General features: G+C 41.1%; 5 protein-coding genes and 1 pseudogene across 8 annotated transcripts; 2 read left to right on the top strand and 4 right to left on the bottom strand.

The window, feature by feature from the left end:
* Nucleotides 1-3,946: 3,946 nt before the first annotated feature.
* On the bottom strand, nt 3,947-29,738 carry LOC311590443 (vomeronasal type-2 receptor 1). Its single transcript, XM_084769417.1, has 6 exons — nt 28,922-29,738; nt 24,489-24,780; nt 21,315-22,187; nt 15,042-15,272; nt 7,728-7,851; nt 3,947-6,302 (listed from the first exon to the last, which is right to left on the bottom strand). Exons 1-6 carry the CDS (start codon nt 29,203-29,205, stop codon nt 5,320-5,322), a joined length of 2,787 nt encoding a protein of 928 aa, XP_084625543.1. The 5' UTR covers nt 29,206-29,738; the 3' UTR covers nt 3,947-5,319.
* Nucleotides 29,739-38,905: 9,167 nt separating this feature from the next.
* Nucleotides 38,906-76,373, bottom strand: GMPS (guanine monophosphate synthase). The gene is made up of 16 exons (XM_084768648.1): nt 76,165-76,373; nt 69,507-69,688; nt 65,747-65,861; nt 62,627-62,724; nt 60,986-61,089; nt 58,949-59,142; nt 58,359-58,524; nt 55,247-55,398; nt 54,703-54,876; nt 52,505-52,610; nt 50,053-50,168; nt 47,300-47,425; nt 42,761-42,876; nt 41,317-41,447; nt 40,111-40,283; nt 38,906-39,026 (listed from the first exon to the last, which is right to left on the bottom strand). Exons 1-16 carry the CDS (start codon nt 76,189-76,191, stop codon nt 38,925-38,927), a joined length of 2,082 nt encoding a protein of 693 aa, XP_084624774.1. The 5' UTR covers nt 76,192-76,373; the 3' UTR covers nt 38,906-38,924.
* Nucleotides 44,588-45,417, bottom strand: LOC311590197 (small ribosomal subunit protein eS6-like; annotated as a pseudogene). The gene is made up of 2 exons: nt 45,394-45,417; nt 44,588-45,340 (listed from the first exon to the last, which is right to left on the bottom strand). The product of its transcript is annotated as a small ribosomal subunit protein eS6-like (transcript).
* A 15,190-nt stretch (nt 76,374-91,563) lies between the features above and the next one.
* SLC33A1 (solute carrier family 33 member 1) lies at nt 91,564-113,094 on the top strand. Of its 3 annotated transcripts, XM_084769122.1 has the most exons (7): nt 91,564-92,885; nt 102,821-103,011; nt 106,842-107,026; nt 107,401-107,518; nt 110,835-111,050; nt 112,011-112,205; nt 112,906-113,094. In XM_084769122.1, the coding sequence occupies exons 1-6, from the start codon at nt 92,111-92,113 to the stop codon at nt 112,176-112,178; spliced, it is 1,653 nt and encodes a 550-aa protein (XP_084625248.1). In that variant the 5' UTR covers nt 91,564-92,110; the 3' UTR covers nt 112,179-112,205; nt 112,906-113,094. The 3 variants fall into 3 exon arrangements, with proteins under 3 accessions (XP_084625248.1, XP_084625247.1, XP_084625249.1); XM_084769121.1 differs by having other exon boundaries at nt 91,565-92,885; nt 112,011-113,094; XM_084769123.1 differs by lacking the exon at nt 102,821-103,011 and having other exon boundaries at nt 92,596-92,885; nt 112,011-113,094.
* A 5,994-nt stretch (nt 113,095-119,088) lies between these two features.
* LOC311589780 (translation machinery-associated protein 7-like) lies at nt 119,089-122,336 on the bottom strand (the record flags this gene model as incomplete). Its single annotated transcript, XM_084768441.1, has 2 exons — nt 119,089-120,663; nt 122,237-122,336. 2 exons carry the CDS (start codon nt 122,334-122,336, stop codon nt 120,488-120,490), a joined length of 276 nt encoding a protein of 91 aa, XP_084624567.1. The 3' UTR covers nt 119,089-120,487.
* On the top strand, nt 120,545-139,344 carry LOC311590250 (protein C3orf33 homolog). Its single transcript, XM_084769124.1, has 6 exons — nt 120,545-121,456; nt 122,210-122,448; nt 124,104-124,163; nt 126,650-126,797; nt 132,802-132,962; nt 137,425-139,344. Exons 2-6 carry the CDS (start codon nt 122,335-122,337, stop codon nt 137,824-137,826), a joined length of 885 nt encoding a protein of 294 aa, XP_084625250.1. The 5' UTR covers nt 120,545-121,456; nt 122,210-122,334; the 3' UTR covers nt 137,827-139,344.
* The last annotated feature ends 4,835 nt before the right edge of the window (nt 139,345-144,179 follow it).

Genomic DNA, 144,179 nt, shown 5'->3' with positions numbered 1-144,179 from the left:
GAGGTCATACTGATGCCACAGGCTACACTGATCTGAATGACCTGTGCTGCCACCTGAGGCCATGGTGACATCTAGGCCCATGCTGTTGTCTGTGTTAATGTCCATGGCCTAACTTCCCCCCCCCCAAAAAAAGGCTATGTGGGGATCCATGGTCTGGGCTGCCACCTGAGCCCATATGGATGCCTGAGGGCCATGCTGCCTCTAGAGAATACTGCTCTGAGTGGCCTGCTCTGCCTCCTAAAGCTATGGTGACATCCAGGGCCATTCTGCTGCCAAAGGTCACGTCTGGATCCATGGTCCTATTGCAACCATTGTGTGCATGTTTGTGAGACCCATATTACCACCAGAGTCCACCTGAATGTGGCTGGTTTGGGCTAGGGCCTGAGGCCATGTCGATGTCAGAGCATTGTACTGAGCTAGCCCCAACCCTTATCAGCTGAGGGATTTAGGAGAGCTGGCCCTACTCCTCACAAGCTGCAGTACTTGGGAGAGTGGGTCTCACATGGTGCCTGGGTAGTACAATCGAGCTGACCCTGGTGGCATGGATGTGGGATAGCTGGACCCCAACATCATGAGAGCAGGAGAGCTGGTCCTGTCCCTTTCCTGGACAAAGTGGGAAAGCTGATGTTACTGGAGCAAGAGAGGTGGTAGGCTGACTAATTCAATTTTCATCAAGGCCCACATCCAGGGCTGGGACTTGTCCCACCCCAATATCTACCTCATCTATGAACTGCTGTGGTGCATGAAAGGGCCAACCCTACAGATCCAAAGCTGCAGGATCTCCACGACAGAGGGCAACAACAAGATATATGAAAGGAGCTCTGGTGAGGATCCAGTATTGATAGTACAGCAAAAGCCAGAGGCCTCAAACCAGACTAATTGCAATGAACATTTGCAAATAAAGCTGGGTTTGCCAAATGGTTATACTGTGTAACACACTACAGCTTCCACAGAAAGATGTTTTTGGTTGTTTGATTGGTCACATGGTCAGTTGATGTGAAATTCACAAATAATTGTTAATTTTTTTTTTAATTTTTGCAAGCCAAATTCAATAATTCACCCAAAAGATCATCCACCCTGACTAAGAAGTCTTCATCCCAGAGATCTAAGTTTCAACATGCAAAAATGAATAAATGTAAACCGTCATATAAACAAACTGAAAAATGCATGATCATCTTATTAGATGCAGAAAAAACCTTTGAGAAATTCCAGCACCCAATCATGATAAAAGTCACAGGAGAAATTAAAGATATAAAGCACATACCTAAACATAATAGAAGCAGTTTACAGCAAGCCTATAGTCAACATCAAATAAAAATGGATAGAAACACCAAGCAACTGTTCAAACACAATAAGGAACATCACTATCAAATTCTAGTTATGATTTTCTTACAAAGTAACATGTAGAAGTGGACAAAGATATCAGTCTCTTACTAGAGATACTTTATAAAATAAAACATTTCATTAATTCTTGAAAATTTTATATATGCATACAATATATCTTGATCACATTTCCATTCCTTCTTCTAAATTCATCCCAAACCCACACTCCACTATTCTACCCCACCCCAGCTTCCTGTATATTTTTTTATAACCTAAGTCCAATTTTTCCTGCCCATATATTAATGGGACCATCATTTAGAGCATAATCAACCCCTCATAATCCTCCCCCTTAGAGAAAATTGTCTATCCTTCTCACAGAATCCACCCACTATTGATAGTTCTTCAACTAGAGTTGGGGACTGGTGAACCCCTCTGCCCTCCATGCTGGAATGTTGACTGGCTTGCTTTTACGATAGATATGGGCTTTAAATGATATAATAAACAAAAATTCTGACAATGTTATGAGACATAGTTTAAGTTTAAGTAATTACAAATTAAAATAGTACTAATTAAACTATAGTCTTTTGATGATCACTTACATTTTAACTGCCACCAGCCAGTTCTATAACAATATTTTGTGCCAGTAACAAACTGTTCTACCTTAAGAGTATGACGTGACATAAACAAACATTGCCATTAAATGTGTAAGTCAAATTAGTATTTTGTGTTTTATATCTTTGATTTACTGAACTTACTGCTTATGAGAGAAATAACTGCAATGGATACAAGATTAACAAGACAGTATTACTGAGAGATATGGTAGGAAGAAAATGTAGAATCAAATATTAACCAGATGAGATTCTTTCATTAACCTTTTAGAAAGCATGTGTTCAATATTCAATATCTCAGAAAATGAATGGATGACACTGAGATTAGAGTATTATGAGTATAAATGCAAGTTACACCATTACAAGTAAGCCATTTTCTAGCTTTGTTCAATAATTGAAACAGATAATTAAGAACATCCAAACTGCATGCACAACTGAAAAAGTAGTCAACTTGTGGTTTTCATTTTCTATGTTGCTCTATGGTTTAAAAAATCACTTTCTCCTTCCCAGAGTAGAGCCCTGTGAATGAAATGCCAAATGAATAGACAAACAGAATAAAGCAATGATAGCCAAAGAAAACAATCTTCCTCTTCTTCGTACCTGTGATATTAACTTATCTAATGATAATAAGGGCTATGATGAATAACACTGGGAAAGCATTGGGCAATGAATAGATAAATAGATGTCTGCGTAGAAAATACTGGTGTGTGGTGGCCCTCCAACAAATGTGATCACTTTTGAATTTTGCCAAGACTTTATATAAATTTCCCATTTAAATTAAGGCAGCCTATTCAATTTATCTGCTCTAGAATGATATTTGTCTTAAATCAGTAAATAAGCTCCCGATTTTCCTTACTTAGTCATCATGGTTTCACTTTCAGCTCTGACACACCTGGAGAAGAAATCTCTGCCAAGTTTAAAGAATTAAAATTCACAACTATTAAGCTCTCTTGAAAAGACAGCACATTCCACTCCAGTCATGTTTTACCTCTACAGCAAATGCGCATGTGCAGTTTAAACTATCCATATTTTCATAAGTTCTGTTGGCCACACTCTTAACTCATATGTACATAAATACATATAGGTCATTTCTAAGTTTTAAGACAAGGAGACTGAGAAAATGTCTCGAACATTTACATGTGGAAAGTCAATTCCAGTAAGTTTATAATCAGAGGGCAGACTATCATTGTATATCATTAAAAATGTTTTTTTTTAAGTCTTGCATTCTAATCCCTGCTCTATGTAAACATTTCCTTCCTTTGCCATGGATCTTTGCCATGTAATCTATTTAAGGCTGGAGTGGCATTTCAACTTTGTTTGTATGTATTTCTCAAGCAGAAGAATGCTTTGAAACTCAGACATTTTGCCACCATTCTCTCCCACAAAGCCTTGAGCAGGATCATACCTTTCCTCAGAGAAGCTTATGTGCTCTCATGAGCTGAAGAATAAACTGAATTTTATTGACACTTCATTTACCTCAATCTCATCTATATGCAGGGCCCTCCAAAGCACAATTTATCTCCCAGGAATTCTTTAAAGCTTTTGCTCCCAGGGAAGCTTCAGAGCTGTGACTTTTTATTTCTTTATTTTACATGTATTAGTGTTCTGCATGTATGTAACATTATGAACCACATGCATGCCTGGTACCAAAAGAAGGAATTAGCTCCCCTAGAACTATAGCTGCAAACAGTGTGGGCCACAATGCAGGTGCTAGACAATGAACCTGGATCCTCTGGAAGAGCTGCCATTGCTCTTAGGAACTGAGCCACCTCCTCAGACCTTGGAGCTGTGATATTTAAAGCTTTTTAATTTTTTTCATAGAGGAATCAACAGTATGAGAAAAGACCTCTTTGGTTGTATCTATGTGCTTTTAATGTAAACATCTAGAACAGATATTGAGAAGAAAATAAAAACTCATGACCCATTTTTACTACAATTTTTAAAAGTATGTTTGGTTATACACCATACTTTAAAATACCAGCAGAATAGTTTCCAATTTCAATGATAAGTGGTATTCTAATCTATGCTAAATGTCATGTCACAGAATGAGATTGCATTCATTGCTACAGACCAGCTCTGGGAATAGAGAAGAGAAAGTCTTGGTGGTTCCACAATAGCGAGAATTGAGCAGCAGTGAATAGCTGGTTAAGAGAAACCAACTGTTGGTTGGTTGGACAACTAGCTAAAGGAGCTAGTTATTGAGGAGATACTTAGGAATAGAGGAAAAAAGAATATTGGTGCAGTCATAATGTGGTGCAAACTGAAAGGTCTTGTAGTCCAGGAGAACTTTATTTTTCTTCTGCTGCTTTTCCTTGTCTGTTACTCTTTGGACCAACCCCAGTACTTTATTTAAAATGAAATTTGGTTTTTGTTTTTTTCGTTATAGATTACATCATGATTTTTCTCATCTTTTACAATCAATAGAACTTTAGAAATCAACAGAGCAAGAAAACAATCTAACAAATAAATACAAACAGTTCTGTATATCTACAATAAAACAATGAAGCATACAGCAAAAATCAATCAATTTCCAAGCAATGGTCAGAATTATCTGATTATTATTTCTTAAACAATATTTTGGACAACTTAATCATAAATTTCCCCAGGCTAAAGCCATTGAGTTTACATCATTTTAATAGCAACATAGCTTTAACTAAGTATTCTTAACACAGAAAAGACTTGACTTACTGCCAGTCCCAAACCAACAGATGTGCTATCCAAGCCTAGGTTAACTGCCAAGGGCTCCTCTATTATAAAATCTCTATAAAGAATGACATTCCAAGGCCACTTTCTATTGCTTTCAAAGCAGATTCTAAAGAAACTTTTCTACAGCTAACAAAATCTAGCCAGGTACTGTTATGACAAGGTCTAACTTTCTTTCCAAGGAGTGACTACCCGACTACACACAACAGTCAGAGTCAAGACTCTCTCATTGTCTCAAGCCTTGGCCTTCTTTTAACATCCTCTGTGGGAAAAAGTTTTACAATGTAAATTTCATTACTGCAGAGAAATAGAGAGAAAGGCATTTTTAGGAGAAAAAGTAAACTTCAAATTAGTTTTTAGGCAAAATCACACCTGGATCATAGACAGTATTTAAGGGCAGTGGTGCTCAGCCAGAGGTCTTTGAAACTTTGTCAAGTAAAGCCTCAAAATCTGTTCTCAATATCTAAGGATAATGTTGGGCAGTCAGAGGTCTTTGGAATTTTGTCAAGCAAAACTTCTATGACTTGTCCTCGTGTCTGTGAAAAGTCATCATGTTAACCTTACACTAACATAGCCACAAACCAACACTATACCAGGATATCAGCAGGTGCCTCAGAAACAATATAAAAGGGAAGGTTGAGCCAGGTCATCATCCAGCATTGCATATACCATGGAACTCATGGCTCTACTCATCCAGAATTGTGGACACTGTGGTAGCGTTGAGCTCACTGCTCACAGAAGCTGAGGTCAGCTGGATGCTCCTGTCTACAGTGGGGACTCTTCCACCTACAGTTTCATCAGTGTTCCTCTTTGGCCTCAGCAAAATAATGAAGCACTTGGGAAGAAATATACAGCCTAACAAACCATAGCTAGATGCCAATATAGCAAATATTTCCACAGCCACTTTGAATTTGCCTTTGGTGCTCAAGTAAGCAGGAACAAAAGAGATCCAGACAATGAAAAAAACCAGCATCCCAAAAGTGATACATTTCCCTTCATAATAGTTATCTGGCAGCTGGCGAGCCACAAAGGTAGTAAGGAAACACAGCAAAGCCAGGAGGACATCAAACCCAAATATGGAGCACAGAAACTCTATAGAGCCTTCACTGCATTCGAAGATGATCTTTACATTTTGAATTTCAATGTTCTTGAACATCCTAGGTGGGTCCAACAACAAGTAAGCTGCACATACACCAGTCTCCCCTACAACACAGATCAGCACAATCAGTTTTCGAAAAACGGGGTGCATGGATATAAGCCTGGTTTTTGATTTGGAAATCCTGTAGGCAAAAAAGAGTGAAATGGTCTTTCCAAGAATGGAAGACAGACAAAGGCAAAAGCCCAATGCCAGAGTGACCTGGCGGGCCATGCAGGTCCAGTGCTGTGGCTTGCCTATGAACAGCATGGATGACAGCACCGTGATGACCAGAGACACCTGGATGAGGAAGCTCAGCTCCCGGTCATTGGCATTCACCAGTGGAGTGTGTCTGTAGATCACATACACAACGGTGACTGCCAAGATCACAAGTGCCCCAATGATGGAGAGGATGACAAGAGTGAACCCTAGGGCCTCCTCATAAGCCAGGAATTCCACTTCCTTTGGCACACACTTGCTCTTCTGTGCATTGGACCAGTCATCTTCACCACATTGATCACATTCCCTTTGACCTGTTGAAAAAGAACAGAGAATTGATTCCAAGGGAAGCCAATTCCCAATTGTCACTTTTACCTGTGAATATCCCAGGGCAGTGAAAGACAAGAGCTGAACAATGTTTATATATATATATATATATATATATATATATATATATATATATATATATATATATATAACATTAGTAGTGGGAAAATGGCCTTGTTGCCAACAGATGCTGTGGCAGATTGAGAGTTGTTTTCAATTTTAGGAACTGAGCATTTCTTCTCAACCATAGCCTATCTTAAATTGGTCTTTTCCAGTGATGTGCCTTTATTCCTCCTGCAACACTCTGTTGGGAAAAGATGTATGTGTCTTCAGCAACCTCAGAACAGCCCAGCAATGAGGAAGTCATAGCTACTGAGGTAAACCAATCAAAAGGACTGGGATGCAGCTGGTTTAACCTCTTGTATTTTCAGTCTCTCATGCAATATCTTCTTGTGGAGGAGACTCATGCATGTGCCCATTCAAATGTCTCCAACTCTGGATGATCATTTGAATGGCTAATAAAGTTGAGGATAGTAAGGAAAACAGAACCTTCCATGGTCCTGAGGCTAAAAGAGCTAAGTCTGGATGGAGGCTCTAAAAGGAACCATTGGTGCACAATTAAAGGCTGACTGAGGTGAGGTTATAGCAGGTGATGGAATGGGTCTAGTCAAGGGTTAATTTAAAGATTCAGGTAAGGATTGGCCTTTCCTTTCAATCACTCTGACTCTTGGTCTGGACATCTCTGGATGATATTCTGGGTAGAGACTGGGGATCATGTAGCCAGGAAGTTGCTGAGGCTATAGGGTGCTTGTTTTCCATCATAGACCATTTTTCCCTTTTTACATGATTACTCTTGAGGGTCATATGACAAAAGACAATCTCATTTTTGTTCCTTCACCAAAAAAAGGAAAGATTAGAAAAGGAAAGAAAAGAAAAGAAATATAAACAAACTTCCTCCAACATGTTTCACACTAAATCTGCGTAAGTCATTTTCAGAGCACACCAAGTGAGTGAGTTGCCGTAGCAGTTCATGCTGAAACAGCTGCACAATGTATTTGCTTTCAGTGAACACAACCACAAGACCATTGGGAGACTTCACTCTTCCTACAGTTAGTGTTGTCTAGTTCAAAAACAAGAAGTTTGAAGATTTTATGTTTTATTTCTTTTGTTTTGTGTTTCCTTATGAACGTTATGGTAGTAGGCCTTTTTTGACTATAGTAGTTTCAGAACTGAAAAAGAATATTATCCTTTATGCACATGGCACAGAACATTTAATTGTTTAATGAATGTTAGCAATTTTGCTATACATTGTTTAAATCTTTTATTTAAAAATGTTTCCATGGACTTCTTTGTCAGTAAATGCTTAATCTAATTGGGTTACTACTAATGAAAAAAAAAATGACCATCTCTACCTGGTTTCTCTGACACAAATCCATCAGCGCATGGGATGCAGTCAAAGCAGCATATGGGTTCCCCCTGGCGAATCCCCTTCCGGGTCCCTGGAGGACACACATCTGTGCAGACTGAATGGGGAAGCTAGCAAAGACAAAGACAGTGGATGCAACAAAGAATTGAAATTTTCCACTTGTGAAATGTAGAAAGTTCTCATTTGTATCTCTAGAACGATGTGTGTACTATTTATAAAGGAGATAAACCCAGGGTACCGAGAAAAGGAAAACAGACAAAGTATGGCAATACGGAGAGCAGAGACAGAACCTCTGCTCAAGAAGAGTCTTGAGATTTCCTCTGGATATGCCAAGCTAACTCTAATCACAGTTCTTTACAATCCTGGTGATCAAGACTAAACTAATATCACATGAGATGCTATGAATGGGACAGCTTGCTAAGTCTTGTCCTGTTTTTTAAAACTTAGCATACCAATAATCATCCTGAAAACCTGAAAGATATTTCCTTACACACAATAAAATCATCCCAACATAATATTAAAATTAAAGATGTTTCTTAAATAGTAGAAAAAAAGTCAGTTCCAGGAGAAAATTTTAAAAAGCATAACAAAATTGTAGAAAATGGATAGTCCAGAAATATTTTATTGCTAAGTCAACTCAGAAATTTTTGTAGCAAACACAAGCCTCCATTCATATCACATATCTTACAAAGATGTATATTTTTAAGTAGCAAATCAAGGTGATGCTCACAAACTTGAATCTTACTCTAGGGAGAGGAGGCTGCTCCTTTATAGTTTAACTTGTTTTCATACAGTGTATTTTGATGATGTTTTTCCCCTTCTCTCAACTTTTCCCAAAACTTTCATCCTTCTTCTCTTCCTTTCTTAAGAAAGAAGGAAAAAAGTGAAAAATCAAAACAAACAAACAAACCAGTAAGACAAAATGAATTCCAAAACCAAAAAATACCCCAGCTGGGCATAGTGGTGCACACTTGTAATCCCAGCATTCAGGGGGCAGAGGCAGGCAGATCTCTGTGAGTTCGAGGCCAGCCTGGTCTACAAAGTGAGTCCAGGACAGACAAAGCTACACTGAGAAAACCTGTTTCAATAAATAGATAAATCAAAAAAATTCAACCAATCCTAACACACATGCATACTTATATTCATGAGAGCGCATGCACGCGCACGCGCGCGCACACATACCCCACCACACCACACACACACACACATACACACACACACACACACACACACACACACACACACACACACACAAACTGACTTTCTTTTTTCCCTCTTTTTAATTTAATTAACTTATTCAGATTACAACTTAATTGTTATCCCATCACTTGTATCCTCCCATTCCTCCCTTCTTCCTGCTTTCACCCTATTCCCCTCCCCTAGGTCTAAGGCAGAGGGGGACCTCCTCCCCCACTATATGGTCATACGCTATCAAGTCTCATTTTGGTAGCCTGCTTATTCTTTCTTTGAATGCCATCTGATGCCGTATATTTGACCACCTCCCCTTGGTGGGAAGGCCTGATGGCACTCAAACAAAACAAAACAAAAAACCCTGACTTTCTTTTTGCCAACATGTATCAGTTGCAAATGATATTTTGTTTAGCAGTAGACCCAGTAACCACTTTCCTCTTTCAATGCTAGGATCCCATCTGTACAGTCCCTATGTGTGGTGTCACAGTCTCTGAGAGTTTATGGATAAATCAAACCTGTTTTGTCTGGAAGACACTGTTTTCTTGGCATCATCCCTGGCCTGTGGCTCTTCAAGTCTGCCATATCTGTCCTTTCCCTCTTCTGCATAGTCCCTGTTGGCCAAAGGAATCTCATGGACTCCTAAAACATTACAGGCTATTGCTAAGGTTATTGGCTGCTCTTCATGATCTGATGGTAAGGCCTTATTGCTGAAGATAACACTTATGCTATCAAACACAAAAATCTAAATCTGGTGACCAACTAAATGTTTTACCCCTACTGCTGGAAAGTACCCTGCACACTGCTGGAGGAGAAAAGCAATCATCAATGTCACCCAGCTAGAAATCTGATGACCTATAGCAACATCTCCTTGCAAAATATACTAGTGCAATAGTGGCTCAAATGTCATGAGAGTAACCAACCATTTTTTAAATTGGATTTAAGGCCCACTCCATGAGATAGAGGTCACACCTGACACTGCTGAAGATGCTAAGAGCCTGAGACTGGCTAGATCATGGGTCTAGGGGAAAACCTAAGTACTACTATTCTGGCTGAAGAACATGACTCTAAAAATGATGACATAGTGTTATACTCATAGGTCTGTGTCTCACTCAATCCTCATCAGAGAAGTAGATGAGATTAATACAGAGTCCCACAATGTGAACAGTGTGCAGAGTGAAAGACTTTAGAATATTCAGTCCTAAATGAGAGGTCTTCATCAAACCCCTTCTCTCTAGGCTCTAGAAGGAGTTTCTTAAAAGAAAAATAAAATATTTTTTTTCTCAAAGAGTATAATAAGTGTAATCCCAGAACTTAGGAGGCCAAGGAAGGAGGATCATAAATTTGAGGCAAGTCTGAGCTAATAGTGAGATCATGTTTCAAAAAAAATGTAGACCTTATAAGACTTTTTTAAAAACCATATAATTAAGATTTTTAACATGTATATGCATCCATATTTAAAAAAAACACTCTGGTGACTAGTGATTCCTCTCTCAACTTATGAACCTATAAATCCCCTCTCATTGTCACTGGGAGTAAAGTAGTGGGGTGGGCTAGGGAGGAAAGAATGATGTCTTCTAGAGCTGCTGTCAAGTGCAGAAGAAGCCAGAGTGGCCCCAGGTTGCCGCTTCCTATTGCTCTGAGGCTTCTGCACACATCCTCTGCAAAGACTGTGTGAGGTTAAGAGAGAAAATCCCACATGGCCCATGACCGCACCATCATAAAGGGCCTAAGAAGGCCACAGGCTTCTAAGCACCTGTAAGCAGAAGGTTGCCACTGATGGTCCATTTTCAAGCCAGGATGTACAGAAAATGACTTCAATTTAAAATGCACTGTATGACCAAGTGGTGGGAGGGAGCAGGGAACCCAAGGTTTCCTCAGAGCAGAACTACTCATTCCTAGGAAAAGCAGTGTCTGCCCCTAAATTAAAACACAGTCAAAACCTTTGCACAGAGTGCTGGCTGATGGGAAAGGACTCAGCGTGACAGCCTCAGGAAATACAGAAAAGGAATGGAAAGTACATGGAGAGGATAAATGGTATTTTTTATATTAGTACTTTTTATTAATAAGTAGAAGTTATGTAAACTAAGAATCCAACAGAAACAGGACTGGACTACAAAGTCATAAACATGCTGTTTTTCCTTTCCTTAAAAAAGTTTCCACCAACCCAACTACATTTCATTATAGTAGGAATAAATATAATGTGTGACCCAAAACCTCTACCCTCACCCATAGAAAACACCCAAATTAGAACTGTGCCTCTCTGAAAGTTTCCTATTGCAAACTAACAAACAAAAAATGGAAAAAATATTCCAATTAAAATTCTGTTCCAAAATAAATACATCACTGCCACCAAAATTAATCAGAAGAATACTAAAATAACATAGTGATTAAAAAAACAATTAAATATTCTTTCCCCCTGCCCAAAAAGTACTCAGAGATGTGCAAAATTATGTTGTATCACAGATTTCAGAATTAAGAGCCATGTGTCACAATTGGAAAAGTACCATTAAAGCTGTGGGAGTAACCAACCACTTTATGATTGGATTTAAGATGTACTCCATACAACAAAACTCATGCCTGGCACAGTTAGCTGGAACCAGTGATGAGGTAGTTAATAAAGCCTGGGGGAGAACCTATTCCTATTAATTCTGCTAAATAGACTTATCATTAAATGGCCCTCTAAGTCTTTCTCTTTCTATTCATAGGTTAGTGTATTTCTCAGCCCTCATCAGAGGGCTGCTTTGCAACAGATGGAGCATAACACAGGACCCACAACTGGTCAAGGTACCGAGAATGAAGAGACTATGGAGTGCTCAGCCCTGAACGGGACATCTGTATCACACCTTTCCTCCTAAGGTTCGGGGATCATTTAACGGGGCCAATGTTGTTCAGACATGACAAGCCTGGGCACACAAGAACTCGCAGCAACTGTGACCGCATGCAGAAGACTTACATCAGACAGCTAAGATCTCAGCAGGGATTGGGGAGGGGCTCATGAGTTACCACTCCCTCTAATCCTAGCTGAGAAGCTATTGGCAGTTGAAGCTTCTGGGGAAGGGAGATCCAGTTTTTCTCAGGGATGCTGCCCCTGAGCGGCCACCAGAATCCAGTAGATGGCCCCTGCATTCAAGCGAATGTAGGTGGCACTAAGTATACTCAGTGGGTTTACTAAAAGTGCGCAGAAAGTTGAGAGGGAAATAGGAGCGAATGGGAGAGGAAAAAGCATGGGATGAGTTGGACCAAAACACATTACGTGCATGTATAAAATTCTCAAACAATAAAAAGAAGATAAAATTAACATCTGTACAGTCAGGGAGCCTGCAGAGTTCTGACTCTTCACGTATGTGTAGTCTGGTCTTCTTGTAGGACTCCTAACAGTGGGATAGGAGCTGTCTCTGACTGTCACCTGCCACTGGGACCTTTTCTTCCTACTGTGTTGCATCATCTAGCCTTAATAGGAGAAGAGGTATCTAGTGTTACTGCAACTAGATATGCCATGGCTGGCTGATATCCAGGGCAGGCCTGCCTTTTAGTGAAGAGAAATGGAGGGGTGGATGGGAGGATGGAGAGGCGAAGAGACTGTGAGGAGAGGAGAGGGCAGAAACCACACTTGGGATGATGAATGAATTAATAAGCAAACGAATGAATGACTAAATAAAAAAATAATTTAAGGTTGTGATTATATCTTAGGAGTAGAACACTGGCACTTACACAGCACACTTGCTGCTAAAAAGTACTACTCACAGCACCAGACTAAATTGTTAGAATGTCAAGCCACTTTCTTAATATTTATGCTTACAACCATAGATTGATGCCGCTCTCGATCTTAATCAGAGAATCATCGCTTTGTGATGTGTAGAGATGAATGCAGAGACGTATAAATAACTGATCAAAATGTTGAGAATCAATGCCGTGAGTGTTCAGCCACAGAAGGATTATATATCATCCTCCCTCTATTCAAGGCTAAGGCAACACCACAGAGAGGTGGGAAGAAACAAAGGTAAGGGCCATAAGATGGAGCGGATGGGAGGAGTGCTAGAAAATGTTGTTCTCTGTACAGGACATGGCTATCCATGTATAAGTTAATAGCAGTTTTAATTGCCTACAGAGGACCAAAATCCCAGATCAAATCAGTCAAAATCCCAGCGTGGATGAGGGAGGAGCTTCTGAGGCTCCACCCCTAGCTGAAGAGCTATCAGCAGTTGATGGCTGCTGAGGGAGGGTCACTTTCCTTTGAGGATGTGGTCCATGCCCCAGGAGATGGTGCCACACCTACACAGCACATTGGTCAGCATGAGGTGGATTCAGGGGCTACTAATAATAACAGTAGTTTATAAAGAGGACATGAATTTGTGAGGGAGATTGGTTGGCAAGTCCCAGGGAGTAGAGGTTCCACCTTACTATCCATTACTAAGCGAATGGATAAAATCAAAACATATTCTATTCATGTGTGAATGCTGAAGGAATCCATTTAAAACGTAGAGAATGCTCATTAGTACAGGACCAGTGAAACAGCTTGGCTGTCTCTCAAAAAATTAAAAATAAAACACCACATGAATCAACAGACTCAATATTGGATATATATGAAAGGAAAGTAAATCAGTATTCCAATAGATATTTGACTCACATGTTGATTGCAACAGCGGTCACAATAAATAAGAAATAACTTCTGTTCATAAACAGATGAATAGATAAATATAATGTAATACAGAAATACAATAGAATACTATTCAGTCATAGCAAAAGAATTACATCTTGACATTTGCAACAACACAGACAGAACTGGAGATTATCATTGTAAGTGAGATAAGTCACACTCTGGAAGGTAAGCACTTTCTGATCTCATGCCTATATGGAGTCCAAAAGGTTGATCTCATTAGAGAATTAGAGCCTAGCGAGTGGTTATCAGAGGCTGGACAGAATACTGGGAAAAGGCAGAATCGAGAAAGGCTGGTCAGTGGGCACCAAGTTACGATTAGACAAAAGTGAGAAGTTCCGGTTGCAGTTGCATAGTGAGATGCTTCAAGGGAATAATAATGTGCGTTAGGTTTCAAAAAGTGAGGACTTTAAGTGCTGTCCCCATAAAGAAATAATAAACATTTGAGGAGATAGATATAGCTAACCTAAATATTACATATTGTTTTTATGCAAATAAACATCACAGAGTAGCTCATAAATATGTAAAACTATTGTGTTTTTATGTATTTTTTTTAAAAAAATAATTTTAATGTTAAAAAAGAAATGTGCTTTTGGCAGATATAAAATTCAAAGAATTAAAAAGGTTTGACTTTCTTTGGGTAAGAAATAATAAAATGATAGTTCTGGATTTAAGGCAGAAGTAACAAAGGGTTAAAAAATATTCCAATGAACATTTAATAACGGTTATTGAGCAAAGGCAATAAAATAACACATAGAGTAGAAATGAGATAAAGAAAAAGAAAAAGCCACTGAAGGAATGGATTAAGCGAAAACAGCCATGAAGAAGGGACAGGGAGGTGGCTGTTGGTGAAGGGTTTGTCATGACGAGGGCCTGAGTTCAGATCCCACCCATCCAAACAAAGCCTGGTGTGGTTAAAAAGAAAATCTGTAACCCCAGACCTGGTGAGAGAGCCAGGCAGATCACTAGCACTCACTGCCCAGTCAGCCTAGTTAAAAATGGTGAGCTCAAAGTTCAGTGAAAGACCCTGGCTCAAAAAATTTAACGTGAAGAGTGAGTGAGGAAGACTCCAGTGCTGGCCTGTGGTCTCCACATACATGCACACATACACCCACAGGCGTGCACGCATGCACACACACACACACACACACACACACCTCTCCCCACTACATCAACAAAAAAAGAAAACAAAACACAAATGTCATCAAAAATGACCATGATCAGAGTGCTTGAGAAGATAACATACTGAAACTAATGTTTAACACTAGAATCCAAGAGAATACTCCAAAATTAATAATATAAATCATCATATGTTTTAAAATGTGTTTTATTCAGGAAAACTGATTTGTAACTAAAATAACTTCTAAGAATTTTACATTTCATTGACATTTTTTAAAATACATAAGTGAATTTCCATAAATATAAATAAAATAATATGTCAGAGCAACTAACCTTTGATGACTCAGTGTTCCAAAATATTGTAGAATTCTTTGGAATATAGAGCTCGAACATATCAGTTCTGAAGCTAAATCTTCCAACATCCACAAAGGAAATTTCTCCATTATCATCTAACTGCCAGTTTAGGATATCATAGTGTCCATATTTCAAATCTCCATTATCATCCAGAACGACCCACTTTTCATCATGTGCTTTAAATTTAATTGCTTTCATATAGTACATTAGCTGGAAAGCAACACAATGGAAAAAGGAAGAGAAGAAAACAATTTATAAAAATTCAGTGGTCTAAAAAATAGTTTTATAAAGAAAATCATCTCAAATTCATATTCAGTTCTTGACGTGGCAGTGCTTCTCCTTGGCCTCTCTCTTTTTTACCTACTGTGACGACCTCCAGCCACAGGTGCAAAGCGAACGTGAAGCACGTTTGGCGACACGGAGATGTGTTGTCGATGTAAATGCACACTGCGTTATAAAGACTTCACTCAGAACTTTCTGGTAAGGTGGCCGGGTAAAGGCTGCCACTGTGTAAGCTAGTGAAAGTCAGAAAAGGGAAGGAATAGACTACAGACCAAAAGCAAAAAGAAGGGAAGAGCTTCAGACATCCAGAGAGGAAATGAAAATAAACGAAAGGTTACAAAGAAAGGAGATGAGCAACACACCAAAAACCAGAAAACCAAGCACAGCTTTAGGCATGAAGTCACCATGCGTGAAGGAAAGAAGGTAACTCCACAGGGAATGGTCTGAGAGGCATGCAGTCCTACCCTCAGGAAAATGGATAAAACTGAAAATCAGCAGTTAAGTAAATAAAACAAATTTTTTTAAACCACAGCATATCTTCTCTCATATGTGACAGCTAGATCCGTGTGTGTGTGTGTGTGTGTGTGAGAGAGAGAGAGAGAGAGAGAGAGAGAGAGAGAGAGGAAGGGAGAGAGGGAGGGAGGAAGGGAGGGAGGGAGAGGTGGAGGGAGGAGGGGATGCTGGGAAGCAAAGCTGGAAGCTGGGGTAGAGCCAAGCTGTAGGTAAGAGTGGGGGATGGAATGGCCAGGAGGGAGCCGGAGCTCCACAGGGAAACCATCAAGGCCTGTGGATCTGGACACGAGGGTGGAGGTGCAGGTGGGGGTGGGGTGTACAACCTTATGCACCAACCAAGATAAATGAATGCAGAGGACCACGACCTCCTGTTCAGATGTAGCCAATGGACAGCTCTTATTCTCCAAGGCAGGGGGAAGAGGGGGAGGGGAGGGAGGGGGGAAGGGGGGATGGAGGGAGAGCTTCTGCTCAACCTCTGACATGTACTCTGGTGCCCATAATTTGGTCACTGCCCCCTTGGCAAGACTGCCTTGCTGCACACAGAGGAAGGGGATGCAGGCTAACCTGATGAGACCTAATATGCTGTGGCCAGACAGTAGAGTAGACGGCCCCCCTATCAGAGGTCTGGAGGAGGGAAATAGGGCAGAAGAAAGAAGGAGAGTGGGACCGGGAAGATAAGAGTGAGGGGATAATAATCGGGATGTAATGTGAATAAATTACATTAAATAAAATATATACATTTTTCAAAAGAACCTTTTTTTTTTTTCCAAAAGGACTTTTGTTTGGTTTGGTTTGGTTTGGTTTTTTGACACAGTGTTTCTCTGCATAGCCTTGCTGTCCTGGACTAACTTTGTAGTCCAGGCTGGCCTTGAACTCACAGCGATCAGCTTGCCTCTGCCTCCTGAGTGCTGGGATTAAAGGCGTGCGCCACCACATCCAGCTTTCAAAAGGACCTTATTTCCCTTCACAGAGTGATTCATTCTCCCTCTCTCTCTCCCTCTGTCTCGCCCTCTCCCCCAGACTCCTGAGAATTTGTCCACTATTTCTGTCCTCGCATCTATTATTTATTAGCCTGTTAATAGTGATTCTGGCCTGGTAAATACTTCTCTGTCTCATACCTTGGGCTAGTCATTCTAGAAGCTATCTTTTTATTTTTTATGTATATATTATTTATTGTAATTTATTCACATTGCATCCCAATTGTTATCTCCTTGCTCTTATCTTCTAGTTCCCTCCCTCCTTCTTCTTCCCTATTCTCCTCCCATGAACCTCTGATGGGGGGAGAGGGGGCCTCCTACCCCACTGTCTGGCTACAAGGTAGGTCTCATCGGGATAGCAGGGATAGCAGGCATAGCCTGTGTACCCACAAGGCACTGTCTAAACACCATCTTTTGGGGCCTAGCTTGGGAACAGTCCCTGGGCCACTCTTCATGCTGGGTGCCTGTGATTGCCAGCAGCACAACTCTGAGGAGCTGAGGAGTTATAGAAGCTGCTTCCCTTCCTTCTAGAAACCAGAATAGCTTCCAGGGTGGGACAGCACACAGTTTGGGCCTGTTTTCCCATTCAGGCTGGATTTCTTGATCCTAGCTCGTTATGGCTACAGGGTTTTTATTTTCTCCAGGGTTTCAGGCTCTTCAGCACAGGAGAGCTCCACTTTCACTCACAGCTGATTTGGGGGAAATCTCAGTTTGTGAGTAGCCTGACCCATCAGACAGGTTTGGAAGGGAGGGTGGGACTGGGTTTTAGCTCTGCAGTTAAAATGCCTCTATTCTTGGGGGATACCTAAGTCAAGTCAGGGTTGTGAGGCTAAGTCTCACCTAGCAGCATCAGACGGTCTGATTTTCGGCCAACCATCGTACATCCAGTAAGATCGGAAATGGAGCTTCCATCATCTATTCTCTGGTATCCTTGGGATGTATTTTTGTTTAAACTACCCTAGTTTTATCCTAAAGACTCTCAAAAAGACAAAAACATCCTCTTTCTTTGTAACAAAATTTGGTCCTTCTATATATCCTCAGACAAAGACTACTGGGCCCCTAAAGGCACAATAGGCTGTAACTGAATCCTATACTTGGTTGTAATTGAGGATGAAACTTGGAGATTCCTTATACCCAAACCTTTGCAGTCCCTTCCCGGGATCCTCAGCTTCAGGAGCAATGTCATACATGCCTCACCAGATTCTCTTACCCTAGACCGCTCCCCTAAACTCAGCTCCAGAGGGCACCCTTGATCCTTTGTGCATACACCAGCTCCCATTCTGCTGGCTTCTCTGCAGCTGCTGGTCCTTGCCTCTGCTAAACAATGCTGGCCCTGCTTTCTGCTCTACAGCCGCTCTCTGGTCTCTAAAGTCAGACAACCACCCAGCTCTCATTTCTAATATCATTCTCAAGATTAAGCATTATCTCTACGCAGCCTGGCACCCTCGTCTTTGGGGTTTTGTTTGTTATATGGTTTCGCTTGAGACAGGTTTTAGGTACGTAGCCGTGGCTTGCCCAGCAACTTGCTGCGTAGAGCAGACTGACCTGGAACTCAAAGAGATCAACCTGCCTCTGCCTCCCAAGCTCTGGGACTAAAGGCTTTCTCCACCATAACCAGCATTCCCTCTGTCCCAGGAAGGAGGAAACGGTCTGTTGAAGTCTTGGGAGAAATTACACTAAACTTGTACTCAAGACAACATTCTTGGCCCATTTTTCTCCCAGTTGCACTGCTGTGGTTCTATATTATTCCAAAATCTACCACCTATCTCAACCTCGCTGAAGTCCTTTGTGGTAAGCCCTTCCTCCAGTCAGACCTCTGCTAGACCCAGAATTCATCATCTGTCCAGTATGTTTTACCTTTCAGATAGATAACCAAGGCTGTCACTGAGTACCAGGACAAGAACAGCCACAAACACGACTCCATCTTTTCAGGATCTCCTCCTTATATCACCATAGATACTAGATCTACCTTAAATCCCTCCTGCATGATAAATGACTGCTCAAAGCTATGTGAACAGGACCTTATCGAGTCTTCCTTCCATCTTAAGCTACAAAGCAGGTCGCTGTGGATTCATCTGTCTAGAGTTAAGATCATTTCCGTCCCAGAAGCTCAAACATCCTATTTCTCCAAGACTTTGGGGGATCTCTCTCTCCCCCTTCTGCAAGACTCGGGTAAAACTCATCTACAGACACCCCAATATCTCCATGGATACCCAAGACACTCTCATCTCTCTGAGCTGGAGATATAATTATGATATAATTTTATGAGCGAGCTCTCTCTCTCTCTCTCCCTCTCTCACATTCATTCACTTTACTCATTTTATTCAAACAAGATCCAGCTGAGTTTGAAGAATTCATTTTAAATATATTTGTTCATAGACGTCTTCTAGATTATTTCTGGGTAAAAGAAATCATTCACCTTTAGTTGAATTGTGTTTCTATTTCTATACAGAAAGCAAAATATGGTGGGGTGCACTATCCAGGGCCTGTCTATTATCTTTTTATTTATATGCCTTCATCTTCAGGAAGTGAGACACCACCAAAAAAGCATATACACACAATAATAATAATAATAATAATAATAATAATAATAATAATAATATAACTAAAATGTTAAAGAATAATTGCCAATGAGTGCTAAAACTACTTGGCAAAAATTATAATGAAAAGTAATACATTTCCAGAGCCTTAAATTATTCCCCAGCAAGATAATTATTGCTTTCTAAGAGAAACATAGCAACTTTATACAGAAAAAAATATGGTAATACAAGAATAATTAAGTTACCAAGTGGGAAAGAGGGATGAATAGGAGGATACAAGTAATGAAATAACAATTGAATAAATTAGTAAAATTTTAAAAAATAAAAATTGCCAGGTGTGGTGGTGCACGTCTTTAATCCCAGCACTCGGGAGGCAGAGGCAGGTGTATCACTGTGAGTTCAAGGCCAGCCTGGTCTACAAAATGAGTCCAGGACAGTCAAAATAACATAGAGAAACTTTGTCTCAAAAAAACACATAATAATAATAATAATAAATTTAAATATAAAAAATAAAATGTTAAGTTACCAAATTTAACAATATTATCAATAGCGAGAGATAAATAATAATGTGCTTTCCTTTTTATTTTCTTTTGAGACAGGACTATGTACCCAGACTGTTCACTACGTAGCTGAGGATAACTTTGGAGATTCCTGCCTCTAATTCCTGAGTGCTAAAATAACAGGCAAGCACTACATTCTCAGATTTTTGTGTGATTTGCAGGAGCAAAACCAGACTTTATGCATGCTAGAAAATGACTCTATTGACTATATCTCCAGCCCATGATATGCCTTCTGGTAAGAGGAATTTTAAAAGATGCAATATTACTTTTGTGCTATTTGTGCTTGAAATGCATAAACTCAACCAGAGCATAAAAAGTAGACAAAACCAAATAAAAAACACTAAAAATTTCTGACCAACCCTGATCAAAATTGCCAAGTTTATGGTGGAAAAAAAGGAAGGGAATAAGCACCCAAAAAAATGCATAAGACTAAGATTGACAGGTGAGATTTAAAGCAGGAGGCTAACTATTGAAAGTCAACAGGAAATACAATGATCCCTGCCACCATGGCCTCTGTTGAATTAACAAAGCTATATCAGATAAAGCGGTGATGGTCAAGCAAGGAAGAGGTAGCACATTAGAGATGCTAAAAGGATGTGCTGCAGAGGACTAGAGCAGACACACACACACAAGCTTTGTTTTTCCAGGTAAGAGGGAGAAGCTTGGGTGAGACCACTTGTGACATGGCCGGGTTGGGTGAGACCACTCAAGCTACTCTGAGGCAACATGAATTGCTTAACACGAAGCCAAAAGGCAGAGGCACAGAAGTCAGTCTCCCGGGTGATGCCCCAGAACATTTACCCCTGGTACTCAGAGCCTCCTAGAGTTCTCCCACTGCTTGAAGAGTCCATCTTCTAGTTCCCTTTCCCTTTGTGCTACATAAGACCCCATGGCTGAACTATGGCTGTGTGAGTGTGAGAAATGTATATAATGTCCAGAAATGGTCTTCATGCCCTCTTTCCTCCTTTGAACCAACTATGCTAGATTACAAAGTGAAGCCCGGGTTGTAGATAGGAACTGGAGTTCCTATATTATTGTTATTATTCCTATATAAATCCAATAGAACATTACATATTCTAGAAGAAACTAGAGTCTCTCCACCATTTATTTAGTCCTTTAGCACTTATTAATGTTTTTAACAGTCAAGTAAGCTAGTAAAGGTAGTTTTTTTTGGGGGGGGGGAGAGACATGAATTCTATTTAATAATTCTGTTAATAAATGGAAACCTAAAATAACACATTAAGGCCTAACAAACAAACCATTTCTTTAAGTGGTCGTTCTAGGAAAGGATGTTTGTCAAATACAAGGTAAATGGTTGTACTGGCATGAATACATGTTCATGTATGTTGGCATGTTATATCATGAAGTAAAACAACTCACCTGCCAGAAATCAAAGGTAGGTATATATGCACAAGATTTAGCTGGGTTAAATGGCCCATCTCCATGTTGACATCTGCTGAGCTTATCCAGGGCATGAGCAAAAACATACACAGCTTGTTTGACGTTGTTTGTGATTCGCAGCTGAGACACATCCAGGTAGGTGTTTTTCAGATCTTCCAGCTTCTCCTCCCCAGTGCAAAGCTGGTCAGACATGTCATACCGTCTGTCTTCTTTACCTGTCATATTCACTCTGTGGTCCACATTGTAAGGCACACTGCTATTGGGCCAGGTACAGTTAAAAGCAGTTTGCCAGAATTCAATGGTCAAGATATCAGTGGGGTCCTTGCTAGGGTGTATATCATAAAGAAATTCTTTTAATCCGGGTATAACACTTCTGGGTATTGCAAATCCAATAGTTCCACCAAAATATGGAAAATACTCAGGCTTTGCAATGAGGGCTGAGGTAATCCAGGCTTCGCTGGCTATCCACGTCCTGTCAGTTATGTTATGATGAACCATTTCCAGCACAAAGGGGCTGAGGTCAATGTCAGAAGTAAAAAGCACAATGACTTTGGCAGTGGAACTCTTTACTGCCTTAACAGCTTTTTGCATTTTCTCATTGGAGTAGACTTTGGGAATGGTTTCAGAGAAAGCAACGCAGAGGTTGGCACTCTCCATTTTTTCCTTAAAGGCTTTTACTCCATATTTTCCATAATCATCATCAGCTGCAATAGCACCGACCCAGACCCAACCGAAGTGCTTGATAAGATTTACCATGGCCTCCGACTGCATCGTATCGCTGGCTACTGCGCGGAGGTAAGTTGGAAATTGGAATTTGTCGCTAAGAATTGAGCAGGAAGAAGTATAGCCCACCTAAAATTGAAAATATTTATAGTTATCGGGAAACCAGAGGCAAATCTTAAATGACAGCTTTTGGAATGCTGTGAGAGGGAGGAAGCTGCATAGCTCTCTTTTCCCTCACCTTTTCCCATGAGCCACCGCTCTCTACTCTCCTACTTGATGAGTGGGAACTGCTGATCCCTTTGGCCTGTGCTGTCCACCCTAAGGGGCCTAGGGCAGCCAATTACTGATGAAATTCAATGAACTATTTTCCATGGATGGCACTGCCAGGAAGATCTTTTGCTCTTTATCCTTCCTAGAGATGTGGTCACTCCCCTGATCCAGGACATGTTGGGTATGTACAGAAATGATGGAATGCGTCCATTCCTCATCCACTTGATAGCACTACCTTCTCTCGCGTACACCATCTCATTCCTCCCTCAACCCAATTAGTTTTGTTACTTTCTCTCCTTTTTTATTTTTTTCTCTTTGTTTACTGCATCCTGCCCGGACTTCTGAAGGAGTAGACTCTAAAACTTACACTGACAAAGACAGTAGGTTCAAGGCACAAGTCTAAGCAAGTTCCTCAACACTCTTATTTTATAGGCCCAAAGCTAGACACAAGAAGAATGCCTTTTTGTCATTTTTCTCTATAATCCTTGTATGTATTTCCCATCTTTGAGAATTGATAATGGAACTTTGGTCACCATTGGCTAGTAACCATTTTTATGCATTTCTGTAAGTTAATTCTCCACATGCCTCACTCGCTTTATCACTGATGCATTGTTTACAGTAGGATCTTCTATCTTACACTTCCACAACTCAGAACTGTCAATTCCTTCATGAAGTCAATCTACTCTTATGCTCTCCTTTCCTGGTCTTTCATTTTACTCTTAGTCCTTTGGCTAACACAATTTTCTTTAGAATCATAACAGGCAGCAACAGCATAGAAGCTATCTTCAGGAAAGAACACTTTTTTAAGAAGCAAATACAGGAGCTGGAGAGATGGCTCAGAGGTTAAGAGCACTAGATGCTCTTCCAGAGGTCCTGAGTTCAATTCCCAGAAATCATATGGAGGCTCACAACCACCTATAATGAGATCTGGTGCCCTCTTCTGGCCTGCATCCTGCAGGTGTATATGCAGGCAGAGCACTGTATACATAATAAATAAATAAATCTTTAAAGAAAAAAAAAAAGAAGTAAAGACAGAGCTGAGGCTACGAATCAGTGGGAAAAGTGCTTGCCATGCAACCTGATGACCTGAGTTCAACTCCCAAAATCCAGGTGAAAAGTAGATGCATTTGCATACATCTGTAATCTCAGCACTTCTGTAGCAAAACAGGACGCAGGGACAGAATTGGCCAGTAGCTCACAGGACACTCAGCCTTGAGTATACTAGACAGTAGCAGTAACAAGAGAAATCCTGCCTCATGCAGAAGGCAAGAAATGTCTCTAAACTTGTTGTCTGACCTACATAATCATGCCGTGGCAGTCATGTATGAATAGTCTTGCACATCTGTAAAGTTGTTTTAGCTTTTGGTAGTGTTCTAAAATGGCACCCATTTTGTGACATTACCCAATTCCATTTTAGATTGTGAGTGTGATGAATTAGGCCACAAGTAAGAAGCATCAACAGAGGCAAAAACATATGCCTTATTCAAGCTATCACTCAACCACCAAGTGCTTATCCAGTATGTCCAGTGGATCATGGTGCCTATTGAGAAGTCAATAATTACTGCATTACAACTCAGTGCAAGCAGGATGTTCTGGATAGAGTAATCTCAAACCCCCTCTAAGTAAGCCTCTGCTCTTGTGGCTGGGGCTTGGTTGGTCAGAGTCACTAGGATCACCATAACACCCATCCTAAGTTTTCTTTGCAGTTTATCTCAACCTCTTCTGCACTTCTTATTTTCAACGTCTACACAGCTTGTATTTGTTTACATATTTCGTTTGTTCTTTGAGACAAGAGTTTCTTTGTATAAGCCTAGTGGCCTGGGAATTAGCTCCGTAAATCAAACTAGCCTCCAACTCAGAGAGCTCCCTGCCTCTGCTTCGTGAGTGCTGTGATGAAAGGTGTGTGCCACCGTTTTTAAGTGTATGTGTGTGTGTGTGCTTGCATGAGATTATGTGCACTGCATGCATGCAGAAGCCCATGAAAGCCAAAGGCAGGGGGCTTCGGATCCCTATAACTGCAGTTACAGGTGGTTATGAAGCAGCTTATGAGTTCTGGGGACTGAATCCAGGTCCTTTACAAGAACCCCAAGTGTGTTCAGCCCTAGTTTCCATTTCTTTGTAAAGTACTTTGTAAGTACTCAGCACACTATTCCATGATACCTGAGGCGTATAATACAACCCCAGAATTCTTGAAGCAGCAACGGACAAGGATGATCCTCCTGCTCCAACCATTCCTGCCAGAATTGATCCAGTGCTGTTTCTAAAGTTGGGTTGGAATTCTTCCTGCCCTGTAAGCATCACCAAAGATGACTCCATTGCTTTGGTGATGGTAAAGCAGGAATCAAAGATCTGATAGCCCAGAGTGTGGTTGGGCAGAATGTCCGTCCTCTCATTAATCTCCTTGATGGTGTGGATCATGGTTTTCATCCAGCGGAAACCCCGGAAGTTAAACCTGGAAAGGAAAAGCTTCTGTGAGGCAGTGGACACTACGGGGGTGGGCTTGTCAAGGATGGAGCTGGAGTTTAGAGAGTGGTGACAGCCTTTTATGGAAGCAGCAACAAGTACCTCAGTCCTCTGCATGTGTCAGTTTTTCACAAATGACATTACGACTTTAAAAGATTCACTATTGATTAGTAATTTTGGGAAACAACTTTTGGATTATTTTTCTTTTACTGTGTGTGTGTGTGTGTGTGTGTGTGTGTGTGTGTGTGTGTGTGTGTGTGCACGCGCGCGTGCGTGCATGCAAGAGCACACGTGTGCGTGTGTCATGATTTTATCAAATGCACGCTCATCTCTTTGTCAAAAGAATATTCTTCTAGCCAGAACTCTTTTCGCCAACAAACAAAATGCATGACAGTCCTTTTGCACACTTTCCCAACTCATTGGAAGTCCCTGGGGCCATGATTCTTCTCCTTACTTTGACCTATGTTCTTCTGAACACTCAATATCATTTTTAAAATATCACTAAAATATTTTAGACAGGAGTACAGAAAAGCATTGCAAAAATTATGTGTAATATAACGCCAATTGCAAAACCCCTCTTCTGAGATTCTATTTTTAACACTGAGACATATTTATTGGTTCTCACACATAAACACACACATGTTGTATCATGCTTTAAATTCCCTAGACATTAAAATCGGTATTGCAATTTAATACCACATTTTTTCAATTCCCCCTGTTTTATCAACAAGCACTTCTATTCTCTTCTTTCTCTTTTCAACGTTAGAGCACATTTTAATTTACTAAAGGGAAGTACCCCAACATGCCTTTATGCCTTAAAATTTTTGCCTTCTGTTCAGTTTATTACTGTTATTGCTATTATTAATTAATTAATTAACTATACAACAGGAGACTGGGGAGATAGAGCAACATGTAAAAGCGCTTGTTGCTTTTGCAGAGGATCCAGGTTTAAGTCCCAGCACCCACATGGAGGTTTACAACCATCCATAACTGCAGTTTCAGGTGATCTGACATCCTCTTCTGTCCTCCAGATGCTCCAGTCATGGCCATGGTGCACACAGATACATGCAGGCAAAACATTCACACATAAAAATAAATGACCCTAATAATTAAAAAACATATCAATAACAAATAGCCCTTTAGAACGTTGGAGCTTCCTTCTGTGTCACTTTGAGTTTATGGATAGGCTGTAGTTCTTAGTTTTCTCAAGACACAACAGTGAAAGAAGAAGCACGAGACTTTCTGGGTAAGAAACAGAGAACTAGCCGAGCATTTCCAGCACATAACAGCAGCCACCTAAGTAGATGAGGAACAAGGAAATTGAAAGGGACACCAGCCCTGGAGGAACTCACAGCCATGCTGAGGCTCAGAGGATGACACCAAAACAGAAGAAAGGACATTCAGACAGTGTTGAGTCTCTACGACAGGGGAGCATGTGAGTACCAAGGAATGGAAACATGGATGTGATGAGAGGAGAAAGGTGAGGCTGGAGCAGTGCAGTGCAGGAGAGCAGAACCAGTAGACACCACAGCACAGGATGCTGCACCATCCCCCGCTGCTGTCTCCAGACTAACAGTGGTGACACCTTCAACTCTTGAAATAAATGCAGCAGCATCTTTTTTTTTTTTTTTTTTTTTTGAGAAAGATAAAATTTCAACTCAAGAGCTAGAAAAACGTTCACCTGCTTTGAACCAGTAACTTCAACCCTTGAGAATTTAGCCAAGAAAGCATTCTTCCTATAGGATAAATGCTATCTGCCCTGCAGTGCAGTACAAAGATTTTAACAGTGCTGAAAAGGTAGAACAAACTAAGATGTCCACTGATAAATCCTTACTGTATAAGAATATTTTCCTTCATAACAAAATAATCATCTGAGATATGATTATGAGACAGCAATGAGAAAATAATTGTAAGTGAACACAGAGTATGAAAACTGTATAATTACAGATGCATGTGATGTATTCTAAGGACTAACAGATAAATTATTTTAAATCATCACAGGATAATTACTACAAAGATGGGATTTGGGATAAGTTTTCCGTCATTAATTAATTTTTATTATGAGGTTCACAATATTTCATAATATCTAAATCTTCCTTTTATGACTATCAAACAAATTTAAAGTACTCTTTCCTTTTTTCCATTTCATTATTTTTCTCTATTCTTAGAAATATTTTCAAAATAATATTAAATCTTCCTGTTTTATGTACTTTTAACAGATGGAAGATTAAAATTATTATTGCATTAAAGTTGTTATTTAAGAAAGAAATTTCCCAAAACCCCAGTTGAAGTTCTGAATCAGTTAGTTAAGGCTCATGATTTAAAAATACAATTAATATTGCTTATTTTGACCTTTGATTCTGAACACTACAAAGACCATTGGAAGGAAAAGTTGAATTACATGGAAGAATAATCAGGGGCTGGGAAAGCACTCAGGTCAGACAGACAGAAGGAAATGTTGGCAGATACTGGTGGAGAATAATACTAAAAATCTAATTTTAAAGAAATGTATTTTTCTTTTTTGTATTAATTTATTCTTGTTACATCTCAATGGTTATTCCATTTCTTGTATCCTTCCTTGCTTCCCTCCCTCCCATTTTCCCCTTCCTCCCCTCCCCTATGACTGTGCCTGAGGGGGACTTCCTCCCCTTTATATGCTCATAGGGTATCAAGTCTCTTCTTGGTAGCCTGTTATCAGAAATGTATTTTTTTTTTAACATTATAAGACTAAGACATAGGCACTCAAATTCTAAGTTCAGGATTACACAAATCCCAAAATAATCCTAATTAGAGAATTATTCTAAATAGGACATATTTGCTTTTCTCTGTTCTTTCAACTATACTGTAATAACACATTATTTCTAAGGAAGAAAAATCCATAGTTTACAATCTATGCACCTGCCTTTACCATCTAACATTGCTGGGAGAGAAACCTCCAAAGAAGGGTGGAGAACAAATTGAGTAAGTGCGTTTATAAAATACCTGGGTGTTAAATTATGATGAACTCTAAGTTCTCATTTCAGGTTATTGGGGACTAAAGAAGTGAAAACCCCTGTGGAAAATAAGACCCGAGCCTACAATAATCTAGTTGTAAGTGAAGTCCCATGTCTTCTTCCTCCATTCCCATCGCTTCCCGGTAAGAGTGGCAGAGAGTCACAGGACTGAGGAAGGGATTCATTGCAAATCTCTGTAGAGATGATTATTACACTTCCTACAGTGACATGTCAAATATGGAGCGTGAAGCATATCAAAGGAAAGCATATGAGTAAATACGTGAAGCTGCCGTTATTGCTAGATGTTTACAGCATGCACTGACAGCACTGATGCCATGAAGCTTCATAGAAATGCCTAGTGTGTTAGGTACAAGGCCCAGCTAAAACTGTACTTGTGTTACAGTTACAGCTATTTAAAGGATGGAATTCAAATACCTATGACTATTCACATATGTATACTTATGAATGAATGAAAGGAGGGTGAGAAATAATAAAGTGCAAAGAGTTGATTTCTAACAGCAATAAGCTACTGGTAATTGCTTTGCTTTCTTTAATTTTTGGCATTCTTTTCATACTAAAGTGGTGTGTGTGTGTGTGTGTGTGTGTGTGTGTGTGTGTGTGTGTGTGTCTGATGTACAGATAGCTGTCCTGACCACGTTTTGCATTTCTCACAACAGATTACTGGCAAATTCTAGTATCAGGCATGGATGTCATTTCCAGAGGAGGCAACTTGGAGGTGCAAACACTAAGGGCAAAAGCCTTCCACGGTAGTCTTTGCTCAGTTAAGGCAGGGTGCCCCTGCAGTGTGCTTCTCTGAATAAAAGTTTTAGTCTCTGCTAATTAGCAGAAGCTGCAGTGTCACATAATTCTGCATCTGTTCTTCTGAGACCTCAGTGTGCACCTGAATCAACAGAAGTCTTCTAAAAGCACAGGTTCTGATTCTGTAAGGCTGGGTAGCAGCCCCTAGCTCCACATGCCCAACAAGCTCTTAGGGGCTGATGCTGAACCACAGACACTGTGTGAGGAGCCACCACTCTGTACAGCATCAACACTCCAGCTAGAGACCCAAGCCCCATGCCCACCACTGCTTCCCCACCACATGGATTGAAAAGAAAAAAAGAGTAAATAATGGCTTACCCTTCACACATGGGTGAGACCGGCTCCAAAATAGATTCATCTACAGGGATGATCCTGGAGTGAATAGGAAACAGCCCTGCAATGACAAGTGAATGGTTTTTGGCGTCTACATATCCAGTCAAATTAAACTTGGCCATCAACCTGCATTGTTGTTCCTCTGACTCCACTTGAACACCCAATTCAGCTAATAAAAATGCAAGGAATCCTAGAGCTAAGCTTATCTTTCTGCTGGCCATTTTTAAAGGGTGAGTCTGAAGAAGTTGACTAGTGTGAAAATCACACATGTTTTAGTGAGGCACCTTGATTGAACGTTTATGTGCGTCCCAGTGGACTTGGCTTGCCACTACTTGCTACATAATTTTCATGTCTCAATCACAGGCCTTGCAATCACTTGCAATTTGTGGATCTGGATTGGGATCCAAGTAACCCTTTGAGAAGGAACTTCTGAAAAATCCCCATATGCTTTGTAATAACAAATGATGGAAATGTGAGCTCTTCGTTTTAAGAGTTATTTTAATTTGTAGGAACTGTTCTCTCCTGTTTAGCACTGTCAGCTTTATCAAGTCTCATGCAGCCAATCCCACGGTCTTCTCCACCCCAGAGATGAGAAAAATTATCCATCATGAAGAAGCAGAAGAGTGACAGCAGTCTCATTACCTGATGACTGGGATGCTAACAAATACCATAGAAAATTTCTGTAAGGCCCAGATAAGTTTAAGGAGCTTTTTCCACACATTCCTTTTTCTTTTTCCTTTAATCTTGGACACACTCCGGCTCTCAGCAGAAACTCTATAGATTCAGGCTCTTGTCTCTAGTTTCTTCTAAAATCCTCTCTCCTTTCTTCCAACCTGAAATCTCTTTCCTCTCTCCCCTCCCCCTTCTCTCTCCCCTCCCCCTTCTCTCTCCCCTCCCCCTTCTCTCTCCCCTCCCCCTTCTCTCTCCCCTCCCCCTTCTCTCTCCCCTCCCCCTTCTCTCTCCCCTCCCCCTTCTCTCTCCCCTCCCCCTTCTCTCTCCCCTCCCCCTTCTCTCTCTCCCCTCCCCCTTCTCTCTCCCTCCCTCTCCCACCTCTACTCCCATGTCTACTGCTGAGCCACACCTGTAGTTTATGTGCTGCTTTTCCTACTAGGCTCTTCTCAGAGACAAACCTCTCTTATAAGCTCAGTTCACCATCCTCTTGGTCCTCTCCACTTCCCCTCTTGCCCTTTTCAAACATCTCACTGGAACATACAAAATTCGCAATATTTTCAGAATACATCCCAGCCAAAGTATTACATCTTGAAAGAGGTGCAGACCCTTTTACCATGCAACTTTTCTCCAAAGCACTTTCTTCACAGATGCAATGGAAACCCATACAAGGCTGATGTACACTGGTAATGAGTATAGCTTTAACTGTCATCCTAGGACACAGAGTAACCTAAAGGTACACCACAGGGAGATTTTGAGTTATTACGGTCTAGTCACATGATGGAATGCAGCATCTTTTAGTTCTTGTTCCTAAGAAGAAAAGTACTCATTAGCAGCTGGAGAGATAGGCAGTAGTTATGAGCACACATAGCGCCCTTGCAGCAGACCTGGGTTAAAGTGCCAGCACATGCATTAAGTGGCTTGTAACAGCTTTCAATTTCAGTTCCAAGGAACCTGACACCCTCTTTTGACTTAGCTGTCACCTATATGCACATGATGTACATAGTTTACACACATATTCACTATTATTTTTAGTTACTCTTCAAAAATACAAAAGAAAAACCTCACAATGTACATAAAGTTAACACATGTGAAGTTACAGTCTAAGTTTCTAGAATTTAGACGTAGATTATAACTATCACTCACCTGCATGTTTCCATCTTAAGCATTAGAAGAAATTGAAATCAGAACGGGAAGCCCCCTTGTCACACTACTTTAACAGACCAATCATTTTCGTGATTCTGTGTTCATCTGCAGCCCCAGTGAGCACTCATACAATTGGGTTGGGTCAATGTGTGGTTTTTAACTTTCTCCACTATAGTTCTCTTATACAAGCTCAACAGCATGGGATTGGGGAGATGGGTCTGTGGCTAAAGCTGTTGCTATGCAAGTCTCAGAACCAGAGTTTAGATCCGCAGCACTCACACAAAAGTGGGATAAGCATGCATGGCAGACAGCCTCTAGGCAGAAACAGGATCCCAAGAACAAACCAGCAAGCCACCCTAGACAAATCAGCTCTCAGTTCAAATGCAAGACTGCCATAATTTATAAAGTGAGGCATGGCTGAGGAAGACAGCCAATAGCAACCTCTTGTCATACTATAGGCACATGTGTACATGGACCTGCCCACACATGCACACAAACACACCCACACAGACCCTCCATAATATGGTATCTTATGTATGTATGTAAATATATATATATATAATGAACAAAATATACTAATGGAATTATTTTTTCTATTACATGTATGCTCCCTCAACTATTAACTCTCAACACATTTTGCATATGATACCATTATTAACAACAGTCACATCAGACACATTTCACCCCTAAATGGGCTCAGGTGTTTTCTTTGCTTGGAGGAAAACTCTTGACAGACTCTGTCACTATTTCTGAAAGAGGCCTGACTGCCTCTGCTCTTGAAGTTAAACAAGACTGGGAGAGTGGGGAAAGCACAGCCACTGTCTTGTTCCAGGAGTCTGGGCTGTGCACATGTGATCACACACTCAAGTCATTTACACAAAAAAATTTTCTCAGCTGTTTGTCACAGTTTGAATACGAAATGCCCCCTATAAACTCCTTCCTGCTTCCCCAGCTGGTGCTGCTGACTACAAACGTTATGGAAGGAAGCTTTAGGAAGTGAGGCACAGCCTTAGCGAGTGGGTAACTGGATGGGGGTGGAGCCTTGTATTCTGATGCTATTTTCTGTCCTCTATTTGCTTCCTGTCTGCTGTCACAACGTAACTTACCATAAGGCTACAAACTCCAGCCACTGAGTTCTGGTGTCAAGAGTTCCAGCCACTATGCTTTCTCATGACACCAAAGTTTCAGCTCTGCCACCATGATGGACAGTCATTTGATTCTTGAGACAGGGTTTCACTGTGTAGTTTTGGGTGGCCTCAAACTCACTGTATAATCCTACTCACTACGTAGCTCTGGATGTCCCTGTACTCAGAAAGGTTCGTTTATTTACCTTTGCCTCCTGGGCATGTACTACCACACCTGGCTCATAAGCTCTGTAAGCTCAAATAAATTCTTTCTTCTCTATATGGTTTCTGGTCACAGTATTTTATGGCAAAAACAGAAAAGTAATTAATGTGATAAAGTAAAAACGTTGAAAAACTTATCTAGACATTGAAGCAGTTAACCTTGTTTCTGCAAGGTCAGAAATAAGGGCAGACAGGAATAATAAGTTTTTCAATTAAGAGCTACAGCTAGCCGTTTCCCCTCAATTTTTATTAAACATGTTTTTCTACGCTGGGTGTGGTGGTGCACACCTTTAATACCAGCACTCAGGAGGCAGAGGATCTCTGTGAGTTTGAGGGCAGCCTGGTCTACAAAGGAGTCATGAACAGCCAGGGCTACTCAAAAACAAACAGAACAGGAAAATGTTATTCAAGTTACTTTAAAAAAAAAAAAGGCCATGAATTTGAAAGAAAACATAGCAGAGGGTCTGGAGGGAGAAATGTTATAATCTCAAAAAGAAACAAGCATATTGTTCTCTGGGGTGATAGTAGTTTCCCAGCTTCAGCCAGTTGTTCACTATGTAACTCTGAGTGTGCTGCTCTTGCAGAATTTGGTCCCCAATCCCTCACTGGTGGCTCACCACTCCGGTAACTCTAGCTCAAGGCTCTGATACCCCCAACTCCAAGGCACCTACACTCTCACATATACATATTCACAAAAAGCCATGCGCATATACAGGGTTTTTAAATAAAATATTAAATAGGTAACCATCACATAAAATTGTGTGTTTTCACTCACAAGGAAAAGAAACGGGAAATAATTAAAGTGATAGAAATCCCCATTCACCATCTTAGCTTTTTTTCCCTTAAATTGCACTGTCTTAACTTTTCTATTTGTTTAAAATTTTCCAAGTTTTTAGATAAGCTGTTGAACTGACACTAAATAAGTGTTATGTGTGACTAGAACTTTTGTTACTTCCCCAATTAAATGATATAAAAATAGGTCAATTTACTATGCCTTCACCATTTATAAACAGAAGCTGTATTAGAAAGAATCACAAGATGGAAATCTCTTGCACTTAGCTAAATCTTTTTTTATTCCACAAACATTTTTCTTAGAGTAAATGAGAACCATTGTAATGTAACCACACAGACATCTTGACAAAAGGCTCTTGTGTTTTCTACTATTTTATACTGCCACATTAAGTGTGAATTTCTAAATGATTTTCACTAACATTGTCTAATTTAAAAGAAAAATTAATATATTTGGCAGTGACGTATTGTCCAAAAGAATAGTAATGCAGGCACAATGCTCAATTAAGACAAATTTATTATGGATTTAGTGTAATATCAAGGTTAGATAGGATCCCTAGACTCTTTTCTTATTATCTAATCTACATAAACTCTTTAATACGAGTCACAAAGAACAATAGCAACAAAACTTGCCCATGTTAAACACAGTGGTTTTTTTTTTAATAGAGGACAGTTTTGATTTTTAAACTTTTCAGATTTAAACCTAGAAATATTTTTCATTGTAAACTGTGATAAAACAGCAAAAAACAAACTAACAAACAAAACCTCAAAATAAAGTTGAATTTGTTTTCTGAGTTAGCAGGTCATACAGGTCACTGATTTGAGCACTTATCAGTCAACAGATACTGTCTCTGCCCATGGTTCCCTCTAATCCTTTTTTACAGGAGATGGCTTTGCCCCGTTTGTAACATAGTTCCAAACAAGCAGTGAATCCAGCGGTTATAATGTAGCTATGGATAAATGCTTGCCCATCAGGCAAACACACTGGGTGTGACTCACAGCACTATAAAATAGTAAGAGCAATCTATTTTTTGAGAAACTGAATAAAGAACTTACGTAAAATGAATATCCAGAACATCATGTTTGTGGCTAATTTTAGAAGCAAACATGCACACACACAGATCTAGCTGATCATTTAACTAAAAAGCAACCCAAAGATTTATGTCCCTGTCAACACTGGGTAAGATGTTGACATACTCCTGCACACCTGAAGAAAGCTGATTAAGCTTAGTGTCCAAAATCTCTGATAATATATGCAATTTCTTAAGAATGTGAACATGTCCTCTCCTTTTTATTCTTGCTTCCCATTTTGATAAACACCAAGACTTAAAAACAAATTATGAGATAATTTCATCCATTATGTTTACTGAAGGCAGATGGGATTCTAGTCATTTCACATTAATTAAGCAAAGCGACTTTACAGTCAGTATTACTGCAGCATAAAAGACATGGCAGCATTCACTAACAATTACACAGCAGTTCACAAAATCTAGACTATTCATTTCAATTAACAAAGTAGTACTTTATAAAAAATATGTTCAGGATGTTTACACTCAATTTATTTAAATGTCAAGGTTGTAATAGTCACGGGTGATGTAAAGACAGAAATTACTCATGAATATATGTTCTTCAAAGGTATGTGATTCTGCTGGATGACAGGCTCAGGTTTCTCAACTCTTATTCTGGGGTTTCTGAATGTAATATGAAATAAACAAGCAGCCCCCCGAAGTCTTGTGCCGTTACTAACTGTAAATAAGCCCAAAGCTGCCACAAGGTTCACAGAAAACAAAGACCATGATAGGTAAATAATAAGGGCACCATTAGATGACTCTAATTGAGAGGGTGTCCACAGTTCTAATAGCTAATAACCAAATGGCCCAACTCCTGGAGTGTCTTCAGCTGGTGTAGGAATAGCTTAGTGTAGCTCATGACACAGGCCATCTCACAACTGCAGGTGGCTCCCACACAAGGTAGACTTCTCCTTTAAGAGGAAATAAAACAGGAGCAGAAAGGAAAACAATGAAAAACTCCATGCAGTTCTACAGATCTCAGCACAGTGTCAGCTGTGCCGCAGATTCCCTTCACTGGCTGGTCTACCTTCTGTGGAGCACAGATGCAATCAGAGCCAAAAATCTGGTCCCAGGGTCTGAGCTTAGCAAACGAGGATCTCAGCAAGACTCTCCAGCTTACATTCCTCATGTGTTTCACTGAGACTTCAGCTCTAACAAGAGGCCAGGTATTTCCCTCAATAGTAATTTCTTCTTGCCGAGAGCCTTAAAACGGCAATGCTAGGGTCGCCCCACACAACACACTAATTTAGTCACATCTGAGTTTTTTGTTCTTAATTCCTCAGGTGACAGCAACCAAGGCAGGGATCCGATTGAAAAGTTGATGGTTTCCACGGGATGTGACTCTTTTGTATATAGTATGTCTACTGTTGTAAGGTGGCATCTTGTCTTTCTGGGGACTCATCTGGCTGTTAAATGTTCATAAATGCCTGGCTGAGGGCATACTACAATAGGATCTAGATTCAATTCCCAATTATACCCCATGTAACACAAACAGAAATGCAACTTCACAAAAGCCTTTACTGCTATGAAAGTCTGATGTGGTAAAAGAGTTTTCCTCTGCCATTTGGTATAGCTACTTCAATCAATGCAAGGGGGCATTCTGAAGTCCAGAACATGTAACCTACACTCAGTTTCCAGTTAAATCTAGACATGGGCCAATTAAAGTGTCCACCACTGAAGTAATAGTGAAGGCTTGCCTTCCAACATCACTCAAGATTTTCAGAGACAGAGTGGGGAGGATCATGCAAGAGAGCAGTGTAAAAGAAGCAGGGTCAGGACACTGGAGGTGAGAATGTAGGTACCATTTCTGAAAGGCAATGGGGCCTCCAGAACTCTTAAGAGACAATACTGTGATTGGTTGTACAGAGAACTTTAAAACCTACATCCATTCAGAATCCTGAATCCATTCTTGCTCTGCTAACAGCTAATAATTATGCATACTGATTTGTTGTCTAAGCTGAAGCATTCTAACAGTTCTTCCACAAACATGTAGTAAAGAGCTCTCCCTGCAAACACTGTAATGAGCATTTTCATGAATCTTTAATGACCAAAGCTTGTTCTTCAACAGGGTAGCAGGTGAGAGGGAGAGGGAAAGAAGGAGAGAGAGAGTTCAGTGTGTGTGTGTGTGTGAGAGAGAGAGAGAGGGGGGGGGAGGGAGGGAGGGAGGGAGGCCAGAAGGCAGGCAGGCAGGCAGAGAGCATACAAATTATCCAGCTTCTCACTGACTCCTGCTCTGCTTTTGTTGTTTGTAACTAAGAATGCACTTAGGCATGTGGCTCGGTTGGTAGTATACACCTATAATCCCAGCCCAAGGGAGGTGGAAGCAAGAGTCAGAAGTTCAAGGTTATCCTCAAATACATGCTGAGCCACATGTTTTCAAGGAAACAGAGAGAATGAGAGTGAATATTCAGGGTTAGGTTTGATGCTGGAACTTCTTAAAATGAGGCAAATATATTTAATATGACCTGTACAGGTTCACGCATCTACTTAATAGCAAACCAGTAAGATGGACAGTGTTGCCTGAATACCTTCTCTATATAGAACAGAATTCAGTTATTTACTGAAACAGTAGCTAAGTCCTAGTACGGTAAGGAAATCAACTTCTATGATTTTTGGTTGCATGCAGCTTATCTAAGAGGAAGAGAGAAAACAGTATAATCTTGTCAACGAGATACATCTAAAAACTCGTCTTCAAAAGTTATGTCAGGCTGTTAAATCCAACGGAGTTGACCATTACTCATAGACCCATTAAAACAGAGCCAGAACTTATTTGGTTTTTAAATTTTTCTGGTCTACCAATTTTGGAATAAATTATATTTTCACTGATCTCACTTCCTCTAAAGGAATAAAACAGAACTGCATAGCTAAGTGTCCAAAGTAAGTCAAAACTGCCTAGGATATCAAATGATAAATGTTACTATGCATGAAGCCCAAGCAGAGAGTAAACAGCCTGTAAGGCCATATGGCTTAGGGCTGGAAAACATGAAATGGCAGAATGACTTCCTCCACTTAGAGTCACTGGTAACCATTTCCATGTTGAGCTTGTCTCCTTGACTGTAACTATGACTAAGTATTTTCAGTTGCTCAGATGAACTACTGTGATAGTACCAAGTCAGCTATACAGTACAAGGCAAAATGACCACATAGGAAGATAGACAGTAAACATGAAAATAATCTCTCAGGTATGTTTTAGAGCCATTTTTTTCAGCATTAAGGATTACATAAACAGACACCCAAGAGAATATATTATAAAAACACTAAGTACATTTTAACTCTAATCTTTCTGAGATGATATACCATCGCTGTCCAGAATGCAAAGATTACAAATGAGCAGCTTTTCCAAATGTGCACAACCACCTAACCAGTTTTACATAGGTGGTGCCAGTGAGCAGTATACCACAAAACCAAATTTCAGTGTAGGAACATCTTATATTCCTCCTAAATCCTGCTATTTACACCACATACATTTTTTGCAAGAACAAGAAGGTTGCTTTATTTTGTCTTGTTTTTTTAATGTTATCAAACATGTTCTGACATATAAGCATTTGTATTTATCAGTTATCATTAAGGAATATCACAAATTTCAATCTGCTTAAATCTATCCCATCCTCCTTTTACAAGTTCATCGGAAGAACTTCTCACTGGGACAGACAATGAACACTTCACCTGTTGTAGAAGACAAACACTGGTTAAGGTATGGATGTCTGTTGTTACAGAGAGGTCAGCAGCAGTTGCAGGCTAGCCTCTAGTCTAGCCAGGAAGATGGTATGTGTCCTTTGTTATCATTTAACATTGAATCTCAAACAGAAATCGGTGCTTGAGTAATGGGAAAAAAAAATCTAAGCAAGGCAACAGAGATTGCAAGTTGAGGTAAAAGCAGGTGAGAAAAACATGGTAATATTCCTTAGAATTTACCTTTTTACTGCCTACCTTTTCAGGCTTGTATGACTGTCATAAAGAACCTGTAAGGGCTGTTGGCAATGACATCAAGTCCTGCACTGGTCTTGACTCTCTCCAGAAGCTAGTAGAAGGTGTTGGCAAATACCTTGCATCAGTCAGGACTGCTGAGCAAAGAGTAATAAAGCTGTCTACAGAGTAGACCTAGGGTGTCCTTTTATTACTCTTTCCTAAGAAATAGAAACATTTCCTCTCCCACGTGGATGCTGTGGGCATGCCTAATGGATTCTGCGACCTAGTCTTCTGACCAGGCAAACAAAAAGAACAAGTTTCTTTTCTGGGGAGAGTATCTGAGAGCACACTGGGGAGAGTGTAAGAACTCTTTCTACACAGCAGGGAGAAAGCTCCTTGCTTATAATAACAAGATGACAGTGAAAAGCATGGCATCTGTATGAAACATGATTTGAAAGACTGACAGCATTCAGTTGCTTTTTGCCATGGCTGTGACATCATGAAACTCTAAGTACTTCCATATAAATTCCTGGTGTTCTATATCTTTCAAGTATCTTATATTTTTACTTCCCTAGTATCCTGCCAAAAAATGTCTAAACAGCATAGCTTTCTACAGCATGAGCAGGTCCTCCGCACCCTTTGGAGAAATAAAAATTACTTACAGGAAATTTCAGATTCTCCAAAGGGCACGCATAGTAAGTCATATTGGTAATTAAAAGACGTTTTGTTTCTATCAGTTCCTAGACATGGGCAGGCAGACAGAAGCCACAGTCATCCATCATCATAGACAGACATCAAGGATTCATACATAAAAGGAAGTGAGGCAAAAGCAAGAGCCAGCTGCCCGCATGTGTGTGCTGGTGCCTTGACTATGTGACCACACATGCTAACTCTTCATTCCCTCCTAGTCAACCTCAGCTTCACACTTAAGCCATGTGCTGCTGCTATGGGAACTCAGATATGAAGTAGCTGCTTCAGGAACATTGTTCACAGTACTGTGTCATCAACAGTGGTTTCTAATGAGCCTCAACTGCACACGGTTCTTCAACAACACGTTTATTACTCCCACTCAGTGGTTCCCGGGGGCTTTGATGTTAGGTCATACATAATTCTAGAAATTCCAGGAATCTTCTTGATCTCAGTGACCATCTTTAGCACCACCTGTTTACCAAAACAAAGAGTACAATAAAAAGTGAGAATTCACATGTTCAATAATCCTAAAGGGCTTGTGTTTACATATGAAAACTAGAACATGATCTACTTTCGCTATTACTCTTCACATATAAGAGATGGCTCTGATTAAATTTAGGTTATTTCTCTCTGCAGACATGTGAATTGTGTCAGTCCTTTTCACAGTGTTTGACATTGCTGTAGCATCTGAGCATGTCACTGCTATGTGTTAATACTTCATAAATTTTCTACAGAGTAACCCTACAACTCCAACACTACCAAAATGTCGCAAGAAGCACTCTAATAACCTTTGTCAAGGACAGCTTGATCACTTGACTGCCTTGAAGATTTGACAAATTTGGCCATAAGAAAAGCAGGTGCTAAACCTTCCCTAACCAGCCATGCAGCAGGCCTGGCCTCAACATCACACTGGTTGGTGCATTAGAGAAGAGCTCCACTAATCAGTCTTGGTTCAGCCTCTCACCTGCTGCTGTATAAGTAACTCCTTTGGCATTTCATTTTGTCAAAAAAAAAAAAAAGATGGAATTGTACAGCTCAGTTGCTATAGTGTTTGCCTAGCATATCTCCTATTGGATAAAACCCTGGGTTCAATCTCAAGCACTGTGGCACATGCCTAGAATTCCAGCAGCTGGGAGAAGGCAGGAAGATGAGAAGTTCAAAATCATCCTCAGGTAGAGATTCAAGAACATCCTAAGATACACAAGATTTCATCTTCAAAAAGATAACTGTAATTGTTGATACATCAAATTTCATTCTCCACTCCTAGGATTGTGTCCTTTATAAGAGAAAACTACTTATAGTAAGTAAAACTATTTACAGTAAGTAAAAGTCAGCAGTTAAGTCACATCTGGAAGTTGTATTAAATTTCAAATCCCTCTCAGCCACACTACAGTAAATAATAAGTGGAGACAGAAAAGAAAACTGAGTGAAACTATCTTATAAACAAAGAACAAATCCTAGAAATACAAATTGTCAGAGCCTATTTCTGTTGCTGTACTATATGATATTTGAGGGATTGATAAGCTTGTATATTAGAAAATGTAACATAAATTACCTCAACAGGAATCTCATTGCCAGGCGTTGCGGGTATACCAGTCATGAAGTCACTAGTAATAAAGGTTCGGATAACCACAGATCTCTGGCATGAAGGCTGCTTCTGAAGTGGATCTCGGTCGAAATGTAACGGGGTCAAAATCACTGGCATCTGGCTGATTTTCCCAGCATACCCTAGAGAAAGAAACATGTAGTGCTCATCACCACACAGTGGGAAAGTAACCTGGCTCAAGGAAATCCTGGCAAAAGCCCTCTAGTACCGCTCCTTCTTCCTATTGTATTACCACTTGCATGCAAGCACTCAACACCCTGAATTCAAATACTTCTTCAGCACTGAAAATGGGTGCACCAGAATTTTATGCAGATGTGGTAGCTCATATCTGTACTCTCAGCACATGGAAGGATGCGACAAGAAGGTCTCAAATATGAGAGCTACCCAAGCTATAGTCTGAGAGCCCATCACACACACAAAAACCCCAAAAAACATAAGTGAAGGAATATTTTGTCCACAACAATGAGAAACATAAAGGGTGAGTCAACTTTTATCATTCAAAGTAGTGGCACATTCTATACTATAAACACTGATCACCAGCAAACTTTTCCCAGGGGAAATACAAGGATAGGTTCCTATAAACTTCTGGTCAAATTTGCTGTCCGTAAAACCAAGTGTTTAGAGGCATCTGATTTAAGGTTTCTTTTAGATCCATCAACACTAAACTCTCAATCAATGGAACTACAACACCTGCATCTAACACATGGATCCTCCCATGAGGTGTACCACAGTCTTCTTGTGCTCAGGGGGCTAGCTAGCTCTTCAGCATTAGACTTCAGGGTCATTTTCCAATAGCAAAATCAACAATTTAACAAAACAAAACCCTGAAAATGTTGAAAACACAACAGAAAGTACACCATGACAAGAACACTTGTCTACAAACTGAAACAAGGAAAGCATTTCTGTGGTCCACCTCAGCTGCTGTGAACACAAGAACGGCTATGCCCATTTTTGTTACTCTAAGTGTCTATAAATAGACACAATGATTAAATTAATTTTATTTTAAAAATCAACATTATGGAACCTCCCATAAAAAAAGCAAAAGCTATATCATACTGCTAGGAATTATTAAGGCAAAACTTCTTTTAAAAAATGAAAAACAAACAAACAAACGTGTTATCCAGTGTGGGATGATAAACAGAATGAGCCACTTACCAGACTCCCTGAGAATGTTTTGGGCCTCAAAATCGGCTTGGCGTAAAGTACTGAGCACCCCCGTTGTCAAAAAAGTTGGAGTAACATCTGTAGGAGGCTCTTTAACTGGTGGGCCAAAGATATAGACAACTCTAGATGGAAACAGGCCAGAGAAAGCATACTACTGTGAGAAATTATACTCAGGACTTTGGTCCATCTCAGTACTATTCAGGGTGACATTTTGCCGTGGATTTGGAAATCTGGCTTTCGCAACCCTCTCCTTATCGTAAACATACCAACTCCTGCAAGTTCACACTAACAGGTGCATTTCAAGTTTCTGTCCTATTCAGGGATTCTCAAAATTCTCTATCAGTGTATCATTCCTCCCTGCTGTGGTTTCGTTGTTTTGTTGGTATCTATGTGAGAGAATGCAGTGGCCTGACAAACAGACTGTGGAGATTCGATCTAGTTTTAAGCTTTCATCTCTTTTCCACAGCACAGCACCAGGCACAATTTTGAACAAAAACTATTCTTGCCTTTTTCAACACTACCCAATTTTACTTCGATTTCCAATAATTAACACCATCACAAACATCACTGCTCCAAAGCCATTCTCTATCCCAAAGACACACCAATTAACTGTTGTCTTAGTTAGGGGTCTACTGCTGTGATAAAACACCATGACTAATGGCAACTTGGGGAGGAAAGGGTTTATTTCTTATACTTCCAGGCAACAGTCTATCATCAAAGGAACTCAAGGCAGGAACTTAAGCAGAGAAAAGGCCTGAAGTCCGTCGTCAGTGATGCAGAGACCATATGCTACTTCCCAGCTTGCTCTCGCGGCTTGCTCAGTCAGCTTTCCTAGAGCACCCAGGACCATCAGCCCAGAGGTGGCCCTGCCCTCAATGGACGGGGCAATCCCATATCAATCATTAACTTTAAAACTGCACTATAGGCTTGCCTACAGTCTAGTTGTGCCAAGTTGATATAAAACGAGCCAGCACAGCTGTCTTTGACTTTTGGGGGGTGCATATGTGCCACATCACAGGTTAGAGGGTAACCTGTCAACGTTCCTTCTCTCCTTTTGCCCAGAAGGTTCCAGGGACCACACCCAGGTCATTAGGTTTAGTGGCAAGTACCTTTTTCTGCTGAGCTATTGAGCTAGCCCCCTCAAATTTTTTCCTTTAAATATTTTTCTTAAATAAACAAAGGAATTACATTGCGATAAAGGATCAAATTATAGGATATTAGGTATTCCCCTAACCATAACCAACGCGCATGAAAAGGGCAAGTCAGTCAAAGCACACGACTGACTACAGACTTATTCACCTGCATCTACTGTCTCTTTCTTACATGTACAATTAAGATTTTTTAATCTTTCATTAACCAAAGACTTTAAAGCACATATCCTCCCATTACACTTGATCCACACACTCTCATCTCCTCTGCCACCTGCAGAATATACCTGTTGATGTTATGACACATGCGAGGTATCAGTCTGGCAAGGAAAATAAGAGATTCCCAGTCAGGTTCATCTTTACTGGAGATTCCACACACATAACTGTAAGAGCGACAGTCACCCTGTAAAAATAAATGTAATCAACTTTTAACAGTTACGTGAAAAGATGAGTTAGGAAACATACATACATACATACATATATATATATATATTTTATTTTGGGGGGGAGGGGGGGCTGTCCTAGACTCACTTTGTAGACCAGGCTGCACTCACAGCGATCAGCCTACCTCTGCCTCGAGTGCTGGGTTTAAAGGTGTGCACCACAACGCCCAGCAGGAAATATTTTCTACAGTGACACTATTAGTAGTAATTTGGTTTTTGTTGTTGGTTTTTGGGTTTTGCTTTTTAAAATATATCTGAAAAGTATATTCTAGTGACAAAAGTAAGCCCCAAGTTCAAACACCTCTTATTAAATTCCACCTGGATCAATTCAGGAATAAAAGAACCATCATGGACAGTTTAAGAATTTATATGAAACATGCCAGTATTCCACTTGGATGTCATTCCAATGGCTGCCCAAATGTGCTGAACCAGCACATTTAGTCTGACAGGCAAGATCTACTATCTATATTTATTGTTTGAATAAAAAGGTCTTTTGTTTATAAATAAACTTAAAATACAAACTTACAAATAAATGAATGGAAACAATTGAGCTGATTAACAAAATGACTATATACACATGATAAAATGCTATTCACTGAAAAGTACTTTAAAAATGAAATGCTTTCCTTTGTTACAATAAGGCTAGAACTTGAGATCGTTACATTGAGTGAAGTAAGCACCTAAAGATAAGTACCACAAAATCACATTCACGGAATATTAAAAAGTTAATCTTATGGAAGTTGAGAAAAAAGGGATGGGGGAGGTGCAAGAAGGATTGATCAAGAATAGAAAGTTACAAAGTTAAAGTTGAACAGTTTGAATATATAGCAATAAAAAATATTTCCAGAGCAGACTTAACTATCATACAATGTATATGTGTATCAAAACACTGCAGTGTTGGGTGTGGTGGCAGGAAGGCAGTACTCCTCAACAGCACAGATCGGTGTGGGAAAGATTAAGCTTTTTCGCAGGTAAAAGCAGTCTTGGCGGGCTTTACCCTTGGGGCACACCATGAATACCTTGTGAGAGACTGTTTGGAGCCTTCCTGGGCTTAGAATTCAAGAAGCCTACCTGGGAACCCCACCGTGGCTATTGTTTTCCTAATTGACCCTCGAAGGGAGAAGGAGACCGCCCTTTACATGTGACTAAGAAGGTGGTGAGAAAAAAAACAAGAGGTTGAGGGAAGGCGAAGAGAGAGCGCAGAGAGAGAGGAAGGGACCGGACCAGCTCGTGGAACAGAGACACCTAATGACCCGTCCTGCCGACGGATTCCAGGAGGTTTACTCTTCTGTCCCTTTAACCTTTTTTTCCTTCTTATATATACTAGTTGGGTTATATAATAAAGTTTAATTGTTAATAAACAAAGCCAACAATCTGCGCTTGAGAGATAACCCCCAAACAACAAAAAACACCCCAGGGCGTACAATCAGGAGTCTAAGAGGGGTGGGAAGCCACCCAGACCAGGCTGTGATGCTCAGCTGGTAATGACAAAAGGAAGCCCCTGAAGGGCAGCGGCGGTGGCAAGCACTGCACATTTGCCTATCACACCTGCGTGAGAACAAGAGGCAAAGGCACATGCCTCAGCAGTGCTCCATCTGGTATGCACAACTGCCCTTCTGCAAGCTGCAGGACTCAGGAAAAAAAGGCTGGTCCAATTCAACATGGATGATCCTTACTTAAATGGAGGGGGGTGGGGTAGCATCCAGAGGCCAGCAGATGCCCTGGAATTATAGGGTGTTTTGAATAGCCTGAGGTAGGATCTTCTCTGGTCCTCTGGAAGAGCAGCAAATGTTTTTTGTCATTGACACATCCTAATATTCTTCTTTCCTCTTTCTCTCCTTCTATTTTTAAATTTGCCTGGTGTGTCCCTTTTTCCTTTTACTACATTTTAGCAGTTTTTGTTTTAGCTTCCTTCATTCTCCTGGACAAAACTTAGCATATTCTGTAGCCTCATCCTTGTTTTTCTTAGTACATTGTTTCTTTAGAGCAGTATGTCGGTGTTTGAGTAGCAGGACACGCAGAGCAACAGATGCTGAGTCTTGAGTGCTATGGTCCTGAGCTTCTTTCTTATCTTCTCTGTTTAAGGGCTTTCTGATAACATAATGGTAGACATCATCTTGTTTAGACAGATTAAAAAGTTTTCTGATTCTGCTAGCTCTTTTAGGTCCCAACCAATGAGGCCCAGTAGTGCCAGTCAGTCCAGGAATAGCCTTTCCTTTTTACAATAATCAGGTTGAGAATGCTGAGATAGGCATTCACAGCACATCCAGGGACAGACTTGCTCGCACTCTCCAGCTCTCCTAGGCCTGTAACAAGAATGCCCCTTACTCAACAGCAGGCGCACTCCGCCATGGGTCAAAACACCCTGCTTCGTGGAAAAGCCTGTTTGTCCTTCCCATTGAAGATATGGACCACAGAACCATTCTATTACACACCTAGAACATCGGCAACTGCTTGTGTGGCCATAAGCTTCTCACAGAACGTGGAAAATATGGGTTCATCGTCCACTTCAGTGAGTTTCTGACAGTTGGTGGAGGGGCATGAGGTGTTCCGCTTCATCATGCCTCAGCCAGCCACCTAAGAGGTCCCATGAAAGAAAAGCTGCTCTTCTATATCCGCCCATGTTTTATAGTAGTTATTCTGACTGTGTTACACTGGGGTTTGGGACTTGTTTTTTCGTTGCAGTAGGCTTGTTCTATTTGTTTTCAGTTTTTTAATTCTCCTCCTAGTTATAAATAATTGGTAATGCATTTTTTTCCCTCACTATTAGGAAATATATTTTTGGTTTTTCTTTGCTGGTTTTTAAAGTAATCTCTTGTTCTTGTCCCCTTCACAACACTCTTCTCTATTTCTTATTCTTTATTTTTTACTTAATCTTACTTCTTATGTTTTCCCCTTCCATTGCCTCCTCTTTTTATTTCATCCACTATTTTCCCTTTAGCTTTTTAATTTCATAGCATACTATGCAAGAGTTTTGCCTTTTTTGTTTTGTTTTATCATCATTGGTGATACATTAACAGGCTTAACTCAATTTTAAATGTACTTCTATATACCGTTTCATTTGATGTTGATGCTCAGAGAGCAATTTGTTTTGTTCTCTAACCACTGCCAGAGCCCTGAAGAATAGGCTGCTCAGTCAAGTATGCTGGCACTTCCTTGTAATCCTAGCATTTGCAAAGTAGAGGTAGAGGCTTGAGACTGTAGGTTCAAGTACAGCCTCCATTACAGATAAAGTCTGAGGCCAGCCTAGAATATATGAGTCCCTGCATACAGAAGAACAAAGTAGGCTGTTCGGTAAGAGATGAACATAAGCTGGGCGTTGTGGTACAGGCCTTTAATCTCAACACATGGGAGGCAGAGGCAGGCAGAGCTTTGTGTGTTTGAGGCCAGCCTGGCCTACAAAGAGTTCCAGAACAGCCAAGGCTATTACACAGAGAAACACACTCTCGAGGGGAAAAAAAATCAAAAACAAAAACAAAAGAGATAAGCAAAGAGGCATGAAATATGAAAAGGTAAAAAGTATCCTCTAAAAAGATCCAGACTCCTCACTTGCTAAACACACAGGTATTGGAAAAGCTGAAGCGCCAGATGAAGCCTTCAAAAATCAACAAACATGACCGAAGTCATCAAAGAGGATACAAACAAGCTGATGAATTCCATCTAGGATTCAACACAGAGGAAGAAGCCAGATAAACGGGTGAGGGGAGAAGGAGAGGGAGAGGGGGAGAGAGAGAGAGAGAGAGAGAGAGAGAGAGAGAGTGTGTGTGTGTGTGTATGACAGTGTTCAGGAACTCTTAGACCCAAGATCAAGAGGAAAAACCTAAGAACATAAAATAGACTCAAGGACAGAAATTACCTCAAACTGACACAGAAAGTCGTAACTGTAACCAAGAATCTTTTCATGATAAAAGTCTGAAGAGACTAGGAAAAGAAGGAATATGCCCCAACTAAATAAAGCTTATATATGGCATGGTGGTTTAAATGAGAAGACTCCAACCCACTCATATATCTGAATGCTCTCTTCCTAAGTGTAGGGACTATTTGGAAAGGATTAGGGCTGCGGCCTTGTTAGAGGAGGTGTGTCACCAGAGGCGTGCATGTACGTTTCAAAGGTCCATGATGGGTTTTCAGACTGTCTCTGCCTCCTGGATGTGGATCATTACTGCTCCAGCATCATGCCTGCCACCATGTTCCCCACCAATTGCCTAAGCATTCAGTTCTTACATGCTGATTCACTCCATAACGATGTATGGTTTTACCTTTCTAAACTTTGAGTGTAATTTCTCATTTAATTTTCTAAGGTAATTGCAATTTCAAACTTTGTGAGAACAAGTAGCAGCTATATCCTAGTTATATCCCAGTGAGTGAGCTCACATAACTCACCTGCACACCCACAGTCTTGATTGGCAGCAAGAAAGCATTTAGTGAATGCAGACTTGTAATCTGCATGAGCTTCTCCTGGTCCTCCTCTGTCGTGCAGGCTTTGACTCTTTGTAACAGTGTATGAGGCTGAGAAACCAAACAGACATTTTGTTTTTAATGTTGCAAGAAATAAGGCCTCCATAATCTTACATAGCTGTGCCTATTAGTTTTTAACAGCAGACAATGTAGAATGTGCTACATACTACGAGAAATTCAGTCCTGCAACAAGAAATACAAATTAAATGTATATACATTGAGATATTTACTTTCTTGTCACCTAATTTTGCCCATTTTGTGCTTTCCCCCTTTTGCTCTCTTTTGAACTGGTGATTCTGAAAACTCATTTATTTCTCTTTTATTGGTTTACAAAGTTAAATCCTTCATTTCTACTCATATAGTTCCCTTTAAGTGTTAACATAAATACTTAAAAAGAATCAACCTTTCTGTCCATTTGGCAATACAGCATTATAGTTTGTTAGTGTTTAATTATTTTATGTAGTCTGTTTGTATTGTTTTCCTTATTTGTAATCTTATTCTCTTACCAATTGCTTGTGTAGATAAAAGATCTCCTATCTAACTGCTATTCCTAAAAGTGTTTCTCAACCACAGCTGCACATGGCAGACAACAAGGTCAGCGAGTCTAGAGATGGGCAAGTATATACTTCAAAGGCTCCTTTAGAGCCAGCTGTGGCACACATCTGGAGTCCTAGCATTACGGAAAGTAAGTTAGAGGGTCATTACCCTTTCTCAAAAAACAATTCCTAATTATATTCAGCCTTTCCTGTTCTCTTTGCAACAGAAGAGACTAAATCTTACAGGATGAGGAAGAACTGAACGTAGGTAGTAGACACAAGTAATGAAAGAAATACAAAGCTGTTTTCCTAGGTGCCGTGGACTTCATTTTTGGTGTTGGATGAGTGGATTGAAGTATGTTCAATAGTGAAGTGTAAAATCCAATGTGTAGCTTCACACCTTAGAATGGCTATTCTAATTATACAGAAGTACACAGATAGTGGGTCTGGTTACTTTCAGTGGGTGCTGCTCATCGTTTGCAAGTTTTTCTAATGAAGTTTCTCTTTTAAAAAATAATTGAAAAGAACAAAAAAATGACCCTTGGTTTACTTCACAACATTGTGAAAAACACAGTGCCTTAAATTCCACAAGCCAAGGGCTATGGCAGTAAATGCTCTTATCTAGAAATGACTTTATTTGCATATTTGCTCTGGTTCTTAAGATGGGCTTGGAGTGCACCAGTCATCTCTCTAGGCACTTGAGCGCCTTGGGGTTTTTGTTTTATTTTCTTTTTAATTCTTCTCTCTACAATACATCTTAACTTCAGTTTCCTCTCCCTCCATCCCTCCACTCTTCCCAGCAGAGCCCCACTCCCATCTCCACTCCTCCTCCATTTCCTTTCAGAAAAGAGCAGGCCTCCCAGGGATGTTAACTAAAGAGAACATGACAGACCACAGTAAGACTGGGCACACACCCTCACATCACAGCTGGAAAAGGCAACCAAAGAAGCGGGGAAAGGGTCCCCCAAGCAGGGAAGAATCAGACACACCACTCCCACTGCAGGTATGTGTTTTTCTCCTATGTCTGCTGCTTTTGTTGCAGTCTCTGATTTCATGAACAACTAACTCCCTACCAGTGATCAGTTTCTTTCACTTACCTCGTGTGGTATGTGTCATTTTGCTCAATCAAAGCTACTATCTTCCACCAATTTGAAAAACATCCTCTTGTCCACTGGGACCCTCTGGACATACTTAGAGCTGAACTTCCCATTCCAGCTTAACAACTTCTATCCTTAATCCTTTCTGATCATTTGTTTTATTTATGGAAATTTCTTAGTATCTAGGCTTGCATTCTCACTTCCTGATTTCAGTTCCTTTCATTTATAGAACTTAACTATCTCACTTTTTAAGTCTTATAAAACAATACTGTTAATAGCTTCTCTTGTGTCGCATTCTCATATATATTGTTTGCAAACTCCAGTATCAAGGGTCTGTGAGGACATTCTGGTAGTTAGTTACACCTTACTGAACCTGATGGCTGTGTTTGTAAACTCTTACACTTGTGGAATTCTATAGGAACAGAGTGAGGACTACTCCACAGAGACCTTATCTTGGCACTTGTCTGACTTCTTGGAAGCAGCACCAATCCAGGTCCTCCTCAAATGAAACTTATTAGCTATTTTCAAAAACATAGTTATAAGTTTACAGCCCACATCTGAAGCACTGGGAGACTGATACCTAATCTCAATTTGTAGCTACACTGCTGCTAAGTAGGAAGACCTCTGATCTAACTGCAGACCTTCATGGCCTGGGGTTCTCATACTCAGACAGCTATGCTCAAGGACAAGTAATGGAATGCTGCTTTTGGGTGAGCACAGAGTTCTTGAATAGACCCTTTTGCTTGAAATAACTATGAAAGAGCATCTTACATAGCTTATCTGGAAATTTTAAGGACAGGAGATATAGATAGATAGATAGATAGATAGATAGATAGATAGATAGATAGATAGATATGCAGTCCTGTTGGGTTAGACAGACAAATCTACCTAGTAGTCTCTGTGCTGTGATTTCTACTTTCTCACTGCAAACTAGCTATTGTTTTGAATTATCAAACAACAAATAAATAAATTCATTTTAAAACAAGAATGCAACAGCAATCTATTTTGTTCTTTGCACTGACCAAATACATCAAATTATTATTACCTTCTTAACACTTGCAGAAAAATCAGCTACTATTTTCAAAATATTGTTGGTTTCAGGAAAGTCTTTACAAATATAAGGTTCTTCAGCACATATTACTCTGATGGCCAGGCCAGGACCTAAAAAATAACAATATTGAACATAAAATTTATAACTACAATTTTAGTAGAAAACTGATACTATCTCTAAAACAAAAAACCCTTAAAAAATTAGAATCTAACTGCCATCACATAGGGTTTTGTTTTTTTCTTTTTATGTTAGTATTAGGATTCAAACCCAGAGCATCATGCATGCTAACAAGTAGTCTATCACTGACTCCTAGCACTTTGAATTTCAAGGCTGAGACTGTAATTCTTTGATAGAATCAATGTTTAGTATGTACAAGGCCCTAGGGTCCAATTCCAAACTAAAGCAAACAAATGAACACAAGGTATTTCATTTTAATTTCCCACCCAAATTTATTAACCTCTATATGTATTCTCACAAAAATTTCCCAGGAAATATTTACATCAATCATATGTGCCAATTTCCTTAACATCTCTTTATTAAGGGAATTTTCCATCATATACAAATGTAAGCAAAATAATGCACCACCTTAACTCAAAGGTTGCTTAAAATTTAAAACTGAAAGAGTGGCAGGGGCAGACTGCACAGGGTTTCAATTCCCCACCCCACACAACCAGGAGCTCTCACGCCCTCTTCTGACTTCTTTAGGCATTTGGCACATGCATGGCGTGTGGGTGTCTGGGCATCCATACACACACATATGCAGGCAAAAACACATGCCAACAACAAAAAGACTGAAAAAATTTAAATAAATAAAAGGCATGCACAAACTGTTGCTTTACTGCAACGTAAAAAAATTTCCTTGAGATGTCTAGAAGTAAAATCAAAGGCATATTCCACTAGTTGTTTTCAGTCTCATTACTGGTTTTAGAATAAACATCCAGGGTGTTTTTTTAAATAGGGCTTCTTTATGTAACAGAGCCCTAACTGTTGCAGAATCACTCTGTAGATCAGGCTGCCTTGAACTCAAAAGTCGGCCTGCTTCTGCCTCCCGCATTCTGGGATTAAAGGTGTGTGCCACCATGCCATGCATAGCTTCCAAAATTTATTTTTAAAACAGCTAAAATGTTTTTTTGCTAAGGAAATTTGACCTGATAGAAATAATATCACATAACCCTAGCTAAAATAATGACCAAAGGCACAGGGACAATATGTACCATCCTTTGCTGGCGTATACTTAGGGAAGGGAATCGATATCTTGAATTACTAGATTTTTTTTTTTATATCAAATACTAATTATTTCTAACACTACTTAAGAAGGCATTGTGGCAGTTAAGGGTAAAAGCTCTAATAAAGTGTTTTCTGTCAGCTTTTGGAAAACTTCCATGACCCGTAAGTTTTCTCACCTACAAAACACAATAAACCCAGGTTACTATTTCCGTGTGTCTGTGAGGATTTAGAACATGTAGCAATGTGTGTCACACCATATAGTGCTTCCCAAATGTTAGCCTGTTTTGTTTTGTTTGTTTGTGGCAGGGCTTACTACATGGCTCTCATTATCCTAGATATTGTTATGAAGACCAGGTTAGCCTTTACCTCATAGAGATCTGCCTACCTCTGCTAGGACTGAAGGAACACACCCCCATACTGGGGTATTATTATGTTTTTAATTAATTAGACCATTCTTCCAACCTATTTTAGAGAACTAAAGCAGGTTTGTGCTTTAAACCATCTCAGAATAAAACAGATGAATTGTCTAAGTACTATCTTTAAATATTTTGTTCCAGCAAATGACTCCTTAAAGCTGTTGATATCCATGAATTAATTATATAGAACAAACACAGTGCAAAGATTGCTTTATAAATGAACAAAGTGGTTCTTCCATTCATATAGACAACGCTGTATAAGAAACTTAGAGGAGTTGGCAGTGGCTACATGAGAGGCTGAGGTAGGAGGACCATCTGGACCTAGGGCATCCAAAGGCAGTCTGGAGGGGAGGGTGAGGGGAATCTACTTTTTAATAGAATCAATTTTAAAAGACCCTATCTTTAAAAAAGGAAGTGGGGAACAAAGTTTTAATTCTCGCTTCTTTCCATGGAATACATGATACACACACACACACACACACAGTAGTTATGGTATAAAACACCTGGATCTACAACTAAGAATGGTGCAGACATGCTGCTATTAAAGTGTCTTTCCGCTCCATCTCTTCGTCTGGCATCAACATTATATGCCAGATTCCCGGGAATCATATAGTATCTAAATCCAAACACAAAAGGAATGAGTCTTGTAACGGCACAAATAAAGCAGGCATGTCAAAGAAGTTGTTCCCTGTCACCCTCATCCTTCCATCATGTCATGTGTTTCCTAAAGACACAAATGATTCAGAATGGTCTGAACTGAACCCACATCAATGTCTACAGACAAAACCCAAGTGCGTTTTTACCTGGAAAAGGATGCCTGGAAACCAGTTCTTCTGGCAGGTCAAGCTCTCTTCCTAAAATCCTCACTTCATCTTTATGAAACTCTTTCAGAGGTTCTATTACTTTTCCCTACAAGAAAAAGAGGGATCAATTAAAAAGTCTAGACTTTATCATTTAAAGTATTTTCTCCTATGAGGCTTAGAATTAGATGAATATTCACTGGCATTCAAATTCTTTTTTTAAACACATTTTAAGTATGATCCTTAGAAATCTTGGAAGTAAAAACAAAGTTGGGTGCTAGAAAGATGGCTCACTGGTTAAGAGCCCTGACTGCTCTCCTCTAGAGGACTAAGATTTAACTCCCAGTATCCATGCAGTCGCCCATTAAGACAGTTCCAAAGGATCTACTACCCTCTTTCTAACCTCTGCTGACACCAGGCATGTGATGCACAGAAGGTACATACAGACAAAACACCCAAACACATAAAATAAAGATAACCTTAAAAAAAAAAAGTCTGGGTAAACAAACCCATGCAGCAAGTCTCATTTATTTCTCACAGGACACCAGGAAGACAATGGGAAAAAATAATGTTAGTGCTAATTTTTCCAAATGAGCTAGGTATGGTGGTGCACACCTTTAATCCTAGCACTTGGGAGGCAGAAGCAGGCAGACCTCTGTGAGTTCTAGGCTAGCCTGGTCTACAGAGAGACCCTGTCTAAAAAACAACAGCCACAAAAGCTTTTCTAAATGGTGTCAAATATTTTATGTCTGTAAGTATTTTGTCTGCATGTATGTACATGCACTACTTGCATGGCCATCAGACCCCGGGAACTGGAGTTACAGAGGACTGTGAGCTACTCTATGGTGCTGGGAACTGAGCTCTACTCCTGTGAAAGCAGTCAAGTTCTTGATTTACTGAGCCATTTCTCCAGCCCCACTAAAAATAATTCTAATTCATATTAAATTAAAACTAAGTATACGAGCAAAGCAGATGAACAGACATTTCTCCAAGATACACACAATGATCAATAAGCATTTGAAAAGATTCTAGATATTCCTATAGGGAAATGAAATTCAAAATCACAATGAGCTTCGTGGGGCAGCACACATCAGCAAGCACAGTGCTGGGAAGGTAAGAGGACAGCAATTGAAAGAAACATATGGAGAAAAAGAATAAGTGACACCACTTCTCAAGGAACGGTGGCACACCTATTAAGATGGCAAATACAAAAATACAAATACAAAATAGCAAAATAGACAAAAACAAAATAGCAAATGATGACCAGGATGTACAAGAACTGGAACTCCTGAGGTACTTTAGCACGCCTTTAATCCTAGCACTCGGGAGAGGGAGGCAGGCGGATCACTGTGAGTTCGAGGCCAGCCTGGCCTACAAAGTGTGTCCAGGACAGCCAAGGCTACACAGAGAAACCCTGTCTCGAAAAACAAAAAACGAAAACAAAAAAACAACAAGAGTAAAAGGTGCACAGGGATGGGGTGGAGTGCTGAGGAGACAGCTCAGCAGTTAAGAGCACTGACTACTCTTCCAGAGGAAATGAGCTTACATTCCCAGCACCCGCATGGCAGCTCATAACTGTCTGTAAGTCCACAGTCTGATACCCTCAGATAGACATACATGTAGTCAAAATACAAATGCATATAAAATAAAAAGAAATTATAAAATGGTGCAACTGCTATCTATGGAACACAGCACAGAGATTCCACAAAACAAACAAGCAATAAAATAAAATAAATAGAAACAAAGCATAAAAATAAAATGCCAGGTACTGTATGAAAGTCACCCAAGGTGTCCCAAACAAGCAAAACTACAGAAGCAGACCAAGTGGCTTAAAGGGCCTTAATCCCAGCATGTGGGAGGCAGAGGTAGGCAGATCTTTGGGAGTTGGAGGCCAGCCTGATTTATACAAGTTCCCACCCAGCCAGGAGTACATACAGAAACCATGTCTCCAAAAATAAATAAAAAATAATAATGTATAGTGGTTGTCTAGGGTTGAAAGGAGATGGGGTAAGGCACAATTTGAATGAAGAATAACTAACTGCTAATGAGCACAGCATGTACTTTTGAGGGTAATATAAATGCTCTACAGTGAATTTGTGGTGATGGTTAGTCAACCTTGAAAGTACTGGGAAGGAAACAAGATGGGGGAGGGGAAATGCTCCATGTATATACTTTATGGAAAAGTTCTCATACGTCTTTACCTCTTCCCTCAACTTTCTGATAAGTTCCGTGTCGTTGTGATGGGTTTTGATGAGTTCAGCTTTGCCACTGGCAATAAAGGATGCACTTTCGATTAGATCAGGCCGTAGAGTGCCTTGGGCAAGGAAAACCTCCTCTGGCTTCAAACTCATTTCTCCAATGACTTCATTGGCAATCTGTTACCACAAGAGCAGAACAGTCTTCTAAGAAATGAATCTTTCAACAAAGTTGCAACAAAAATAAAGTATTTCTGCAGTACCACCTGAAAAGAGATCCATCAAACTACCAAAAATAAATTTCTGAAAACAAGTAAATTTCATGTGATTCAAAACTCCCTGAAATCCTGACACTTGTAAACCCAACAGAAGTACACCAGCTAAAAGGTCCATTCCTAAATGTTCAAACAGCAGCGTGGCAACATGCATGCTTTTTGAACCAAAACAGTTTCTACCTATCACTAGGACACGGACACACACACTCTCACACTAAAAACACACTAAAATTCACATAAAATAGTACACACTACACAAATCAAAAGAAAAGCACCTTAACAAAAGTATCACCAATAATTTTTCTTTTCTCCTCGGGGCTTGTAGTCATATTTAATGTTTTGCTAATTCTTTTTCGTGGGGTTCTGTCTTCATCTGAGATTGGTAGAGTAGTTGTTCCATTGTAAAAGGAATGAGCAGCATTTATCACTGGAAAATATGGGAGAAATACTTTAAACTACTGATATTTCTTTAAATCATAAATACGTCAAAGCATAGAAAGAAAACCAAGATGTACCCATCCTTTGATGTTCCTTCCATTTTCCCATTTTTAGGGCCTGTTCTTTGTAACAGAGCTGAAGCCATTTTGTATTCAATCTTCATTTTTTATTTATAAGGTAAAAATAAGTACAATTATTTTAGCTCTGCTTCCTAGAAAGTTATTCATAACTGACACTGGAAGACCCTTCCAGAAGATCAAGTTAACCTTATACATATTCTGTTACCTACACACTTGGCTACACTCTGGTTGCACTCTAAAAGATCCTAACCACTGCCTCACTTACCTCACTTAGGACCAATCAGCTTAAAGGTTAGCTGATACTTTGCCTAGTTGGCCAAAATATAACAATTCCCTTCCCTTGCCTTCTACACTTGGTTTTACCTGCTGTAAGAGCAGACTAGCGTCAGTTAGGTTCCCAAGTCCTTTCTGTGGCCCTGATCACTATCAGCCTGGAACAAGTGTTCAATAAGCCATGCACATCTGAGTGAAATCAGTACCTGAGTGGGTTGTGCAGCTACTCTTGGACTATAATACCCATATGTTCAAAACCACACCAATAAGCCAGCAGTAAGAGTTCAAATCTAGGAACTGATTCAGAGAACTCTGTAGCGTTTACATATGAAGTCACCACACTGCTAATGGTGCTGGTTCATTTCCCTCTGTTCAGTGCTCCACCAGAACAAGCCAACAGATGGCTCCTCCACAGAAACCAGTGTTCTCAGAACACCATACTGACCAGTGTCATCAAAAACCTGTATTTATACATTTACAATTCCCTGGGTAATTTATTATTACCTAAGAGCAAGAAATTATGCTAGTTCAGTGGCAAAGGTTTGCCTAGAAGGCCCTGGGTTTGATTCCCAGCACTGTCAAGAATGAGAGGTGGGTAAGGAGTAGAAGCACCATGACGACTGCTTGGTAGCAGAGCATAGCAGCTAATGGTAGGCTTCAGCGCCAGGTGAAGTAGCAGGCTGCTCCAATCAGCGTCCAGCAAAGACCTGTAGGGCCTTCTCTTACCCTGGGCAGTTACCCCTATCAACATTCGTGCCAGGGATGGAAGGAAGGAGTTACCACTTAACGTTGCTTAGTTGTGTTCCTATTGTAGAGTACTACCCTAACCTCAACTATAGCCAGTGCCAGTGTTGCAAGTCCAAGGCCTCTTAGCAAATCATCAGTGTTCTCGGGGTGAGGACAGAAGCAGCTTGCTCTGTATTAAGGATCTGCATCCCATGTTTTCAAATAGGTCCTGCCTTAGGCACATCCAGAGACCCAATTCTCCTGAAATCCAACGTTCCCAGTCCCTGAGCCTCCCCCAGAAATCTGCAGTCGAGCTCAGCTTGCTTCTTACTGGCTTCCTTCCCACTTTAGCCCCAAGACTTTGCACTCTGCCTTTGAACTGATCTGTTTTTGTGCCACTGAATTTTCTCTAATCTGAACGTTCCCTTAGGAAACAGAATAATAAGATATCTTTAAAAGTGAGGTGGCTAACAAGAATGAAACTACACCACAATGGTTATTACAAACACTAGTAACCTAAAACTAAAGGTATCTCCAGGCCAACTTTTCCTTAGCCTGACCTCAAATGTTCACAGTAAACCCCAAGTAATTGACAAGTAGACTGGAAAATAGAAAATTAAAGCTATCAACCTACAATTGCATTTAAAATATATATAATTTGTAAATTCAAAAACTATATGGACACGTGAAGACACTGCTAAGTCCCTGCTGGGCGTTTGGAGGTCTAAGTAGTGAAAGCATCAGAGAAGTTTCTTCTCAGACACCTGCGCTTTACCCTCTAGTGTCCTTTGAACTGCGGGCTTACTCTCCTTCTCCTTGTATCACTGTACTTGTTTGTGTTTTTGCTCTTAGTCATTCTTCAGAGGGCAAGTGCTTATACTCAGCCTGTTAGCATTAAGTCTAATTACACCGCTAATATAACTGTGCCCAACTGCACTTTTAATCTTTTATACCCTTTCACTGTAGCCATAAGTTATACCTTTTAGAGAATAACAGTACCCATAAACGTAAATGTCACTAAAAAATTAAGTTTATTAGCAATCATCCCTATCCTTTAAAGTAATAGTAACTGAAGATCTCTTTCTTTAAAATTGTGTGTGTAGTCAAACACTCATTTGCACACGACAGACATTATGTGTCTTCCTCTATCATGTTCCACCAGTTTTTTTTTTTAAAGTGTCTCTCACTAAGTATAGTTCTGCACTATCAGCTGGCCAGCAGGCCCCAGGGATTTGCCATCAGTAACTTCCCGGTTTGGGGAATTACAAGCATACAGACAGGTCTGGCTTTTTATATGGGTCCTACAGATAACCCAGGTCTTCGTGAGCCCATGTAAAGCACTTTGACAACTGAGATACCTACATGGCTTGCCTTACTTTTGAAAGTCTAGCTATAATGCCTAAGCTAATTCCAAGCTCCTGGTATCAAACAATTCTCCTGCCTCAGGCTCCTAAGTACCTAGGATTATAGGTACACACAGCAAACATACCCGGCTAATCACAGGCTTCTCATCCACTGTATCTGTATGAGCTTGACTGCCAACAACCTGTATTTTGTAGAAAGGCTTAGATACTCGAATAAGTAATGTCGTGAAATGAGGGGGAGATGGGAGATTTTGAGGGAACCAGAAAAGGATAGAATGGTAGATGCAATATGGTAACTTACCACTTTCAGTATTGTAGTTTAACAATAAAATAATAACTTTTATATTTGGATCTTTCTTGAAACAAAGAGCACTATACATATAAAGTAAACTTTAGCCTTTAAGTTTATAGGGAAAACTACATATTTAAGACTAAGCTCAACTAAATCACACAGTCTACAGAAATAACCTCTGGTGTATATGAACTTCTCCAGGATTAGTTAATACCTTTGACCTGAATTCCAAGCTTTTTGAGGGCCTCTTCAACAGACTGGCTTTCTCGTTTTCTCATAAAGCCATTATCAATGTGTACAGCAATGACTTGGTCTTGGTTCAAAGCACGGTTTAGCAAAGCTGTACAAACAGTTGAGTCTACACCACCACTAAGTAAAACCTGTGAATAAAATGAAGAGAGAGAGAGAAAAAAAAAAGAATAAACAAACACTATCACCTTGTATAATTACTTTAAAGTGCTGAATATATAAAGATACATATAGTAACTAAAAAAAAGACTCTGAGTTGATGCAACATGCAAATTATATATGTGCCCTGTCAGTTATCAAGGCTAATTAATCAATCCAATTCTGGATTCCAATAGTTATTTATTTATTTATTTTGTTTATTTATTTTTGTTTTTTATTTTTTAGAGACAAGGTCTCTCTATGAAGCCTTGGCTATCCTGGACTTGCTTTGTAGACCAGGCTGGCCTCGAACTCACAGTGACCCGCCTGCCTCTGCCTCCCAAGTGCTGGGATTAAAGGCGTGCGCCACCACGCCCTAACCTAAGTTTGTAGACAACCAGGAGAGCAACTCCTTACCAATACTTTTGATGTGCCCACTTTCTCTTTGATCTCTCGAATGCATTCAAGTTCTCGGTTCTGCACAGTGAAGGTCCCAGTACATCCAGCTACCTCATACAGGAAATTTTTCAGTATTACTTTCCCGTTTTCTGTAAGGCCAACTTCAGGGTGGAACTGTACGCCATATAGTTTTTTAGATTCATTGGCTATACCTACATGGATAAAACAGTCACAAAAAGTTTTATGTTGAAGTTACAACTAATATTTACAATCCACTCCTCAAAATCTTGCTCTATAAATGTTAAATACATATGCTCTATTCAACTTTTCATCACAAAGAAAGAAAATTCATGGTAAATAAAGCTATCTTACTATATAATCTTTATAAAGTATACAGAAAAAAGTGAGCAGTAGAATAGGGCAGAGACTATTTCACTAAATTCCCACTTTCCTACCATTACTTCGGTTTTCTTGTCTACTTAATATAGAAAACAGCTCAATTTTGTTTCTCAGTCCTACATAAATATTTCTTCAAAGAATATCAATACTATACCTTCCTATCACCGTTAGTCTTTTCACATGAAGTAAAGATCTTTCTAAATAAAATCACGTTGATCTCTTAGTCTTTTGCATCATGGAGGCAGGTCACTTCATCTATGGCGAGTCTTTGCTAACTTACTGTTCAGCTTGGCATCTCAAACAAAATCAACTCTAGTGATAAGCCCACATTTTTCTTACTGATTTGCAGGGCTATGAGTGATAATCCATATTACAAATATTAAGGATAAACAAGAATAAAACCAAGAAAGCAATTGTCAAGAAAACAATGCCTCATCCTCTAGAAAGTGCAGAGACACGATAGTTTTATAAAGGGCTGGGCAGTACTGCTTTAGTCATCAGAGACACATTTATTCACTGAGCTTCACTGTATCCCATAACTTCTGGATATACAAAAACACAACATAGACTAAAGATCTTGAGGGCCCAGTCTGGTATTTTTCAGATCTCTAAGAACAGCTTTAACAACAATGAAAAAGGAAATATAACACAGTGGGAAGTCTCTCAAATTTTCCTGAGTTAAAAAAAGTACAGCCATGATGTATGTTTGAAAACTCATCGAGATGAATACTTGTAATTCCAGCACTCAGGGAGCTGAGGCAGAAGGATCACCGTGAGTTTGAAGCTAGCCCCAGTTACACTTCGGGCCAGCCTATCTCAATTAAGTAAATTAAGTGTTTGGGGCTGGAGAAATGGCTCCATGAACCTTAGTTCAATTCCCAGCGCCCACATCGGGCAGCTCACAACTGTCTGAAGCTCCAGCTTCAGAGAACACACACCACTCTTACCATCTTGGGCATGTAAAGGCACACATAAATTCACATAAATAATTATTTTTCTTTTTTTTCCGAGACAGGGTTTCTCTGTGTAGTCATGGCTGTCCTGGATTCACTTTGTAGACCAGGCTGGCTTCAAACTCACAGAGATCCATCTGCCTCTGCCTCCCAAGTGCTGGAATTAAAGGAGTGCGCCATCGCTGCCTGGTAAATAATTGCTTTTTAATTTAAGTATTTTAAAGCATTACGTAACTACTTAATAATTCTCCTAGTTAATATTAAATCCTACCACATTTACAGCAGCCATGAAAAAAAATAAGAAAAGACCCACAGCCAGGCACACTGGCGCACGTCTGTAATCTCAACACTTAGGGAAGCAGAGGCCGGCGGATCTCTGTGAGTTTGAGGCCCGTGTGGTCTACAGAGTCCAGAACAGCCAAGACTCCACAGGGAAATGCTGTCTCAAAAAACCAAAAACAAAAAAGACCCACAAGATAACTCAATGTGGTAAAGGCACATGATGCCAAACCTGAAAATCTAAATTCAATCAGTGCGTTTCAAACAGGGGAAAGGGTTCTTTAGCAGTCCTCTCACCACATATACAACAAACATTTTTAAAATATAAATAAAGTAAAATAAACGTTTTAAATGAAAACTTAAGAATATCTAATACAGAATCGTAAAACTGCTTAAATGAAATCTACAAATTTAGAACTTTTACCTGCCACGATGTTCCCAGAACGTGCTACAACTTTGAATCCATCAGCTACTTTGTCTACACTGTCTCCGTGTGTAAGTAAAACAATTTCTTCCTTCTGGAGGCCCCTAAATATACAAAAAGTAAGATTTTTAAATTTACACACAAATATCTCAGTGAGAACCATGATTAGGTCACCGCACTAGCTAGTTTTATGGCAACTTGATACAAGCTGGAATCATCTTAATCAAGGCAGGGAGCCTCCATAAGACTGGGCTGTGGGCAACCCTATAGGCCATGTTCTTAATTAGTGATTGGTAGGGGAGGTCCCAGCCCATTATGGTTGTTGCTACCGCTGAGTTGGTGGTCCTGGATTCTATAAGAAAACAGGCTGAGTAAACCATGAAGAGCAAGCCAGTGCACACCACCCTCCATGGCTTCTGCATCAGCTCCTGCCTCTAGGTTCAAGCCCTGCTTGAGTTCCTGTCCTGACTTCCTTTGATGATGAACAGTGATGTGGGAATAAAAGCTAAATAAATCCTCTCCTCCAAGTTTCTTTGATCATATTGTTTTATCACAGCAATAGTAACCCTAACTAAGACAGTCATTTTGTTTAGAAATACAAGTTTGTTATATGATAGATTAAGAAAATTCAGGGGTAAAAGCTTTGTAACAATGTAACAGTTAGATTTATATACATACACACACACACACAGTATTATAAATAAATATAGATACATACATACATACATACACACACACAGTATTATAAATAAATATAGATTTATTTTCAGACTTTCAATAAATCTGAAAAGAGGGCAACTAATAGAAATTGAGAACTAACAGCTGTACAGATAGCTCAGTGGCTTAAAACAAGCATAAGGATCCAAGTTAAAATCCCCAGTATCCACGTAAAAAGGCAGTTGTAGCCACACATGGGCCTGTAGTCCCAATCCTGTGGGCTAACAAAACAATAAGGTCACAGAACTTCCTGGCTGCCAGCCTAGCTCCAGATTCAGTTAGAGAACTTGGCTCAAAAAAATGAGGCAGAAAGTATAGAGTGGGGTGTCCAGCATCCTCTGTGGCTTCTATGTGTATGCACACACACACACACACACACACACACACACACAGAGGAAGGGAGGAAAGCAAGCTTAACAGCAAGAGGTATTAAAATCAAAGCAGTTGGATAAAAAACAAATAAACTTCTTACATTAATTAAAAATAACTATATATACTGATTGCATCTTTTCTTTAAAAAATATATTATCTAATTGTTCGCAAAAACTCATAGAAATAAAAATACCCAGCAGGCAAGGTGGAGATCTAGTGCAAAAACAAAAGCAATGGCATTTAATTATGAAAGCGAAGTGGTTGATCCCTACGACCCACAAGGTAGAACTAGAAAACCAACTTCCACAAATATCCTATGACCTGCACACATGCTCTGTGGCATGCACACATAAACACAATATATATACTGTGTTTATATATATATATATATATATATATATAATATACACACATATATAAACAAACACATGGGATTGGCAGCATGAATAGTTTGGCCTGATGAGAAACAACTCCCACAAGCTTACATACACACACACCCCACGTATATGATGTGGACACAAAATTAAATAAATATAATTTTTAAAGTAATACCTGAATAATGAGCATGTATTATCCACACTAATGCTGAAAACCCCATCTTCTCTGACACTTTTTTTATGCACAGTGCCTCCAAAAACCTTATTCATCATCTGTTCAAAGAAAAAATATGTTAATAGAAATCAAAAGAAAAGTTTGTATGCTAAAAGTATTGTCCTTTCCTTTTAAAAGGCGTTGTTTGTATCATAAATATACAAGTAAACAAGTGTTTATTATTACTATATATAAAATTAAGAGGCATGATCTGTAACAAAATTAGACTAGGAATTGGACCTAAGTTTAATTTCTATTAAACAGACAGACTTTCCATTTGGTATACTTTAATTCATATTAAAAAGAGAAATTTATTCCAAGACAGTCAGGACTACACAGAGAAACTCTGTCTCAAAAAAACAAAAAACAAAAACCACAACAACAACAACAAAAAGAGAGTGAGAAATTTCAGCAAGTGTAGTGGCGCATACATTCTTAATCCCACCACTCAAAAGAGGCAGTGCCTGGTGGAGCTCTGTGAGCTCAGGCTATAATGGGTCTACATAGTTGAGTTCCAAGACAGCCAGATACACATAGTGGGACCCTGTCTCAAAGAGAAAGAAAGCAGTTTCTTTAATATTCTAGTCAAAATTTAATTTCAAGCCAGCTGCAAAGGTCCTTTGAGATTTAAAAGCCACAGTGTACAAGAACTGTAACACTAACACAGGAATTATTATAGAAAGGTGCCTAATGGGCATGAAGGAAAAATACTTCAAAATCTACTTTGATAATTACACAGGCTTGAATATTGAATGAGAGAATGACAAGATGAGAGGCAAAAACAGACATTAAGGCAGTGCAATGAAATGTCTTGTGTTAATATAAAGGGCATGTGGGTATAGTGGAACATGCCTTTAATCCCAGCATTCGGGAAGCAGATGCAGGCTGATCTCTGTGAGTTTAAGCCAGTCTAGTCTACAAAGCAAGTTCTTAAATCTTAAGATTCACATATAATTCATATATATATATATATATATATATATATATATATATATATATTTGGGTTTAAAAACGAATGGGGGTATGATGGCTATTCTTAGTTACCAACTCAGCTACAACTAACATTATCTAAGGACCAAGTTGCTGGGCACACCTGTGAGGCTTTTTTTTTTTAATTCATTCATTCATATTACATCTCAATGGTTATCCCATCCCTTGTATCCTCTCATTCCTCCCTCCCTCCTGCTTACACCCACTCCCCTCCCCTATGACAGTCATAGGGGGCCTCCTCCCCCTGTATATGCTCATAGGGTATCAAGCCTCTTCTTGGTAGCCTGCTATCCTTCCTCTGAATGTCACCAGGCCTCCCCATCAAGGGGACATGGTCAAATATGGTGCACCCGAGTTCATATGAAAGTCAATCCCTACTCAACTGCGGAGACTGTCCTGTCCGTTGGTTAGATCTGGTTCGGGGTTTGAAGTTTACTGTATGTATTGTTCTTGGCTGGTGCCATAGTTTGAGCAGAACCCTTGGGCCCAAATCCTCCTGTCATAAATTCTTCTTGTAGGTTTCTAGGACCCTCTGGATCCTTCTATTTCCCCATTCTCTCATACTTCTCTCACTGAGAGTCCCAATAGGATGTCCTCCCCTCTATCCCACTTTCATGATAAGTAAAGACTTTCATGGGACATGCCCCCTGAATTCTTGTGAGGAATTCTTAGTTAATTGGTTCATTTGACATACGAAGACCCTCGTTAAATCCAGACTGAGGTTGAAGACATCCACTCAAAAAAATATATATATATGGGCCATACTTTCTCCTGGCAGCCAACATAAAGGACAAGAGAGAAAGAAACTTTTGCCTTTGCCTGTTCATCTCTGCTCTTGTTCACTGGCATCGGAGGCCACTTCTTTGGGATTCTTATGTATACTAAAGTCCAGCTGAGACATCCAGCCTTATGGACGGAGCTCCTGGACCCTGAGACTTGCCTTTAGCAGACAGTCAGTGTTGGACTAGCTGGACCGTGGCCTAGCAGCCGCGCTAATAAATCCCTTTACACGTTTTCATTCGTTCTATCAATTCTGCCCTGTGAAAGTGTTGCAGCACTCGAGGGGTTTCAGCAGGATCACACATTTGTGCTTGGACTAATGCAGCAGAAAGTTCTGTCCCTACTGTCCCTAAGCAAGAGGAGAGAGAGGGAAGACGGGTGAGGAGGGAGAAGAGGAGAAGGGAAGGACAGAGGGGGCACAGAAAATGTGCTAATATGCAACTAATCATAACACATTACTCAGAGATGTTTTTTAGCTGTTTCCAGATGATCCAAACAAGTAAAATGTTTAAATGTTATGAAGTGATAATCTCTTAGCTTATATCATAAAGGAGAACTTTTTAAAACATACCTGGTTTCTTTTCTATTCCCTTAGATCTTGCTTAATAAAATTGTTTCTTTGATAAGTGAGAAAATTAACATGAGATTTAACATTGTCTATCATCACATTCAATGATATTTTATCTGTACTTGTCTGGTAAATAGCTAAAATGGCCACAATGGAGAACACAACAAGCAAACGTGGCTAAAAGACACAACAGGAAGTCTCACTGTTTATAAGTGGACGGTGGTGGGACACAGAGGCACACGTCTTTAATCCCAGAACTTGGGGAGACATAGGCAGAGGATCTCTGTGAGTTCAAGGCAAGCCTAATTTACATAACAGGTCCTACATTAACCAGTGCTACAATGTGAGACCCTGTCTCGAATAAGTAAATGGATGGATGGATGGATGGGTGGGTGGATGGATGGATGGGTGGATGGATGGATAGGTAGATAAATGGTGGTTTGGTAAGTAACGTGATCTAATTACTTATGAACAGGTTTCCATATAAGGTCCGCTCTGTCACAGAACAGCAATCAATACATAGTAATAATATGCCCGGACTATCTTAAAGACACACATAGTATTTAAAGCCCAAGAATAAAACATTAAGTCAACTGGACACGACAGCGAATGCCTTTAATACCAGCACTTAGGAGGCAGAGGCAGGTGGATCTCTGGTCTGCAAAGTGAGTTCAGGACAGAGAAACCCTGTCTTGAAAAAAGGTAAAAAAATAAAATAAAATAAGTCAATTCTCAAGCTGTACCTGCATGCCATAGCAAATTCCTAGAACAGGCTTGCCAATGGTAAATATTGCTGGATCAAACCAGGGAGCATCCTCTGCGTACACAGAATTAGGTCCTCCAGATATGATAATAGCCCTGTGGATTGATTGAAAGAGGAATCAGTAAAGAATGTGACTACTACTCTTTAAATACAACAACATATGGAACTGTAATATATATATATAGGTTGAAGAAAAATAACAAGTACAAACACAGATCTTTCAATACTGTAGTTGTTTTCTACATTCAACACACCTGGAAAACTAACTCAACATCTGCCCCATATCCGCAGTTCTTAAAGGTTAAACCAATACTGTCATCTAACTCAGCTGTTACAATTTGCAACAAAACATTCTGTATATTAACTTAGGGGTAGTGTGGTAATGGAATGATGCAAACTGAGGCCACATTCCTCACCGAGCCTGTGACTCATCTTATCTGACCTGCAGTGCTCACTCTGAAAATCAAAAATGTTTCAGGAATAGGAATATCACAAGCAATTCATGTCTACAGTGCGACATGGAGGGGGGAACTAAAGCTGTTTTTTTTTTTGTTTTAAAATATTATTACTTGGGTTGTTTTGATTTGTGTTTTTAGAGTCTCGATATGTTGCCAAGGCCAGCCTGGAACTCACCACCCACCTCCTAGCTTCGTAAGCGCTAGGATGATAGGTGCCCACAGCCACAGCACCCCTCCATGACTGTGAGCAACTACAATCAGAGACGGAAGCAGGCACGGGGGAGCTTGTCTGTAACCTCAGCACCTGAGAAGCTACTGCAGGAAGATTGTGGTCAGATGCCGACCAAGCCCACAACGAAATCCCTATCTAAAAGAAATAGGGGAAAAGAAAACAAAACCTGCAAGCTAGGCAACTATCAACCTAATGTATAATATAATCTTCATGTGGATGAGTATACAACAAATATATGGTACTGTGACATAAAGGTTGAAAGAAAAAAAAAGATTCTCTGTCTATGCAGATCTCAATGCTGTAGTTGTTCCCCATTTTCCCCTGGGAATGTGATGAAGGAGTGTGAGAAGGGTGAGAAACACTGCCTAGAGGACAGACTGAAAAGCTGAGTGTGCAGCAGAGGCCCCTGGTCCACAGAGAAGGAAACCCTGTATGGAGGAGAGAGACGCAGTGGGAGGAAACACAGTAGACTAAGAGCAAAGTATACGCTCAGAGGAAGGGGAAGCAGGTATCCAATGAGACCTGACACGTGATCATATGGTGAGCCTGGAGGTCCCCTTCTGTCATAGGTGTAGGGGAGGGGAACAGGGTGAAAGAGGGAAAAGGGGGAAATAGGAAGATACAACTGAGGGGATAACAACTGGGATGTAATCTGAATAAATTAGTTAAATGTTTAAAAAAGAAAAAAGTATTACAACACACATACGATGAGAAGATTCATCATTTTGTGTGGAAACAAAAATTTAAAAGAGTTGGGAAGACAGGCATAGTGGTACCTGCCAACACACATGTATCCTAGCACACGTGGACACAGAAGCTGAGGCAGGTAATTTTCCTCAAGTCTGGAGACCAGCCTCCTACAAAATAAGATTGTCTCAAAGCACACATAAGGTGCATAGCTCTATGGACACACTCTCATCAGTGCCAGCACCATGCCAAACAGGCCCACAGGCTGCACTAACCTGTACTGTAAGAGTAGAATGCAGTAAAAGTTGCCTTTCCTAACTTGCAATTTCCTTTACTTCAGAAAACAAAAAATCTCAGTGTAGTAAATAAATATGCCTAAAAAGCCTTTAGTGATTTTAAGCATTTTTTCAATAAAAACAAACAGGCAAACAGCTATACTTTTAAGAGAACTGAAACAGACTGGAGACACAGCTCAGTGGAGAGGACATGGATTCGGCTGCCAGCAGCACCCACACTGTGGTTTACAACCTTCCAGGAGTCCAGTTCCAAGAGATCAATCCCCCTCTTCTGGCCTCTGCAAGCATAAGGCACATACATGCATGCAAAACACCATTAGATGCAAAATTAAAATAAGAAATTAACAATGTATTCTCAACCCAGAGAACGGCACAAAGTTTCACCTAAAATTTTAGGAGACTAGAAAAGAAGCAAACAGAATCAGATGGATTTCTATGAGTCCTAAGGCCAGCCTGGTCTAACTAAAGAGCTGGAGGCTAGCCAGGACTACACAGTGAGAGCCTGTCCTTTTTTATTTATTTCTTTTTCTAAGCTGGGTTTGGGGACATAAGTCTTTCATTTCAGGACAAGAGACAGGAATATATTTCTGTGGGTCATTTGGACTACAGTTAGTTCTAGACTAGCCAGGAATACAGAGTAAGACCCTGCAGAAGGGAGGGAGGGAGGGAGGGAAGAATAGAGGGAGAGAAAACCAAGAAGCTGGGCATGTGGCTCAGCTGGAATTCATTCTCAAAGCCATGGACCTGAGTCCCAGCAGCACGTAAACTACATGTGGTGGTTCCCAGCTCTAATCCTGGCACCTGAAGCAGAAAAAAATAAGGAGTTCAATCTTACCCTCAGGTTACATACCCAGTTCAAGGCCAGCCTGGACTATACAAAGACTCTGCCTCAAAAAAAGAAAGAAAAAGAAAACAAGAACAACCCGCATAGCTCAGCCTTGCAGAGCAGCCTCTAGTTCTACAACAGGAGGGCGGCTGATGTAGGAGAATCCCACAAACCTGTGGCCAGGACGGAGTTACAACATTAAATCAATGACGGCCAGAGAGAGCTGCCAAGCGAGGGCCTGTGCTTTGTTTTGTTAAAGAAAAAGGGAAATATGAAAATATATTCAGTGGCCAGAGATAGGTAGCCTTGGCTGTCCTGGACTGGATTTGCAGACCAGGCTGGCCCTTGAACTCATAGAGATCCGCATGCACCAGCCTCCCCAGTGCTGGGATTAAAGGTGTGTGACACCATGCCGGATGCTCTTCCTTTTTTATTTCTTTATTTTCATTCACCTAGTGTAAAAGACTGAGATTCAATTAAGATGGCCACTGCAGTCACTTCTGGAAAAACCTGCCAAGCACTAACCTACAGAAAAAGGCAGAGCATTAAAAGCTGCTGCATAAAAATGCCTCACCTAACGTGTCTGTTGTGCTGGAATTAGCCTTGTTTCATTTTGGATGTTTTTTTTTCCTTTAGCAACTAGCTTTTCAAGGTTGGAAACAAAAGGGACCATCTGTCCCTTTCAGCTACTCTCCCCAACTATTTGTACATTTTTCCTTTGATTAAATGCGTTAAGACCAATGAACAAATGCCCACTATAACCATATCTAACTCTGACCCACAAATCATATAAAACATAAGCTACTCAAACAAGGTGGCTAGCAGAACAATGAAAATCAAGGTGAACTCCCCAGCATTATCAAAACAAACAAAAAATGAAAACATCAAGGTCATCTTTTTGACTCAAAGTATAAATTATTCCTTTTTAATTCCAAATCAGAGCTATAGAAAGTTTCTTTTAAAACTATGTTATGTTTAATGAGAAAAATTCAATGCTCGGGGCTGGAGAGATGGCTCAGTAGTTAAGAGCACTGACTGCTCTTCCAGAGGTCATGAGTTCAATTCCCAGCAACCACATGAGGGCTCACAAGCACCTATATGTCATCTGATGCCCTCTTCTGGCATGCATGTGTACATACAGCCAGGGTACTGTATACATAATAATAAATAAATCTTTAAAAAAAAATTCAATGCCCAAGTAAACTAATCATAAATTATTCTACAATCTAAACTCAATCTACCGAAATCCATGTTCCTTTATGGCAAAGGCTGGTGTCTCCAAGGGGAAGAGCTCAGACTGCACAAAGAGCTCCCGCACTCTTCGGTCAATGACTTTCCCATACTGAGCCCCGGCATCCAGAATGACAACAGCTCCTTCGTAGTGGTGACAGCCATCCTTAAGGTCTCCTCCAGCATTCTCTGGCTATAAGTAAAACAAACAGAAATTCTTATCAACAAAATCTGTATTACTTCGAGTTAGTAAGATGGCTCATCAGGAGGACTTGTAACCAATGCTAAGGACCTGAGTGTGATCCCTGAGGCCTACACCACAGAAGAGAGAAGCAATTCCTACAGGTTGTCCTCTGACCCCCATAAGCATGCTGTTTCTCCACATACACACACGCACAAATTTTTAATTACACTATTTTTAAAAATAAGGGGTCACTGTCATCTCCAAAACCACACAGAAATGCAAGCTGTTAACTTGTGCTGTATTTCTAAGCTATGGATTCAGAAGTTTAAGCAGAAGATGTTAGTATATACCCTCACGTGGACACATGAGCATGTGAGTACAAAGTCATATGATCACCCCAAGAGGCACAGCATTCCTGAGAAACATATTAATGAGTTGATTAAAACCTGCTGCTAGAGTGTAAGTATGGTATTTAGTTAACTTGCATTACCTAAATCTGTTTGGTTTTTACAGCCAACTTAACCTACAGTCACCTGGGAAGAGAGAGCCTGATTTGGCCTGTGGGCTTCTCTGTGGGGTACTGTCTGAGAGCTAATTCATACAGGATGGCCCAGTGCACAAAAAGAATGCCATCCATAACAAGGCAGGTGGTCCTGGGGTGCTCAAAAAAGCTGGTCAGGCTTATGTTTGGGAAAAGCCAGAAGGCTAGCATGCAAGCAGCATTCCTCCAGCTTTGTCTTGACTTCTGTCAAAGATGGGCTGTGACCTGGAGTCTGAGTCAAACAACTAACACTTTCCTTACCAAGCTCCCTGTCTGTGGTCAGATTGCGTTATCATAGCAAAAGAGGGAAACGAGAAGAAACGTGTGAGGAAATACCTACCTGGACAGTACCACAAAAGTAGCTAGAGTGGGCACGGACGCAACGAAGTCTCCCATTCTCCAAAACCAACTCACGTTGGACGATAAATCCAGTGTGCTATTTTAGCCTAGTCTCGTATCTTGGTTTCTTCTTTCTGTTTGTGTGTCTTTCAAATCTTCCCTATGGGAATGCTTTAACAATGTGCATGTGCTCTGGCAACCCACTTTGGGAACGGACTGACAGTCAGCTGGGCAGTGGTGGCAAACGCCTTTAGTCCCAGCACACTCAGGAGGCCAAGACAGGCAGATCTCCGTGAGTTTGACACCAGCCTGGTCTACAGAGACAGTTTCAGGACAGCCAAAGCTATACAGAGAAACCCTGTCTCAGAAAACAGAAACAAAACAACAACAAAAACAAAACAGAAACAAAAAAACAAGGATATCCCACACTCCATAGGGTAATAAGCCGGGCAGATAAACTGAGAGAGATGTTCATATTAAACATAAACAGCTTTTATTTCTCTTTTTAAAAAATCGAACCTAGGGGATAGGAATGTGGCTTAGTTGGTTCAGCTCTTGCCTGGGACACAGAAACCTTGGGTTAATCTCCAAAATAGCATAATCCCCAGTTCAACATAAACAAAGCTTTGTGTTGCAGTGATGGAGGTTAAGTGGTGGTTCAAGGTCACCCTCAGCTAGATAGCAGCAATCTATGCTGGGCTACATGAAACCTTGTTTCAAAATAAAATTCCAACATCATTAAATTTGAATTCTACGTGTTGAAATTATCTCCATGATCACCACCATGCCCGGCTTCAAAGTTCTTTAAAAAAAAAAAAAAAAATCTTGTTTTAGCCAGGTGTGGTAGGAACATCTATAAATAATCCTAGCACTTGGGAGTTATAGGCAAGAAGCAGCTAACATCAGCTACAAAAAACAACCTATGATAGTAAGGCTTAAACTAAAACAAAACAAAACAAAACAAAACCGACCAATGTCGTATTGCTATATGCCAACATGCACATCTTTTAAGCACTACAACCTGTACATCCCTACTAAAGCTATCCTGACCAAGCAGTTCAACTCGTCACACTACAAAAAGAAAGAAAGAAATGCCTATATCCACAAAACTAAGAAGGGGTTAAAAAAAAAAAAATCACATGGCCATGAAATTGTGAATGATGGACGGAACAAATTCTGAGGTATACATACATTGGAAAACCCACAATAGTAAAAAGGAACGGAGGCTGAAGAGATGGCTCCGCAGTTAAGAGCACTGGCTGTTCCTAAACAGGACCCAGGTTCACCGCTCAGTACCTAAATGGCAGCTCACAACCAGCTCCAATTCAGGGAATTCCCAGTTTCAGGGAATCCAACACCTTCTTCTGGCCTCCTTGCCCACCGGGCACACATGTGATAAAGATACTTTTGCAGGCAAAAAAAACCCATACATACGAAAATAACAAAGCCAAACTTCCGGCATATACATCACCACATTTAACAATGCACTGCACTGCACTGAGGGCAGCTGCAACCACTGCATGACTGACTCGACAGGCAACACTACAGATTACTGCCAGAGTGTGAGGGAACTTCAGAAGTGATGGAAGTATTTGTATGTGACTGGGGTGGTGGTTACACATGCCGTCAAAAGTCAACCTGTGCAGGGCGTGGTGGTGCTCGCCTTTAATCCCAGCACTTGGGAGGTAGAGGCAGGCGGATTGCTGTGAGTTCAAGGCCAGCCTGGTCTACAAAGTGAGTCTAGGACAGCCAAGGCTACACAGAGAAACCCTATCTCGATGGGGGAAAAAAAACCTATCACCTATCTCCACAAAGCAAAAGATACTGTCACAAGGAGTAACTGTCGTCCTCAATCTTCAAGGGCATTAGGTAGTGAAACTCTGCCAGAGTCATGAGAAAGGCCAATACCAAATCTAAGAGCCAGTTTGCTCCCTACAAAATCACAAATCTGGGCTAACGTTGTAGAGTACCAGACTAGTCTGTGCAAGACCTGGAACTGGCCCAAGACGAGGGGACTAGAAGAAAGGAAGAGAAGAGGAGCAAAGAGGAAGACAGAGCTCAATAGCTAGGACCTGCCTGGACAGTGAGGCGCCCTTTACTTTTCTTTTTGTTTGTTTGTTTGCTTATTTGTTTTTCGAGACAGGGTTTCTCTGTGTATCCTTGGCTGTCCTGGACTCAGTTTGTAGACCAGGCTGGCCTCGAACTCAGTGATCCGCCTGCCTCTGCTTCCCAAGTGCTGGGATTAAAGGCCTGCGCCACCATGCCCGGCGTGAGAAGCCCTTTATTGGTCTTACACACACAGTAAAAATAATAATAACAGTATTTCATCAACCAATTGTGAGCACCTGCAGCCAGGTGTTGTTATCTGCACTAAAATCAGTAGCACTGCTGTAGGTAAATAACAAACTAATTCAAACATGGTTTTTTTGTTTAGTTTTGGTGTTTGTTTGTTTGTTTGTTTGTTTGAGACAGGGTTTCTCTGTGTAGCCTTGACTATCCTGGACTTGTTTTGTAGACCAGGTTGGCCTCAAACTCACAACGATCCGCCTGCCTCTACCTCCCAAGTGCTGGGATTAAAGGCATGCGCCACCACCACCCAGCTCTCAAACATGTTTTTAAAGACTGTATTTATTATAGCTGGGGAAGGGGAGGGCGCACCAAGAAGAATTATCCAAAGAAATGAAAAATCAGTTGTGGGTACGTTGTAGATTTGTAATCCCAGCACTTAGAAAGTGAAGGCAGGAGAAAAATCAAGACAAATACATGAGATCCTCTCCCCTCATACCCCTCCAAAGTAAAGTCTGCGCAATATTACAGTGCATCAATAAAAGAAACCAAAATGAAAAGGGAGAAGGAGGAGGAAGAGGAGGGGAAGGAGGAAGAAGAGGAGGAGGAAGAGGAGGAGGAGGAAGAGGAGGAGTAGGAAGAAGAAGAGGAGGAAAGAAAGGCATTGAGAATGGTGGTGCAAGCTTCTAATCCCAGCACTCAGGAGGTAGAGGCAGGGGGATCTCTAAGTTCCAAGCCAGCCTGGTCTACATAGCAAGCTCCAGTACAGCCAGGGCTACATAAAGAAACTCTGTCCAGATAAAACAACAAAAGAACAAAAAAACCAAAACCATCAACTATGTATGTGGATTAGAAAAAATATTAAAATTAGTAAAAACGTAGTTTAAAAAATTTGTCCCACTCTAAAGACACTCTCACTTGGTTCCTAGAAGGCTTTTTGGAACCTAAGCCCATACTACAATACTATTTGTGTGTGTGTGTGTGTGTGTGTGTGTGTGTGTGTGTGTGTGTGTGTTTTAAGTATATTAAAACATTATCAAAGGTAAATTGTACATTATGGCTCACACTCCTAATCACACACAGGCCAAAATTCAGGAGACTGGATCTATAGTGTGAAAACCTGTCTCTAAAACCATGTACCCTGGGGCTGGGGAGTGCTCTTGCAGAAAATCCAGGCCCAGTTCCCAGAGCCCACATGGAGGATTACAACCATCTCTAACTCCAGTGCCAAGGATACTACAACTTGCTCTTCTGGCCTCCATCAGCACCAGGCACCTGAGCAGTGGGAGAGCAAACACACAAGCAGGCAGAACACCACTTTCTTAGCCTGTTAATGCTGTGGTGAGTATGACCAGGTAACTTGGAAAGGAAAAGGTAGAGTTATAGTGCATCATCAAGGAAGTCAGGGTTGGATCTTAAAGCTGAGCTGCCTACAGGCAACTGTTTTCCAGCTATCTTCCCAGATTTAAAAAACAAAACAAAACAAAACAAAAAAACAAACAAACAAACAAAAACCCCAGACACCCATTTACATAAAATAAAATATCAGAATTTTTAAGTTTTTAAAATGGGCTGGAGAGATGATGGTGCAGCTCTCCCAGAGCACTCAGCTCCAATTCTCAGCATCCACATGGCAGCTCCCAACTGTTAACTTCAGTCCCAGGGGTCTGATGTGCTTTTCTGGCCTCCATGGGCACACAGGCACACACATGAGATACAGACACACATGCAAGCACAACCCCTAAAAAAGTGTGTGTGTGTGTGTGTGTGTGTGTGTGTGTGTGTGTGTGTGTGTAGAGGCTGGCCTTGGAATGATGCTCTTATCTCCACCTTGAAGGCGCTGGAATAACATCTGTGATAGTTAATTCTAATTGTCTGGCTTAATAATTAGCTTATTATTACGGTTGGGGTTTTTTTTTTCCATTTTATTTTTAACTTTTGTATAACGGTGTTTTGGCTGCATGTATGTCTTCACCATGTGCGTGTAGTACCTACACGGTCCAGATGAGGGTGTTAGATTACCTGGAACCGGAGTTAAAGACAGCTGTAACCTTGAAATAAAATTTAGCCAATTCACCTTAAACTCAAGTATATTACACTAATCAAAATTCTCATCTTAAAAAAGTTGAAAAAAATTATCCTCATACTATTTGAGATAATTTGAAAACTGAAATGTTAACTTTCTGATGTGATTTAATTTTGTGAAAATGCTCTTCTCGATCGCTGTGACGTTCTAATATTGCATCGGATTCATCCACCATAAAGATGAATTCTTTCTGTGAGTTGTAAGATTCAAAATTAAAAACAAAAGTGTATGGAGCGATTACTCTTCAGAGCATGACAGGTGCCTAGAGACTACAGGAGCTGCCTCATAATGTTTCTTCACTGTTCAATACAGATTTTGAATGATTACTAAGTATTAAACAGCCATTGACGAAGTGGTGACACTTAAGCTCCATGTTTGTAAGCGTTGAAATTGCGCCTGGCTGTAGAGTTTAGAGTTTCATGCACCCGAAGAGAAATTTAACACGTTTTCTAAAAGGCTAGGCCACAACAACGGACAGGGTGATGTACACCTCGCTAATGTGAGCCGCATTTCAACACTGCAGGTTCCCCGTGACACAACTGAGTGTAGGTCATATAGAACTCCAGGGCAAATGCGACTTTCACTCGGAAGAGAAAAGAGGCCAATTCGGAGAAGTCTAGGAGTTGGACGTGACGAGATGCCCATCAACGGCCCAACGTCTTGGCTTACGCAGTTAGCCACCTTTTTCCAGTATCCGGGGAGTCCTGGGCTCCCAGGCAGAACTCAAAGTCAGAAAAAGCGTCCTCCAAAACTAGCACGTGAAACTCGAGGCAGGGTGTGCAGAAGCAGAGCCTGGCCACACACTCTTCCTCTCAGAGGATGGCGGGAGAACCGGGAGATGGGGCTCACTTAGGACCAGGAACAGAGACTACGAGGTTCGACAGGGCCCACGAAAGCGAGGAGACAGAGGGGCCCTCACCAACCGAATAAAAAGACCACAGGCCCTGCGCGACCACCACACGCGAGGCCCGGACCCTACACTGGCGGCTGAAGGGCCTCGGCGTCCCCAGGAATCGTGCCCCACGGCCAGGTAGCCTCCGCGCTGGAGCCGCTCGGGCAGCTCGGCTCTACAAACTAGCAAAGCCAACAAAGCGCCTCCAATAACTGAAACCCGCGCTGCAGGCCGGGCCAGGGGCACGCCGAGCGCCGCAGCCCGGGCCGAGGGACGCGGACGGACCCCTAGGCCTCGCTCGAGCTGCCGGAGGGCTGCCGGGACCGCAAGCACAAACAGACCTTGGAATCTCCGTTGCACAGGGCCATCGGGGATCGGCGCCTCAGGCGGTGACTGTTAGCGAGGCCTGGATGTGAGCAGCAAAGCGCTGGGACCGGCTGACTGTGGCAAGCGTGCCGCACGGAACAGCACTGCGAGAACAGAAGCAGCTAGCTGCTCCCGCCTCCAGCTTCCGCCGGGCCGCCGCCAACCGGCCCGCCCTCGGAGGCGGAGCCGCGCAAGCCCCGCCCTCGTTGTCGCGTGGGGCGGGAGGGTTGGGGCGTTGGGGGTTGGGAAGAGTGGGGGGGGAGGGGGGTTGGGGAGGGAGCCGGCAGCCTTTTTTTTTTCCTTTAAACACATTTTTTATTGTAAAATAAAATAATTCATATTACATCTCATTTGTTATCCCATCCCATGCATCCTCCCATTCCTCCCTCCCTCCCTCCCGCTTTCACCCCATTCCCCTTCCCTATGACTGTGACTGAGGGGGTATCAAGTCTCTTCTTGGTAGTACAGCAGCCTATTTTAAAGGAAAGAAAGCATGGACTGCGGGGACCCAGCCGGAAGGGCGCTGTCCCCAAAGCTAACACACACACACACACACATACACACTAAATAAGTTGGAGGCCCCCTTGTGCTGAAGGGCGACCTGCCTTCCTTGGCAGCAAAAGGCTGGTGGCACAGGGGAACAGGCCTCTTGGGTAGCTGGGACTTTGCCTAAGGATGAGGCAAAGGTTTAGGTTCATCAAGTATATAGTACCGGCAGGTTTTTTTTATTGCTTATTTTTTATTATTTAATTAATTTATTCTGATTACAACTCAATTGTTATCCCATCACTTGTAACCTTCCATTCCTCCCTCCCTCCTGCTTTCACCCTGTTCCCCTCCCCTAGGTCTATGACCAAGGGGAACTTCCTCCCCCACTATATGGTCACAGGCTATCAAGTCTCATCTTGGTACCCTGCTTCATCTTTCTTTGATTGAGTGCCACCAGGCCTCCTCACCAAGGGAAGGTGGTCAAATATGGAGCACCAGAGTTCATATCAGAGTCAGTACCCGCTCTCCACATATCCGTGGAGAATGTCCTGTCCATTGGCTAGATCAGAGTAGGGGTTCGATGTTTACTACTTGTATTGACCTTGGTTAGTGCAATAACATTGTGATGGGTGGATGGGGGGGGGGGCAGGGGGTTCTGCTCAAACTATTGCCTGCAGGATTTAAAAATAAAAATAAAAAAAGGTTTGAGAGCCCCACTGCCTGATTGGCAGCTCTGCCAGCAGAACTGCAGTTCCTCCAGTTAGCCTCTCGGCTCCCATCAAGGCAAATATCGCTTTGAAACTGGTTATCTGAAAGCCTAAATCAGGACTGGGAAGAAAACGATGATAGACCCTGTAGCGAAGCGTCCCGGCTCATTCCTGAAGCTGAGGCCATAGAACTGCCACGAGCTCGAGGCCCCGAGACCTTGTCTCAAAAAAGAACAAAACTTGGAACGGTCACTTCTATACTGCCTTTCAGCAGCTAGAATTGGCTCTGCTGTCTGACTGTAGTTCAGGTACTGGGGAGTGACAGCCAGCACACTGGACCGCACAATGTCTTGAGAATGGTGAGGAGCGATTGTTCTCACCCATCTTTTACAAGTCAGAAAACTTAAGACTGGTAAATAACCTGCCACTCAAATAGTCCTAGTTCACTTACTTTTGTTTTGCTTTGTTTTTAGTTGAAAAAAAAAAAGAAACAAAAACGAACAGTTGAATTTTCCAATGCCATTATAGTTGGTTATCTTGGGTTTGTATGGACAATCCAAAGTGTAATTAACTGACAGAACAGCCTCAATTTGCTTTGTTTTCTTGTTTGTTTGGTTGGTTTTTGGTTTTTCCAGACAAGGTCCCTCTGTGTAGCCTTGGCCGTCCTGAACTCCCTTTGTAGACCAAGCTGGCCTTGAACTCACTGCAATCTGCCTGCCTCTGCCTCAAGAGTGTTGAGATTAAAGGCTCAAGCCACCAACTCCTTGTTAACAGCCTCAATTTGCATAAACATCCACCACCACCACCACCACCACCACCACCACCGCAAGCCCCCAGGCACTGCAATAAAATGGGATGTGATTACAGCATTAAGCCCTGGCTACATACCACCTCACCCTCAAATCTTCATAAGCTGCAATTTAAATAATGAATTTGGCACAGAGGGAGGGAGATCGCTGTGAGTTCAAGGCCAGCCTGGTGTACAAAGCAAGTCCACGACAGCCAAGGCTACACATAGAAACCCTGTCTCAGAAAAAAGCAACAACAAAGAATGCATTCATAGTGTTGCGATGAGGGTGGCTGAGTTTTTTAACAATAAGCTAAGCCTAGCCTCAGGCTCAGGGAGAGAACATGTCTCAGGAGAAAGCGGGGGTTGGTAGAGGAGAACACTCAACATCCTCTTATGGCCTATCTGCCTATAAACACATGTGCACATAGAACACCACACACACACACACACACACACACACACACACACACACACACGGAAATAAGAACTTTTAAAAACAAGAACAAAAAGTGGATAATGTGAATGAAGCAGGCATGTGTTATGATGTCCTACACGTACAAGGGGGAGCTGGAGGCCAACGTAGGTAGCCTGGGCTCCAGAAAATAAGGAAAGATCATGGTTGTGGTGGCACACACCTCTAAATCCCAGCAATCAGGGAAACAGAGGCAAGCGGATCTCTGAGTTCAAGGACAGCATGGTCTACAAAGCAAGTCCAGGACAACCAAGTCTACACAGAGAAACCCTGTCTCAAAATAACAAAAACAAACAAACAAACCAAAAACCCAAAAAACAAAAAAGCAAAGGAAGTAAATAAAAGAAAAATATTCAAAGGCTCTTGAGATTTGTTTTTGGAGCTCTAGGTTCCTGTTATAGGGTGATGGTTAATCTTGGCTGTAATTTGACTGAGTCTGGAATCAACTAAGAGAAAAGCCACTGGGCACAAGTGTAATAGATTTTATTGATCAGCGTCCATGTTGGCATCATGTTCACATGCTATTCAGACAAAGAGAGGCCCAAGGAGAAGAGTTTGCTTCTTTGCTTATTGCACTGCTTGTTGCCTGTCTTGCTGTGAGCTCATTCATGCTGTTGCTGCTGAGAATATTCTTCATTGATGAGCACAGGTTTTTCACCCTTCTAATGTGGACTGAACACCAGTGGCTCTCCAGGAATCCTCTAGGTCCTCAGTGTAAGACTAGAACTATTATGTCAGGCGTGGTGGCCGGGCGTAGTGGCGCACGCCTTTAATCCCAGCACTTGGGAGGCAAAGGTAGGTGGATCTCTGTGAGTTCGAGGCCAGCCTGGTCTACAGAGTGAGTCCAGGACAGCCAAGGTTACACAGAGAAACCCTGTCTGGAAAACAAACAAACAAAAAAGCCAGGCGTGGTGGTGTACACCTTTAATCCCAGTACTCAGGAGAGAGAGGCAGGTAGATCTCTGTGAGTTCAAGGCCAGCCTGGTCTACAAAGTAGTCTAGGACAGCCAAGGCTATACAGAGAAACCCTGTCTCCAAAACAAAAACACCTAGGACTATTGAGATACTGAGGACTAACAGCTGAGGTGTCTGAACAGCTACCAGGTTACTGGGCTCTCTGGGCTATAAGCAGCCACTGCTCAATAACCCAGACCGTATCAGGAAAACCACTCTAATTCTCCCTTTACTATATATTCTCAGTTCTAGTCTACTAAAGAGCCCTGACTATCACACTATATAGTAAGGAGATTGGACCTGGGGCCTCACACATACTAGGACAGCTCTTTGACACTGACCTATATCCCCAGCATTCTTTTATTTTTTATTTTTGCTTGGGTCTCAGTAAGTTGCCTAGACAAGCATTGAACTTACTTTGTAGCCCAGGATAACCTTGAACTTGTGACTTTCTTACTATAGCCTCCTTTTTTTTTTTTTTTTTTGGTTTTTTTTTTTTTTTTGAGACAGGGTTTCTCTGTGTAGCCCTGGCTGTGCTGGACTCGCTTTGTAGACCAGGCTGGCCTCGAACTCACAGCGATCCGCCTGCCTCTGCCTCCCGAGTGCTGGGATTAAAGGCGTGCGCCACCACGCCCGGCTTATAGCCTCCTAAATAGCTGCTGTTTCAGTCTTGTACCAGCAGCTGCAAATGAATAGCAAACTGCTAACTTGTTCATTGGGTGCTCAGAGATCTGGCTCCCACTAGACTGAGTTGCAGCCTGCACTTTACTACTTTCTCCTCTCACTCCTCTCCAAGCATATAAACAGCTTCAGTACCTTAAGTATGATCTGTTCTTTCTTGACTCAGACGTTTTGCACAAAAATATCTTTCTCACTATGTAGCCCTGGCTGGCCTGGAACATTCTATGTAGACCAAGCTGGCTACCTGGAGTACATATTGAGACATTGTCTCAAACAACAGGGAAAAGAGAGGAAAGGAGAACTGCAGCAGGAGATAGGTGGCACAGATAGGCTTCCTCAGGAGGCAGAGGCAGGCAGATCGCTATGAGTTCGAGGCCAGGTAATACAGAGAGACCCTGTCTCAAAAAACCAGAAGAAGGAGGAGGAGGAGGAGGAAGAGGAGGAGGAGGAGGAGGAAGAGGAGGAGGAGGAGGAGGAGGAGAAGAAGAAATTGGGGTTTTGTAAGCAAACACTGCACTGAGACAAATGCCCGGTCCCCATAAGCCTTTTCTAATCTAGCATTAGCTTGCACACAGAATTGTTTCTTTCCCTTTTATTCATTGGATGATTTACAGTCCAAGATCAAATTCATTACTCATTGCTTTAAAGACCTTATGTTTTATAGAACTATGTGAGACTCCAGACAGCCAAAACAATCCTGAGCAAAAATAGCAGTGCTGGAGAAATTGCCATCCCAGACCTCAAGGTATAGTATTAAAGAAACAAACAAACAAAAACAAAAATAAAAACAAAAGAAAGAAAAGAAAAGGATGATATTGGTACTAACACAATGGAACAAAATCAAAGATACAAACATGAAGACACATAACTACAACCACTTGATATTTGACAAAGATGCCAAAACTGGACACTGGAGAAAAAACAAGATCTTTCATAAACAGTGCCAAGAAAACCAGATAGATATTCATAGGCTTGGGGGTGGGGGACAGTAGACCCCTATCTAACACCTTCCATAATAACCAATTCCAAATGGGTGAAAGGTCTAAACATTAAACTTGAAATACTAAAACTGCTAGAAGAAAACATATGCAGTACCATACACGATGTGGGTGTGTAGGGGAATGATAATTCAGAACATGGCTGTTTTGACAAGAGATCACATCTGAAGACCTTCTAAGTCTATGTGATCCAGCAGGAACACAAGCCTTTAATCCAGGAGACAAAGGCAAACAGATCTGAGTTCAAGGACAGCTTGGTATAGAGCAAGTTTCAGGTAAATAAAAGCTTAGGTTAGGCATGGTGGCACACGCCTTTATCCCAAATAAAGGTAAAGTTAGTTTGTAGAAGGAAGCACCCATTGTTTGGAAGTGATGTCTAATTAAGTGGCAGAAAGGTGACTAACCAGAGAAAGATTTGACAGAATGGGATATTGTTGGTCTGATGTATTTTGCTGCCAATTAGTGCTTGCTGTCTGGGTGACCCACCTTTTGCTTAATAAAAAGCCATCCCACCTGGGCAGGGCAAAGGAGATGATAGGTGGGGCTAGGAAAGAGAGGAATTGGGGAAGAAGAAAGACCGCCATGAGGAGAAAGGAGAGAGACCTGAAGGGAAGAGAGGAAGGTGCCATGGGTTAGCTGGAGGAGAAGCACATGGCTGGCAGCATGGATGGAGAATCAAGCCCGGATAAAGAACATTAACAAGTATTTGAGATTATGGATGGGAGGTAGCTTGATAGAGGTTATTGGAAACAGATGACATGGGATTGAGACAGGGATTCCATGCCTGCCCCACTATGGGAGGTAGTTTAGAGGATTGATATCTGCCCTGCCCCAGGTTAACTAAGGCTATTTTAAAATATAACAAGTGTCTATGTCTTAATTGATCACTAGCCAGACTGATAGATAATACAGATAAATTAAAAAACAATAGGACACGCCCAACTTTCATGAGACGAAAGGGAAAAGGGAAGTTACTTAAGAGGCAGTTGTACCAGGACAGTAATAGAGAGATGAGTTGTAGAGAGAGAACTCAGGTGAAGATGAACAATCCAGAAAATGAGAAGAAGCCAGAAGATGAGAACAGATTGTTGGAGTTAGTCTGAGGCCAAGAAGAGCACTTCTGGGCCAAGAGAGAAGCCAGATTAAATAAGTTTGTTGGGAGAAGAGTTTGAGCCAGAACAGCTGAGTTGAACCATCCAGCCCAGAGCTCAGTAAGAACAAGCAGGGCTGAGCTTATATTAAGCTGTAAGTTTCAGAGGCTGAAAACATTCTAGGTCTAGGTTAGATTGTATGGTGGCTAGAAGCTTCCAGGACAAGGCCTAGGTTAGCATAAGGAGGCAGTAAGCCTCCCAGACAACAACTGAGCCAGAAGAATAAAAGTGACTTTTACATGGGTATAGGAAAGGACTTCCTGAATAGGACTCTATTTGTCCAAGAATTAAAGCCAACAACTGACATGTGAGACTTCAAGAAACTAAAAAGCTTCAGCACAGACAAAGAAACAATCAAGGGAGCAAAGAGAAAGCCCAGACAGAAAATGCTATAGAAGTTTTGTCACCTATTCATCTGACAGAGGTTTAATATCTAGAACATACAAAGGACTCAAAAATCAAAGGATAAAAAAGAATAAATTACCCATTCAAAAAAAAAGGGGGGGGGGCTTGCCTGGGATCTAAACAAGGCGTTCTTAAAAAAAAAAAAAATCAAAATGTTCCTCAGCCCTAGAAATCCAGGAAATGAAATTCAAAACAACTTTGATATTTCTTCTTAGCACAGTCAGAATGGCAAATATCAACAGAACTGAGAACAACCCTAGAGAGGACGTGGGCTAAAGAGAACCCTTGTTCACTGACGGTGGGATAGCAACTGGTCCAGTACGGAAATACCGTTTAAAGGCATATGATGCAGCTATGCCACCTCTTGTGTTCTGCCCAAAATATTCCATGTCCTACTGGAAGATACTTGCTCAGCCACGCCCATTGCCAGTCTACTCACAATAGCAAGGAAATGGAAACAACATAAACACCCTTCAACTGACGAGTGGATAATGAAATGCGCTACACATACAATATGGAAAGCCAATCAGCTGTATAGAAAAACGAAATCATGAAACACGCAGGTAAATGGGGGAACTAGAATAGACCATATTGAGTTGAAGTAACCCCGACCTAGAAAACTTGAAGCGCAGGTTCTCTCTCACCTGAAAGTTTTAGTTACAAGTCCTCAGATGTGAGTGTGCTATATACAACTTGGACAACCACAGAAAACAGGAAAGTGAAAAGGGACTGGGGGTGGAAAGGTGATGGAGAAGGAAATGGCTGTGTACATGTGACTTGAAGGGGGAAATGGAAAAACAGGAGGTTTTAACTATGAGTGGGAGACAGGGAGGATCACTGGGGGCTTGCTGACTGCTGGCCTTGCCAAAATACAAGGTTCAAGTGAGACAGCCTGCCTCAAAGAAACAAGGCAGAGAATAGAGAAAAACAGCAAATTGGGTGTACAGAGTGCACACACACACACACACACACACACACACACACACACACACACAAATTAGTATTTTCAAAGAATGACTAAAAGTACAAATAGCAAAGGGCACATATTAAAGCAGATCAATTGTCATGTTTGTCCATCTTTCTTCCTCTCTCGCAGTGAATTAAACGCACAGTCATGAACATGGTAAACAACTGTTCTTTCACTGAACTATAGCCTTCTGTACTATCCTCTTCATGAGTGTTTTGTTGAAAGAATTTATGGCAGAAATCCATCCAGAGTATATATAATGACATGTATCACATATATTATAACATATATATGTACAGGTTTTTATTGTGAAAGAACTTGCCAGCTCATCATTGTGAGTATAATGTTAATGTTAAGAATACTCAGGCTGTAGCTGGGCGTGGTGGTGCACGCCTTTAATCCCAGCACTCAGGAGGCAGAGGCAGGAGGATCACTGTGAGTTCAAGACCAGCTTGGTCTACAAAGTGGGTCTAGGACAGTCAAGGCTACACAGAGACCCTGTCTCAAAAAAAAAAAAAAAGAATACTCAGGCTGTACAACAGATGAGTGACAACAGAAATTATGCATTGTATTTTATAAAATTGGAGGTATGCCTCCCCATTTCTCCCTTCTTGGCGTTACTGATAACACCACTCTGTTTTCTTTTTTGTTGAAGCAGACAGACTGCTTCAGATATTTCATACAAGTGAGATCATACAATATTTGTCTTACTGTAACTGTTATCTTTCATTTAAGACATTGTGCTATCTAGTTTTATGTCAACTTGACAGAGTAGAGTCATTTAGAAGAGGACAATGTTTCCACCAGATTGGCCTGTTGGTAAGTCTGCGGCACATTTTCTAAATTGATGATTAATGTGGTGATGCCCAGCTCACTGTGGACAGTACCACATCTGGATGGTGGTCCTAGGGGCTGTAAGAGAGCAGCAAGCTGAGCAAGTTATGAGGACCAAGCCAGTGAGCAGCACTCCTCCACGTTCTTTGCATCAGTTACTGCCTTCAAGATCCCAGCCTGTTTGAGCTCCTTCCCTGATTTCCCTCAGTGATGGACTGCTACCTACAAGTATAAAATGCTTCTCCTCCCAAGTTACTTTTGGTCATGGTATTGTACCACAGCAACAGAACTTAAGACCCACAGTTTGTTGAATATTTAGACAGAAATTTATTCTGTCATAAATTTTCCTTCCTTATTGGTGAATTAGAGTAACACCTTGGCCCATAACGTTTACTATGGCTGCTATTACTTACACCACACTTTGCTGTGGAGTCATCCATCAACAAACACTTAGGTTGCTTCTATCTCATTTAAAATAATGCTGTATTAGTGTATTCTTGCATTAGAAACAGAAAATATAATAATGAAACATGGCAACATACAGTGAAAGTGAAGGAAACAAAACTGTCCAGGTTTTGAAATATAATGTGAAGTTGGGAGTAGTGGTGTGCATGCCTGTCATCCTAGCACTTAAGAGATAGAGATCGGGAGCACAATGTAAGCATTGTTTATAGAGTAAGCTGGGGGTGGGGTAGTTTGGGCTACATGAGACTATTTTTTAAAAAAGATAGATACAAATATAACATGGCTTCTCTTATAATCAATGTTATTAGAATTTTACCTTAGAATTTTAAAACTTAGAAAGTTAAATTGTTTTCCTATATTAATATCATTTAGCATCATTCTCACCTCCCTGAGGAGCTATAAGCAGTTAATGGTTGCTGAATTCCCATGGAAGGGAAGATTTCTTAAATAATTAACTCTAATTAAATCCTATGGTTCACAAGATAAGAAAGGGAATGGAGGGGACAGGACAGATGGCTCAGAGGTTAAGAGCACTGTCTGTTCTTCCAAAGATCTTGAGTTCAATTCCCAGCACCCACGTGGTGGTTCACAACCATCTACAGTGAGATCTGGTGTCCTCTTCTGGAGTGCAGGCCCACATGCAGGTAAAATATGTATAAATAATAATTAAATAAATCTTTTTTTTTTTTTAAAGAAAGGGAATACAGAGTATGAGGGGGAACTAGGTGAGGAGAGGAAGGAATCAGTAGAAGTGGGAGGGACACAGGAGAGGTTAATGAAAGATGAATATGATGAAAACACATTAAGCCGGGCGGTGGAGAGTCAGGCCTTTAATCCCAGCACTCGGGAGGCAGAGGCAGGCTCAGCACTGTGAGCCTGGTCTACAGAGTTAGTCCAGGACAGCCAAGACAGAGAGACCCTGTCTCAAAAAACCAAAAAACAAACAAACAAAAATCCACATTATATACGTGTATGAAAAATCATAATGAAATGTATTTGTTGTTTTAATTGATAAAACCCTGATTGTTCTATTTTACCAATAAAGACTTAGGAGTCAGATGTTGTGGTGAAAAACCTGCTAGCTCAAAGAGGCAAAGAAAGCGCCCAGCTGACCTTCCTACTCAGCTCACATCCAGAAGGAAGAATGTCCAAAAAGGCTCACTAGCTCAGATGACAGCCCAGAAGGAAAAGGAAAACAAAACAAAACAAGAACAAAACCAAGACCAAAGGCTTGCTAACTCAGAGCCCAAAAAGCCAAAGGCCAAGAAGCTGAGGAGCTCAAGAGCTAGTGAGCTAAGAGTCTAAGAGCTACAAGTGCCCTTCTACTTCTACAGGCTGTCTTAAATACCCCTCAACTCAAAATCCCTCTTACCCTTTAATCCCTGTCAGCTGGTTTCTTGCTCTGCCTCTTGACTTAGGGTAAATTTTATTAAATCCTATGTAGAGAGCTCTTGGATTAAAGGTGTGCGTAAGGCTGGCTGAACTACACCTTAATCACCTGGTTACAATAAACAGAAAGTTCTTGGATTAAAGGTGTGCTAGGGCTCCACCACAAGAAATAAGGATTTGCAGTTCAATCTCAGGGATTATAGGGATCAAAGACAAGATTTTTACAGTTCACTTCTCAGGGATAACATTGGGATCAAATGTCTCGTAATGTTATATGCAATTAGTATATGTTAAATTTAAAAAAATATTTTAAATCGCTTAGTTTAGCTGGTCAAAGTGGTGAGCACCTTTAAGCCCAGCATTAAAGGAGAGACAGAGGCAGGTGGATTTCTGTGAGTTTGAGGCCAGCCTGATCTGCAGAGTAAGTTCCAGTACAGCCAGGACTACCCAGAGAAACCAATATTAAAAGACAAACAAACAAAAATCACTTAGCTTGGGCTCAAGACATAGATCAGTAGTAAAGAGCATGCACTGCCCTCGCAGAGGATGGGAGTCCAGCACCCATAAAGGATGGCTCACAACTACCTGCAACTCCAGGGCACTCTATCACCTCTGACCTCTGACAGCACCTGTGCTCACATGCTGTGGTGTCTGAATGAAAATAGCCTCCGAGGACCCATAAAAAGCAGCACTATTTGGAGGCGTGGCCTTGTTGAAGGAAGTGTGGCTTTGTTGGAGGAAGTGTGGCTTTGTTGGAGGAAGTGTGGCTTTGTTGGAGGAAGTGTGGCACTGGGAGTGGGCTTTGAGTTCTCAGATGCTTAAGCCAGGCCCAATGTGGTAGTCTCTTCCTGCTGCCTGTGGACTCAGATGTAGAACTCTCAGCTACTTCTCGAGCTCCATGTTTGCCTGCATGCTGCCACGCTTCCCGCCATGACAATAATGGACTCACGCTCTGAACCTAAGCCAGCCCCAGTTAAATGTTTTCCTCTATATGAGCTGCCTTAGGCATGGCATCTATTTATAGCAATAAAATCCTAAGACATGCTGGGCAGTGGTGACACACGCCTTTAATCCCAGCACTCGGGAGGCAGGGCCAGATGGATCGCTGTGAGTTCGAGGCCAGCCTGGTCTACAAAGCGAATCCAGGACAGCCAAGGCTATACAGAGAAACCCTGTCTCGATAAACAAAAAAACAAAAACAAAAACCCTAAAACACATGCATATGGCTACACATAAATATGAATGTATACACATATTAAAATTTAATAATCTCTAGGCTCCACATAGTATTCACAAATTCAGGATTCTATCAATAAGCATCATAATGACACTGGATTCTCTGGAGATGGAGTTAGAGGCAGCTACAGTTACAGCCACACAAGGGTTCTGGGAATTAAATTTGGGTCCTCTGCAAGAGTAAAATTCCAAATAGTATGTTAAAATATAGTTCAGATGATAGAAAACTGATGATGAGAAGAAATCCATAAACATCAAATTGTTGAATGTGTAGCCTTGGGGGAAGTATAGAGCATCCATGAAAGGAATTAATACCTTTATAAAAGGAGACTCTGAGCTGGGTATGGTGATGCAGGCCTGCAATCTCAGCACTCATTGTGTGGCTCAGTCTGGGCTGTAACTTGTGGACCTCTTGCCTTAGTCTCTTCAATGCCATGATTACAACATGTGTGCCACTACATCTGTCCATAGGTTTTCTTTTAGTAAGAAGGTTGGTTTTGTTTCTCTTTATTTTGTACCATCACTATTCATTTAAAACAAAATTATACACAAAATATTATGCATACAAACACTGAATTGGGCAAATACTAAACTTTTCCCTAAAATTTTGCACTGGTAAATTTTTCGTGTTTGTATTTTTGTTTAGCTGGATACAGAAATTTAACATCCAATGGAATGATAATTTAACTGAAATGGAATAAAATAGAAAAGACCAGTTATTAGCACTGGTTGTACTGCTCAATTCAAAGCATAACTTCATTTTGCTATCTGGAACAGAAGAACCTGAAAAAATTAACTAAGACACAATAGGTTATTATTTTAACAACCTGACCACAGAAGCTTACACCTGTCAACTATAACGACTGTCTTTAAGAAACAAAATGCTGACTGCCAGGTAGGCTTCTGTAAAATCCAGGTTGCTTGCTCACCTCACCTTGTGATTTTAGAATATAAAATGGGCCTGATTTCAAGGGCTTTTGGGAACTATCCTGGATTCAGTGACATCTTTATTCCATTCTCACTGGTGTCAGAATACTTATTCAGGCTCTATCCTGACCTGAGGAGCCTTTGTAGTCCAAGGACACTAATGCTTGATTCCATTTATACAGTTCTTCAAATGACACACACATAGTCAGGGAAAATATTAGGAAATGAAGAGAGTGGGGAAGCAAGAGGCTGATGTAACTGTAAAGGTATGATACCAAACAGGAACAGCAGGTAAAAGTTTAACCCAGAACACACACACACACACACACACACACACACACACACACACACACACAAATGTGAGATCTAGATAAGGCTAGCCATTAGTCTAGATGCTAGCTTATAGGCGTGTATTTCCTATGTTTGTAGTATTAAAGTTAATGTAACATGTTACAAAAGTTAATAAAACTGCTTGCCTACTTGGTGAATGCCAGGCCAATATGATTCTGTCTCAAAAGGGGGTGGGGGTGGGGTGGGGAGTAGACAGTGCCTGAAGAACAGCACCTAAGGTTGTCTTCTGGTCTTCGTACGTACAATCACTAGTGCACATTCACACACAATTGTACCTCCCAAACACAGGAGCACACATAAAAGATCTGGGTTTACCTCAGTGGTAGAATTCTTCACCTAGAATGTGTGGGGTTCAAGGTTCAATCTCAAAGTAAAGGGAGAAAAACAAATAGAAAGGCAAACGCATTATCTTCTCCTCAAACAGAAACCAAAAACCCTACCGACTGCATACCTTTTGTCTTAGTCGACGTTCTGTTGCTGTGCGGAAGCACCATGACCACAGCAACTTGTATCAATGGAAACATTTAATTGGGGCTGGCTTACATTATCAGAGTTTTGGTCCCTTATCATCATGGCAGGTAGCACGGTGGCACACGGTGGCACCAGACATGGTGCTGGAGAAGGAGCTGAGAGTTCTATATCCAGATCCACTGGCAGCAGGAAGAGAGAGAGAGCTACTATGCCTACCATGGGGCTTTCTGTCTGAAATCCCCCAGGGACATCTACCCCAACAAGGTCATACTTCCTAATCCTAAGCAGTGCCACTTCTTGATGACTAAGAGTTCAGATATATGGGCCTATAGAAGCCATTCTTCTTCAAACTAACACACTCTTGGAGGCTCCTTCCTAAAATCCTGCGGACACTAAAATGGATGTGACAAGCCTTATTCTGTATTCATTGACAAACGAGGCTTTTGCAGGAATGATAGCACATGCCTGTAATGTTAGCATTGGGGAAGTGGAAGGAGGAACATCAGGAGTTCAAAACCATCCTAACAGGTACACATTAAACTCAAAGCTGGCGTGGGCCACAGGAACTACCCTTGCAAGCAAAAATCAAAAGGAGCTAGGCAGGATGGCCCATTCCTTAATTTTAGCCCTCAGGAGTCAGTGTCAGGCAGATCTCAGTGAGTTCAAGTCCAGCCTGATCTACAAGGTGAGTTTCAGGCCAGTTAGGACTACATAGTAAGACCCTGTTGTGAAAATAAGTAAGAAGAATAAATCGAGGCTTATGGTCTCACTTAGGTAACACTGTACACTGTTTTCTTTTCCAATTTTTGAGACAGGGTCTTGCTATATAGCCATGGATGGCCAGGAACTTCAATTATAGACTAGTTTGGATGACAGGTATGCATCACCACACCTAACTCTATTCTTCTCTTTAACAAAGATTTGAAGACCTCGTGGTTGTCATTTTCTCTTACTAAGCTAGCGGTTGTCATTTTCTCTTACTAAGCTAGTGTGGTGGCTCATTTATACAATCCCAGGACCCAGGAGTATGTCCATAAGTTTGAGACTAGTCTACATAGACTAGTCTGAGTTCCAGTGTAACCCAAGGCCTACTATTAAAACAACTGAAAAGAAAAATTAATAAGCAAAGTATCAAATTCCTGTGTAGGTGCGAGGGCTAGAGAGATGGCTCAGGGGTTGAGTGCTTCCTGCTTGCTCCCCAACTCCACCTTCAAAGTGCTCTTGTCCCCTGATCGCTGTGGGCACCTATACATGTTCTCTCTCTCTCTCTCTCTCTCTCTCTCTCTCTCTCTCTCTCTCTCTGAGGAAAGGAAGGAGGAGAAAAGGAGACCGAGAATATGTGGAATCAGCTAAGTGGTTAATTAGCTGTGGAAAGAAGAGAACATGCAAAGGCAGCATATGCACAACAAAATTTAAAGCATTTCAAATGTTTGCAGTGACATTTGAAACTCGCCAATTCAATAACATTTTTGGAAAACCCATTTCTTTGGCACAATATCTCAACACAGTATCTCAACAGCTCTGTGAGCATCCAACGATTCGGGGAAAAAAAAAACCGAAGAAAGGTCACTTAAAATGCATAACCATGGATGTCAAGAAAAGTAGCTTCGAGAAGTCCCATTGGCATAACAATAAGATGCAGCGAATTGAAATTTATCTCCTTCACTCTATGTATCCAGTGTTCCCCTACACTTCATGCATCACTTTGAGGAAACAGGACCGCCTCACTCCTTCTGTATACAAGGTACTGGCATTTCTATTTAGTAGGGCACAAAGGACCCGCATCCTGACACCAAAGCTTACTAACGTTTCTGGCTGGTCCACAAGGCAGAAGCATTACGCAATGTAAGAGTTTGTCATTGTACAAAGAGAAACTCTCCTACATGCACTGCAGCGTCTGACCATGCGCAATATTATTCCCAAGGCCTGGGCCAGTTGAGAAAACCCACGCTCACGTGGAGACGAGAGCCCAATGGCGGAAGCACACGAGTTCCACGCAGGCGCATACGCGGACTGAACCCGGCTATTTGTGACTCTTCGTCCGGGACGCACGGTACGCAGGCTTTATCCCTCCCTCGGGATCAGAATCGAAGGAATACGTGGTTCCTGGCAAACGCTCTTTGCGCTTGCCGCCACCGGCGCTTGTCCTGATTGGCTGGCTTGGTCGGGAGGCAGGCAGGGGACCCATTTGGGCAGGGAACCACTTCCCGAAGCGCGAGGCAGGAAGTCATCCTGTTCCTCTAGTGTCGGCAGAGGAGAGTGCCGGCTGCGGAGACAGTGGAGACCGGGTGCTGGGTGGGCAGGCGGGCGTTCGTGTCCTGCGGCAGTTGCGAGCCGGCCTCCATCGCAGCGCCACGGCCCGCTTCGTCAGCCTCGAGCCCCGCGCGGCTGCCCGGGGGGCTATTGCAGGCTCCCTGAAGTCGCTCCTCGGGGCAGCGACCCAGGCTTCGCCTGGGCCACCGGCCGAGGATCTGGCTCCCTGCTGCAAAACAGCCACTCATCTCTCCGCGTCCGCCCTCCCGGCGGTGAGCCACCAAGACCCTGGTCCAGAGAGACTGCCTTGGACCTGGGACTAAACTGATCGGAAACGCCAGCCTCGGGCCACCACAGACCGGGCTCTGCGTTATCTCTGATATGTCACCGACCATCTCCAACAAGGACAGCAGTCGGCAGCGGCGGTCAGGCATGTTCAGCCACGCTCTGGATATGAAGAGTGGCCCGCTGCCGCCGGGCGGCTGGGATGACAGTCACCGGGACTTGGTGGGCGGGGAAGGGGACCGAGAAGCTCTTCTTGGAGATGCCGACCCCGGTGACTTCCCAAAAGCCCCACGGAGCTACAGAGCCGAACTGAGTAGCATTTTGTTATTGCTCTTTCTTTACGTGCTTCAAGGCATTCCCTTAGGCCTGGCGGGGAGCATCCCCCTCATTTTGCAGAGCAAAAATGTTAGCTATACAGACCAGGCTTTCTTCAGTTTTGTCTTCTGGCCTTTCAGTCTTAAGTTACTCTGGGCTCCTTTGGTTGATGCTGTCTACTTTAAGAACTTCGGTCGTCGCAAGTCCTGGCTAGTCCCCACGCAGTATATACTAGGAATCTTCATGATATATTTATCTACTCAAGTGGACCATTTACTCGGAAATACTGATGGCAGAACGCCCGATGTCGTTGCTCTGACTGTGACATTCTTTTTGTTTGAATTCCTGGCTGCCACACAGGACATCGCTGTGGACGGTTGGGCCTTAACTATGTTATCCCGGGAAAACGTGGGCTATGCATCCACATGCAATTCTGTGGGCCAAACAGCAGGCTATTTTTTGGGCAATGTTTTGTTTTTGGCTCTTGAATCTGCAGACTTTTGTAACAAATATTTGCGGTTTCATCCTCAACCCAGGGGAATCGTTACCCTTTCAGGTTTGTATTTAAACTATTAAACTGTTAGGTTTATTTATGCTTATGAATGCCTTCGACGAAACTTTAGATGGGAGCTCTCTTTTGCTTGCATTTGATTTTTATGTTTAATGATGCACAAGATGTTTTCCTAAATTTCTCTTTAGAATTAACATATTGGCTTCCGTTATGAGATTTTCATTCATGCATATATGTATGTACTTTGCTCACAATCAATTCCATAATACACCTGCTCTCTCTGCCTCCCTTAGTCGTCTTAGAGTACACACACACACACACACTTTTTTCCCCTTCATCTAGATTCTTTGTAGGAGAGAGACTATGTGACATTTCTTTTCTGGTGTTGGATTATTTCTGAATTCTGTTTACTGGATTTCTTTAAAAGGGTCTTTATGGCCAACCTCAAATTCAGTCCTGCTTTAGCCTACTAATGCTGGCTTTTAAATTTTTATATATACTTATATATATGGTAGATGACCTAAGCATATTTTCTGGGGGTTTCCTTTGTTTTGTTTTCTGTTTTATTAAAGTGTGCTTCTCTCAAGTATTCTTAATGCCAGCCCATCACATTAACACAATCATCAGGACTCTTAAGTGGATAAGGAAAAGCAGCAGATAAAATAACAGAATTCTGAGGTAAAGATCCATGGGTCTTCCTTCACCTGACCAATAAGTGCACATTTTAAAACTATGGGCCACATGGTTCACATTTCTCTCTTGTGTTTTGGTGGGTTGAGTGTCTCGTTTCTTGCTTTCTGATCTTTCCCCACCTTTACTCTTTCACAAGTAGTCCTCAGCTAGCTATCTACCGAATGCCAAGGTTAGTTAATATCAGCATCCTGGAGTTGGCTAAGTGACAGGATTCTGAGGGACCTCCTGCAAAGAAAGAGCATGTGTGCCAACCAGGAACCGTAGAGATGGACATTGGAGAGGCCCAGAATAGCCACCCATTAACCGTGGTAGACCTAACAGTTGGCTTTCTTCTTGGCTGAATCATTGTTTAAGCTGATGTGGTTTTCTGAATAACTGGAATTTGAACTTTGTTCTCCAGAAGATTCTACAATAACTTACTTTTAAAATTTAAGTTTTCTGTCTGTAGTGGACTTTTGATTTTGTTTAAAACATTTTGGGTTAAAGAGGTTTTTCATTTTAATGTTTACACATACCACATCACTAGTTTGGAGGTTTCTGTAATTTGGTAATAATGTAACTATGTTTTTGTTTTTGTGTCCCTGGTGCTGGGAAATGAATCCAGTACTCCTGCATAAAAAGCAAACTATCTTCTGTTGTGCTAAGTCCCAATTCCATTTACCAGTGAGATGTTTTTTTTCCATTTTTCCCTCCCAGTGCTAGGGCTCTGTTATTCACCTTTGTCTGGCTTTCAGTTTTCTTTTTCTTTTCTTTTTTTTTTTTTTAAATATTTATTTATTACATATACAGTGCTCTATGTACATGTACATCTGCAGGCCAGAGGAGGACATCAGATCACATTATAGATGGTTGTGAGCCACCATGTGGTTGCTGGGAATTGAACTCATGACCTCTGGAACTCACATGACCTCTGAAAGAGCAGTCAGTGCTTTTAACCTCCGAGCCATCTCTCCAGTCCTGGCTTTCAGTTTTCAACAGGAGTCTAGACTGGCCTAAACTTCTATCCGCTAAGGATCCACATACATAATTATGCGCCCCCATGCCCAGTTTATCTAGCTAGTGGTTTTGAGGAATTTAAAGAACATGGAATCATATGAAGGGAATATCATTGCCTAGGTAAATAAAGAGATAAACAGATCTAGAAAATCTGTGTAGTAGAAGCCATGACTTAAACAAAACTGCCAAGGGCTTGAGAGATGGCTCTGCTGATAAGGGCTCTTGTGGCTCTTGCAGAGGTCCTGAGTTTGGTTCCTGGCACCTATATGATGGCTTACTTAACTCCAGTTTCAGGGGATCCAGTATCCTCTTCTGGGCCCCACACACACCAGGAATGCAGACTGCACTTATTTACATGCAGGGAAAACAATAATACACATGAGAGTAAACTATAATTTTTAAAAATCTTGTGATTAATTACAGGTACTGCGGAAGAAATACAGTGAAAAAGAACCGTTTCAACATTTAGAAAGCAGTAATGTAGACAACAAATTGAGAATAGGAATGATGGGATGGGATAAAATATTGAGGAAACAAAACCATTAGTTCTACGGACTGGCTTTATCATAGTTGCAAGACAGTCCTGAACTTGGAGTGGGCTTTCCAAGAACCTGCAGAAGCAAAGAGAGACCCTTAAACAGCAAGGGACAAATAATCCACAAGGATGAAAGAACATGCCTTTGATTTTTTTTCTTTTTTTTTTGTTTGCTTTTTTCCCCCCAAGACAGTATTTCCCTGTGTAGCCTTGGCTGTCCTAGACTCGCTTTGTAGACCAGGCTGGCCTCGAACTCACAGTGATCTACCTGCTTCTGCCGCCCGGAGTGCTGGGATTACAGGTGTGTGCTACTGTGCCCAGCTTGTTGTTTTCATTTTTATGATGAGGAAATTGCTGTCAAGCAACTAATTTAAGACAGATGTACCTTGAGTTTAGGTGGTTGTGGTTTTTAATCTGCTTTTTTGCCTCAGTTAGAGGCAAGAAGTTAGGAAAGAGGTAAGAAGTTAGGAAAAGCCTCAAGGAAAGCCTTAAGTTCTAAACATGTATTGATTGGTCAGGCTTTAAAAAAAAAATCAGACAGATACAACATTGTGAATCCCGGTATCTGAAAACATCACCGATTTATAGCATGCCTTAGAGATGGCTCAGAGGTTAAGAGCACTGACTTATCTTCCAGAGGTCTTGAGTTGAATTCCCAGCAACCACATGGTAGCTCACAACCATTTATAATGTGATCTGATGCCTTCTTCTGGCATGCAGGTGCACATGCAGGCACAGCATTGTATACATAATAAATAAGTAAACAAAGCTTTAAAAAGAAAACAAATTATAGGTTAAAGTCTTAACTTTTTAATTGACCTTGTCTGAGCCACCATGTAAGGTGCTGGGAACCAAACATGAGTCCTGTGGAAGAGCAGCCAACACTCACAGCCCCTGCATGGCTTTTCAGTTTGTTTTAAAATGCGATAGGTGTTGTAAATGGGAGTCAATCAGAGAAAAAGAGGGTACATTTCTCTGAAAAAATAAACAAAGCTAATGGCTTAAATAAAATATGTACTAGTAAAACAGTACTTAATATTCATTTTTGAGCAAGGAAGAAAGCAGAGCAATATCTCCTTAGTGATAAATTTGTCTTGCAGTACTAATTAACATTTTGTGTAACTAGAAATGCTTTTTAGAATTTAAGCAAGCCTAAGTGGTTCATTACTAAATAGATAAGCTATTCTTTTTTTTCTCTTTCTCTAATATTGGCTGTAATGCATTGTTTATTACTCATGTTAGGCTTAAATTATTGCACTGGGAGATCAGTCAGCAGGTGAAAAGGGCTTGTACCTCAAGCTTAAGACTTGATTTTAGTTACTGGAACCCACACTGGAGAGAGAGAACCAACTCCCAAAAGTTGCCCTTGGACCTTCACGTGTGCTCCGTGACATGTGTGCCTGGGCATGTGCACAGACACAGTAATAAGTGGGATATTACTTTTCTTTCAGCTGTGTAGGGAGAAGTTAGGTGACCCTTGTGGGATAGTAAAGGGTTTTTTTTTTTGTACTACTAGCAAATGAAACTAATGTTAGCGATTTGAAATTATGCATGTGCTACGATTTATTCAACCATCCCCAAGTTTAATGTGTAACATTTTTAAAGTAAAATTTATCTTAGAAAATTAAAAACAGAATTCTTTTTTTTTTTAACCTTAAAACAACTTTTAGGTCTAAGAAATGGGTTAGAAGTTAAGGATTCAGTACTGCTCTTGCAAAGTACTAAAGTTTGATTTTTAGTATCCATGTTGGATTCTTCACAAACACCTGTACTTCCAACTTCAGGAGAACTGGCTCCTATGGCTGCTGTCCTAGGCCCCTGTGCAAACATACATGTACGCCACCCATCCACACTTACACATAATTAGAGTAATTTGAAAAGTTAAGTCAGCGTTTAGGAAGGCACTAGAGAGATGGGTGAGCAGCTAGCTTGCTTGCTACTCTTCCAGCGGATGCTAATTAACTGCCTTTAACTCCAGCTCTGGAGATCCAACAGCCTCATTTGGTCTCTACAGGAACTTACACACACACTACATACATTCACAGAGACACAACTATATACACATAGGTCAAATAAAATTATTATTTTTAAGTAAGTATTGATCAATGTCTATAGTATAAAGTTCTTGAATTTAGTCCTCTTTTTGCCTCCAAAGAGACTAAGTAATGATCATGGTGGGTCTTTCATATCAATATAGACAAATATAGGGAGTTAGAACTTATCTTTAAATATTGGTAACAAATGAAGCAGTAGATTCAGGGAAAATTAAAAACCAGAGACGGACACCCCAAAAAGAAGATTGTAAAGCCTTTCTAACACAAAGCAAAGGGAAAATGGCACTAGCTGTTCTCTTTACCAAGTAATATCTAGGAAATGCTTTTGTATGAAAGGCCCATCCATCTACAAAGTACACTGTATACTTTAAAAATATTTTATTTCAAATACATCATTCTGAAATTTCCTTCCTTTTTAGAAGATGCTGGGGCTTGAGTCCAGGACCTCCTGTGGGTAAACTGTGCTGTGCAACGAATTGTAGAAATAGTCCTGTATTAGCTATTAGATAAAATTTACCAATAAAACAAATTGTAGGACCTCACTAATTATAAGTAGTGTCCTATTTTCATTTTTACTGTGTTCATAAAAACAACTTGAGTCAACAAAATAAAGATAACTTTTTTGTTCCTAGAGAATTAAAAATGCAAAACACGAAACTCCTGATTTTACTTACCCATTTAGGCACAATGGTATGTAAGTCTTATATTTATTTACACATGCATGTTATTAAATTTAATTTTTTTCTTGAGTTCACTGTTCCCACTGGTTGGAATATAATTGATAATTATTTAGTTGAACAAAAGGTAATTTCTTTTTAAATTGTCTTGGTTTTGATGCTTTTATTTTTTACTCCTAGCACAGTCTTCAAAGTTTATTTTTATTATTAGGTCCTTTTTTCAGACAAGGTCTCTCTCCCCTCCCTCTGTCCCTGCCTCCGTCCTTCCGTCCTTGTCTCCCTCCCTGTCTCCCTCCCTCCTTTTCTCTCTCCTTCCTTCTCTTTTCCTCTGCAATTCATTGTGTAGACCAGGTAAGCCTCCCCCTGCTTCCCAAGTGCAGGGATTAAAGGTGTGCAGATGTGTTAGCAGTACTTTTATATATTTAAGTTCATAAGTTTTAAAGTTTTCATTTAATGTGTGTGTGTTAGAGAGAGAGAGAATGTTCGTGAGTCAGTTCAGCCCCAGACCTGGCTTTTTAAAACTTATTTTAAACTAAGCATAGACTTATAAGAAGTTGCAAGGAAATGTTCAGAGGAGTCTCATAAACCTTTCTTCAGCTTTCCCTTGCCAGCATCATGTATACCTATAGTATAATATTAAAATATTGTCTTACTATTTTAATATTAAGCGCCTAAGGATGCCTAGGGACCTGAATTTCAATCTCTGACTCACACAATGGAAAACGAAAACTGACTCCCACAAGTAATCCTTTGACCACCAAATACATACGTGTACATAAGTAGTAACTATCAAACCAGAAATTGATGTGGATATAAGCTATAGCCTTTATTCAGATGTCATAGTTGAACTTTGGACATGGGTGAGTATATATGTGATTATGTATGTGTTTCCATGCATTTTTGCTCCTTGTATATATAGCCTTTGTAACTAACATGACAATCATGGCTGACTGATTGGTTTACTTTAAGATTCCTTTGTGTTGTCATTGTCTGTTTTGTTTTGTTTTTTTTTAAACGGAAGACAGACAGCTTCACTGTGTAGCCTAAGCCTTCTTGGCCATCCTAGAGTTATTACATAATCCTGGCTGAACTAAACTTGTGGTCTTCCTGCCTTGGCCTACCAATTGCTAGGATTGCAAGAGTTAGCTATGATCTGGCCTTTTGATTTTTATAATTTTGTTGTTGTTTGTTTGTTTGTTTTTGAGATACAGTTTCTCTGTGTAGTCTTGGCTGTCCTGAACTCACTTTTGTAGACCAGGCTGGCCTTGAACTCTCAGAGATCCACCTGGCTTTGCCTCGCAGAGTGCTGGGATTATAGGTATGAGCCTCCATACCAGGCCCCAAGATGAGATTGTACAGTATATTTCCTTTGGAAGATGACCGACCCTTTTCAGTCAAAGAAGTTCCCATTTCATCTATGTTGCTGCATGCATTAGGATGATTTGCTAGTTCTTAGCTTTTATTTATTAATGTGTACATATACATAGTGTGTTTGTATATAAGTAGGGGCACTTGTGCCCCAGTATGCCTGTGGCTGAGAGGACACATTTCAGAGTTGCTTCTCTACTTCCACTTTGAGATATTGGGATGAAACTCAGGGTATCAGGTTTGTGTGGCAAGCCCTTCACCTGCTGGACCGCCTCGCTGTTCCCTGTCCTTTATAGTAGTGTGGAAAGTTTCATTTGTTAGACACATTTCATCACACATGTATTGAAGGATTCTCTGTAGTCTCCAGCTTGGGGCTTTCCTGTCTGAAAATGAGTCTTTATTCCTTGTGTACAGGGCAAATGCTGAGCCTTTGCGAGTCCACTTTCAGTTTTGAAAGGCCCTGCTGCAGTATTTCTTGGCACAGCCCGGCCTTTTGTTTTGTTTGGGGCATTCACAGTCCTCCTCCACTAGCCTCTCAAGTGCTGGGGTTACAAGTATAACCACTGTGTGGTACTGCTTGTGTGTGTGTGTGTGTGTGTGTGTGTGTGTGTGTACTAACCCCCAATGAATAGCTCATTTTCTTTCTATGCTTGCCAGCATTTGGTATTCTTGCTGTTTTTCATTTTCCTGACTTTGATCATTTCAGTCTTTGTTTTTACAGACTACTATGAATTACAAAGGAATATTGGAACCTGATGTGGTAGTGTTTTGGGTTTTGAGATAAAGTTTTATTTTTATGCAGCTCTGGCTAGTCTGAAAGTTCCTGTGTAGACCAGGCTGGCCTCAAGTCGGAAAGAGCCACCTGCCTCTGCCTGGGATTAAAGGTGTGCACTACCATGCCTGATTCTATTTCCGTATTAGAATTTGTTGGGAAAAGTCTGTAGCATGAGGTCCCAGCCACTCTAGAACCACACTATGAGCTCTACAATGGGCGCTATATACGAAGATATATTAGGTGGCTTCTTTCAGTATTTCAAGATGGATATTATTTGTGTGTCTGTGTATGCACATTTATGTGTATGTGCCTGTGGAGGTCAGAGGTCAGCATTTTGGAGTCAGCTCTCCTTTACCTTTATGTGGGTGCTGGGGTTGCACTCAGGGGGTCAGACTCATGCAGCTCATACAGTGCCTTTACTGGGCAGGTTGCAGGTTCCCCAACCCTGAGCTTCAGGTGAGTTGTACTGCTTTCCTCCTGAGTTTATAATGGACGCTAGAATGCCAGGCTTTATGTAAATATGTGTTTTGTTGCTTTCTTTGTTTTTGCTTTCTGACATAGGGTTTCTCTGCTTGGCACTGGCTGTCCTAGAACTTACTCTGTTGTCCAGGCTGACCTCGAACTCAGAGATCCTGCCTGCCTCCACCTCCAGAGTCCAGGGATCAAAGGCGACTGTCACCACCACTTATCTAGCCTTTATATTTTTATTCTTCAGTGGAGAAGTGCTACATGATCTTAATATCTGCATTCATAGGTACATTAGGCAAGTTTTTGTGGGGACTTCAGAATATTTAGTCAAAAATCATACTTGTGAGAGTTGGACATCAGCTTTGTCACCTTGGTCTTGCATCCATACACAGTCGTGCTGTGGAGCTGATGGCATACTTTCATAGTTATTGGTACACTCTACTATGGAAATGGTATCGGTAAGCAGTACACAAGTGGTCAGTGTGTTTAGTGATTGTGCTAATAGGAATGCCTAAGCTTTCTGAGCTGTTGGCTTTTCACTCTGCGATGCATGTGAGGTGCCAAAAGAGACTCAGAATTCTGGCTCTGTGAGTGCCCCATGTGACTGCTTCCTGTCATTCATGCTGGTATTTTTCCTTTCTCAAAGGACAGGGAACTCAGAAGTAGCCTCACCTGTGCATATTGCAGAAGCTTGCTTAATTTACTAAGATCTTTCTGTTAGCAGTGTCATAAAGGAATTAAATTCTAGATGAAGATTTTTTTTCATTAAAGTTGTTAAGCTCTACTGAGCAAATTATTTATTTTTTCTTGCATTTTTCCTAGAGAAATTAAGCTCCTATAATATAACTGGCACATCTTTAATTTAAGTCTTACCAGAAGACTTTTAATTGGAATTTCTGTTAGCAGCCCTTATAAAGCACAAACAAAAAAAAAATCTTAATGAAAATACTACTGTAAGTGAAACTCTCCAAACAGTTAATCATTCGTCTTATTTTAAGATTCATTTTTATTATTTTTAATTGTGTATGTGGGGGTGGGTGAGTATACGCATGTGAGGACAAGTGTCTGGAGGGCAGAGGCACGCACACTGGAGCTGGAGTTACAGGCCACAGGTGTGAGTACTGGGAGCACTTTAAGGCCAATGTATTTGAGTCTGAATCAAGGGGATAGGCAGCTCCAAAGCCAGTTTCTTAGTGAGCAAACATCATGTGACATTTTATCATATAATGTATGTTACAGAGGGGACATGTGTAAACATGCTTTATATATTTATATCTTGTGGTGTGTGTTCTATCACTGTCCCTTCCAGCTGTTAGGAAGATTCTTCTGGAGCATTATTCTCGCTCACCTGTACGCTTGTTGAAGCTCTTCAGGTGAATCAATACAGACAGTGCACCCTGTCTTCATTTATCATCCACAGATACTGCAGAGAGGTTAATAAGAGACTAACATGCTAAAAAGTTGAGAAATAAATGAAATATCTGAGCTGGCAAAAAGAGCTCAGTGGGTACTTGGCATGCAAGCCTGACCGTCTGAGTTCAATTCCTAGAACCTATGGTGGAAACAGGCTCCCCCAAGTTGTGCATTTCCACCTGCATTCTCAAAACACACACACACACATACACACACACACACACACACACACACACACACACACACGTGCGCGTGCCCTTGTACCCACATGCACACTCACACTCAAGGGCCTGGGAGGACTGATGTATATGTGGTTGATTTGGAGTGGGTGCTTACTTTTTTATTTTAAAACAGGGCTACTTTAGCTAAGGCTGGTTTTGAACTCATTGTCTAGTGAAGGATTAACCTGAACCTTATTAACCTTATGGCTCCACCTCCCACGTGCTAGAATCATGGGCATGTTCAGCACACCTGGCTGTTTTTCTTTTTTTGAGACAGGGTCCTGCTCTATATCTTAGGCTGGCTTTGAGTTAACTTTGTAGCCCAGGCTAGCCTCAGACACTCTTGCCTCAGCTCCTTGAGTGCTGGAATTTCAGGTGTGCACTGCCATGCTTGCTTGATTCAATGATGGATTCTTTATCATTTAAATTGTCATAATTTACCATGCACAATGCTTGGGTATATAAGTATAAGTAATGAACCTTAAGGGATATGACAATCATTTCCTTCCACTTCCTACTTCTTTCCCAGTGTACAGTGACAAGAAAGGTATTTATAAAATTTAATTGTACCTGTAACCTCCCCTTCCCCAGGTAAGTATCTGTCAGTTTGAACGTACATGTGTAACACAGCTGGGACTGGTTTCCCTCATTCACCTCAAACCTGAGGTTTAGAGCATAATTTAAAAAAAATTTTTTTAGGTTAAGAAAAGTTGTGTTTTATTCAGTGTCAATGAAGTTGTTTCAAAAATTAATTATAGACTGAAACATTCTTAATTTCAGATTTTCTATTTTTCTGGGGAACTGTATTTTTAATAACAACAACATTAGTAGCCCTTCTGAAAAAAGAAAACAAAGAAGCGGCAGCAGTAAAAGAAGAGACACAAGGGATCACAGACACTTACAAGCTGCTGTTTGCAATTATTAAAATGCCAGCAGTTCTGGCATTTTGCCTTCTGATTCTAACTTCAAAGGTAAGAGATTTTTAAACAAATTTTTCATTATCATGGAATACTTTGAATGTCTTTTCATAAGTCATTTTCTAATACGGTAGGATTTAACAATGAAAGGCAATACTTCCTGCCTACTAAATATAGTTTAAAAGTGCTGTTATCACATATCACTTCTCAGTCAGCTGTGTTCACAGCGGTAATGGCTAGAATGAGCATGATCACCTCGAAGGGACAGCAGCCTTCTGTTGTGAGGAGCATCTCCTTAATATTGCAGCCTTCTGTTGTGAGGAGCGTCTCCTTAATATTGCAGCCTTCTGTTGTGAGGAGCAGTTCCTTAATATTGCAGCCTTCTGTTGTGAGGAGCATCTCCTTAATATTGCAGCGTTGTGTTGTGAGGAGCAGTTCCTTAATATTGCAGCCTTCTGTTGTGAGGAGCATCTCCTTAATATTGCAGCCTTGTGTTGTGAGGAGCAGTTCCTTAATATTGTAGCCTTCTGCTGTGAGGAGCGTCTCCTTAATATTGCAGCCTTCTGTTGTGAGGAGCATCTCCTTAATATTGCAGCCTTGTATTGTGAGGAGCATCTCCTTAATATTGCAGCCTTCTGTTGTGAGGAGCATCTCCTTAATATTGCAGCCTTGTGTTGTGAGGAGCATCTCCTTAATATTGGGGTGTGAGGGTGTGGCTTATAGAGAAGGGACAGCAGCCTTGTGTTGTGAGGAGCATCTCCTTAATATTGGGGTGTGATGGTGTGGCTTACAGAGAAGGGACAGCAGCCTTCTGTTGTGAGGAGCATTTCCTTAATATTGTAGCCTTCTGTTGTGAGGAGCATTTCCTTAATATTGGGGTGTGAGGGTGTGGCTTACAGAAGAGGTAGAGAAGAGTGTGAGTATTTAGAAATTACTTTAAAATCTATTAATTTTTTTTAATATTGAAAGGAAATCTACCATAAGACAAATGAAATTACCAGTAACTTACATTCTTCATTAAGATTTCTTTGCTTGGTTGGATGGTTGGATGGTGGCCACACCTTTAGTCCCTTGAGAGGCAGAGGCAGGCAGGTCTCTGTGAGTTTGAGGCCAGCCACATCTACAGAGTGAATTCCAGGACAGCCAAGCCTACAGAGAGAAACCATGTCTTGAAAAAAACAAACAAAAAGCAAAACAAAACAAAAAACTACAAGAAAGGTAAACAAGTATATTTTGCTATAATAGGCTGTAGCCTATTCCCAAACTCTAGACTATTCCAGTATTTTCTTTTGAAATCCATCTACACGAACACGCTACTCTTATGACAGGCCTCGAGTAAATGTGGTAGCTTCATTGTTTTCATTTTAATAAAAATTTACTTCTCTTTAAGGATGGAAAAGTAAAGTTAGAAGAAAGGTTGGTGGAAGATGACATCATATCCAGTTACATTAGTTAGAGAGGAACACTTTTTGGTGTGCTTCTTTGTTTTGTATTATTTTTAGATAGAGTCTCACTATTCAGCCCTTGTTTGCCTAGAACTCTGTATGTAGACCAGGCTGGCCTTGAACTCACAGAGATCTTCTTGCCTTTGACATGCTCTGTCTTCATTCTTGTTGAGCTCCTTCCTTTTCTCTGTCATAGGTGTGCATGTATCTGTGTATATACTTATTTCACATATGTTTTTACACATATAGTTTAAAAGGATAATTTAATCATCCTGTACATACTTTTATAGTTATTTTGTTTTACTCCAAACATATTCCTGTATCATTCAGTATTTTTAAGTATATTTTTAATAATGTTGATTAATAGTCATAGTGTGTAATTTTGCTTTTTTGTTGTTGTTGTTTTTTTGTTGTTGTTGTTTGACAGAGTCTAACTCTGTAGCTCTGGCTGTCCTGGAACTCACTCTGTAGACCAGGCTGGCCTCAAACTCACAGAGATCCACCTGCTTTTGCTTCCCGAGTGCTGGGATTAAAGGTTGCTATGGGTTTTTAGTGAGACAATATCACTTAGCTCAGGAGGGGTCTTCAAACTTAGTATGTACCTAATGATGATAACATTGAATATATTTTTAATAAAAGATGTATTTATTCTTGTTTTATGTATATGACTGTTTTTCCTGCTATATGACTGTTTTTCCTGCATGTATGCTTTTGTACCACATGTATGCTACACCTCTGAAGGCCAGAAGAGGTCCTGGAAACTGAATCCATGTCCTCTGGCAGAGTTCTTAACCATGTAGCCTTCTTCTAAGTCTAATGTTGAACTTTTGAGTTCCCTACAGTAAGGTGGAACTATTGTTTTTCTTAAATGATGTTTTTTTTTTCTCAATTAAGTTATTCAGGAGAGCTTGTGATAGGCACTAGTTAGTCTGGAATGAAGTAAGAACAAGGCATATGGACATAGTAGTAAACGCCTTTAATCTTAGCATGTGGGAGGCAGAGGCAGGAAGATCTCTGAGTTTAAGGCCAGCTTGGCCTACACAGCAAGTTCCACAATAGCCAGGGCTACATAGAGAGACCCTATTTCAACAAGTGCCCCCTAACAAAAAGGAAGCCAGAAGTGTTGATAAACACCTGTAATCCTAGCACTTGTGAGATTTGGAGGTAGAGGCAGAAAGTTAGGAGTTCAAGGCTAGTCTTAGCTACAAGACATACATAAGATCTTTTCTCCAAAAATCAAAACATGAACAAGAGCAACGAAATCATAATATAGAATTGGAGGCCAACCTAGAATATATAAGACCCTGTGTCAGAAAAGCTGAAAGGTCAGAGGTGGAGAGATGGCTCAGTGTTTGAGAGCACTACATATTCTTCCAGAGGACCTGGGTTCAAGTCTCAGTACCTACATGTGGTTCACCGCCATCACTGGCTCCAGTTCTAGATCTGATGTCCTCTTCTGACCTCTACAGTCACCAGGCACACATGAAGTACACAGACATACATGCAAGCAAAGCACTAATACACATGAAAGAATGAAAAACAAAACTTGAAGCTGGACAGTGGTGGAACACGCCTTTAATCCCAACATTTGTTAGGCTCTGTACAGACCAGGCTGGCCACAAACTCACAGAGATTGAGCCGCCTCGGCCTCCCTAGTGCTGGGACTAAAAGGCGTGTGCTACCTTTCTAGTATACTGTTTTGTTATAATTGATTTTGAAATGTTAGATGTACTTGGACATTTTTATTCTCACTTATGGGAAATCATCAATTTACTTGAATTAAATTTATTTATAGATAACCAGAAATTTTTCTTATAAATTTCTGGTACAGAAAGCAGTAGGTAGAATTCTTAACATATAATAGATTGAGTTGGTATTTTTTGTTTTTGTTTTTGTGGTTATTGTTGTTTTTGAGACAAGGTCTCTTTACATTGCCCTGGCGGTCCTAGAATTTACTCTGTAGACCAGGCTGGCCTTGAACTTACAGAGAACTGCCTGCCTCTGTATCCTGAGTGCTGGGATTAAAGGCGTACCACTTCAACCAACTGTTTTTTGCTTTTTTGAGACAAGGTCTCACTATGTCGCCCAAGCTGTCCTGAAACTAACTGTGTAGAGCAGGGCAGCCTAGAACTCACAGTGGTCTGCCTGCTGCTGCCACCTCCTGAACACTGAGAATAAAGGCCCAGGTTTAACTTTTTCAAAGTGGAAACTTAGTTGTAGCTAAAACTATCTACCGTTCTACCAATATTGCTTATTCTATTATTTTCACTACATAGTGTTAGTATACCATAGTGCAATATATACCTCCTATAGCTTGGCAGCTCTGCTCTTGTGCCTGACGGGGTGAGTGATGAAACTGAAGGGTTACAGTACCTGCATGTGTTCTGACATGGCATCTCGTGTGTCAGAAGCTCAGCCACTTCTGTTTTTATGTTGCAGATTGGCTTTTCAGCAGCAGATGCTGTGACAGGCCTGAAGCTGGTCGAAGAGGGAGTGCCTAAAGAGCACCTAGCCCTGCTGGCTGTTCCAATGGTCCCTCTGCAGATAATACTGCCGCTCATTATCAGCAAGTACACTGCAGGTCCCCAGCCACTAAACATATTTTACAAAGCCATGCCCTACAGGTAACAACAGAGTCTGCCAGATAACAAAGGCTGTCTTTAGTATTGTTCATGTCAGGGTAGAGTGGGTGGGTGGGGCTGGGGGGTGGCATAACGCATCTTTAATGTCAGTGTCATTTAGGTGCACTTTTTCTCTTTTGTTGTAGGGGGAGCAGTGTTTTTGTTCTGTTATTGTTGTTTTGAAGCAGTGTCTCACTGTTATTTTGGTTACTCTGGAACTTACTGTGTAGACCAGGCTGACCTCAGAGATCTATTAGCCTCTGCCTCCTAAGTCTGAGATTAAAGACGTGTGCCACCATGCCTGGCTCTAGCCATTTTTAATACAGGTTATTCTTTAACCTAAAATGGATATCAATTCAGTGTTTCTCTTTTTGTAGATTACTGCTTGGATTAGAATACGCCCTACTTGTTTGGTGGACTCCTAAAGTAGAGCATCAAGGAGGATTCCCTATATATTACTATATTATAGTGCTGCTGAGTTACGCACTACATCAGGTAAGCTAAGAGGTAAACTGTTGAGTGAAATGAAAGTGTGGCTGTGTATGTGTGTGTGTGTGTGTGTGTGTAATGTGCACATGATTAGGTAGGTATGTGGCCCTAGCCAGCACAGGATGTTGGGTATCTTACTCTATCACTGCAGCTTGCCATTGTGGCTAGGCTGGCCGGCTAGCTAGCAAGCTCTCTGATGATCTGCCTGGTTCTGCTCCAAAAGCTGGAGTTACAGGCACCTACCCACTCATGTGTGAGGATGTGAATTCAAGTCCTCATGGTTGTAGAGCAAGCTCTCTTACATACTGAGCTGTCGTGTAGTCCTTGAACAAAACTTCATGGCTACTTTAATGAAATTGAAGGTGTCCATATGAATATTTGATGGTGATTTTAAGTCTAATGTCTTTTAAAACTTAGTAAGTTTTAGTCATTAAAAAAAGGAATTTAGACTGGGAGGAGGGAAATGGATACAATCTGAATGTAAAGTAAATTAAAAAGAAAGGGAAGGAGGGAGAAAGAAAGGAAGGAAGGAAGGAAGGAAGGAAGAAGCCAGGCGCAGTGGCATACACCTGTAATCCCAGCACTCAAGGAGGCGAAGGCAGGTGGATCTCTGTGAGTTCGAGGCCAGTGTGCTCTACAAAGCGAGTTCAAGACAACCAAGGCTACACAGAGATACCCTGATTCAAAAAAAAAAAAGTTTATCCATTCATTTTTCTTTAAAAATTTCATTTATTAAGAATTTATTATACTTCAGAATTTATCCCAATGCTAAGTTTACTCTTACTAAGTAAGTATACCTTGGTCTATTTTTGGATGTAGGAGGTGGTGTTTTTGATTATTTTTGTTTTTGAGACAGGTTCTGCTAATATAACCAAGCCTAGGTTTGAACTCACTATGTAGCTCACACTGGCCTGAAACTGGAACTCACATTGATTTTCCTGCCTCACGTCAGTCTTCCAAACGCAGGGATAATAGGTAAGCAACTGTACCTGGTGCAGATTTGGATTCTTTCATTAATTTTCATTGTCTTTTCTTAAGATAGAGATATCGATACCCGATGTAAGGCTGTAATCTTTGACTTAGATGTTGTAATAAAAAATTACTCTGTATAATATTGCTAGTATATAGTAAAGAGTCACTGAGTTGTTTTTTTTTTAAACAAAACTAGTCCAAATCTTTTGAAAGATATATATGAATTTCTTGGGTTTTGACTGAAACCTTAACAGTCTCAAATGGTTTTTGTTTTGTTTTGTTTTTATATACACAATTAAATAATTTAGACTCCAGGTATGGTAATACCACACCTGCAATCCCAACATTTTAGAGGTGGAATCAGGAAGATCTGGAGTTCAAGGGCAGCCTTGGCTAAATAGTGAATTAAAGGCTAGCCTGGACTACATGAGACTGTCTCAAAATAACAACTACAATCAATCAGTCAATCAAGGAGAATTTCTTAGATGGTCATATCTAACCAACCATATGTTTCTAAAATTATTGAGGCCAATATGTCAAATACGTATTTCTTTATATTTTGCACAAAGTGATACTATGTACAAAATGGGAATTAAAAAGGAGCATTTGGTTCAGTCCGTGCCTTACTGCCTTTCCGGGGGAGGGAGGAGGGAGGGCGTTGTGTAGACTATGTTATTATAGTCCAAAGGCTTATCTCTTTGGCATTTGATTTTCATGGAAAACTTTTCAAAGTGTATTCAGAGATGCTTGATAATCACACAGGCCTTAAAGGAGCAAAGATTCAAGGCCTCTGAGACACAAAGAATGATGTATGGCAGCTGCATCATCCTTTCTGTTGTGTGAAGCGAGCCTCTGTTGTGTGAAAGCAGCTGGCTTGGTGCCGAAAGTAACTGCGTAGGTCAAAGCCAAAACCTTTGTCATTTGTGGAATTTATATGTTAAGGTTATCAGAAAGCTTAACCACGAAAGGCACTTTTTCAGTTTTGTAAGACTTAATGTGACTCTGTTCCACCACTGAGCTGCCTCTTCCTGCCTCTGTATTCACTTTAGAATTCTTTTTGTTGTTGTTGTTGTTTGTTTGTTTTTTTAAATAAACACTTCATGGAGTACTGCTCAAAGGAATATTGCTTTGGAAGTAGTTTCTATCTTTCTAATGAACCGTTAGTTAATTTTTGCCCCTTTTTGGTTATTTTTGAGACCATGTTTGTCCCCGACCAGCCTTAAACATGAAATCCTCCTGTCTCTGCCTCTCAAGCACTAGGATAAAAGATGTGTGTCTCCATTCCTGTCTTTCAGTTTTTATCTCCTAAGGGTTTTTTTCCTCTTTAGTTTGTCTTGATAAATTTTGACTAACAATTATTTTTGTTTGTTTGTTTGGTTGGTTGGTTGGTTGGTTGGTTGGCTGACTGGCTTTTTGAGATAAGGTTTCTCTGTGTAGCCTTGGCTGTCCTGGACGCTTTGTAGACCAGACTGGCCTTGAACTCACAGCGATCCACCTGCCTCTGCCTCCCAAGTACTGGGATTAAAGGTGTGCGCCACCACCCCAGCCTTTATATTCTTTTATATCGCTTATCACTAACATTGGAAGTATAAGCACATATCCACTTTTTGTTGTGTTTACATCTATAATATAAATGTATATATAGGCATATATTCATGTAGAGTACACATAGGAATTGTGCTGTTTACTGTCTGCATCCTTCAGTGCCACCTTACTAGTTATTTTCCCTTCAGTCTTCTTTGGCTGTATATGGTAGAATGAATTTTTTACCTTTGTCCTAGGAGTACAGTGTGTGCACTTCTAGTATGTTTTACTTTAATTCTTTAATTCCTGTTTCTCCAGCTTATAATACATTCAAGAGAATAGCAATATTTTTAAATTCATCTTTATATTGTCATGTTCTTAAAGTATGGCTTATAATATGTACTCAAGAAATGCTTGTTGAATTGAATTCAATACAAATTATGAAAATTTGCCAGGCTTGGTGCCACACACCTGTAATCCCAGCACTAGTGGAGCCAGAGGCAAGCAGATCTCTGTGAGTTCCAGGACAGCCTGGTCTAAAAGCTCCTCCAGGACAGCCAAGGCTACACAGAGAAAACCTGTCTCTAAAGAAACAGAATATGAAAAGTTAATTTTTAAGTTTTATGACTTTGATGTTCCTAACTTAAAGCACAGTTTTATGTCTGATCATAGAAGTCAGAAAACAGGGCTCTTAGTTTATGCTTCCTGCTTGGTGTCCCACCCCACCCCCGTGCTCGATCCTGAATACGCTCCTCTACCACCACCCCTCCCCAAAAATAAAAGAGCCTTTCCTTCCACCATTTCAGTGTGTCCCTTCTTCTCGCAGGTCACTCTGTACAGCATGTACGTGTCGATAATGGCCTTCAATGCCAAGGTCAGCGACCCTCTTATTGGAGGAACATACATGACCCTTCTGAACACCGTGTCCAATCTGGGAGGGAACTGGCCTGCTACAGTAGCTCTTTGGCTAGTGGATCCCCTCACAGTGAAGGAGTGTGTGGGAGCGTCAAACCAGAACTGTCGGACACCCGATGCGATCGAAGTAAGTGTGTTTTAGTTTTGTCTTAGTAACAGTGAACAAGTTTTGAAATATGATGACTGTGTCTGTAAATCATATATACCCATAGTTTATAGTATGGAAACGTACACATTTTAGCTTAGGAGTAATTACAGATTTGTATCAGTAAGACTAGCTTAGGTAAAAGTGCTTCTCAGCAAAAGAAGACAGTCTGTCTCCCATATTGAGTATCAGTGAACTGCTTACATATGTAAAAATAATAGCTAACTTCTGCAGGGCTAAGAGAGAGACTCCACTGGCTCTTGATACACAGCAACTGTAGCTAAAGTTGAATGGTGAATGACTCATTGGTAAATTTCTTCAATTTACCAATACCTGGGCCAGGCATGGTGAGGCAGAAGGAGGCAGGTCTCCGTGGACTCCAGGCTAGCCTAGTCTACATAAGGGAATTGCAGAATAGCCAGGTCTATATAGTGAGCCCTGTCTCAGACAAACCAAACTAATTTTGTCTAGTTTTAGAATAAATTCATTGGAAATTTCTTCACATTTTCAAATACAAAAACAGTCCATTTTGAAAATCAGTATCGTTTGCAGTGAGTACTCAAAATTGTTTTAAATCTTAAAAACTAAGTAAGTGAAATATTTGAAATAAGTAAAATTCTGAAAAAATGTATTTGATTAATCCTCTTAGTTATAAAGTAGAAATATTAGTTCTTGAATACTCCGTATGAAATCACAGAATGTGGCCCGGGGAGAGGTCAGCTGGTGTAGTGCTTGCCTCACATGCACAGCGCTCTGGGTTGACAGGCTTGGTGACATATGCCTATAGTCCCATCACTTGAGAGGTGGAAGGAAGCGGTTCAGAAGTTCAGGGCTGTCCTCAGGTACACAGCTTGAAGGCAGCCTAGGCTATCTGAGACCATATGAACAAACAACAAGAGAAAAAGAAGTTACAGAATATTTCTTATAATTTTATCTTTATAGCTTTGCAAAAAACTTGGCGGCTCATGTGTTACAGCTCTGGATGGTTATTATGTGGAATCCATTATCTGTGTTTTCATTGGATTTGGTTGGTGGTTCTTTCTTGGTCCAAAATTCAAAAAGTTACAGGATGAAGGACCATCCTCATGGAAGTGCAAAAGAAACAACTAATGCCAACATTACTGGACATTCTAGAAGGTAACTGTAGTTTAGTTTTACTGAGAAAGCTATGATAATCAGTGTGTAGAGGTGTAAAATATTGTTTAAATAGGGAAATTTTTACTTTAAAATGCCAAATAGTTAAAAAATAGAGATTTCTTTGTATGTTTGAACATATTTTTCCTTGCCTTGTCAATGTATTTAAAGTTTACTTAAGGCCAAGAAACAACTCTTTTGGTTGTATTACTTGATTGCTGTTAATTTACTGACCAAAGCATATTTTACGCTGCAATGGACTAGTCATGGGTGGTCACCATGCTGTCAAGTATTGTTGTTAGTACCTGTCATTGACTTGTATTTAACATTTTGGTACAATGTATCAAGTAAGACAAAGCTTAATATTCAGGTACTAACTGAGTAGTTTGACCTTATTGGAAGTTAATTCTCACTTTGAATTGTAAACTTATAAAAAATATATGTGGAATTTAATGCAAAGAAAATGTAGACTACTAAAACATTGAGTTGTTTTTCTGACCATAACCACATTGTACAAATGAATCTGTTAAAAATAACTATTTTAAATGTACTTTGTGCTTTTGTAAGCATGAAAGATTTATAAAAAGATTATCCAAACTATTTTTTTATAAAATGAAAGCTATGGTTTTTAATTTATTGATTTCCCTATCTCTCCCTCCCTTTTAGAGAAGCAATTTTGATTTCTTGTTAACTCTTGCCTTAGGTTTACAAACGATTTTGGTCATGGCACACAGACATCTAATGAGGGAATCAGGTTTGTGGTGTGTGTGTGATTATGGCTGTTGTAAAAATAAAAATTAAATGTCATTCTTACTGTAGTTTTTTAAAATTACTGTGAAAAGAAAATGTAAACTTACAATTAAATAAAAATTTAAACAAGTAACATCATAAATCTCAAAGCTACTGTTTTAAAAGGAGAGATTTTGTGTGCCTTTGACAAATTACATCACTATGGGAAATTATTTTTTAATCTTAACTAAGCACCTTATTAGTGAAAATTTATCTTAGTTTATGCCAAATCAAGAATGGTATTTCTGGGCTGGGCATGGTGGCACACACCTTTAATCCCAACACTGGGGAGACAGAGGCAGGTGGATCGCTGTGAGTTCGAGGCCAGCCTGGTCTATAAAGTGAGTCCAGGACAGCCAAGGCTACACAGAGAAACCCTGTCTTGAAAAAAAAAATCCAAAAAGAATGTTATTTCTGTTTCTTCAAACACATGTTTTTATTTGTAAAGGATAATTTTCAGTTGAGAGTCGCTAGGCCAAGAGAAGTAGAAACGAGAACAGCAGTTTCCACCGTGCCACATGTGCTCTGCGTGCTGAGAGGCTTTGAGCCAGGGCTGCACTGTGCAGCTCTCATTTCCTAGGGCTCTGTAGACCAGGTGCCTTTTCTTACGCAATGTCTTTATGAGGTTCATCAGTATGTACAGTGCCTCTATGAGATTGGGCCATATGACATCCTTCTCAAAAGAAGGAAGAGGTGAGCTGAGTGTGGTGTACACACCTTCACCCCAGCACTCAGGAGGGAGAGGCAGGACTGAGATGTGGCCCTGTGCTAAGAGAGAAGCTTCAGAAGCTAGATCTTCTCAGGAAAGGCAGGACACTCTACAAGGCTTGCTTGTTCTCTAGGGAGGACCTGTGTTGCTTCTGCCATCACTGCGACACATTCCCTGACAACAGCGCCTGTGAGGAGAGGGTTATTTTGTTTTGCTGTTTCAGAAGGATGTTCTCCATCACAATAGAGAAGACATGGCAGGACGCCTCAACTCTGCTGTAGGAATCTGTGGCTGCTTGTTCACTTAGTAGCAGACAGGAGACAGAGTGTGTGCAGGGTAGGGACCAGGAGAAGAAAAACTCAAACCAGAGTGACCCACTTTGACCAGTGCTACCTCTTAAAGCTTCCGTGGCATGCAAAATAGCAACACAAGCTGGGGAAAGCACTCCAAATAGCCTAAAAGGGACATTTCAGATTCAAACTGTAGTAGAACTCATAACGAAATACCAAGACTGGGTGGCTTGAGAGAATTTGTTTTCTTTCATTTTGGATGCCTAAAATCGACGTGTTAGTTGTAGAGGTCTCCCTGAATTGAGAGTCACTCTCCCAAGGTGTCTGCCACAGCCCTCTTCCGCCTGGTGCAACACTCCCTGCCTTCTCATCCTTATTCTCCCCACTCCTCAGCCTTAGCTTCTTGAAAGCCCTGTCTCCAAATGCTGTGATACTGAGGATTAGGACTCAGATTCTGGATTTTGAAAAAACATACATCTCAGTCCCAGATTTTATTGTATATAAATTTTCAAGGGAAGATGGGACTTGGTGCCATGGAGACATCTTTATTTTATAAAATCTGGAGAAAATGAACTTGTCTTCTTTCTGGAAACAAATGTTCCAAAGGCCAAGATCCTCTAGGACAATTTATTTTTAACTAAGAACCAAGATTTATCTTTCTCTCTTTGAAGGAGGTTAGGGTTTCTGCACAGCTGCCAATTACAACTGCTCAGATTGATACTTTGGGACTCTTCATCTGTTATCCAAACTCCAATGTATGTAGGCTTTTATCACTGACAAACTCTTACTAATATGGCTGTTATTGTTTTTCTGCCGTTAAGAATTGGCTCTGGGGAACCAATATAGTTATAAAAATTAAATCTGTCCCTGCTACAGAAACTTTGTGTGTACTTTCAGGACAGTGTAAATATAGATCTTGAAAACAGACATTTTAAAGCTGGGTGTTACCCAGGAGGCTGGGGCAGGAGGAGCAGCAGAAGCTAAGGGAAATAAGACTCTCTTTGAAAAAAGAAAGAAAGAAAGAAAGAAAGAAAGAAAGAAAGAAAGAAAGAAAGAAAGAAAGCCAGTGGTGGTGGTACCTGCCTATAATCCCAGCACTCAGGAGGCAGTGGCAGGTAGATTTCTGAGTTTGAGGCCAGCCTGGTCTACAGTGAGTTCCAGGACAGCTAGGGCCACACAGAGATAACCTGTCTCGCCCTCCCCCCAAAATTAACAATTAATCAAGTCTATTAACTTTAACTTTCTCCTAGTTGAAACGAGACAAAGTTATTGTTTATTATCTACCTTTTTTTCTTTCTTTCTTTTTTTCTTTTTTTTATGACAAGTATTATACCGTAACCCAGGCTTTTCTGGAACTCTCCATCTAAACTATCTAAACTCAAGGCAGTCCTCCGGCCTCATTCTCTCAAGCACTGGAATAACATGCAGGAGCCACCATACCTTACTTCAGTAAGTTAATGTGAGACATTTGCATAGGTGTAATGTTTTAATATAATATCTTAGTAGTGAGCTGTGAATTGAGGCAAAGTTTATGGGGAGAAATCAGATCCTATGAGTCAAGGAATGAAATCTGATACAAAAGCAGAAACAGCTCAGGATGTTTGTGTGGGTGGAAAAGGATGGCGTGACAGTGTAGGAGAGAGTTGCTGGGGTCAAATCCAGAGCCTCGTGTACGGGAGACATGTGCTCTGCCACTGAACCACATCAGCCCAATAACTGAATCTTAAAAAGATTCTATTTTTGCTTTTATTTTACTTGCATGGCTGTTTTTTGTCTGCATATATGTACATGCATGTGCATCTGATGATCTCAGAGGCTAGGTGAAGGCATCAGATCTCTCAAACTAGGGTTACAGAAGATTGTGACCCATCTTTGTAGGTGTTGAGAACCAAGCCTGGGTCCTTTGCAAGAGCAGCAAGTGTTTTTAACCATTGAGCATCTCTCCAGCCACTAATTCTGTTTTTATAAAAGCATAAAGAGATGCTACAAAGACAACTCAGTAGTTAAAGAGTGTTTCCTGCCCAATCATGAGGACTGGAGTTCGGATCCCGGCACCCACAGTCTGCAGCTTACAACCACTTGTACCTCCAGCTCCAGAGCCCCAGCATTCTCTACTGTCCTCAGGGACCTGCACACATGTACACATACACTCAGACATATGCAGCTGCACTCAGACATACAAAATAAAAATAAACTAAGATGAAGAAATAGTGAAGTCATGACAAAACACCTTTATGTTATTTTTAAGAACTTTTTGTTTCTCAAGTTGGTAACTTTTGATGAGAAGAGGCCAAGGAACTGCTGTCCACCCTAAACTACAATGCTTGCCCTGTGGGGCTGAGGAACCGTGTAACTGGGAGGAGCAGGAATTGGGTCAAATTGTGTCCAATCCCAGAAATCTCAAGAGCAGTAGGAGTGGGACCACTCCCTCCCCTGCCCTGGAGCTGCATGTCCTGATACACATAGTTTTGGGGGACCCCCCCCACACACTTTTGCCCATACCAAAGGAAGTCACATAGTTGAGTGAGGTTAAACTTCCCTTCTCCTTATAAGGTCATGTCCACCAAGCACCTGGAATTCCTTCTTATGCAAATAAGGCATCCTCAGCACCCCAGTCCCAACCAGTGTTGTACATCCACCCTCATATCCCCTAAGCATCCTACAAAGGTTTACATAGCCTCTGTTTCTCCCAATTGAACCAGCTGTCTCACTGAAGCCTGTCTCCAGCATCTGTTCTTGTTGCTCGCTACCTCCTGAGGTCTCTTCACGCGCAGCACCGTTCCTGCCTCCCTCTCCCTCTCAGGCCACTGGTTGTGATCACTACCATCATACTGTTCCGGGCAGGCGGGAGAGCCGAGTGCGAAGGACATTGCCCTTGGTTTTCTGAAATAGTCTCGTTACATAGCCCAGGACGGCCTCAAATTTGCCTCTGTCCTCTTGCCTCCATCTCCCAAGTGCTGAGATACGGGCATCACTCCAAGCTCCAAAAGAGAAAAGCAGATAAAGAATAAACTAGAATGGTAGCATTAGAAAAGGAGAAGAAAAAAAAATGAAGTCAGAAATTGTGAAGGAAACTGTAAGGAGTTTGTTACCTCCACGAAGCCAGAATGATGACAGTACAAGTGTGACTAAGGCCTTGTTCCAAAACAAACGTTCTTCTAAGCAGTTGAAGCTGAATGTTGTCTTAAGTTTAGTAAGTCAGGGAAGTAGAGGCATGGGGTGTACAGGTGAAAAGGAACAATTTGTAGGGTAAACGTCTAGAGACACAATAAAGAATATAGTATATGTATTTATTATTTTATGGATATTTTGTTATGTGTATAAGTGTCTTGCCTTCGTGTATGTATGTCTGTATGTGCCCTATGTGGGTGGCTGGTGCTCAGGAAGGCTAAAAGAGGTTACTGTCTCCCCTTGGCCTGGAGTTACAAAGATGTGTGAGCTGCCTTGCTGGTTTTGGGAATTGAACCCAGATCCTCTGTAAGAGCAGCAAGTGCACTGAACCACTGAGCCAAATCTCAAGCCCCAAGAAGATAGTATATTTCAATATTTTCTTTTAAAAATCAATTGATCAACTTCATTATTTTGTCTTTTAAGAAGAAAAAAAATTAAAAGTTGTTAATTATTCATGGTATCAAAGTAATTTTGCTAATTGGCCTCTCAATCTAGAATTGTGCAACAGCCCTCTGACAGTTCTTCCGTTTTCTGGGCTCTTCTATCTTTTACCTATATTCTTCAGCACACGTATGTAGACTTCTTGTAAAATGTATTCAGAAAATCAGACCTCCTCTCTTAAGGACAGATGGTGTCTCCTGAATGATGAAATTATTCTTCTCCGTTATGTAAGCCACATACTCCAACAAGCCCTGTCCATCATGATTCTGCCTACCGCCTGCAATGAGGGAATCCCAGGTGGGAGGAGCTCTGTGTACTCAAGTTAAACTAAAGAACACGTCCTGTGGGCATTTCTCCTTTAACAGTAGCAGCGGGAGCTGGAGAGACAGACTGCTCCTCAGTTACGAGCACTGGCTGCTCTTGCAGAGGAGCGGGTTCAAGCCATCACCCACATGATGTTTCACAGCCCTCTGTAACTCCAGTCCCAGGAGATCTCTTGCTTACTTCTAAGCACTGCATGCACTTGGTACACATCCATATGTGCAGACAAAACACCAATACACATAAAATTAAATAAATCTCAAAAAAAAAAAATTAACAGGTTTCAATTACTACCTTGGCCCCAGCACCGCAAAAAGTTAAATAGAAGAAAACAGACAAAGGCTCTGCCGTCTAGCACTACCCCTGTCCACTGTGGCCATCATTACAAGTTCCAGAAGTATTATATGTGGCTAGCGTTACCGTCTCGCCAGCAAGAACGACGCTGCACACACAAACAGGATCCTTCTGCAGTAAAGCTTTAATGCATCTTGAGAGGGAGAGCATAAGCTTACAACAAGTAAAATGGAGACAGAGAGACCAAACAGCAGAAACCCATCCCTTATATAGGAAACTGTCCTCCGCTTAGGATGTGTCAGTCCCTGATTGGCTGTTGCTCATCGGGCGAGATGACGCCACGGGAGAGGCAGAGCACAATGAGTGGAAAATCCCTTCGCACATGTGCAGATTAGTTGTTTGTCAGCATGGGACACAGGATGTCAGCGCCATCTTGTAATGGCGAATGTGAGAATGTGAGCGCGGCTTCCCACAATTATAGCAGCCAAAATTTATTTCTTTATGCAAAATACCATTCAAGAATTCTCATCTAAGTTAATCAAGAGGATCCATGATTTTAAAAGGTAGGTATCTGGTAATTCCTGTTCTACACAGAAAACAGGCACAGGAAAAGGTAAGTGATCTTTCTCTTTCTCTTTTTTTTTTGTTTTTTGTTTTTTGTTTGTTTATTTGTTTTTGGTTTTGTTTTTTTAAGATAGAGTTTCTCTGTGTAGCTCTTGCTGTCCTGAAACTAGATTTGTAGACCAGGCTGGCCTCAAACTCACTCGGATCCGCCTACCTCTGTCTCCTGAGTGGTAGGACTAAAGGCATTCATTAGCTTACCTCCTGGTTAGTGGTTTTTTTTTAATGATATAGTGCTAGTAGCATCAGTTCTAGCTACCATCTCCAGTGTGAAGCTACTGAGCCGCTGATGTTCCTGTACTATTACCAACTCACTGGTCCCACATCACTTTTTGGACCATTTTGCAGCCCCGTTTTGCACCATTGAAATTTGCTCCTCACCAGTGACAAGCTTCATATTGCATCTCACATTCTAGACCAGTATACCAATCCCTAGTTTCTATCACCTGGTTAATAACCTTCTCCTGTACTTAAAGTAGTCCCTTAAAAGTGAACTCCCTCCCCTCACATGCCAACATTACAGGCATAGACCTAATTTTATGTGGTGCTAGAGACTGAACCTAGGGTTTGGGCAGGCTGCACAAGCACTCTACCAACTGAACTACCAAGGATGACTTCTGGCTGCAAGAGACATCATCTTTTGAACTTGGAAAGTATGAGAAAATTTAATAAAATGTTAATGGAAAGAAGGGGTCAAATTTGGGAGCTGACATAGTTAAAAACACATGGCACTTTTAGAGCCTAAAATCGGTTTCCAATACCCGAACCAGGTGGCTGCCTGCACCTGTAGCTCCAGATGAACCCCTAACCTCCACATGGGGCTGCTCTAAGGCTCACGTCTGCACAGAGACCATGATTTAAGATTTTTACAAGTATTTTAAAAATACTTTGAATATATTTGAATGTTGATGTAAGTAAATTGAAAGTAAAGAAATGGAGATGTGTGCTTGAGTGGTGGGAAAAGCTTGCCTAGCCAGCAAGAGGCCCTGAACTGATCTCTAATGAAGAAAAGGAAGAACGAGGCTTGCAAGATTTGAAAAGACAAGGCTTGAGGCGGGGACAGACAACAGGGATTCCACTGGAAGGTAAAGCTAAGGTTAGTGTTTAGTTTTGTGCCTCTGAGATGAGATTAGCCAGCTTTGTTTTCCAGCTCTCTGAGGAGTTCACTAAGGGGCATAACCATGGTGACTTGGCCCTGTAGATATGAAAACACAGCTAGATACTTCAAATCTTTAGAGGCCTAGCTTACTGCTGTCCATTTCTAACTATATAGGAATAATAGCTTTCCTTTTTTGGTGCCTTTGGCACATGTACCTGTGTGTGCACATCATCTAAGCAAGGAACGCAGACTTCACAGGTGAGTTTGATATGCCAATGTCATTCATAAAAACGCGGGTGGGACACTGATTCACAACATTATATGATTTCTGTAAGATAAGTTTATTGAACTTTTTCTTTTTTTCATTGTATTTACTTTTGTTATTTTTATTTACTTTTATTACAAATGTTTATTACAATGTACAATAGGCTTCAGGATAACACTCTATTCTAGCTGTATGTGATAAAGATTATATATATATATATATATTGACAAAGATATTATGGCAGGGAATCCAGATGTTTAGCAGGCTCCAGGATACAACTTCGTTCTACTTTTTGCCAGATTTCTTCATTCCACCTGTGGCCAGGGGGCCCTTGCGGGAGGCCTTGGCTTTCATCTCCTCGAGTTTCTTCTGCTCCTTCTGTTTCTGCTTGAAAGCCTCATCTTCCTCGTTCATCTCCTTGGCCTGCTTCTTGAGCTCTTTCAGGGGCTTCTTTTTGCCACCTTCTCAGCCCGACACGGCGCCTACAGCTCTGATTCTAAGCCAAGGACAAATCGGATTTGAAATTCAGTGAGAGGAAAGAGCAGACAGCAGAGAGAATCAAACCTAATATCTCTAGAAGACCAGCTGCCGAAAGCGAAGTGCTTCTAAGAGCTCCAGCGTTCCAGCTATTGAACTTTTTCATTTTGTTTTTCTTTTATATTTTTGCAGTGCTAGGAATCCAGCCCAAGGCCTCACATGTTAGGGAAGTTCTACTGTAACCTTTTAAACACACTTAGAGATTATAATATACCGAACCCATGCAGAGCTAAACAACTGTACCAAGACTTCCAGCACTTTTGGGGATGCTTGGGGCTTTTGAGACAGGATTTCTTTGTATAGCCCTGGCTATTGGAACGTGCTCTGCAGACCAGAGACCGCCTGCCTCTGCCTCCCGAGTGCTGGGATTAAAGGCATGCACCACCACCTCCCACTGACTTCCAATACTTATAAGACCAACTGTCAAGTTTGGGCATGCCCAAGGGCATCCCCAGGTGTGCTAATTTTCTTTTTTAATTGCCCGTCAATGAAGTCATGAGCAACACTGACTCCTCTCGGCAACCGTGTATGAGAAAGCATGGACAGTGCAACCCGGACTGCTCCGTGTGCAGAGTTCTTACTGCGCACTAGATCTGTCACCAGCCCCTCTGCAGGTCAAGCTGATGATGTCCAGAGACTCAACGCCTCCCCCAGAAGCTGGATGTTAGACTTTCTTACAGGCTCAAAAGCCCCGGGGCAAAAGATAATTTTAATCAGGTAAGATATTTTAGAAATTATCAAGAGCAGTGGGAAAAAAACCACATCTTTCTTTGGGCCAAAGTTAAATCTATTACACAATACACACTTCGGCTCAACGAATAAAGTATATCTCCATTCTCTCTTTTATTATTTTTGATATTAAAAGTATTCAGAGAGCTGGGTTCACTTCCCAGCCCCCACATGGCAGCTCTAGGCTGTCTTTACCTCCAGTTCCAAGGGATTTCACAACCTCACACAGAAATACATGTAGGCAAAACACATTAAAACAGTTGTGGGGAAAAAAGTATTTAGAAAGCCATCAGTAGCCTCTGCAAAGCAGAGGCTGAAGTGAAGGATCTCTATGCCGAAGCCAGCCTGCGCTACATAAACCTGCGCTACATAAACCTCGTTTCTTAAAAAAAAAAAAAAAAAGAAAGAAAAAGAAAAAGAAAAAAGAAAAAAAGTGGAGCACATTTTGAAGAGGTTCTGGGTTTGCTCTCCAGCACTGTAAAATACGGCAGGTGGGTCTCTTGAGTTCAAGGCCAGATTGGTCTGCAGAGATAGTTCCAGGACAGCCAGGGCTACATAAAGGAACCCTGTCAGGAAAACAGCAAAAATAAACAAAAACAAACAAATAAATAAGCTTATAGAAAAAGCAGCAAGAATAAGAGGACCGTGTATATTCCCTCAGACTTCCTAATATTTTCTTAATATTTAACATCATTATTTGCGTTGTTTTGAGTCAGTTGTTCTGTTTCTGTTGCCCTGTAGCACACACTTCCTGTAGACAGGGTGTGCCGGAGCCACAGAGCAGAGGGGACCCTGGGCCGCGCAGCGCAGCGCAGCGCCCTCTGCCGCCCGCGGAAAAACCTGCACCGCTCGCTGGAGGCCGGAACATGGCGCGGTCGCCCGCTAGCGTCCGGTCGCAGGCGCCCGACTCCGACCGAGGGGAGGCAAACGTGGTGACGCGGGTGTCGCAGTGGGTGGACAACCATCTGCGCCTTGTCCAGGTGCCACGACCCGGAGGGGTGGGCTAGCCTGAGCGGGATGCTCGCCGCAGGCCTCCAGGAGGAGGGGCGGAAGGGCAGCTCCCGCTGCAGGGGAATGGCCAAGGAGGCGACACTGCCGTCAGGCCTGCTTCCTCGCTGCCAGGATGGCGCGGTGCTGGGGACCCCACAGGGGTGGTCCAGGGGCAGCTCCTTGGTCAATATATCAAGCTGGAGACCCAGGAAGAGCAGAGAAGTCCCGAACCTTGATGAGTTTTTCCAGAGCTGGGGTTGGAATTTAGGTAAACATTCTAGTGCTTAGCACTGAACTATATCCCCAGTCTTGTTTTGTTTTGTATTTATGCGAAGCAAGAAAAGTCGCTGAAATTCAGACAAAGAAGAGACACTCAGACCACCAGATTAACACCGGAGAAAGGACTACTAAGGTCCCTGTGGTGGTATGGGCAAAGCGGGAGCTGCCCCTGGGTCGATGGTGGTGATGGTTCCTGACATGGAGGAGTGTGGCAGTTAATGATTTATTGGGAAAAGCTGTAGAGCTCTTGCATATGCAAAGGTTGAGAATGTGATCTTGAAGACAGACCATTAGACTTCAGAGCACAGTTGTAGGTAGAAGCCATTTGAGGCAACCGGGCATAGTTAAGCGTTAAAAGGAAATCAGAAGTGGACATATTGCTGAAAGCGAGCTGAGTAAACGTGCCGGAATGAGAAAAGCCTTGGATCCACCAACATCTTGAACAACCACAGAAAACACTCTAGAAATGAGGCCTGGGGGCCTGGGGTCATTCTCTGGGGAGTAGAAGGAGGCAGTCTCGGGACAGATGGGCAGATGGAGCATTAGGAAAGACAGGCAAGGAAAAGCCAGGAGGAGAATGAATTTGGAAGGAACAACAGACCTTTAAAATCCTGATGAGAGCACGCCCCCACCCCCCCACCCCCGCCGGAGTGGTGGCACAGGCATGTAATTCCAGCACTCAGGGAACCAGAAGCAGCTGGATCTCTGTGTTTGAGGCCACCCTGGTCTACAAACTGAGTCTAGGACAGCCAGGACTGTACAGAGAAACCCTGTCTTGAAAAACAAACAAACAAACAAACAATCTCCCGAGGAAGTTGAGCTTTGTAAATGCTTCGCAGGCAGACAGCACGAGGTCCAAGGCCGTGTCTGGGACATGCCTTTGTAGCTCCAACTTTAGAGTAGTCTAGTATCTGTCACTTAGGGTTGATAAGTGCCAAATAAACACGTGTATTATTATTCACTACATTAATTTCCAACCATTCACATACACGTTTACCCAGTTTATTTGCCATGATGCTGTATTTTAAGGTTTTTCTACCAAATACATAATTAAACATGGATGTAAAGATTAGAAATGTTAGGCTGTGGGAGCATTCAAGGAATTCATAGACAAGGTTTAAAAAAAAAAAAAAAAAACAACCATTCACAGTCAAATCCCTGTGCCTGCCAGACGGCTAGGAAGAAAGATAAAGCAACAGTGTGAAAGTTAAAGACAGGACAGGGCAGCAGTGTTTGGAAGAATCGAGCCAGCACCTACATTGTTTGAACTATTAGTCATCACACAGACAGTCTCCTCCCATTTGAGTGAGTACACTGACTAGTGTAAACAATTGATGAGAATTAATCACTGAATTTCTTTTTGCAGAACATCAGCACTGGAATGGCCATAGCTGGGATAGTGTTGCTAGTGAGAAGTGTTCGCCTGGTGAGTCAAAAATGGCAGGGGCAACAGACAACTGCTGGTTTATTCTCTTCACAGGAAGCTTATATTTATACTGGAAGGTTTTAAGTTGTATTTTAGAATAATAAACATATTTTAAGGTCCTCCTTAAGATTTAGAGCAGTGAGCCTGGCGTGGTGGCGCACGGCTTTAATCCCAGTCCTCGGGAGGCAGAGGCAGGTAGATCGCTGTGAGTTCGAGGCCAGCCTGGTCTAGAAAGTGAGTCCAGGACAGCCAAGACTACACAGAGAAACCCTGTTTCGAAAAACAAAACAAAACAAAACAAACAAACAAACAAAAAGATTTAGAGGTAGTGAGTATATTTTCGGGTCATAAAAATGTGCAACATTTTAGAGTTACTTAATTCTACAGACTATTTGCATAATCACATTTTTTATATGTAAATGATTCCATAAAGGATTGAGTTTGTGAAAATAGTATAGCCACTAAACTTGCATTTCAGACACTGTGTAATATCTCAAGTGGTTTTGGCTCACTTTTTACATATGTTATATATTGCTTATATATTTAAAAAAAAACTCTAAGAATTGGATAGCATTCTGATTACTTCAGAATTGAACCAGCAACCCAAATGCTAAAAATATTGAGTCTACATATAAGGCATGAGTTGGAGTAAAGAAAAAGCATGACGGTTAATAACATAAGTTTTATTTACCCACTTCTGCCCAATTGCTGTCATCTGTAAACACGTGATTACTATCCCATGAGCTGTTTTAGCTGCTCCATAAACCATAACCTTTCAGTACACACACACATCTCAATTTTCTGTGAGCACACTAGGACTTAACTGGGTGTGGTGAGTCACACCTGTATTCCTGGCAACTTGGAAAGTTGAGGCAGGATTGCTACCAGTTCCTGGCCTGCTGGCTCCAGGTCGGCCTGGCCTGGGCTAGAGGGAAAGCTTGTCTAAACCAAAAACCAAAACCAAAACAAACTAGGATTTTGTCTAGTTTCTTTGAGTAGGGAGGTGTTGATGCTCATGAGATCTTGTCCTTCAGGCAAAACTGCTTCTCAGGTGTTTTTCAATTAAAGTAGTACATTTAGATAGAAATATAAATCCTGATGTGGCTGTTTTTAAGTTATTGAACCTAAACTGTCAGGTTATAGAATTATCTATTTAATCTGAAAGGGTGTAACTTCAGAGTTTAACTTGAAATGTGGGTTATCACTTATGGTGTTCGATTCGGTGAATATTCGAAAACAAAAACCTCTTACATAAGTACTTTAATGTATACCCATGCAAACAAATAGAAATCCAGAGTGGTTCCTTCTGAATCCAAGTAAAAGTATGTTCTGGGGCTTTGAGATAAAGGCTTTGGAGACCTGAGTTCAACACCCAGAACCCATGTGCAGGTGGAAGGAGAGAATTATACCCCACTATGTGGCCCTCTGATTTGTACATGTACAATGTAGCACATACACACATGCATGCATGCACATGCAAACTAAATAGAAAATTTTAAAACTTAAGCCCTGATTTGAGTGATGACTGGGAAACTTCCCCAACCTTTAGATAAAGCTCTCCTTCCTTGCAGAGAAAGTATGCCATGGCATCAAATATTCTTTCCTGGTAAGAGAAACAAGCCCAGTGTTACGTAAGGTTCTGAGCTAGCCATGATGTGTGGTGCATGTTGCATAAAATAGCTACTAACCTTGGCCACCAAGTAGTTGTCAGGGAAGTAAATTTCCAACATTAGTCTGCCTCCTTCTTTTTTAAGATGTGCTTTGTCTTCTAAATGAATTTTTTTTTTTTTAATTTTAAAGGTCTTGCCAGTTGGGAGTCTAATTTAATACAACTTTGTTTAGGATTTACACTTATCATCTCCTATATAACATCTTGAAGTGGAAATGAATGGGTAGTAAGCTTTAAGTCTCTATAAATATTTTTTAAATTATTTACTATTTTTATGTGTATGTGTTTGTGCATGTGTGAGCTCATGTGTACCAGAGGCCAGAAGAGGGCATCAGGAACTGGGTGCTGGAAACTGAACCCACTTCCACTGCAAGGACATCAAGTGCCCTTAGCTGCTGAGCCATCTCTCCAGACCACATAACACTTTTGATTAAATATTAAAATGTCAATGTCAAATTAAGAACCAAGTTATAGCTGGGTGGTGGTGACACACGCCTTTAATCCCAACACTCAGGAGGCAGAGGCAAGCAGATTTCTGTTCCAGGCCAATAGTGAGTTGCAGAACAGCCAGGGCTAAAACAGAAAAACTCTGGGTTGAGAAATAAAAATGGCAATAATAATAATAATAATAATAATAATAATAATAATAATAATAATGGTAATAATAATAACAACAACAATAACAGTAATAAAAATAATGATGATGAAGAAGAAGAAACTTTACAATGGCTGTGTCTTCTTGTTAAATGGTTAGGTATCTTCACATTTTATTTTCATCTTAAGTTAAAGTTACACCTTTCTCTTTGAAAATCAACAGACATCAAAATTTACAACCTCTTCAGAGATTCCAGTAGAATTTATAAGAAAGAGGGTGAAACTGCGTGGCCGATTACACCGGATAACTGAGTGTGGGCTAGAAATTGAGCATATTCCTATTACTTTACCTCTTCTGTCTTCATGGAAACGTAAGTACGATGCAAGAATTATAAAGCTAGATAACTGTTATAGCTACTATTGTGGCATTTAATAACAAGATGCTATTTATAAAGTCATAAAAATATCCTAATTCTGATTACTTTCTGTAGTCTATGAAAGCCTGAACCGTAGCCCTGTTGACGAGAAATTATTTAATTTGGCTCAAGCGTCTTCCTTCTCTCTTTTGTTGTAGCCGACTGCTCGGTCTTTCATTTGGTTGCTCTTCCCATAAGCGAAGGCACTCTCTTATGTCCTAGGTCCTAAGATAACCGAGTTCAATGCTGAATTTAGTAAACGCAGCCATTCTAACTCTTGTAGCTCACAGTCTTGGTGGAGGATAGGCGATATACATGTGAAGATGTTTTCCTAATGTCGATGAAGACAAGGAACTGCATCCTAGGATAACTATCCAGGTCTGGTAGGGTTAAGTATCTCTACACATATATAGGAGTCGGAGAAGGCCTCATCGAGGGGTTGTTATATAATCGGAGACCTGACCATCCGAGTCGGCAGGCCAGGAGGAACATAGGAAGGCATGAGCTTGTGCCTTTTGACAGTTTACATGAGGCCTGAAACACGTGAAGAAGGTTGAGAGGGGCCAAGGGAGACTGGAGGGGTAGTAGGAGGCACGCCATTTTCCTACTGGTTATCATCTGTCTCTGCTTCAGATGAAAGAGCCCAGGCACGTGCCCCTTTCTCCTGGAGACGCGGCCTGTTGCCCCTGGGTCTGGTTCTTTGCTTAGACAACTTAGATTCATTCTTTCAGATCCAGCTCCATTGTCTGTTCTTTTGTGAAACTTCCTGGGAAGAACTGGCCGCCCCATAGCCATTTAAGTGCACTGCAGTCATAGCTGTCATTGATTTCCCGCCATGCTTTGTAAAAGTTGCTGCCCATCTTCCAAAGTTGTAAGCCACCTGGTTGCCTTATATTTATTTTAACTTCCTGTACATGCTATATATACATTTTTTAAAAATTTAATCTTCTCTACTAACGTATAAGCTCCTGATAAGCAGGAACAAGTTTTCCCTCAAACTTGATGTTCATAGTCTATAGAAAAATACTGACTAGTCAATAGTGTTTGGGTAAAATCTGCCAAAAGAATTGACTTAGTGTTTGTTTGGTTGTCTGGTTGTTTGGTTGTTGGTATTTTGTTTTGTTTTGTTTTGTTTTATAAGCTCTATCCCTATGCAGTGGAGGCACTAGGACATAGCTAGAAAGTACTTTTTGTTTTCTGTTTTGTTGTGTTGTCCATTTCAGAACTCCATGCCTGTTCAGGTATAAATGAAAGAAACGTGTTGTGTGTCATTTAACAGATAGTGGCCACTACAGAGGAAATGACAATGTGGATGCTTTGTGACAGAGATACATTGCTCTTGGCAAAGAGATCATTTTGTATTTTCAGAAGTGACAAAAAACACAAAAAACTACTTAAAATGGTTTAGGAAGTAGAAAGTCACTCCCCAAGCACTATGTTGAATGATGTAATAACATTCTAGAACAGAATCTTTTTTATTTGAAAGTAGTTAGTAAGTCAATGTGCCTGGTGCTGGGGGCAGAGCACAGTTGAAGCGTGCTTGCTTAGTGCATCGGAGGCCCTGCGGTTCATTCCCAGCATTGTAAAAGCAGTGAGGAAAGACAGGCTGTTTGCTTTCTTTCGTGTCCTTGTACCACTTTTACTATCTGGTCTATGAAATACAGCTGGACCTTTGTGGAGTTTTTTGTTTGTTTGTTTGTTTGCTTGTTTGTTTTTATTCGTAGAACTGTCTAGATCCTAAAAATTGAAGCCATTCTTTACTCAAAAGATTTGGTCCAAATGATTGTCTGTCGTTCTGTTAGTTAACTGTTCTGTTGCTGTGAGGAGGCATCGTGACCAAGGCAACTTATAAAAGGACCCATTCGGTTGGAGGTTTGTTTACCGTTTCAGAATGTTAGTCCATTATCATCACGGCATGTTGTAAGGCAGCAGGCAGGAGTGAGGCTAACACAGTAGCTGAGAGCTTATAGCTGATCCTTAAGTGACAGTCAGAGAGAGAGACAGAGAGACAGAGAGAGAGAGAGAGAGACATAGAGAGAGAAAGAGAGAGAGACAGAGAGAGAGAGAGAGAGAGAGAGAGAGAGAGAGAGAGAGAAAGAGAGAGAGAGAGAGAGAGAGAGAGAGAGAGAGAGAGAGAGAGAGAGAGAGAGAACAACCTGGTATGAACTTTGGAAACTTCACAGCCAGTGGCCACACATCCTCTAATAAGGCCACACCTGCTCTGACAAGGCGACATCTCCCAAACCTTCCCAAACAATTCTACTAACTGGGGACCAAGCATTCAAATGGATGAGACTCATTTAAACCACCACAGCCGTGACTGAGGATGCCTGTGTAAGGGGGGGAAAAGCGCAGATTTCTAGGACTCCTCCCTTATGACTTACATGACGCCCCTCATAATCTTTGGTGTATATAGATGAGAAAGGATAAGCACAACCATGCATGTTCGTGCACAACTTTAAAAAGTATGAAGTAAAATATAACACTTTCAGTGGTGATTTGGTGAGTGCCTGTTCTTCTGTTACAGTGTTATTACACATGGTGGCCACTGAAGTAGGTATATGCCTGCAGTAGTCACTGAGCTGCTTGTGCTGCAAGGAGATTAACCAAAGGTGCTTTTACTGCTGCTGATAAGATACTAATATTTTTGGCAACTGCATATATCCCAGGGTGTTCCTTCTGTTTTAGGACACTGCCTGTTGCCGTGAGTTTCCTTGCAGTGTTAGAACTATTATGTCAGAACATGACTATCCTGACTTTTACTTTTAGCACAGATATTATGACTATTATGTAATGACACAGCTTATCATATAACACGGCTGTCCTGCTATGCCATTGCACAGCTGTTATGAGTGCTGTGCGACAACATGGCTCTCCTGGTGTGCTGGATAGTGTAATGTCAACCTGACACAAGCTAGAGGCATAAGAAGGAGGGAACCTAATTGTCTCCATTGGATTCAGCTCTGGGGCATTTTCTGAAGCAGTGATTGATCGGGGAGGGCCCAGACTATTGTGGGTGGGGCCATCCCTGGACTTAGGTTCTGTAAGAAAGCAGGGTGGGCAAGCCATGGGGAGCAAGCCTGTGAGCAGCATGCCCATCAGCTCCTGCCTTTGAGGCTCCTGCCCTGTTTGAGTTCCTGTCAATGATGGCCAAGTAAACCCTTTTGCTTATTATGCCAAGACACAGCGACATACTGTTATGTCCTAACACGGCTATTCACACCAGTAATATCATAATCTGGCTACCATGACTGTTATAACATGGCTATCGTTATTATGGCATAACAGAGCTATCACACCTATTATGGGATAACATGCCTATCGTCACTGTTATGTCATAACAGTTACCATGGCTATTATGTCCCAACATGGCTAAATGAGTATTTTATTATAACAGCTATTATGACTATTATATCATAACAGCTGTTATAACTTATTCAATAATTCTGTTATATCAGAAATCATTATCATGACTATTGTGTTATAATATGGATATAACTATTGTAGCAATGAAGGTTATTCACAAATACCAGTGTGTTTATCAGACCTTCCCAAACCTTTAAAAAACATGTATTTATGGTGGGCACAGTGGCACAGGCATTTAATCCCAGCATTCAGGAGGCAGAGTCAAGAGGGTCTCTGTGAGCGTGAGGTCAGCTTTGTCTACATAGCCAGTTTTAGGTTGGCCAAGGCTACATAGGGTGATACTGTTTCAACACAAACAAACAAACGAACAAACAACAACAAAGTTTAATGATGAGGTAGACTCCTTAGTGATGGTATTTATCACTTAGTATCATTTTGTGTCATTCTCTGATTTTCCAGCTGTTCATATTTTTCCCTCATTTGACATGCTTTTGCCTTTCCCTGATTTCTGTGTTCATCTCTAAAACTCACATCCTACCTTTTGACAGAATGTTCATTGCCTACGCTACTAACCCATGTTACCCTTTCCTGCCTACCTTCTAGCATCTCTGAATTGTCCCATCCGATGTGGACTGGACTTGTAAAACTGTTTCTTTGCAAGATTTATTGAAGGGACTGGAGAGAAGACTTAGTGGTTTAGAGTACTTGTTGCTCTTTCAGAAGACCCAGGTTCAATTCCCAGCATTACTTTGTCATAACACGGCCTGATTAGCATGTCATAACAGCTGTTATGACTAGTATATCATAACACAGCTATCGTCACCATTAAGTTATAACAGCTATCAAGACTATTAGGCCATAAAAAGGCTATCATGACTATTATGTTAGAACACAGTTATTATATCTATGTCATGCCAGTTACATGACTATAATGCATATTACCTGTTTCACATAATTGTTGCTAAGGATGCAATCTGCCTGCTCACTGAGGCTTTTTCACCTGAAACTCAGGAAACAGGTTTTTAAGAAACATTCCTTTTAAGATACTAATTTTTAAAACTCCGTTATGGAAAATTCTAAACATTTTTCTAAAAATAAAACCCCAAGCTAGTCAGTGTGGCATGCATCCACGGTTTCACGAAGAGGCAGAAGGTCACTTGACTAGCCTGGGCGACACAGACTCAGCCTGTCTCCTAAAAAAAATAATTAGTTAATAAATTAAGTCATTATTAAAATTAAGTTGATAAAGTATTTTTAAAGACTTGAGTAAATATATCTTCATATTGTGTTATCTTGATTATAAATTGGTAAGATCGGGCTGGAAAGATGGCTCAGAGGTCAAGAGCACTGTCTGCTCTTCCAAAGGTCCCAAGTTCAATTCCCAGCAACCACATGGTGGCTCATAACCATCTGTAATGAGACTCAGTGCATTCTTGTGGTAGGCAGGTGCACATGTGGGCAGAATACTGTATAAATAATATATAAATCTTTAAAAAATAAAATAAATTGGTAAAATCTTGTTTGGAAGTCAGTTGTGCTAAATGTTTATATTTGTTTGTTTGTTTGTTTGTTTGTTTTAAGTAATCATTTATTTGGCCATGGCTTGGTGGTTAAGAGAGTGCCCTGCTGCTGCAGAGGACTTGAGTTCGGTTTCTAGCACCCATGCTGGAAGGCTCTCACCTGCCTGTAACTCTGGGTCCATGACTCTGATGCCTCCTTTTGGTTTCCATGACCACCCTCACACATGCAGCATACATTCAGGCATACACACATAACTAAAAAATTAAATCTTCTTTTCAAAAGGCAATAAAATTGAGACAGCCAGTCTTTGTTTGGGTGGAAAGCTGATTTTCTTAAGTAGTTAGCAGCTGGGTGGTGGCGGCACACGCCCTTAATCCCAGCACACGGGAGGCAGAGGCAGGCGGATCTTTGAGAGCTTGAGCCCAGCCTGGTCTACAAAGAGAGTCCAGGACAGCCAGGGCTACACAGAGAAACCCTGTCTTGAAAAGCAGCAACAGCAAAGTGGTTCACAAGTTCTTTGAAGTAAGGAGCCAGTGTCTGCAGTTCTCCTTGTAACAGTAACCATTTTACTAGGCTGCTTTATTCATATACTTGTAGAAACAGCTTTGGAAAGTTATAAAGAGTGAGTTTGGCTAAATCTTGAATGGGAAGGAACTTGATCAAACAGGTTTTAGGATTATTCTGTTCTATACTTGTACTGAGGACTTGTGTTTGTTTGTGGGGTTTTTGTTGTTGTTTGTTTTTCTTTTCTTGTTTGTTTTAACACAGGGAAGCCCTGGCTTTCCTGAGCTCCTTGTGTATCTCACACTGACCTCAGAGTCACAAAGATCCAGCTGTCTCTGCCTTCTGAGTGTTGGGATTAAAGGCTACTATACCTGGCCTATACTTGTATTATTTTAAGAGAAAAACGAATAAATTTAGTAAAATTAAGTGTTCCTAAGTTTTAAAGTTTGACTATGTATAAATAAGTACAATGCATTGTTCGGTGTGGTAGGGGCTTGGAGGCAAATGACTTTGGGATTTCTTCGTGGTGCGCCCTTGAGGCTAAATTTCTTCTTCATTCCTTTCTTAGACAAGCCCTGTGGGGTTTTGCTGGTTAAGCTGGCTGGAGTAGAACTCACAGAAATGGGCAAGGTCTGGCTGCAGGGAGAGCTAAAGCCGTCCCAGCTGCTATGGTTTCAGCTTCTTGGAAAGGAGAACGATGCTCTCTTCTGCTACCTCTTAGTGAACAGGGTGAGTAGTCTGAGGAAATCACTGAGCACCTTTTATTCTTCACATAAGTAAGCACTTATTTAATTAGCATTTTTACTTGATAAGGAACTTACAGTTTTGTGTAAAGAACAAGGTGTTTCATATATAAATTTAATTTTTAATATGTATGGAGGATTCTTTTACCCAGATAGGATGTCTAAAGGGGTGAGAGATGGGGATCAAGCAATTAAGAGCTCTTGCTGTCTTTCCAGAGGACGTGGGTTCAATTTCTAGTACCTACTTTAGACAATTCACAACCATTGTAACTCCAGTTCCACGGGCTCCAACACTCCCTCCTGGCCTCCGTGGGCACTGTTGTTATAAAGGAAGGAAATCCCAGTGAAGACTCAGGAGCCAGATATTGGGGTGAAAGCCTGCTAGCCGAGGCAGAGAAAGCACCCAGCTGACCTTCCTACTCAGCTCTCCTCCCAGAAGGAAAGAGCCCTTCCTCCTTCTCCACTCTGTCTTAAACACCCTTCTATCAGTGTCCTCCTTTTTGTGTTTACCTCCTGTCAGCTGGTGGCTTGCTCCCCCTCTTGACCTATGGATGGCTTTATTTCTCTTTTGCTTACAAAAAGCTATTGGGTCAAATGTGTTTGCTAGGGCTGAGCCACACCCACAACCACCTGTTTACAACAAAGAGAAAGTTCTTAGGTTAAAGGTGTGTGCTAGGGCTGAGCCACAGCATACAGTTTTTTCCAGTACATAATCATGGGGTTCACAGTGTGATCAAATATTCTGCAACCCGTAATACTCATGCACATAGACACACATGTATACATGTAATTTTAAAAATTAAAAACTAAGGCCTGGAGATAGCTGGAGAGATAGCTCGGTATGTAAGAGCTCCTATTGCTCTTGCAAAGGACATGAGTTTGATTCCCAGCAGCACCCACACCAAGCAGCTAACAGGTACATGTAACTCCAGCTCCAAGTGATCAAACTCCTCAGGCTACACAGGCGCATGCAGACATATATATGAATAAAAGCAATAAAAATAAATATTTTAAATAAATAAATAAATAAAAAGGGAGGGCTCAGTGGTTAAGAATGGTTTATGCTCTTGTAGAAGACTAGGTTTGGTTGCCGGCAACCACATGGCAACTTACAAAGGTCTGTAACTGAAGTTCCAGGCATCCAATGTCCTCTTCTGGCCTGTAAGGATAGTAGGCACACATGAGGCGCACGTACATACATCTAAGCAAATGCTTGTATACATAAAGTACAAATATTTGCTGATTTAAAAATAATAAAAACATGGGGCTGGAGAGATGGCTCAGAGGTTAAGAGCACTGATTGCCCTTCCAAAGGTCCTGGGTTTAATTCCCAGCAACAACATGGTGGCTCACAGCCATCTGTAATGTGATCTGATGTCCTCTTCTGTCCTGCAGGTGTACATGCAGGCAGAACACTGTATACATAATAAATAAATAAATAAATAAATATTTTTTAAAAAAGCAAAGCTTAATTAAAAAATAAAAATAAAAATAGCCTGGTGTTGGTGGCTCATGCCTTTAGTCCCAGCACTCTGGAGGCAGAAGCAGGGGGACCTCTGTGAGTTTGAGGCCAGCCTGGTCTACAGAGCAAGTCCCAGGACAGTCAGGGCTACACAAAGAAATCCTGTCTTGGAAAATAAAATAAAATAAAATAAAATAAAATAAAATAAAAGATAAATATATAAATAAACAAATCTGAAGATATAAAAAGAAAGTTAGAAAGGAAGAAAACGTTCAAATTTGCTAAATAAAGGACTGTCCCTCTACATTTGCTAAATAAAGGACTGTCCCTCTACATTTGCTAAATAAAGGACTGTCCCTCTACATTTGCTAAATAAAGGACTGTCCCTCTACATTTGCATGTGGCTGAGCATATTATCATATTGTTACCATAAGTCATTTGGGGAGTGTCACTTGGCAACGGGAAGTTGCAGAGAACAAGAATGCTTTCTAGAGGTAAGTATTGCGCCATCTGCTCCAGTATCCTGTGTGTTCACACTCAGATGCTGTAAAAGTAAATGCTTTGCTCATGTCCCTTCATGTGTGCAGATAGCTGTCCTCTGGGGGTGCTGGTGTCACTTACAGGGAGGCCTCTAAGGGCCTGGCAGAGTTCTTCCTGGCCCCAAAGCCCTGCTGCATCCTTGCGTTGTTTTCCGTGTCAGCCCACTATGCTGTGCACACAATGTGGTTCAAGTACTTCTCCTGCTTGAATTCTACAAATGTGTGAAACTGAAATTCAGTTGTTTGGCTTGCCTCAAGGATATGAACTTATAAAATGCTTTAAACTGAGGCAAATATAATAAACCTTTCATAACTCTTTCATCACCGTGAACCAAAATAATGTTTTATCTTCAATTTTGTTTAAAAACCTTTTTTTTAATAAAAATTACTTTGTTTTATAAAATCTTAGAAAAATTTTCTTGTTCAAGCCTAGAATTTTGACATTTTTACATTCATTTCACATTAATTGTGATTTAGTTTTTTAAAAATGTGTATGTGAATATTGGTGTGAGATTGTGTTTGTGCGTGTGTCTGCTTGAGATTATATGCACATGTGTGTGTTTGTTTATACTTGCATGAACAAGGATGAGGCTGGTAGAGTCCTTCTGTGTTGAGTTATAAGCATTTGCACAACACCTGGCTTGTTACGTGGGTACTAGGACTAAACTCCAGGTCACAGAGTGTGCCACAACCACTGTTTTTGTTTTGCTTTCTTAAGATTTTTATTTGCTAGGGCAGTAGGGCACATCTGTAATCCCAGCACTCGGTAGGCAGAGGCAGGTAGATCTCTGAGTTGGAGGCCAGCCTGACCTACAAGGCAAGTCCAGGACAGCCAAGGCTACATAGAGAAACCCTGTCTAGAAAAACAAAACCTAATTTGTTTTTATGTATGTGTGTGTGTGTGTGTGTGTGACTATATGTGTTTATGCACGTGTGTGTGTAGTGTTCATAGACACCAGAAGAAAGTGCTGAGTATCCTGGAGCTGGAATTCAGACAGTTCTGAGCTGCCCTGTGTGGGTGTTAGGAGCCAAACTCCAGGCCTCTGCAAGATCAGCAAGCACTCTTAGCCTGATGAGCCATCTCCCTCGCCCTGTGATATACTTTAAAACGAAGCTACCGATACTTGGGTTTAATTAGTTTTATTAGATTGAAATAGGATCTGCTTTTCCTATGAATTCCTAAGGAGTGGGGGTGGGAATCATTTACTGATTGCATTACAAGTAGGATATTCCAGAAATGAAAGTTTCAAGGTAAAGATTCAAAGATTATTTGGAGTAAGCATTTTTAAAATGTGCATACCTGGGGTTGGAGAAATAGCTCAATAGATGATAGTGATGGCTACTCTTGCAGAGGACCCAGGCCTCAAACAGAGGCTTACAGCTGTAACTCTAAGGGACCTGATGCCCTCTTCTGGCCTGTCTAGGCACTAGGCATGAAAGTGATACACAGGCATGCAAAACACTAATGTACATTAAAACAGCAACAACCAAACCCTACCTGCCAGAGCCTTCAAACCCTGGGACTTTTTAACTTAACAACTGAATACTATTCAGTTCACTAGGACTTATTTACTTTTTAGCTTTTATTGTACTTTGTTTTGCTATGGGCTCTCCTTATGCAAATCCTGTGCTACATTTTCTCTCTACACAGCCAAGAAAGTAAATAGCATCATTTATACTTTATCGTTTCAGTGATAATCTAATCATTGAAATGATTAGAAATCAGTGAGAATCAGGAGACTTTGAGCAGGGCTTGTAAGAGCATATTTTATTTAAAAAAAATAAAATCTTTCAATTTAGCAGTAGCTGATTTAGGCTGTTCAATCCTTTTGTTGTTGTTTTGTTTGTCTGTTTTGCAACTTATTTTGTGTGTGTGTCTTATGTATTCTTATGGGTTCTTATGTGTATACAGGTACTCACACTCATGTGGTATGTGTGGAGGCCAGAGGTTGATGTCAGGTGTCTTCCTTGGTTACTCTGTACCTTATCTTCTCTTTCTGAGCCTAGAGATCGCTTAGTCAGGGAGGCTGCTGGCCAGTGGCATCCAGGGATTCACCTGTCTCGGCCTCCCCAGCACTAGGATTATGAGCCTAAGATGCCTCACCTAGATATTTGCATAGATGCTGCTTCTCTCCAGGTCTTGTTTTGTTGTTGTTACATGTTTTATTTTTTTTGAGACAGTATCTCTTTTTGTAGTTCAGTCTGGTCTTGAGTAAGTAAGTAATCCTCTTGCTTCAGTCTCACAAATGCCAGGATGACAACAAACATGTGCCACCAAATGGGGCCTGAAGACCTCTGTGTTATAGTTCTTTTTTTTTTAATGTTCTCTAAAAAAGATAAAATTGGTGAATTTTAAGGTAAATAAGATATATTTATAGTACTATATCTTATAGATTTATATATACTTATAATAACATATAATAATCGGTTTCCTCCTTTTTATTCAGGGTGGATATTTTAATGTGAATCTAAATGAGGAGATTCTGAGAAGAGGCTTAGGCAAAGCCGTTCTTGTCAGAGGCCTAACTCATGACTCCAAAACCCACTGGAAAATTCACCGAAACCTACTGAAAGCTGAATTGACAGCCTTAAAGAAAGGAGAAGGAATATGGAAGGAAGAATCTGAAAAAGCAAGTTATTATAGAAAACTCAAAGACTCCTGGAGAGAGAGATGGCAAAAAGGGAATCATATAAAAACAGCTGGGCCAGATGTGAACTTGGCCAAAGAAAGTTACTATGGCAGGTTTTGGAGGACCTGTGGGAGCTGGAAGGAGACCGTGGGCAACTGCTCTTTAGTTCTGAGACTCAGAGAACTTGTGAGCCACTTACACCTTCGGAGAAAAGGGTGACACACACATGAGGTCTAGAGGTGACCCCCTTGAAGAGGGAAAAGCGTGACCACTTTTCATTGTGTAAAAATGGGAACTTCAAGTGATCAAAATTTCAGGCTAGTGGTATTTAACAAAAACATTGTTAACATCAGGATCAATTTGAATGAGTTACAACCAATGTAATATACTTTTAGGAAAGAAAGACACTATAAAAAAAGGTACCTGGTAAAAGGATGTGGGGTGTGTGTGTGTGTGTGTGTGTGTGTGTGTGTGTGTGTGTGTGTACGTAAAACTCAAGTTTTGCTTTTTTTCTTCTTCCTCTCTGACCCCTAGTGCCAGGGATTGACCTCAGGGCCTAGGCATTCTGGACTAGCACAGCACTACTGAGCTACACTGCCAATCTATAATGCTAGTGTCTGAAGAGAAAGCTGAAGTGTTGACAGTTAGAAGGGGAAGCCATATTTAATATTTGTTTTTCAATTTTATCACCTTTACAATAAAGGAATTTTAAAAATATTTTTTTCCTGAGGCCACACTTTTCCCCCCCAGCATCTTTCTAGCTACTGATTGGTGAGTTTGGGCCTGTGACACAGGAAGTACGGACACCATTCTTGGTAATAAATACAGCTGATTTCACCCTGATGTCAGATGAGAGAATTATCCTTAAGACAATGGTGAGGATGGCAGCACGGAGGACAGAAAGAAAGGACCTTTAGGACATCACTGAGCCCCTGAAGTAGCCAATTCTTGAATTCAAGAGTGTAAACTGCCTTGATAGTAAAGTTAGTTGGGCATGGTGGCACACACCTGTAGTCCCAGCACTCTTTAAGTAGACTTGTGGATAAGAATTTCAAGGTTATCCTTGGTTCATAGTAAATTGAAGACCAGCTTGGGCCAATTAATAGAGACTTTATCTAAAAATGTGAAACAACAAAGTAAAGCACCCCCAAAGCACTTTACTGTACGTACTAAAATCTTCCTGACAGTGTAAGCCGCTTTCCCAAGGCCAACAGGATTTTGCTAACTAGCCAAACATGGTTGAACGTGGTCCAAAAATGGAGTCTTGGGAGGAGAATTCTGAGTGCTGTGGGAAACAAGACAAGAGTCTTGTGACCTCAGTTTCTTTGTCCTTGGATGCTTTTGTGGCCCTCCCAGGTATATGGAGTAGGAGTGAGCTTACTTCAGATTATTATTATAGCTGGCTAGTGTTATTTGTGTTTTATGTTGGTTTTGCCACATTTGACTTGTTCTTGTGATTGTAAACATTTCTCAGATGACGTTTCTTTTCTTTTCTTTTTTTTTTTTTTTTTTTTTTTTGGTTTTTCTAGACAGGGCCTGTCTACGTAGCCTTGGCTGTCCTGGACTCACTTTGTAAACCAGACTGGCCCTGAACTCACAGCGATCCACCAGCTTCTGCCTCCCTAGTGCTGGGATTAGAGGTGTGCACCACCACACCTGGCCCCCTCGGGTGACATTTCTTAACCCTCAAGGGTATAAATTGTCTGATGCTCTGAATAAAGTTGGGTATTACATGAAGACTTTAGTCCGATTTGTTTTTAGGCCTCACTCTTCCAGGTTCATGTTGCCAACTAGAGCTGCTAATATCCTCAAATATATACACACACATATATGTATGTATGTATATATATATATATATATATATATATATATATATATATATATATACATATATATATATAAGTTTTTGCTTTGTTTTGTTTTTTGCTTTTGTTTGTTTTGTGAGGTTTTTTTTTTTTTTTTTTTTTTTAAGATCCCATTATTACATAATCCTTGGTGGCCTGGGACTCATTGTGTAGATCAAGCTAGCTTTGAACTCATAGAGATCCACGTGCCTCTTCCTCCTAAGTGCTACCATGCCTGGCTAAGAGGTGTTTTCTGCATCTGGCGGCAGGCCTGGGCCCCACGTGTGGCAGGTCAGTCCACGTGCTGCTTGCTTCCAGACAAGAACAGATGGGTTTTGAGATCAAAGGTCCCAAGGTGCTGGTTCTTTCTGAGGGGCAGATTAGAGTGCTCAGGGGTGAGGCTTGTGGCCTGGGCACTGAGCCAGGTTCCCAGCCTCTCCAGAGGAAATAGAAATTCAGTTCCATACCAGGTGTTACAATTAGCTCATTTTAGAATGAGACTGCAACTCTCAAAAGGCAGTGGAGACTCAGGAGCCCCACAAGTGTTTGAGCCTCTGTGCCAAGCACAGCAGAGAAACCAGGCAGATAACCAAACCCCGCTGGTAGGCAGGGTGAGATGCAGGCCCTGTGGTGCTTCTTGGAATTGGGGGGATGCCAACACTGAGCTATTGGCAGTGCTTGAGCAGGCCACAGAGGCTGCAAAGGCAAATCCGCCATTGCTGCCTGACCACCTGGCAGCTGCGGTTCCTCCCCAACATCCTCCCGCCCTGCCCCAAATAAATGGAGTCTCGGATGGTCATGGTGGAGGAATGGGGAGCAAGAAAGCATGACCCCGAGCTGGAGCCCAAACATGAGCATGACCCATGCATGCACTCCTCCCCACCCCTATCCCTGCCAAGCTAGCCAGCCTTTATTTATAAACCTTGGGCAGTAGAGAGGGGTTTTGAGGGTGACTATATCTGATTCGATAAGACTAAGGGTGCCAGGATACTTAATTTACATACAGTGGTACAGTAGCTCATTTACACGCAGTAGCAGGGGCCCTATCACAAGAAGGAGAAAACAGTACTTAATTATCCTGTGTGAGGGGATGACTCCTAGGTACAATTAAGGGTCATTTGCTGGAGGCTAGGATCTGCTCAGCACAGGGTGGGGTACTTTCAGGCACTCCCTGTGCCTGTTAAAGTTCCTTATCAGGAAAGTATGGGGCCTGTATTTTTCTTTAGGACTAGGTGGCACTCCTTACAAAATGTGGGGTTACCAGATCAGATGGTGTGAGAACCCTGCTAAGAAAGGGAGTCTGTCTTCATTGACCAAGCACAAAATGGCTGTCTGGAGGAGTCAGACTTCAACTTTATCTGGCAGAGTCCCACAAGGAGGATTTAAAAAAATATGTTTGTGATACCAAGAAAGTCAGATCTACCAGCCCCAGAGAATTGGCTTCAGTTACAATGTATGCTATAGGGGGGTCTGTCTTGTTTCCTCTCCTATTGCTTTGATAATACATACCCCATGACTGTTTAATTTGGAGTTCATGGTTCTAAAGGAATAGGTTCCATGACCATCATGGTCGGGATCACGGCAGCAGGCAGTAATTATAGCCCTGGAGCAGTCGCTGGGAGCTCACATCTTGATTCACAAGCCCAAAGCAGAGAGCCAAAGGAGAACGGCATGGCTTTTTGAAACCCCAAAGCCTACCTCCAGTGACACACCTCTTCCAACAATGCCACACCTCTTCATACTTTCCAAATTGTTCCACAAACTAGGACCCAAGTACTAAAACATATGAACCTATAGAGGGTCATTCTCACTCAAACCACCACAGAGTCTATGCTGTGTGTGTAGTGCAGCTGCCTGACTCCTTGTTAAAACCTAAGAAGAAGCTTATTAATTAACTTATTAATTTTCATTGAGTTCCCCAAGATTCTGAAGCGTGTGATGATCGTGGTTTTGCATCTTTACTTTTTTTTTTTTTTTAAGTAGAAAGCTACATTTTAGTTTTTATTTCCTGGTTCTGATACATCAATAACTTTTGTCTCATTTTTGCAGAGAAGTTAGCCTTTAAGTGCTTACATTGTATTCTTTTCCATTTTGGCATGTTTAATTCAGTGGCTTCCCATATGTTAGACATCATACTGTTGTCTTTCTGGCTATGCCATGTGAAGGCGAGGCTTTTCCTGTCTTTCTCTTACCTAGTCTAACTTCCCCTTGACACAGGGAAATTATGGACAAAGGAGCAGGAAGGGCCCTAATGGGACTCCATTGGCTGACTTTCTGTTCTATACCTGGTAGTAATACCTTGAAGGTCTCTAGTGGAGAAATTCCATTAGCTGACAATTCTGTTTTGGGGCCACATCTACTTTATTGGCTTCATCGATGGTCTATGTTATAGAGCAGTTTGTTTGATAGTACTAGGTCCAGATACCCTGGATAACCTCAGACATGCTGGAGCTTTGTGTCTGGGCTAGTTATAAAAGGCCCATTTAGAGAAAGTCTGGATTCACCCATATTTCTGGGCAAAGCTCAGTTTCTTTGCCTTTGTACCACTTGCTTCTGTCATGACTCAAAATATGGCATCTGCAAATGTGGTACCTAGTTATACTTAGTATTTTAGGATGAAAAAAAAAACAGCAAAATGAAAAACACAGAAATAGGTGGGTGAATCTCCGGCCTCCTCTGTCCTACATTTTCTGATAGGACTGCAGACACTCATCCTGAGACAAATTACATGGACCAATCTTCCCTAGGATGCTAAGCAGGTGTTGAGATTTCTACAAAACATTAAGCATTCAAAATCAATATTGCTACTATTTATTAAGATTAATTATTAGTATTTTAAATTATGTTTATGTTTGCCTGCCTGTATGTGGCTATGATGCAGGTATGGCATCTCCAAGGAGGCATCTGATTCCCCTGCAGATGGCGTTAGAGGCAGGTGAGCTACTTGATATGGGCGCTATGAGCCAAACTCTGCAAGAACTGTTGTGTATTCCTTTTTTAAAAAAAAGATATATTTATTTATTAAATACACAGTGTTTTGGTTGCATGCACACCAGAAGAGGGTACGAGATCTCATTATAGATGGTTGTGAGCCACCATGTGGTTGCTGGGAATTGGACTCAGGATCTTTGTTAGAGCAGGCATCTCTCCAGCCCCGTGTTGTGTATTCTTAACTGCTGCGCCATCTCTCCAGTCCCAATCTTACTATTCTTATTGGAAGCATCTTCTAATGCTTATTTTTCTACAGATAAGTAAACTGTTGGAGAAGAGGGTGACTTGACACCTTCCTATTGTTCTGGCTTCCTTGTGAAAAGGCCTCTCCAAGCAGTCAGCTGACCTGCCCATGGGCTAGCATCAGCCACTGCAAGCCTTCCACTGAGGCCTTGAGGACGGCAGCTCCTGCAGACGTGGCAGTCACTTAATGAAAGTTACTTTTGCTAAAAGCATGGGCTGCTGTCTTGGACCCACAGAACAACACAAAGCTTTATGAAAGCCTGATCTCTGCCTCTATTTTGTGTCTGTCTCTTTTTATGTCCGGTCATCTGCTTAACGTTTCAAATGATTCCGTTAACTACTCAGGGAGTGCTTGTCTTACACATTCCATCCACCTTTGAGGCAGAAGGGACAGAGATAAGGCATCTTTCTAAATCTGTAGCTATCTTGGATCCCAAACAGAGAAAACCCTCATGGGAAGGATGCCCATCCCCATGATGGCAATTATGCATGGTCGTGCCAATCCCCTAGCAGACATATTCATCTCCTGAGGACCACTTTGTTCTCTCAATCTATAAGGACCACTTTGGACCACCCAGAAGACAGCTGAGGCACTGACCAGTGGGACCACACCTGGACCAGGACTATTTAATTATACTTACCTCTTGCCTTCAGTGTAACCCAAAAGCTCCTGCTAGGTGTAGTGACCCATACATACCTTTAATCCTGGCAGAAGCAGAGGCAGGCCTATCTCTGAGTCTACAAAGTAGTTCCTGGATAGCCAGGGCTACGTAGAGAGACCCTGTCTTAAAAATAACTGAAGAAGAAAAAAGTTCCTATCGGTGCCCTGAAGACAGACCTGGGTCAGTCCTTAATCTATTCTGTCCAACGTGGCTGCTCCGCCTTTCTCACTGCTCAGCTCTTCATTGGGTGTGCTGAGGAAGAGTGGCTGGCTGAGCCTAATCGGTTCCGATTGCCAGGCCTGAACCTTGCTATGTAGCTTAGGATGACTTTAGACCTCTGATTCTCCTGATTTCACCTCCTGAGTGAAGGATTATTGGCACGTACCACCAGGTCCAGTTTGTCACAGTTACTTCTTCTTCTTCTTCTTCTTCTTCTTCTTCTTCTTCTTCTTCTTCTTCTTCTTCTTCTTCTTCTTCTTCCTCTTCTTCTTCTTCCTCTTCTTCTTCTTCTTCTTCTTCTTCTTCCTCCTCCTCCTCCTCCTCCTCCTCCTCCTCCTCTTCTTCTTCTTCTTTTATTTTATTTTTTTTTGAGACAAGGTTTCTCCATTTAGCCTTAGCTGTCTTGGACTTGCTGTGTAGACCAGACTGGCCTTGAACTCACATCGATCCGCCTGCCTCTGCCTCCCGAGTGCTGGAATAAAGGCATGTGCCACCACGCCCGGCCCTGTCATAGCTACTTCTTATTTATGAAATATTGATAACAACATCAGCTTTATTATGGTTAATGGTGAATGAAGTGAAAGAGAAATGAAAAGTAAAAAGCATGCCTGCA

This window comes from Acomys minous (genome assembly GCF_964271855.1).
Source record: "Acomys minous genome assembly, chromosome: 19".
Lineage (NCBI taxonomy): Eukaryota > Metazoa > Chordata > Mammalia > Rodentia > Muridae > Acomys > Acomys minous.
Note: the sequence above shows the minus strand (reverse complement) of the source record. Positions and strands in the feature narration are given on the sequence as shown.

Bases quoted from the DNA above. Each gene is read 5' to 3' on its own strand.
- SLC33A1 (XM_084769122.1), top strand. From the start codon at position 92,111: ATGTCACCGACCATCTCCAACAAGGACAGCAGTCGGCAGCGGCGGTCA. The intron at 92,886-102,820 runs GTTTGTATTTAA...TCTTAATTTCAG, and splicing joins GGGAATCGTTACCCTTTCAG to ATTTTCTATTTTTCTGGGGA. The intron at 103,012-106,841 runs GTAAGAGATTTT...TTTATGTTGCAG, and splicing joins TTCTGATTCTAACTTCAAAG to ATTGGCTTTTCAGCAGCAGA.
- LOC311590250 (XM_084769124.1), top strand. From the start codon at position 122,335: ATGGCGCGGTCGCCCGCTAGCGTCCGGTCGCAGGCGCCCGACTCCGAC. The intron at 124,164-126,649 runs GTGAGTCAAAAA...GAAAATCAACAG, and splicing joins TAGTGAGAAGTGTTCGCCTG to ACATCAAAATTTACAACCTC. The intron at 132,963-137,424 runs GTGAGTAGTCTG...CTTTTTATTCAG, and splicing joins GCTACCTCTTAGTGAACAGG to GGTGGATATTTTAATGTGAA.
- LOC311590443 (XM_084769417.1), bottom strand. From the start codon at position 29,205: ATGTGTGATTTTCACACTAGTCAACTTCTTCAGACTCACCCTTTAAAA. The intron at 22,188-24,488 runs GTATCATGGAAT...TTTCAATTTTAG, and splicing joins GGTTGTATTATACGCCTCAG to GTGGGCTATACTTCTTCCTG. The intron at 7,852-15,041 runs GTTAGTTGCTCT...TGTCTTTGCTAG, and splicing joins GGAACACTGAGTCATCAAAG to CTTCCCCATTCAGTCTGCAC.
- GMPS (XM_084768648.1), bottom strand. From the start codon at position 76,191: ATGGCCCTGTGCAACGGAGATTCCAAG. The intron at 65,862-69,506 runs GTAGATTGAGTT...ATCAATCCACAG, and splicing joins ATAAAGGAACATGGATTTCG to GGCTATTATCATATCTGGAG. The intron at 55,399-58,358 runs GTATTAACTAAT...CATATTTTCCAG, and splicing joins GCTTGGAATTCAGGTCAAAG to TGATAAATGCTGCTCATTCC.